Here is a 135,425-nt window from a genome sequence, read left to right on the forward strand (position 1 = left end):
AGGAGTGTAGCTCTCTTTACAGATACAGAGGAGAATATATTGAACACACTAGTAATGAGGAAAAAATTTATTCATAAAATTTTGTTTTTTTTAAAAGGGGCGTGCTCTTAAAGTTAGACCCAGTGTCCATGTGCTAAAACATTTACCCACTTGTTCTGCATTTACTGTATTTTCCCTGCAAATGAAGTGATGGAGACACAGAAAGCAGCCTAAAGAGCCATTTGCATGTTCAATCACAGTTACAGTACTTGCAAATGTAAAATTTATATCTGTCTGGAAGACCACAGGCTTCCCTTCCTTAAATTACCTGTCCGTTAAGAATTTGGGACTAAACAGATAATTCTTTGTGGCTGCAATTCTATTGACTTTTCAAGACTGATAAAATCTCAGCATACCGGGTCTTGCCTTCCTTAGCCATCTTTTTCTGCTTCTTGGGGTGGTGCGGGGAGAACCCTTTTATGTTGAGATAAAACCTTAAACAATGTATTTCACTATGACAGTGTCTATTGCCATGGCAGGTAGACATTTTGCTGTATGTATCATAAGAATGGAAACTAGGAGCAGAACAAAAAGCAATGCCTCAAGTTACAGGTAAAATAAACATATCTTAAGACTTAATTAACATGGGGAATGTAATTTAAAGAGTCTATATGAAGAGATGTTTCAGAGTAGCAGCCCTATTAGCCTGTATCCACAAAAAGAACAGGAGTACTTGTGGCACCTTAGAGACTAACAAATTTATTTGAGTATAAGCTTTTGTGGGTTACAGCCCACTTCATCAGATGCATGTAGTGGAAAATACAGTAGGAAGATATATACACACACAGAGAGAATATAAAACAATGGCTGTTACCATACACACTATAAGGAGAGTGATCGGTTAAGGTGAGCTATTAGCAGCAGGAGAGAAAAAGAACTGTTTGTAGTGGTAATGAAAATGGCCCATTTCCAGCAAATGACAAGGAGATGTGAGGAACGGGGTTGGGGAGGAAGAGGAGGGAATAAACATGGGGAAATAGTTTTACTTTGTGTAATGGCCCATCCACTCCCAGTCTTTATTCAAGCCTAATTTGATCGTGTCCAATTTGCAAATTAATTTCAATTTAGCAGTGTCTCGTTGGAGTCTGTTTTTTAAGTTTGTTTTGTTGTAATATTGCAACTTTTAGGTCTGTAATCAAGTGGCCAGAGAGACTGAAATGTTCTCTGACTGTTTCTTGAATGTCTGATGTCTGATTTGTGTCCATTTATTCTTTTACATAGAGACTGTCTAGTTTGGCATTGGCCAAACCGGACAGTCTCTTTGGCAGCAGCACCCCAGCTTCCCCCCCACCCACCCTTTTCGGCGCACCCCCCTCCAATGTGTCCCAATATTTTGTTCATGTCATCTGGTCACCCTAAGCTGCACTGGCCTCTTTTTTTATTTTGTATATCAGTATCGTCCACTCTCAAGAAGCAATGCAGCTCCTAGGAAGGGTGTGAAACCAGTTGGTCTTCATCTGGATCAGAAGTTAGTTTAACGAACAGGGTCATAGCCACTGAGTGCTGGAAACTTGAACCTACTTATTTAAACAGTTACTGGAACCCACAGAACTGAAAGTGAATGGGGAGTGACGGGAAAGGTTAGTTTTCCACAGGAAATACATGCTGACGTAGAATACTCATCGAGACAGTATAACAGTGCCAGATTTCAGGAAGCAGAGATTTGGCTCCATTAACTTAATTATGGAAGAAAGGAAACCACATTCCTCTACTCCCAGGCTCCAGGAAAAACACTAACTAGATGCTGGGGCAAATAGTCCAGCTGAAGTTCGCTGCTAAGTAATCTAAGTCCAGACCCATTGTTTGTAAAATGGGACTGTGCTGAATTCTAACTCCAGGGGCATACTGCAGCTTCTCGTGTATGAAATGTAAGTAATGATGAGAGAGGTCACACAGGGCCAGGGCCAGGATCTTGGAACATGGATCACGTTTCAATAAAGCCAATGCAGAGGCTAGGGAAAAGGGTGGTGATGATGCTCATGGCAGTGATGTCTTTATCCTGTAATCTTGGCAGAGGAGGGAATCTTGTCTCCTGTTCGTTACTAAAGTGATTAAACAGCTTGGGCTCTAAATCAAATAATCTAAATAATATGTTCCATTCTGCTGGTGGTGGGAGTATAACAGTGAGAAATTGAAGCGAGACAAATTCAGCGTGGAAATAAGGCACACCTTTTTAACAGTGAGAGGGGTTAACTGCTGGAGCAATTTACCAAGGGCCGTGGTGTTTTGCTAAACTATTTTGCTCTAGGAATTACTTTGGGGAAGTACTACAGCTGGTATTATGCAGGAGCCCAGCTTAAGATGAGACTGGTGGTCCCCGCTGGTGTTGGCATCTAATCAAAAGTTTCTAGTCCAAATCAAGCAGTGCAGCGCTTTGAATGTGGGGCTCCTGGCCATTGGGATTCTCATTTGTCATAAGAAAGAGCTGCTCTGGCTTAGAACCCTACCACCAGGTAAGGGTTCATGGCTGAGCACACCAAGCCTGAGTCACCCAAATAACTTTGAGCCTCAGGGACTAAGCCCTGCTCCATTCCTTGTCTCCTCACTCCTGACTAGGTGAGATGCCCTTTAATAGGCCCTGCACAATGCACAGAGATCCTGGGCACCTAACATCTGTCTAGGAATTCCCTTCTGTGACAGGGTGACTAGGTGTTAGGTGCTACAAGGCCTTTGTATGTAGCATTAGCTCAAAACCTTTTATGCACAGAGGGGAGCTGACTGGGTTGTGCATGCCCACCCGCCCGCCCACCCATCGCACCATAAAATGAGAAGGGAGCAAAAATACACTGACTGCCGTCTATAAAATCGCCCTGATGCATGCACGGCCGTGTGCATGCCTAGGTCTACTCACTTGGTCAAAGCACCTGTTCAATTTGTTCCCCAAGCTTTAACTCCCATTGGCTCAGGATGATGCTGGTTGTGCCATACGGAGGGCAGGCCATACAGAATAATGCACTGACATTAGAGCAGCTGGAGGGGGACAGACAAGTGGCGTCTCCCAACTACATTTTGAACCCAAAGAGCCAGGAACCAGCAATTTTCATGCCAGTTATGTACTGGTAACACCAGCCATAATAGGTGGCCCCATGGACTTGCTGTTTTCTTGCATTTGTTCAATGAGCTGGTGTGCCTATTGCCTCCATTGCCAGTAGGTGGCAGTATGACACTCAGCATAACACTTGCCTACCCCAGCTATAATATTTACAATTCTTCATTTTACCCTTAGTATTTTGTTCCATTTGTTTTAGTTAATTGCGCTCCATGTCAGTGGAGGATAAAGAACTTTTACACACACACCCCAGCCCCTGCCTGATTGTATAAGTACATCCAGAAAATGCCTCTTTAAAGCAGCTCATGCTGCTGGCAGCTTCCCAGTGCACAGAGTTCAGGTTTTTTCTGGGTGGCACCAGGCAGCCGCTGGCCTGGTTCAAGGAGACTGGCTCATGCCTGGTCCTGGGGGCTGACTAGCAAACATGGAGACTGAGCACATGGCGCTCTGGCTCAGACACGCTAATGAGCCAGCATGATCTGGCAGGAGTAGCTAGCTGTAAATATTCTCATGCATGTAAGGTCCCTGCTGGGGCGGCTCCACTTTTGGCAGCATGACTCAGACTCTTCCTGCAAGCGTGGCTACAGCTTTTTCCCTTGTGGGCCCGCGTTTCCTACTAGGCATGACCTGCAGATACGTTGTTGAGGGGGGAGAGGTCACACACAAACTCTCTCCCTTTGCTGACCAGGGCCCTGCCAACCATGCCTGGGCAGGGCTGGGGCCAGGAGGAGACTGCTTTGAGACAGGCTGAGGAGAAAAGCATGGGATTATGCAGCTAGGCACAGATTTTTTTTTTTTCTCCAAGTACAGCGGTTATCCTCTAAAAAGTATCTTTGGCTGCCAGGTAACACAGTGGAGCTTGGGTTATGACCTAGCCCCAGTGAGTGTTGGTTGTTTAGCATGTAAAAGCTGACCCTGGCTATGGGGCATTGTGCAAAGGAGCAGCCGTAGCTGCTGGCTGGGGAAGGGATTTTGCGCCGGGGGCAGGGGGTTGCTAGGTGCGGGGCGGATAGGGTGCACCCATACATCGTTGCCAACATGGAGTTGTCAAGAACAAATCATGCAAAACAACCTCATTTCCTTGTTTGCCAGGGTTGTTTGTTTGGCTTAGTGGCTAGAGCAGAGGTTGGCAAGCTTTCAGAAGTGGGGTGCCGAGTCTTCATTTATTCACTCTCATTTAAGGTTTCATGTTCCGGTAATACATTTTAACCTTTTTTAGAAGGTCTTTTTCTATAATATATAACTAAACTATTGCTGTATGTAAAGTAAACAAGGTTTTCAAAATGTTTAAGACGCATCATTTAAAATTAAATTAAAATGCTGATCTTACGCCGCCAGCCAGCTCAGCTCACTGCCAGCCTGGGGTTCTGTTCACCTAGGCCAGCAGTGGACTGAGCAGGGCCTGCAGCCAGGACCCCAGCCCTGAGGGGGGAGGATTTCAGGGGTCAGGGCAGAGGGCTGGGGGAGGAGGTTCAGGGCAGAAGGCTGGGGTGGAGTGGGGGCATGGACCAGGGCAGAAGGCTGGGGGTGTGGGGGAGGGGTCAAGGCAGAGGGCTGGGGGCATGGGGGGGTCAGGGCAGAATGCTGAGTGTGGGGGGGGAGGTCAGGGCAGAGGTGGGGGGGGGGTGCAAGCCAGAAGGCTGTGGGGGGGGTCAGGACAGAGGGCTGGGGGGTCAGGGGGTGCAGGGCAGAATGCTGAGTGTGTGAAGGGGGTCAGGGCAGAGGGCTGGGGGGTCGGGGGGTGCAGGGCAGAATGCTGTGTGTGTGAAGGGGGTCAGGGCAGAGGGCTGGGGGGTGCAGGGCAGAAGGCTGGGGGGGGCAGGGTTAGGGCAGAAGGCTGGGGTGCTCAGCTCGTGGGGGTGCTCCCAGCCCCCTGCCCTGAGCGGCTCAAGGCAGGGGGCTGGAAAGGAGGTGCCCTGTTCCACCCCCTTCCCCCAGGCTCCCTCCCTACCTCTCTCTGCATCCTGGACTGCCGCTCCCCCCCTCCCACTCACAAGGGCCATCAACTGATTGGCTCAGGGAAGGAGGGGGGGGCAGGAAAGCACCAGGCTGGGGGAAGAAGCCGGGGAGGGGGAAGCTTGGCTGTCGCAGAACCAAACTTATGCCTCCTGCTCCTGCAGGGGAGAGCAGTGGGCAAGGGGGCTGAGTTAGGCTGGGGGCCAGGACCACTCAAAATCAGCTCACGTGCCGTAGGTTGCCAACCCGTAGGCTAGAGGGAAAGCTGTATATATGCTATAGCTTGAGATTAGTAAACCTTCTGATACGCTCACATGCAAACTGAAGACCTATGGGCTACATGAAATTACTATAAGGTGACTGCATCATTGATTAAAAGACTATACTTAGAGTGGCTATCAATGGTTTGCTGTCAACTGGGTGGCCATAGCTAGTAGGTCTTGCATCGGGTCTGTTCTGGGGCTGGTTATGTCCAACATTTTCATTAATGACACGGCGTGGCTAGTAGACATATAAAATTTGCATCTGACACCAAGCTGGGAGGGGTTGCAAGCACTTTAGTGACCAGGACTAGCAATCAAAATGACCTTGATAAACTGGAAAATGGGGCTGTAATTAACAAGCTGACAAGTTCATAAAGACAAGCGACGTTTTAAAAAAGTCACTGGGTTCTGGATTTCTTGCAAGACACAGGATGTTTACAAGGGACTTGGATGTCAGTAAATGGGGTTTGAAGAAGATATTTCATACACTGGAATAAAAGCGACGAAACCGCAATGCTGCGTGTGGGCAGGAGGCACACCCCAGCCTTCAGGCTAGCGTAACTGGTAGAGCCGAGGCTGTGGGCACCAGTGACAGTAGCTAAGGCTCAAGTCAGCAGGCTCTAAGATCCTGTCTAGAAATGCAGGACTCCTCTATTGACCTGAGTGCTAGAATCTAGTATAATGCTGGACGGTGCTTACTATTAGGAGAAGCAGGTCAAAGTTAATGTTGTGCTGAAGGGGGCGCCTCCCAATGTAAGGACTCAGAGAGAAGGGCTGGTGACTGGCTTCAGAGGATGCCTTTGGTAAGAGGTGATAAGTCTGGTGCGCCGGGGAGATTGCATGAGAACACAAACTTGCATAGGACCAGGCTTTAGATAACTAGCAATGACCAGCTTAGCCACTTGTAAGTAGTTTGGCTTCTTCCTGTTGATTTAATTTCTACAAGCCCGTGCCTGGGGGTTTTGTATTCCTTACTGAACGAAGGGGACTTCCATTCGTCTTCCTGCTGGACCTGTTCCTTCTGTCCATGAGACTCATGGATAAAAACCATACTAGGTGGGTCATATATCGGTCATAATACATGTTCCAGTGGGTCTATTTATTTAGTAGTAAATATTAGGTCATTTGAATTACAAAAACTAGCCCATTGCTGTTCACATAAAATATACAGCATACGACTGCCACAGAGATTGGGGCATAACACCATATCCCAGTTACACAGAGACAACAAACATGGGTGGAGAGTGACCTAGGGAGGCTAAACCATGGTGACATCTGACTTCCAGTGACAACGCCATTAGCAGTTGTAATCTCTGGGCTGCATTTAGTGTACTATTTATCATGGCGTGGGTGATTTGTTCCATAGGCTGTGGAGTGAGGAGGCAAATTGCGCACAGCTAGACAGAACTATGGTTGCCTTTTTATGTGAGTTATGTTCACACAGCATGCAACAAGCGTGCTGCCTAAACTAGCAGCACAGCCTTTCAAGTGGAAAGTTGGGAATGGCCAGTGCTAATGGCTAATAGAAGACAAACAACTGTTCGCATTCTCGGATGACACAATAGCTGAACCCATGTCTGGTGAAGACAGACTCATATGCAGTTTCACTTCCCGCCTTCAGCAGCTAATATGAAATGTTATGTTGGGGGCTGGGTGAAACTTTGATAGAGCTGATGAAATAACCAGTCACTCTTCCTCTAGGAGAAATGCAAAAGCAGTTATGCTCCTTTATGGACTAGAAAGCTAAAACAATAGGAGCCTCTGCCCAAAACACAGGCCTCAGGCCAAGCTGGTTAGGAGTCTGAGCTAGGTGGGGGGAGGGATTTCTCTAGGGGCTCACCAGCGGCTGGGTATTGTCTGGTGGAGCTGTGTGAGTGGGAGAGAGCAGCACCAGAAACACCACTGAGGCAGGGAGGTAGCACCAAAGACTGCTTGGAAAGCACTTGTAGCAGGCCCTTGAGAGAAAGTAAAGATTAAAAAGCTTTTTAAGAAGAGCGCTGGCTAGAAAGAGGCATAGAACAGCGAGCAAAGTAAGTGTTTCCTGATATTTTATTCCTACTGTGTTCAGGGAAACAGGACTTTGTACATTCTTTGTAGATAAACAGGATTGCATAAAAAAATAAAATGACCATCCTCAATCTCCCCTCCTAACCTGCCAGACCCCCAAAACTGCTTGGTTTATAAGGGGTGACAGAAGCATAATCTGACACCTCAGCTAGATATAGTAAAAAAAGTCTCCAGTGAAGCAGATCAGTTGCTAAAATGTATTGCTTTATTTGGTACATTAGTGACAAGAAATTCCTCTGCTTTGTAATTCTAGTGTTGTACAATCTGCTATAAAATCAGCTTTTCATCCTGAAATATTTATACTTCTTCCTCCCTTGCCCCCTCAAATAGCTTCGATAAGTGATTTGTGTCATTTCCATTCTCACCAGTGTGATGAATAGTTTCTATGGGTTTGTCTACACTAGAATTTTTTACCAGCAAAGTAAACCGGGGGATGGAAGGTTAATTGGGATGCATTTAAAAGATGAGTGCACTCACCAAATTGTGAGAGGGAGGAAGGGAGGGTTGATGGAGAAGTGATGGAAGGAATGGGGTGCAGGAATGGCATGCTGAGTTTCCAACCCACCTCCCTTGGTTTATTTAACCAGGGGAGAGATGAGAAGTTGCACCTATCAGAATCCATCAGTTCCACGTGTCCTCCTGGGATGGCACAGTTGCCACCAAGAGGCAGTCAGGTTGGGTCTGGATTGACTTGGTAAGCCTGCCTCTGTTCCTTCCCCTTTGCCCAGCCTTGGACCTTATCTCTGGCATACTCCAAGTTTTTCCTCGCTTTCAAAAGGCCACCACCCATACTTTTCTGCCAGCAGATATGCTAGAGCTGTAGACACATACACTTCTCTCTCTCCGCAGGCCAAGAAAATCCAGACTCTTTCTCCAAGAGCAGGGATTCTCAGCCTCTTTTTTTTTCCCCTGAGACCCATCCCTCAAAAGGCTATAAAAACTTCACGGCCCACCTGTGTCACAACAACTATTATATAAAAGCCAGAGGCTACATTAGGGAGTAGCAAGCAGGACAATTGCCCAGGGCCCCACACCACTGGAGCCTCTGCAAAGCTACATTGCTCAGGCTTCAGGCTCAGGCCCTGGTGATGGGCTTCAGGGCCCCAGGCATCAACCCTATGCAGTGGGGCTTTGGCTTTCTGCCCTGGGCTCCAGCAAGCCTAATGCTAGCCCTGATTGGCGGACCCCCTGAAACCAGCTTGTGGCCCCCCAGGTGGCCCAGGACCCCTGCTTGAGAACCACTGTCCAAGACCACAAAGTAACACAAGGATGAGAGGGAGCCATGCTTGCATCACTTGTGAGAAAGGTAGCTGGTAACAGGAACACATATAGCTGCAAATGTGGTAGGTATTTCAAATAGGAGGAGGGGTTTTAGACACTGCCAGCAGAGTTCAAAACTTTGACCAGACACGTCACAGCTGAAGGGACAGTTGCATTGTGAGGTTGTTGTTGGAGGAATGTTTATAGCAGTAGGACACAAAATTAAGTGTGGATGCATGCCAGGTTGTACCAAACACAAGGCAAGTTTTGCCAATCAAACTTTCTAGCGTAGACTCTGCCCCTCTCTTGGACTGCAGGCTAGGGCTCTAACTCCCTCTTTCTGAATACACGGCTATTTTGGGTTCACTTGTACTGTGGATATTTTCTGAGTGATCAGCTTAGATTTTGATTTAAATCTTATAATCCAGGCCACGTACACTGTTTTCAATCTTTTTTCTTGTGTGGCCTGAGGTCACATTAAAAGTACTGTTATTTACGTTAGTTACCACAGGCACAGACTCCATTAGGCACACACTTTCACACAGAGTCATGGTTCTCCTATAGATGTTTCTCTAACATAAATGACACATTCCTAGACTACTCACTGCAGGCCCCTACTGTATAAATAAAGTGTTCTCACAAATAGGAACTCAGGCTAAAATGTTCCAACTTGGGTTCCTCAAGTCAGGCACCCAAAGCCACATCCGCCCCTAAATGAAGATTGGCCTGATGTTCAGAGGTGCTGAGCAGTTGCAACTCTCATTGATTTCAGTGTGTCGGGTCAAAGTACCCTGATTTGGAGGCCTGGTTTAAGGGTGAAAGTATGGGGTTAGCTGGCAGACTTCAAGCACCCAAGTTTGAAAGTTTTGACCTCTTTGTGTTATTTGATTGGTTAACGTGTGAACAACACTATGAAAATATGGTTATGGCTTTCTTAAGGAAGCACATAGATCACTCAGGTACTAGTGTCTAAACAAGTTTAACTCAGTTCACCTTAGTATTCACATTAATCAAACCTCGCTTTAATTTGGGAGTATTTTCCACAGATACGCTCCTTGTAAAGAATTCATGAAGGAAGGGGAGACAAGAAAAGGACCAGGGGATTTTTAGATACACCAGGAAAGAGCTATATCATATTCAGCTTGTATTCTTTATACAATTTGGAGAGTAATGCTTTGGGAACATGTCTACACCATGTGTTTACACATCTGTTTTAGCCCATATGTTGACATTAAACAGTTTCCTTACAGAAGAGACTCAGCCAAGAGGAAACTCCTTTCCCCCCACCCCCCGCTCCCTTTAAAGTCTGTTTCCAGACCTCATTTTCATGGTTTGATTAAAGGGAGATTTACGTAACACACGGGTTTTAATTAAATAGCAAAATGTCAATGCACTGACTTTTCAACCTTGGAAACAAAAGGCAAATAACAATTATCAAACAAGCATGGGAAAAATTCATATAAGTTTTAAAATTTTAAATACTGAAGCTCAATATACTTTGGCTACAGGACAGAAATTTTGTAATCAAATTGTAAAGATATCAAGTAACTTAATGGAACTAAATGGGTATTATTTACTTTATAAACTGAACCAAGACAATAAACTAATCAGCTGGAAGCACAAGGAATATCTGAGAAAGGTACAGAATTAGAATTCTGATAACTCAGGGTTCTGACTGAGAATAGTCTGTGTGACAATTTTCTTTAGGGTTGCCACTCATCTGATTTTTACCTGGACAGTGTGGTTTTTGGCTTATGTGTCTGGGTGCCATTTAGCATTGCCAGGTGCACAGTTTTCAGGGATCTGGCAATCCTAAATGGCACCCAAACCAAAAACCTGGTTACCACGAGGCAGGGGGAGGCGCCAGGTCATTAACTCACACCAGCTCCTGCTCAGTCAGGGCTGCCTCCCACCTGCAGGGCAGTTCCTTGAGATGATCCTGCAAATAATTGGGGGGCTCAGGGAGAGAAGTGCATGACAGGGGCAGGGCCTTGGAGGGGAAGTCAGAGAAGGGGCTGGGCCTTGGGAGACGAGGCAGAGAAGAAGGCAGGACCTCAGGGGTCCAGTTACCAGGAATTAGACAGGTACACTGGTAACCCTAATTTTCTTAGGAAATGCAAGATTGTACAGGAGTGTTAGAACCTTCAAAGCCCATTGAGAATCAGGCGCTTTCATCTAGAAATGTTAACAAAGAGGTGAAGAAGAGGAAGGGCCAAATAAAATGGCAGCAAACAGGAAACACTAAGGAAACTAGGAAATCCAGCATTAATGTTACAAGAAACTTGAAAGAACACTAGTCTTGCAAACACTAAAACTATAGGAGCGAAGTTATGAAAATCATTCCAAACGATTTGAAAGTAAGGAAATGCACAGCTCAGCTCAAACAGCCCGAACTCTGCTCCCTATCTTCCCTTTATATTGGCTTGGTAAGGGTGTTATTTTTGGATCCAGGACATTTCCCTTAGAGAAGTCTATATCCGATGGCCAAGATGTGCAAAAGTTAGTATTGATTTTGGCTTCCTCTAATTTTGGATGTCCAACTTGAGACTTCATAAAGGGGCCTGATTTTCAGAAAGTGCTGAGTACCAGTGCCCACCCTCTGATAATCAGGTGTCAATTTGGGTAACCACAAAGGGGAAATACCTATTCACTGTTGAAAATCCTGGCCACAGGCTACAGCCATCTTACATCTGGAGAATCATTGTACTGTATAATTTGTGGGTCACGCTTTTCAAATATGAAGCCATTCATTGCTTTTAAAATTGGCTTCATTCATAAATGTATCTGATAATAAGTGATATTTTAGCATGTAAAGATGAGGACAGTAAGTTCTGTAATTTCCTGATGCAGGTTATGGTTCCATTAATACACTAGGACCATGAATGACGACACTTGTGTAATTGGTGGCACAGGCTGTTTGGATGAAATCTTGCCCCCAGTGTTTTGTCATTGACTTCAATGGGGCTAGGATTTCACCCTTGTGAAAATTTATAACAAACTGAATTATAAATGATATTTCTAAAATGTTTCACTTCAGAGTCAGAGCTGGTAGAGTAGCTTACTTGAATTTTACAATTTTACTAAAAGTGCTATTGGCAAAGAACAAAATACGGAATATAATAAAATTGTATTTTTATTCATAGGTTTTCCCCTCCATATCCAAAGTGGCAAACACTCTGTCACTGCCAAAAATTACTTCCGTGTTAACACTGAAAAGTTTAGCATTCCAAAACATTAACACAGCTCACATTTCATATACACAGTCTCACATTGTGCTATTAACATATCAATATTAATTTTGTAATGCGACATTTTAAAATATAAGAATTATAATCCATGATCCAAAAATCACATGGTAATTATCACTGAGTCTCATTATTCAAACTCATTGAGGGTGCTTTCAAAATTACACTGTTGGAAAAAGGGTTTCAGAGTGAGTTGGTTCTTTGACTGTAATAATAATGTGTGAATTCAACTATATCATGCTGTTCAGATAAATGTCACCTCAGAGCATGATGCAGAGATAAAATTTCTATCCACCCATAATGACGGCTTCTTGAAGCAGCTACTCTTGGAGTCCACAAGGGGAAAGGCAATTCTTGATTTAGTCCTAACTAGAGCAGAGGATCTGGTCCAACCGGTAACTATAGTTGATCTGATCGATAATAGAGACCATAAAGTAATTAAATTCAGCATCCTTTTGGGGGGAGGAGGGGACCAAAAAGACCCATCACAGTAACATTTAATTTTAAAAGGGGAACTACACAAGAGCGAAGACTCTAGTTAGATAGAAATAAAAAAGAGCAGTCACAGGGGTTAAATGCCTGCAAGCAGCATGGAAACTACTTAAAAACACCATAATAGAGGCTTGGACTAAATGTGTACCCCAAATCAAAAAGAAATGGGAGGACCAAAAGAATAACACCATGGTTAAACAGCGAACTAATGGAGGCCATTAGAGGCAAAATGGCATCCTTTAACATTTAGAAGTCAAATCCTAATGAGGAAAATAGGAAGGAGCACAAAGTCTTGCCAGTAAAATATAAAAGTATAATAAGGCAGGCCAAGAAAGAATTTGAAAAGCAACTTGCGAAAGATGCAAAAATGAACAGTAATTTTTTTAAGTATATCAGAAACAGGAAGCCTGCCAAAAAGGCAGTGGGGCCACTACACATTAAAGGAGAACTCACAGATGACCAGGCCATTGCAGGGAAGTCTAATGAATCCTTTGCAACAGTTTTCACTGCAGAGGATGTGGGCGAGATACTCACATCAGAGGTATTCTCTTTGTGTGATCAGTCTGAAGTCCTGTCTTAAATTGATGCATCAATAGAAGAGGTGTTAAAACAAATTGATAATCTAAACAGTAATAAGTCACAAGGACCAGATGGTGTTCCCCCATGTGTGCCGAAGGAACTCAAATATGACATTTCAGAAACACTAACGATAGTAAGTGTGGCATGTAGTATGAAAACACCAGATGACTGGACAGGAGCAAATATAACGCTGATTTTTCAAAGGGGCCCCAGCGGCGATCCTGGCAATTACAGACCAGAAAGCCTAACTTCAGTACTGGGCAAATTGATTAGAAACTACGTAAAGAATAGAATGATCAGACACATAGATTAAAGATGATTTGTTGGGGAAGAGTAAATACGGCTTTTCTAAAGGGAAATCATGCCTCACCAATCTATTAGAATTCTTTGAGGAAGGCAACAAGCATATGGACAGGGGTGATCTGATCAATATAGTGTACTTGGATTTTCAGAAAGCCTTTGATACTGTCCCTCACCAAAGGCTCTCAAGGAAACTAAATAGACATGGAGTAGATCAATAACTGCTTGAAAGAGAGGAAACAAAGGTCAGTTTTTACAATGGAGAGAGATGAACAGTGGGGTCCCCCAAGGATCTGTAGTGGGTGGGACCTGTGCTATTCAGCATATGCATTAATGAAATGGGAAAAGGGATTAATGGTGAAGTTGCAAAATGTGTAGATGATACAAAATTATTCAAGATAGTTATGTCCAAAGCCAACAGTGAGGAGTTAGAGAGGGATCTCACAAAACTGGCGGACTGAGCAACAAAATGACAGATAAGATTCAACATTGATAAATGAAAAGTAATGCACAGTAGAAAAACTAATCCCAACTATGCATATATAATGATGGGTTCTAAATTAGCTATTACAACCAGATAAGGAGATCTTGGAGTCACCATACATGGTTCCTTGAAAACTTCTGCTCAGTGCATAACAGCGATCAGAAAGATTAACAGTATGTTAGGAACTATTAAGAAAGGCAGAGAAAATAATACAGAAAATTTCATAATGCCACTATATAAATCCATGATGCAACCACAACTTGAGAACTATGTTCAGGTCTGACCACCCCATCTCAGAAAGGATCTAATGGAATTGGAAGAGGTTCAGAGAAGGGCAACAAATGTGATCCAGGGTATGAAACAACTTCCATAGGACGAGAGCTAAGGAGGGATATGATAGAGGTCTATAAAATCATGAATGGTCTGGAAAAAGTGAATAAGGAAGTGTTATTAGACACAGACACAAAGAATGGGGTAGATTAGCTTGATTTTGCCAAACAAAATCCATGAACTACATAAAAATAAAACTTTACGCTAGATCAGACGAGTTGGAAAAAGCTTTCTGGGAAAACAGACAGATGGCCCATCCCCTGAAGGGTGAGCTCACTCTACAGAGCCTGCAGCTGCAGTGCAGCTTCTCAGCCATCACTGAAAGAAACCTGCAGTTGAGCAATTTGTGGTGATCAGTCTCTCAGGCAAGTGCAGAGTTGTTAACTCGTGCAATTATATTAAAAGTCTTATGATACTTGGTGGTGGGTGTTGTAATGCCTTTGCACCGGGTATGGAGGGGCTACAGAGCTTGCTTATCCACACCAGATGTGTTCATCATAAGATCCTTCAGTGCTCTGCCAAGTTGCAGCTGAGGTTAGCTTAAATGAGGTGTTTTGCAGACCGCACCAGCGAGTGGCTGAACAGTAATACAGTTTAGCGTTCCATTACATCTCCCTTGTTAAGCTTTACACTCCTACCATTTACAATATTTACACTATCACACTGTCTTTGAAGATCAGTATGTATAAGTTTGTTAAGTGTGTCTCATTTTTAAGTACATGACCTGAACATGCAACAACTGTGTCATCTGGTTGTCCATTAGCTGCAATGACAGGCTGTGATCAGTTTGAAATCTGAGTCATCTTGTTCTGCATCTGCCAGCTGTAGAGTTTGCTCTGTTGATTGTTCTTTCAGAGGAACAAACTGTAGACGCCAACAGTTCCTGTTGGACTCTCCACTGTAGTTCTTGCTCACAGATGGTGCAGGCACTGAATTCTTTTTCTTCACAACAGTTGGAATTGTCCATCCCTTTTCTCCATCCAGTTTGACACACGCAGTCACCAGGTTCTAGACCCAACAGTTCTCTGAGTGATGCCTGTTATAAAAGCTCTTTCAGCCTTTTTATCCAGTTTGGCTTCTCTCTTCATGTCTGGCCACTTTGCACTGAGGCAGGGGCTCCTCCCCTGGCTGAGGCAGGAACACCCTGGGGCCGGGCGGGGGGGAGGCATCTCTCTCTGTCACGGTCCTGAGTGGGGCTTAATAGGAAGCTGCACAGCCATGCAGCTTAGAGGAAACTTAGGTGCCAGGTACCAGGACAGGTGGGTCCGTCCTAGGGGCCCAACTAGGCATGGAGGAGTGGAGAGCTCTGGAAAGGGAAGGTCAGGCCAATCGGTTACACCCCCTGTGTGAGAGAGGAGTACAAGAGAGTGTGTGTCACCTCTCCCCACGTGTGTGCATGTGTGGGGGATAAGGGTGCGTATGTCACCCCTCCCCATGTGAACCCTAAAGCCTTAAAAATAAGAAGGTAAATAAAAAGAATCCAACTGTGCAATATTTCTTTTTAACAGGGGCTCAGTCAACGTTATGCTAATTTGAACATTTATACGATTGATTGCCATTGAACTTGCTTGAATATGAGTAATTTTACCGGGTGTCCTGCACTCAGCATAGGGAAATATGGTCACCCTATCTTTAATACTCTCCCAGGTATGGCCAATGTTTATTTGAATAAGATGTTTTACACAAGGTGCCACCAAGTGGCCAAATAGTATAATACAGTTTAGCATTCTATTACAGTTTGAGGGTTTGCTTCAAGTTTCACAAGAACTCATAGCTGCTGAAGTCAAACTCAAAACATTTCTTTTAGTTAATAATGGCCATCGCCCATTACTTCAGTGGGATTTAAGCCAAGCTGGCCATCAGTTCCCTGATCTTTACACAAGGGAATGAGGGTGCTCTAATCCAATGGTTCTCAACCGGGGTACACATAGCCTGGGGGTACACAGAGGTCTTGTAGGGGCTACATAAACTCACCTATTGGCCTAGTTTTACAGCAGACTACATAAAAAGCACTAGCAAAGTCAGTACAAACCAAAACTTCATATAGATAATGACTTGTTTACAGGACTCTATATACTATACACTGAAATGCAAGTACAATATTTATATTCCAATTGATTTTATAATTATAAGGTAAAAATGAGAAAGTAAGTAATTTGTCAGTAATAGTGTGCTGTGATACTTTTGTATTTTTATTTCTGAATTTGTGAGCAAGTCATTTGAGTGAAGTAAAACACGGTTTACAAAAGACAAATCAGACTCCTGAAAGGGGTACAGTAGTCTGGAAAGGTTGAGACCCACTGCTCTTATCAAGACAGGTGCTGCTCTCTGGCTACATCTACTCTGTGAGCTAAGAGAGTGATTCCCAGCTTGCGAAGACGTACTTGTGCTAGGTCTCATCTCAGCCAGTATGCTAAAAATAGTCAACGTGATTTTTTTCAAATCAGTATCTTTTTTTCTCTCTCTCACTCACTCACTCACACCCCACTTGCCACCTCTGAGGTTCTCCAAGACTGGGAAGAATCTCAGGGGGGTAAAGTCACAAATGCATATTACAAAAAAGCTATCGTGGCCTCAGGTCACCAAGGACAGAGCCTCTATCATATATGGAGTGCCTGGTCAGCCTAAAGGGGCAAAAAAGAAAGTCTGGATGAGACATTTTCAGACTTCATAGCAGTGTCTTCCCCCCAAAATCAAAGCTGCGTGAGAAGTGGAGGCAGTACTGAGGACCCACAGGGAGAAAGAAATGGAGCTCACAAACAAGATCGTGACAGTGGCTGAGGACAGCATTGCAATCACCAGGGAAAGCATTACCATAGCCAAAGAGAGCTTGGAAATGGACACGGAGATACAGAGACAGCTCATGGAGGCTATATCAAGCCAAAATTCACTGCTTCATCAGAGGCTGATGCTAGGACAGCAGGCGCTGCAGCCCTATGTACTGGGACCTAGGCATGTTCTTCAGCCCCTCAACAATACAATATTGGGACCACCCCGCAACTCCTCCTCGACCTACCCCTGCAGCAGTGGTCCCAGAGGCCATTCTCCTTGTAGAGTTAACCTCTGGGCACGGAGGACAGTTGCACCTGGGAGGGACCCCAGCACCCCTGATAACTTTGCACCATGCCACTCAATCCCAGAAGTTCTGTGAACAACAAGAGGCAGAACCAAGGCACGTACTCCCTGTAACTTTCAGGCCCTCCACCTCTTAACTGTTGTTCTGCCCTGTATTGCATCTTCAATTTTAACTGCACTATTATTTTCTTAAATGTATGTTTGACTACAAGTTGTTTTAGTATTGGTTCTATAACAACTTTATTTTTGGTCTGCTACATCACCGTTGTTTCATAATAAAAAATTTAAAATTCATACATTATGACTCATTACTGCATGAAAGTCAAACACTTTTAAACAAAGTTAAAATAATGCACAGGGTTTTTAAAAAGTACTTGAACAAGACTGCACTTGCATCACCCATAAGCACTGCATACAGTGAACCCAAATTCCCCCTCCATGGGCTAATGGCTGATTGTACAGTCACACATTTTCAGGGATGAGACTCAAAATAAGAACAATAGGCATCCCTAACAATATTTCCCCTTGTGTTTCCATTTACTTTGGGACATCTGCTGTTTTTACCACTGAGCAAATATCTGGACAGTCCCCAGCAGTAAGGCTTTTTTCCCCTTATTCTCAAGAATATCGTGCAGAGTACAACACAGTGATATAATGGTTGGCATGTTTTTTTCTGGTGCTTCCAAACTATTACACAAATAGCACCATCTCCCTTTCACACAGCCAAATGCATACTCGACTATCATTCTGCAACTACTGAGTCCGCAATTAAAAAGTTCCTTCCTTCTATCCAGATGGCCTGTGAATGGTACATTAACCAGTAGGGACTAAGTTAGGTCTCCTAGAATAACTGAAGGGACTGGAGACACTTAATTCAAACTCATATGTCCCGCCACTAAAACCTGGATTCTCAAAAACCATCAGTACAACTACATTTCTCATTGGAAATTAATGCTACTTTATATTTGACTTAGCACTTTTTATCCAAGGATCAAAACGTGCTTTAAAATTTAGTCTCGCTACACATTTGACAAACAGGCATTTTACAGAGGAGGAAACTGAGGTATAGAGTCATCCAAGATTACACAGAAAGGGGGACAGAGCCAGGAAAAGAACAACCCTGGTCTCCTAATTCCCATGCCTTTCTCACTAAAACCCTCACTTCTCACTGCTTAGAAAATTTAAGGGTGTGTATTCACATGCTCTAACAGTAAAAACAATGAACCAAACACAAAAACCTCACTACTGCCATAAAATTCTTACTGATTTATTTTTTCAAATAACCAATACAGAGCAGATACATTCAAAACTAAAGAAAAAATCTGATTAAAATAGTGCATTAGATATGACAATTGTGTGACTGCAGTCACACGGCATTTTTATACACAAGTATTGGACTGTATGGAAAGGGTTGCAGATTATTGGTCTTGTTCATGCAGTACATACATTAGTGCATGCAGTCCAGTATTTAATAAAGATTATAGTGTAGACTCTCCTATGTTTTAGACCAGTTTCTCTAATTGGTCCATGAACCAATGTTGATCTGTGAAGCACTTACTGGTGGTTTGCAGAAAGCTGGTCACAAGTTTATGTCTCCTTATTTCCAGCAGTTAAATTGCAGTAATACTTCCCTAATATTATTTCTCCATGTAAACAATTGATACACATGCCACAATGATACTATTTGATGGTCAATGGGAGGGAGGATGTTCCAGGAGACAATCTCTGCATTCACAATGAATAAATTTGAGCAACATTCTAGGCAATTTCGTGTTTGCAGGAATATGTTTTCAAAGTTTTTTAAAATATTAAATGTTAGAATTAATTAATAATACTCAACAGGCAATGCACACCTTCCCCCAGTCTCAACAAGCAGCCTCAGCTCTGATTTGGAGGGATCCTCCCTAAGAGTAAGAGGACTAAGTTGACTCTCCATGCACATTCAGTACCCCAGACCAAGACTGCCAGCAAGGATGATGATTATGATGATTACTGTCGTGCTTAGCAGTCTTAGGATGCCAATTAATGCAAATTCTGGTAGCCAGCAGACCAACAATTCATTTCACACTGGTCTCCCAACCCTTTTCACATTGTAACAACTTCTGGGTACTGCTAATGTGGGCTACATTCAGTTCACTCATTTCAGAATTAATGGCTTAATAGCCCATTACCAGTCCCTGGCACCATTTAGAATTTATCTGTGCTGCAGCTGGGAGCATGCCTTCCTGCCCAGGTAGACAGACACACACTAGCTCTGCTTGAGCTAGCATGCTAAAAATAGCACTGTGGACCCTGCAGCACAGGATAGCCACCGAAGTACAAGCCCACACAACTCCTTGGGTCTTTACTCAGGTGACTAGCTCATGCAGCTACACCCACGCAGCTATTTTTAGTGTGATCACTCAAGTAGATCTAGCACGTCTGTCTGTCTGTCCGTCTGGGCTGGGAGGAACATACTTAGCGACAGTGTAAACATACCCTCAGTCAGCTTTGTTGTGCTACTGTGATAAAATTCAAAGAAAACAAAATGGTTAGTATTATCCTGAAAATAATTAAAGGACAAGCCACGTATCTCATTAGGCCCGGCTGCCCAAACAGTGAATGGGGACTTGAACACTTGTCATTTTAAGTTTTGATACTTTTTACTGAGCTCTGTCAGTGTGCTTAGATCTATACAAATATAGAAGCCAGCTTGGCCTTTATTCTAACGAATTTTTTGATTCAATTTTTCTCGTCTATAAAGAACCAGTCCCCTTATGAACATTTTTTTTCTTTTGAATATTAATATGCCTCTGGTGTAACCACAAGAGTTTCCCTCTTCCTTGCTCAATAGCTTTGCTTATTTTGATTTGTCATTTTTTAAATGTTTTTGCAAATCATGTAATTATCATCAGACTTCTCTGTGGGACTGATTCTGATCTCATTTCAAGAGTAACACTACTGAACTCAATGAAGTTATATACTGCAAAATTGAGCTTCAGGACTGAGTCCTACTTGCCTGGACACTTCTAAAGTTGGCATGCTCAAAAAAAGATTCTAGGATTTCCAAGTGTAATTTCCAGAAATTCTAAGTTTAATGCAATAATCTTCAAGGGACTCCTTTGACTACTCAGTTTGATTCAGCATTTTCTTTTAGTTAGAGGAGAAGCACTGCCTTAAATATAGATTCAGTGCCCTTTTCTACAAAAGAGGCTGTGTTCAGTTACGCCATTTCAGTCAAGGAAGTCAATGCATCAACTGGGGAAGCAGCTGGACGGCCAGGAGAGATCTACAGTGACAAAGGAGTAAGATGATAGGATGGGGCACACGGAGTGACAATGAGTGACAAATAAACAGGAGAAATGAAAAACAGAGTAAAATATAGAAGATAAAGCCAAGAGAAAATGAAACAGGAGAGTGACAGAGAATCCAACCAAACCTATGGCCACAGACAAAATCTTGTCGACACAAACAGGAAGCACAATATCCAAACCAGATGACCGAAGTGGCAAGAGGAACAGCGAAGCCTCCAGTTACTTGACAAATGGCAGGAACATCACAAATAGAATTGAAAACAGAAGTTAAGGGAAGGAAGAATGGGAAAAGAGAAGTTCTATTTCTTGTAACTTTACGAAAGAAGAAAGGAAGGGATTTGAAGATCCTGGCGATGTTTGAGTAAGCTTGCGTGGCCTTAGCAACAGCCTGCTTTGGAAAGAGACTGTCAAGAAGGAAATCAGCATCCTGTCTGCACTGATGGATACTGTCATGGTAAAGATAAATTTGTTTAATAAACTGGAAGGGGAGGGATAAAAAGAATTAAGTGTGATTCCTTTGCCTGGCTACTGGCACATATTTCTCTATGTCTGTTAAAGAGAACAATAATATGAAGTCAAAATTAACAGATGATGAAATGCATTAAATTCCTTCAAACAAACTGGTAGTTTTCAGTCAAGTAAGTGATGCTAAGAGAAGTTGAATGCATGTATGTATGGAAGGCAACACTCCCTCCAAGAGAAAGACCAGCGGGACAGTACAATACCTCAAAATGACTTTGCAGGTATGCACTGATCAGCTGTGGTCAGTCCAAACATGTCCAGTGTCACATATGGTTGCACTATAGTGTTTCGCTGGAAAGGGGCTAAGACAAGCAATTGGTTTTTGGCTTCCTTATTGTATTCTGGCAAATTCTCAGAAATCAGAAATTCCCTTGTATTAAAGAATTCTTCAGATATGGATTGATTTTAATTTCTTCTTCAAAATCTGTATGTTCTAGAACTTCCTCCTTTTCATTCTCTTTGCAGTTCTCGAATGAAGAATGCAGGGACTCACATAAGCCTTTTTTTGATATTTCTAGATGCTGATGTTGGATTCTCCTGGTAGGCATCAAAGCTGAAAGCAGCATTTGACTCCTGAAGTCTTGTTCTGTAACTATATATGGATTTGATGGTGATAGTGGTTTTACAACTTCATATTCTTCACCATACAAAATCTTTTTATGTCCATTACCCATGTCCTTTTTACAAACATTTGTATGTTTAGAATCATAGTTCTCATGACGCTCTACTAATAATGCAGTATGGTCTTCAGCAGGAAAGCATGATTCCAAAACATAGATGCCTTCAGGATCTACTGTCCCATCCTCAGATTGTACTTCCTTCAGAGGCGAATTATTCTGTCAGTACAAAAAGGAAACACTTGAAACTTACATCAGTACAAAGGAAGATACGTTACAAAAATCTTTTAAAAACACCCCCACCACTTCAGCTCTGTTCAAGTCTGTATGTTTAAGAAGCCACTTAATGAAACCTTGAAATGCATTTCTCTTGAAATACAGTTTTCTGAAAAGTGACTATGAAAATGGCAATGTAAAGCTCCACATTTATTGTCTCAATGAATCCATATCAAAATTTTCTCAGTATACTAGTAAAATGACTGTTTTCTAACTCACAAGCCCTTCAAGCCCTCACAAGCCCTTCAAGCCCTTCAAACTCAATCTGTGCCAGGAATCACATTAGAGTATTTTCATTTTGCATATGACGACCAGTACATTCTACAGGAAAAATTTCCCCTAAGTTATACCTGCAACCCCATTGTTTTTAAATTACACTTTTAGTGACATCTGTCCAACTCTATTAGATTTCAATAAATGAAAATTGATTCAGTGACAAAACTGAAGATATGATATGATAATCTGATAGGCACTAAGAAGGAACAGGTAAGTTGGACTTACTCTACTCTCTATGCCATTGGGTGGGGAAGGTGAAGGCTGAGGATAAGCAAGGCACAGACACAGCTCAATGGACACTGCTGACCAAAAGATTCTGATCTCAAAAGAAAAATACACAATGACAGGCACTCAGAGAAGAACCTTTATCTTAGTCCTCCACAGAAAAGCTGAGAGGGGGCCTGGGAAATTGAAAACTGAGAACTAAGGGTGACAGAGAAGCACACTCAGACCCTCTCAGAGACAGGAATACAGACTCCTGCATATCTGTCATCTCCTGTGATGGGTCAGGCTAGGGGCCGGTCTACACTACGCGTTTAAACCAAATTTAGCAGCGTTAAACCGATTTAACCCTGCACCCGTCCACACAACGAGGCCTTTTATATTGATATAAAGGGCTCTTTAAACTGGTTTCTGTACTCCTCCCCGACGAGAGGAGTAGCGCTGAAATCAGTATTGCCATGTCAGATTACGGTTAGTGTGGCCGCAAATTGACAGTATTGGCCTCCGGGCAGTATCCCACAGTGCACCATTGTGACACTCTGGAAAGCCATCTGAACTCAGATGCACTGGCCAGGTAGACAGGAAAAGCCCCGCGAACCTTTGAATTTCATTTCCTGTTTGCCCAGCGTGGAGCTCTGATCAGCACGGGTGGCGATGCAGTCCCAAATCCAAAATGAGCTCCAGCGTGGACCGTACAGGAGATACTGGATCTGATCGCTGTATGAGGAGACAAATCTGTTCTATCAGAGCTCCGTTACAGAAGCCGAAATGACAAAGCATTTGAAAAAATCTCCAGCCTATGACAGACAGAGGCCACAGCAGGGACTCAGCACAGTGCGGCGTGACAAGCGTAACGGAAAGCCAAAGAATCAAATGGACGCTCATGGAGGGAGGGAGGGGGGACTGAGGACTCGAGCTATTCCACAGTTCCTGCACTCTCCGAAAAGTATTTGCATTCTTGTCTGAGCTCCCAATACCTGAAGGGTCAAAAACATTGTCCAGGGTGGTTCAGAGCATATCTCGTCAGTTTACCCCCCCTCCCCCCGTGAAAGAAAAGGGAAAAAAATCATTTCTTGCCATTTTTCAATGTCACCGTATGTCTACTGCATGCTGCTGGTAGACGCGGTGCTGAACAGCACCATCCCCTTCCCTTCCTTTCCTGATGGCAGATGGTACAAAATGGTGGAAAACTGTCATCAGCCCGTGAATGCTTCTGGCTGGCCTTGGTGAGGTCAGCTGGGGGCACCTGGGTAAAAATGAGAATGACTCCCTATCATTCCTGGCAGACAGTGCAAAATGCTGGGTAACCATCCTCATCATAGCAGCTGGAGCCTGAGCTCCATCAGCCCCCCTACCTTTCGTGTCTAAAGAAAAGATTTTGTACTCCCTGGACTATCATGGCAGCTGGAGGCTGCGCTCCTCTCCCGCCCACCCTTTAATGTCCTGCCTGGACTATCATAGCAGCTGGAGGCTGCCTCCCCCTCATTTTATCTCGCTAAAAAGTCAGTGTTTCTTATTCCTGCATTCTTTATTACTTCATCACACAAATGAGGGGACACTGCCACGGTAGCCCAGGAGGGGTGTGGGAGGAGGGAAGCAACAGATGGGGTTGTAGCAGGGGACCTCCTAGAATGGCATGCAGCTCATCATTTCTGAGGGATCTCTTGGGCTTTGATCCGGAGCAGCTGTGCTCTCTGGCTCTCTAGTAGACTTGACCCATATTCTAGGCAAGACTGACTCTATTTTTAGACAAAACATAAAGAAGGGAATGACCCGGGGAGTCATTCCCATTTTTGTCCATGCGCCCCTGGCCAACCTCAGCGAGGCCAGCCAGGAGCACCCATGACAGCAGCAGACGGTACAATATGATTGGTAACCATCATCACCACTTTCCAATTGCACACGGTACAAAATGATTGATAACGGTCATCTCATCGCCAATTTACAATGGCAGTCGGTGCAATAGGGATGGTAACCATCTCTGCTACCTTGCAAAGGCAAATGAATGCTGCTGTGTAGCACTGCAGTACCGCCTCTGTCAGCAGCATCCAGTACATATACGGTGACAGTGACAAAAGGCAAAACAGGCTCCATGGTTACCATGCAATGGCGTCTGCCAGGGCAATCCAGGGGAAAAGGGCGCGAAATAATTGTCTGCTGTTGCTTTCATGGAGGAAGGATTGAGTGACAACATTTACCCAGAATCACCCGTGACACTGTTTTTGCACTGTCATGCATTGGGATCTCAACCCAAAATTCCAATGGGCCGGGGAGACTGGGGGAACTATGGATAGCTACAGGATAGCTACCCACAGTGCAGAACTCCAGAAATCTATGCTAGCCTCGGTACATGGGCGCACATCACCGAATTAATGTGCTTAGTGTGGCCATGTGCACTCGACTTTATACAATCTGTTTTACAAAACCGGTTTATGTAAAATCGGAATAATCCCGTAATGCAGACATACCCTAGGACATTTTTCATGGGCATTTGACAGTTTTTTGTTAAGTTTATCTTTCTCTGCAATACAACTTCCCAAAGTATAAACATCTGTCAGTTTTTGTAATATGGTTTTGTTTACATCTATTCTGTATGAATTTTATCTTGTAAAAAAGAGTAATAAATGCTATAATTTTAAACATGCTACTCTGACTCATATTTTAGGATGCAAACTCTTAAAATATGTTGTAATCTAATGAGGATGGGTGAATTACTTTAGAGATGACTGCCCATTTAATTGGGCAGATAGATGAGCATCTGGAACATAGGCCACACCACAGGCAGAAACTCATCTCATTCAAGACAAGTTGGGGAAAATGAACTACAAGAGTACAACATATCGTGCTATATAAAAAGTAGTAAATATAGGTGCCTATGGAGGTATCTATAAAAGAAGGTTACATTTGGTCAAATTCATCCCTGAGAGAGCATCATTATAATCATCACTGATTTAATGAATCTAGCCCACCATGCTTCAATTGTTTATCAGAAAATTTACTCACATCACATATTTGTTTTTCTTAATAGCAATCTGATGTTACCTTAAGCATGTCAGTAGGCCAATCCACAGCAATGCTCTCTGCAGGATTTGGTATATCAGGCCAGCAAACCTTTTTCAATCTGCAATTCAGAAAAGAGATTTAGCCTTCTGATGTAGGAATCAGATGACTGACATGATGAATGCTGTAGGAATACTGTACCAGTACATGAATGGATTCAACGCAGAAAATGTTTAACCAGGAATAGAATGACAAACATTTATCAAGGGAAGTCCTTTCCCTGTATTCATTATCTAAATTATTATAATGAGGGGAGCTGCTTTCCCTCAAGTCAATTCTTATGGGCTAGAGAAAAATCGTTTAAAAGCAATAGCAGTGTGTTACCTGGGACCGGAGTTTTTGGTTTAAACCAACGTTTACCATTAAATACAGAAAATAAAGCTGCAATTATAACTATTCAAGCTACATAAGCCAAAATTTTATTATGACATGCCTAAAGTAGGCTTGGAATGAAGAGTGTCTGAGTTACTTTATAGAGTATGTCCTCATTGTAAAGTTAACTTAACTCCTCTGGAGTTAACCTAGCTCAAGTGACAGCAGCTGCAGTGCAAAACAGTACAGGAACTCCACACTGTGGTTTTATTAGCAGCTTTATGAGTTGTGCTGACCTGAGCTGAAGCCAATACCTAAGGCTATGATTCTGTCACAGATTCTGTGCAGGGCTTGGGCTTTGGCTTCAGCCTCGGGTGGCGGGGCTCAGGCTTTGCCTTCAGCTGAAGCCTGAGCCCCACCACCCTTAACTTAGCTTCACAGGGTCCCCTGTGGTGTGGGGCACCAGGCAATTGTACTGATGTAGTGGAAACTGCATTACTGTGTGTACATTTCTGTGATTTATTGTTTATTGCCCAGTAAGGCGTTTGACACGGTTCCACATGGGGAACTGTTAGTTAAATTGGAAAAGATGGGGATGAATATGAAAGTTGTAAGGTGGATAAGGAACTGGTTAAAGGGGAGACTCCAGTGGGTCGTATTGAAGGGTGAACTGTCAGGCTGGAAGGAGGTCACTAGTGGAGTCCCTCAAGGATCGGTTTTGGGACCGATCTTATTTAATCTTTTTATTACTGACCTTGGCACAAAGAGCGGGAATGTGCTAATAAAGTTTGCTGATGACACAAAGCTGGGGAGTATTGCTAACACGGAGAAGGACAGGGATACTATTCAGGAAGATCTGGACCACCTTGTAAACTGGAGTAATAGTAATAGGATGAAATACAATAGTGAAAAGTGCAAGGTCATGCACTTAGGGATTAATAATAAGAATTTTAGATATACGTTGCGGACGCATCAGTTGGAAGCGACAGAGGAGGAGAAGGACCTAGGGGTATTGGTTGATAGCAGGATGACTATGAGCCGCCAATGTGATACGGCTGTTAAAAAAGCAAATGCGATTTTAGGATGCACCAGGCGAGATATTTCCAGCAAGGATAAGGAGGTGTTAGTACCGTTTATAAGGCGCTGGTGAGACCCCATCTGGAATATTGTGTGCAGTTCTGGTGTCCCATGTTCAAGAAGGATGAATTCAAACTGGAACAGGTCCAGAGACGGGCTACTAGGATGATCCGAGAAATGGAAAACCTGCCTTATGAAAGGAGACTCAAAGAGCTTGGCTTGTTTAGCCTGGCCAAAAGAAGGCTGCGGGGGGATATGCTTGCTCTATATAAATATATCAGGGGGGTTAACGTTAGGGAGGGAGAGGAATTATTTAAGTTTAGTACTAATGTAGGCACGAGGGCGAATGGGTACAAACTGGATATTAGGAAGTTTAGACTTGAAATTAGATGAAGGTTTCTAACCATTAGGGGAGTGAAGTTCTGGAACAGCCTTCCGAGGGAAGTAGTGGGGGCAAAAGACTTATCTGGCTTTAAGACTAAGCTTGATAAGTATATGGAGGGGATGTTACGATAGGATAGTTTAATTTGGGCAATTGATCTTGGATTATCACCAGATAAGTCTGCTCAATGGTCTGCGAGGAGATGTTGGATGGGATGGGAACTGAGTTACTGCAGAGAATTCCTTCTTGGGTGCTAGCTGGTGAGTCTTGCCCACATGCTCAGGGTTTAGCTGATCGCCATATTTGGGGTCTGGAAGGAATTTTCCTCCAGGGCGGATTGGCAGGGGCCCTGGAGGTTTTTCGCCTTCCCCTGCAGCGTGGGACATGGGTCGCTTGCTGGTGGATTCTCTGCAGCTTGAGATCTTCAAACCAATTTTGAGGATTTCAATAACTCAGTCCTGGGTTAGGGGTTGTTATAAAAGTGGATGGGTAGGGTTCTGTGGTCTGCCTTGTGCAGGAGGTCAGACTAGATGATCATATTGGTCCCTTCTGACCTATGAGTCTATGAGTCTATGTCCTCTTCATGCCTTTTATTAAAAATACCCAGGCCAAAATCATAGCCTTACCAACACCCCTGAGAGGCAAGCCAACTTGAGTGAAGGGTTTGTGTGTGTGGATGACATTTGAGTTAACTCTGCAGCAAAAATATGCCTATTGTTTTTTTTTTGTTGTTTTTTTTAACTGCAACATAATTATCCTTCTATTTCACAGAAAAGATTGACTGCATTCAAGACACTGTCTCCAAATCAATACTCAGCAGGCTGTGGCAGTCAGAAAAAAAGTTTAAAATCAGAATTTATGTGGGAACACAAGCTGAACAGTAGGATCTCCCAGCCAAAATAGGGCAGAGCCAATTCCTGTATTTATATATAAAAAAGTGCCAGAATGATTTTACTAATTTTTATTAATCAAAATTAGCTTTGTGAATGCTTTAAACAGAATTGCTGCCGGTACCAATTCTATCCTTGAACTCCCAATTATTTACATGTGTGCATAACTCTACTCACATGAGTAGTACCTTTGAAGCCTGTGGACTATACATATGAGTAAAGTTATGCAGGTATATAGGTTTTTGCAGGCTCAAGGCCTCATAAACATATTAAGAGAGAGTGCCAAATATAAAAGATAAGAGAATACAACAGCTTTGAGGCTATATAAATTATATGTTACAGTGGGCATTATAAGTGGAGCTGGAATTGCTACCTACTAACATGACTCAAAGCTTCCTATTTTAAGACTTTGTTTTCAATCACATATAACTTTAACAAATTTTTAACATTTGGGGGCTGAAATTTTCCACATCACGTGTCTGCCTTAGGCAGATTTTTAAGTTTCAGCCTAAACAGCTCAGCCTTTTCTGACAATAAGTTTAGGGGGAAAATATGGTGTTTTCCAGTGTTAAGAAGCCTTAGGACCATTTCTTTGAGAAGTTCTAGGAATCCTGTGCTTTGGAGCAGGGACTTGAAATTTGGCCAGGGATGGCCTTTATGTCAGGGATATGTTTTATGCTCTTCATATGAAAATCTGCCCAAATTTGGCTAAACTGTAACCATTTAAAAAAAATCAGTTTGCACATGCTCAGTAGAGACTTAATGGTTTAGTAGCTAAAGTCTCCAAAGATTTTGTCATCAGAGAGATGTGCCACACCTCACAGCATCTACATGTGACCAGACTGCGCATACGCCAGTCTCACAGAACAACTGAGCAGGTTCCAGCCCAGGACTTCAGGCGCAAAGTCACACTTTCCTTGTAATTCTGGTCTAGGCCAGGGCTGGGGCAGGCACCAAATATGACAGTAGAGAGACTCTCTTCTGTGCTCTCAATGACATTCTCATCAGCAGTGTGGAAGAGGACAGTGCCTAACACAAATGCAGAGGACCAAGAACCAGACAGAAGGTGAGAGAAGGAGTAAATTGGGACAAGAAGTGTGAGGCAGGAATAACTGGGATTGAGGCTGGAAGGGAAAAGAGAAATTGGGACTGGGAAAAGTTGCAGGGGGGAGAACAAAGGAGAGGAACATATCTGATGAGAGGTGTGGTACAGGCCAAGAAGTGGGACTGGCTGGGCAGAAAGATTGGGACAAGGAGCTAGGAAGAGAGGACTGGGAGCCAGTGGAGGGAGAAATCAGGGACAGGGAAAGAGAGACTGGATAAGGACCCAGGAGGGGGAAATTGTGATTGACTGGGCAAAGAATCTGGGACTGGGATGAGGAACCAGGGGTGGAAAAAGACTGAACTGGAACAACAGGTTGGAGGGGATGGGGCAGAAAGTGTGACATGTGGTACGAATAGGCAAAAGAGTCTGTGCCGTTTAGAGAACACTCCCATTCAGAGACTGGAATGGAACCCAAGACTCAGCATTTCCCTGCTGTCAGCAAATATCTGGGAAACCCACTGCAAAGGATGTGGCATCATATTCCCCTCTAGTGTTGGTCCACACAGAGGATGACAGCCTACTACTGCTATCAGTTATTCCATTAGCTGACGTGGCAGAGATGGAAATGTTCCTACATTGCTTATGAATCATATGGGTATCAGTATGATGCCACATGGTAGAATCTCTGCTTTTTCCATTTGCTTTTTTAAAAACCTAGGAAATTGTACAAACTATGTTAAAAGAATATGCCAGAATTAAGGTTGCCTGTGTAACCTTAATCTAATACGTTGTGTGTATGAATTATGTTACAATTTTAATCACATGATCACTTACTACTTTCCCCCACACACACAGTTCCCCAGTCTCAAAAATGTGAGCGGAATGAGCTGAGGAACATGGTGTGAGGAATCTTAAAAAAAGCAACACTCCAATGCAGGAACTACAGAACCCTAATCATCAAAAAAGAAAATCAACCTTCTGTTGGTGGCATCTGACTCACACTCATTTTCATCTTCTGTGTCAGTCCACGCTGCTTTGGACTGTTATTGAGCAGAATCTGTCATCAGCATGGACGCATGTCCCCTGGAATGGTGGTTGAAGTATCAATGGGCATACAAATGTTTAGCATATCTGGCACGTATATATCTTCCAACACCGGCTACAACAATGCTATGTGAATGCCTGTTCTCACTTTCAGCTAACATTGTAAATAAGAAGCTGGCTCCCATAAATGTAAAAAAACTTGTTTGTCTTAGCAATTGGCTGAAGAAGAAGTAGGACTGAGTGGTCTTGTAGGCTCTAAAGTTTTACAATGTTTTATTTTTGAGAACAGTTATGTACATAAAAAAATTCTACATTTGTAAGTTGCACTTTCATGATAAATAGACACACTACAGTATTTTTATGAGGTGAACCGGAAAATACTATTTCTTTTGTTTATCTTTTTTACAGGGCAAATATATGTAATCAAAAATAAAGAAAGCACTGTACACTTTGTATTGTGTTGTAATTTAAATCAATATATTTGCAAATGTAGGAAACATCCAAAAATATTAAATAATAGAATACTATTTATTTAAACAGTGTGATTAAACCTGAGATTAATCTTGATTTTTTTAATGCAATTAATTGTGATTAATTTTTTTAAATTGTTTGACAGTCCTAATCTTAACGCATACACACAAGTAGGCCAAACTAAGGCAATCCTAGTTCTGACATTTCCTAACTTTTGATTGTCTGACTTTGCAACCTACACGGTCTTTAAACATAGGGTGAGTGTGTGTGAGTGAGAGTGTGTGTTAGTAGGCAGAAAGCCATTCAATTTCTCTTAGCTCTTTTATTCTGGCCTATCACATTTTATATAAATAGTATTTGTTTTTGCAACTATAGTGAAGAAATACATCTATTGGCTGAAGTCACAATAATTCTAAACATATGGCTATTTATTTAATTTCAGCAAATCAGGACATTTTCTTATCTCCATATAGATTTGAGTCTAACAAGCCAGCATTGTTTTTAAATAAAGATACTAGCCTTTTATTTGTTAAAATGCATTATTTTCACCTTTAACAAGCACACAAAAATTTACTTACGTGTGTTTTTTTAGAGTACAGGTTATCCCAAGGATTAATAATAAGAGCATACAGAATCCAAACGATATTGTTATAAAAATAAAGTCTTCTTTACCTTTAGAGAAAGAACAAGCACTGAAATATTGCTCAGTACTGTATATTGCACTACAGAGCAAATTTTCACTTTTAGACTATATAATTAAAGCCATCTTATTAGCCCAAGTTAGAAAAGCTCTGATTGTCACATCCTTGACCAACTGACTAAGGTACCGTATGCCACTATACAACACATGCTAAGGCCTTGTCTGCACTACAGGGGGAGATCGATCTAAGTTATGCAACTTCACCTACATTATTCACGTAGCTGAAGTTGACATATTTAGCTCTACTTACAGTGGGGTCCACACTATGCTATGTCGATGGGAGCATCTCCCATCGACTCCCCTTGCGCTTCTCATTCAGATGGAGTACAGGAGTTGACAGGAGAGCAATCTGCAGTTGATTTAGAGGGTCTTCATTAGACCTGCTAAATTGACTGCCGATGCATCGATCGATGTGCATGGATCCCCAGGTAAGTGTAAACAAGCCCTAAGTGATGTGTATTTTGCAGATCAAACCAGTCACGACTAGAGTTGGGCAAACAACTGATTTTTTGGTTTGGCCAATGAAAAAAACAAAAAAACAAAAAAGCAGAAAAAATATTTGGTTCATTTCCGACAAATGTTCAAAATCTGTCATCAAATCAGAAAAGTCTGGGTAGCTTCAGCAAACTGTCTCTCGGCATATCCATCACTCATAATGTTTAGTCCAGTGGTTAGGGCCGTTCCCTGGGATGCTGGAAATCCAGGTTTGATTCTCCTTGCTAGAGCAGTAACTCAAACTCAGCATTCCCCACTCCTACATGAGCATCCTAATCACCAGGCTACATGCTATTCTGAAGTTGGTTTCTCTCAGTATCTCCTGTTGAAGCTGCTCAACATTGTATAAATACTTTAATATTCACAAGACCAAAGAAAGAGAGAGTAAGACTGACTCTATAGTCTGGTGATCATCTGGGAGGCAGGAGATGTGGATTTAAACCCCTCCTCTGAATCAGGCAGAGAGCAGCCCCCAAATAGCCTTTAGCTTTGCAGTTAGACTGCTCACCTTGGATGGGGGAGATCTGAGTTCAAGTCCCTGCTCCAGAATCAGGATTCAAACCTGAATCTCCTACATTCCAACCAAGCATTCTAACCACTGAGCTAAAGGTTCTGAAAGGACAGACACACTCACCCCAACAGTTTACTGAAGCTGGCCCTGTAAACTTCCTCCCAGCTGCAACTAACTGAATCAAATTTGAGAAGTCAACCAAAAAACAACATATTTTGGTGAATAATCTATTTGTCAATTTTTTTTGCCTAGCTCTAGTCACAACTACAGAGCTACAGACAATACTGTGTAATGGGGCTTTCCTAGGATCTCAAAACAGCTGCTTCCAATTTTAGCTGCTGCTTTATTCCAGGAGCTGATCCAGTGCCAACCCCCTTCACCCTATGAAATGAACAGAAAGTCAGATACAGGGGACATGTCTCAGAGTGTTCTGTCAGGAAATGTTGGCATTCATTGTTTCTTCCATTTAACATCTTGATACAACAATTTTAACTTCAATTCATAGCTATCCTACGATACCCCTAGGAGAAAGATACAAATATAGACAGTAAGAAAATAAGAAAAAGATTATTTTATATTAACCACAAGTGTGTATTGAGTATCCTACTGGGCATGTTCAATTCAGAGGAATATGTGGTTTGTTAGCAGGGAGTTTTTCCATATAGGGAGGAAAAAAAAAAAGACAACAAGAAATCACAATGCATAATTTTGAGCCCAGTTCCTTAGGGTACGTCTATACTACCCACCGGATCCACGGCCAGTGATCGATCCAGCAGGGGTTGATTTATTGCTTCTAGTCTAGATGCGATAAATTGATCCCCAAACTCTCTCCCATTGACTCCTGTACTCCACTGCCACAAGAGGTGCACGCAGAGTTGATGGAGGTGTGGCAGCAGTCGACTCACTGCAGTGAAGACACTGCAGTGAGTAGATCCAAGTACATCGCCTTCAGCTACGTTATTCACATAGCTGAAGTTGTCTAACTTAGATCGATTTCCCCCTCCCCCCTGCCGTGTAGACCAGGCCTAAGATAGACATTTTACCCCTTCTGGTGACATAGTAGGCCCCAGTCCTGTAATTAACAGCACAGAGGCAGACTACTGCATGTGCACAGAGCCACAATCTTCAGTGGCGATTCATGCGAGCACAACTGTCTGCCTGTGCATCGTCACTTGCAGTATTGGGACCTTAGTTTTTAAAACTTTTAATCTATTGTAGATTTGGCTTACAATGTCTTCCAATGAGTTGAATTAAATTTAAATTAATTTTTGATTATTCTTCTTTGTTTTGTTCAAAAAGTCAAAGGCAGAGTAGACTAGGATTGGCCTAAGAAATGCCTAAATCAAAAACCGATATTTCTTACACAAAAATATTGTAACAGCAATCACAGTTAACATGGAAAATTACTTACTGAATTTCAAAGTGCTGAAAGTTATTCGGTTTCCATGGGTTCCGCCAGCTTTGGTGGCTGCCATGACATGAGCAGTATACTGGGTGTTTGCTTGCAGAGACTTCAGTCTGTATTGCAGAACATCAGAGTTCACAGTTTCATCTTTTCAGACAAAGATATTATATATATATATTAAAAAAAAGATATACATATTAAAGAAAGGTAAGTGTTAACTATTACAATTTTACATTTATATAGCACTGGTCACATTGAAAGATCCCAAAATGCTTTAGGGACAAGCTGAAATACAATATAATCAAGGGGATCATCAGTGTGCAACACTGAAATTGTTAAACAGAGCATAACAATGCAACATCACAGTTCAGGACAGAAAGTGCTTAATTCTATATCCAACTGAACATTCACTATTGAGTTTAGATATGTAAAATATAATAACCAGAGCCAATATTTTACCCTTAATAAAAGTATTATGGCATCTCTACTATTGCAAGCTGTAGAACGTTGGTTTTCTGTCTGAATTAAAAGACAGCATTACCATCCCACATTTGTTCAGTATAGCACAGTCCAATCCAGACTCAGAAGGAAGATTACCCCCCTACCTACTTGACAACATCATTATACGCCACACCTACGTGTTTCTTGGATGTCTTCCATCCAAGTACTGACACAGCCAAAAATGTTTAGTTTATGAGAGCTCAGAGAATTACAGAAAAATGGTAGGGCTGAAAATATTTAGACCCATTAACACAAGGAAGGTCAGGCTGAATTACAGAGAAGAACTCAAAGAACTACAAAAATAATGATCTTTCATGTTTGCATAATTTCCTTTGTTAGACTATCCACTGTCTAAACATTAATTAGAAATGCAAAATTAAATTGTTGTTAGGGACAAGTGAATTGGTTAAGAAGCTAAGATTTCTAAATATTTGGTAAACTATGTGTTGTATAATTTTCACAGTCCTGCAATTTAATTGTTTCTGTGAGAGATTCTGCGGTCTGCCACTGAACCACCCACAAGATGAGAACTCCACGTCTGAGTAATGAAGGATGTGAGACATAGGTGCTGACTCCATGGGTGCTCCAAAAAAATTAGTGGGTGCTTAGCATCCACTGGCAGCCAAGTTCCTCGTCCCCACCCCCAGCTCCTCCCATCTGCTGTGGATCAGCTGTTCTGCAGCAGGTAGGAGGCACTGGGACAGAGGGGAAGGAGTGGGGATGGGACATACTCAGGGGAGGGGGCAAAAAGAGATGGGGAAGAGGTGGAGTAGGGCCTTGGGAGGAGGAGTGGAGTGGGGACAAGGCCTGGGGCTGAGTGGGGGTTGAATACCCCCAGGGAAAACTGAAAGCCAGCACCATTCATGAGAGAGTAACAGAATTGTCTTGAAAGCTGAGTGGTCTTCAGGGATAGCATGGCAGAGAACATACTGCGTAAAACCAGACAGGAAATAAGATAGCAAGAATAAGTGTGGAGAAATCTACATCATACAGTAATAGTTGCAACTTCCTTCTTCCATTTACATATTGGCAAGTCTACTCTTGGCCCATACTGTGATTTGGGCATCCAGAAGCAAATGAAGTTCGAACAGGACCCACTAGTTTGAGATCTTAAAAAAAAAAAAAAAAAAAAAAAAAAAACCCTAGAATGCCTTATGTGGCTACAGATCAAGAGAGAAGCTTAAAGCAAGAAGAGGAAAGAACGCTTAGCAATTCAAATGGGCCTCGACATAATAAGCATTTCTGAAATATGGAATGACAAAAAGCAGTGGGATTCAGCAATACCCATCTACAAAATAGGCAGGAAGAACAGGCTAGGTCATAGAAGTCAGAGAATAGCACTATACCTAAAAGATTCCATTTAAGCTTACGATATGAAAGTTTGAGTGGACAGGATCATAAAGACAACTCTGTAGGGATACAAATCCCAAGTGAGAAAAATATGAATATACTAGAATGGTTGTACTACCAGTCTTCAAAACAGGAAAATGTACTGAGTGTGTAACGTTTAGCAAGAGGGAAAAGGTATGTAAGTCTAATAAAAGAACTACAATTGGGTGACTAGTTCAGAAAAGCAACTTTTTGACAGCTTAAATGATTGCTTCTTGGATTGGCTAGTTATGAAGCACATAAGATGACAGGCTATTCTTGACTCAGTCCTAAGCAACACACAGGAGAAGGTTCAAGAAATAGCTACAGTTGACCACTACTAACACTGACCACAATATAAATAATTGCCACATCCTCAAAAACTGATATTGAGACACCAAACTCTAGAAAGGGGATTTTTAAAAATAAGGAAGATTCTATATTGAAACTACAATATATATAGTTTTTCATTAAATTGTTACTGTCAATTTTTCATTTATTTATTCATTCATTCACTCTTGTATTTATAATATCATCCTAGAACTTGAAAAAAAGTTTGTTCCCCATTTAGCTAACATCTTTTTCTATGTTACATTGCTGCAGGGGCCACTGACCCTTTTGTTGACTTCTGTGTCTGACTGATGCTAGCAGATGTGTAGAATTCTGAGTATAGCATTGCTACTCATCTGTTGTCATCAAGCTGTAAGACTTGAGCAATCTGCTTATAGCTACTTAGTTTTAATGTGTCATTTAATGACTGGAGGTTTGGTTGGCTGGATTTTTTTTTAAATATCTTGGCAACAGTCAGATTTGTTTATAGAAAAATTTACCCTAATTGTGAGTTCAACTGTAAAAAATGACTAAGTTCATGAGAGGTTACAGTAACTTAACAACAAATGCTGATGGGAAAAGTTACGAAAGGGAGACAGAAAGACTGACCTAGTCCAAACAAAAAGGCCTGAAAAAAAAATCAAGGACTGTTTTAAGATCATGTTTAATAAAAAAAGAAAAAAAAGTGTGGAACCAGACATCAGTGAACTCAAATTGGTGTGTCAGAAACAAGGCTTAATTGGTAGACAAAAGAATGAGGGGATGGGCTCTTCCACTCATCATTCCCTCTGTGGAAAATGAGACTCTGGCTAGAAAAATTGGCTATTGGAGCAAGCTTCACCATCATGGCTACCATTGCCTCCTGGAACCCTGGGGCTTTGTCATCCTGATTCAGAAAGAACCAAAGAGAGAGGGAGCCAAATGACATTGCCACCTCCACTGGCTGAAACCCAAACACTTCCTGGGAGGTGAGACTTTGTCTCCCTCTTTTTTTCCTCTCCCCTCTCCTCTCTATTTTATTTCTTCTCTTTCCTTTTTCTCCCCTTTTTCCTTTAGCCTAATAAGATTCTGGCTTAGCTGTCCAAGACAGTGTATTTTGCAACATTGCTGTAAGCCTATGATCAGAGAGGCAACTAAAAGCAATACACTAAACAACTGGTACAAGTTTGCCAAGTCTCACAGTGGCTGGTCAGACCATGTACTGTGCCTGTGTATTTCCAGCAATGCGGTTCCAAGTCAGAGTCAACACCAGAGACAGAACCTGCATTTTCTATTGTTGCTGTTTCCCCCTGCCCTTTTGTGGATGTTTATCTTGCTTTGTATTCCAGGAAATGGATCCAGACTTTAACAGCAGCAACCCCAGTTCCAGCCCATCTCTACTCATGTCTCTTTCCCAAAAGGACAGTTACCAGAATCTTTGCTAACAGGACCGGCTCTAGGCACCAGCAAACCAAGCATGTGCTTGGGGTGGCACAATTCCAGGGGTGGCATTTCAGGAGGTTTTTTTTTTTTTTTTTTGCTTCAGCAATTGCACTCTCGGAGGTTGTTTGTTGTTATTTTTTCACTTGAGGCAGCAAAAAACCTAGAGCCGGCCCTGCTTGCTAACACCTAAAAGACTGTCAAACAAGAGTTTTTTCCCTTCTAAAATCTCTCTCCAACTAAACGGAACAAGGAATGTTAAAATTAAAAGCTTATTCAATACTTTACTGTATCTTTAATAAAAGGTTTAATGGATTTTCAATGGTGTGTTTGCCATGGTATACAGCAGGCTGAGGTCTCTGTATGCCAATCACCAAATCTTGTTTAAAACTAATATTGGACAGCGACCGGGTTATGTTAATGCTTTTGGCCAATATATTCCATCTAAATTAATATAACAAGTCATATTCTTCAACAGAAAAAAAAAAGATTCAATTTGGGTTTATATAAATTGAGTAAGTGCCTTTAATGAATATGTAGTTTAATCTAGAATAAGTAGCTAATCATACCGGACTAGATCATCCACTATACAGGAAAAATCCACAAAGTAGACAGCAAAAACCACAAGTTCTGACTCACAAACTTTCCACCATATTGATCCAGAAACTAGGAGCAGCTTCCAAGAACAGGCAAGAAATTTCTAAACCCACTATTCCCAAGAGCCACATTAGATTCCTGAAAGCAAAGAGGGTCTATGCCTCTGCAACACATTTTGGCTCTAACCTTGAGCCATTTTACTGCTCTCATGAACATCTCCACTAACTGGGAGATGGACGGGGGGTGTTAAGAGTGGTCACGCACATCTGAGAAAATCTGTGAGGATCTGTATGATAATGTCAAGTATCAGAGGGGTAGTCGTGTTAGTCTGGATCTGTAAAAGCGGCAAAGAGTTCTGTGGCATTTTATAGACAAAGTGGGTATTCACTCACGAAAGCTCATGCTCCAATACGTTTGTTAGTCTATAAGATGCCACAGAACTCTTTGCCACTTGTATGATAATGTTGACTGAATTAACAAAATCTTAAATAATTGATCCTTTACAGCTGTGCGGGTGAAGTTGCCACCAAAACCTCCCTAAACATGAGCTTCCATAGGTCTGGGGAAGGGAGGGAAAACACTTTAGAGCCATCACACCCTACCACCACATTGCACATCCATTAGATTTAGGTCCTCTCTCCTTATGGAAGCAAAGAGGATAATCTGAACAGCTGTAATTATTGTACTACTATAACAGAGATTCAGGTCCATTTCACCAGGATCAAGTGAAACTATGGAAAATGAGACAAACTAAGTAAGTAGAACTAAGACAGTCCTACATAAAGTAGTATTAAAAGAAAGACATTTAAAAACAAAAACAAAAAACTGTTTACAGCAAATATTTTCCAAAAATTCTTCATAAATGGTGATTTTCTTTCAGTTACATCACTGATATACATGGAGACCATAAAATATGCACAGATCCTGTAGGAATTATTTTGTTGGAATACCCTATTGTGAAGTATAATTCTAAAAGATATCATATCCTATAAACTTTGGGTATTTTAGCAACAGGTACTTTCAGATATATAGCTGTGACATGCATCAGCAGAGAGACTAATCAGACAATTTACGTAATGCTCACCAGTGCAAGCTAGGGTTCGATTCTATTCAGGCTCTGTCTGAATCAGAGGCAGGATTTGAATCCATATCCCTTACTTCCCAAGGTGAGTGCCTTAATCACCAGGCTAGAGAGTCATTTCACTCGCTCTCTGTTTTGCCAAATGAAACAGCTTCTGCAGGAGAGACTGAGATCAAAATAGTCTATAGCCTGGTGATTAGGGCACTTACCTAGCAGGGAGGTAAGGGCACTCACCTAGCACCCAAATCCCTGTGCCCATGAAATATTTAAGTAGTTTAAGTAATATTTAAGAACAAAGTGCAACAGCTTCAACAGGAGAGACTGAGAGCAATACACCCAGTTTAGCCTATCAGCTGATGGTCAGAATGCTCACCTGGGAGCGGAGAAAGCGGAGTTAAAGTCCCTGCTCCAGAGTGGAGATTCAAACCTCAATTTCCCACATCCCAAACAAGCGTGCACACACACACACACACACACACACACACACACACACACACACACACACACACACACACACACACACACACACACACACACACACACACACACACACACACACACACACACACACCCTCTGAAGCCAGCCCTGATAAACCTCTTCTCAGACAAAATGTGTGGAGTCAAACTCACTGATGATAAACTATATTAGTCCAGAAAATTTCACACAGCTTTAGTCATCACTTTAATATCTGAATGCTTTCCAGAAGCGCATTAAGCAACATGACTACCTCTCTCACATTTTTGTTTGTTTCGGGTTTTTTTTACTATGTAGACATACTTTTAGATATTCTGGGCCTGGGTTCTACATAACTGAGCACTTAGCATTATATAATTGTGAAGAGAATGACAGAGAACAGCAAAGCGCATTTGGTGACCATGATAAAACACACAAATCATAGATAAACTCTGCTGCTCCCCCACCTGAAACATATAACATTATCTGGAAAGTGACCAGTCGCCACTTTACCCTACAAAGATGTGAAATTCTCTCTGGCAAAACTTCTTAGTGTTGTAAGCGGCAATAGCTATTGTATGCTAATATCTTCATAAAGTAACAGACATCCTGGGTCAGCACGCTGGTGTAACAGAGTGGAGAACTTTTACTTACTTAATTCTTTTCCACCTTCAGGTTTATAAAATATTGTATAGTTATTGATAAAGCCATTTCTTTTATCTTTTGGAATCTTCTTCCATTTTATCACAGCCTCATTTTTTCCCAGATTGTTTGTTTTAGCCACAGGACCAACTGATGGACCTACAAAAAAAAATACAGAAAAGTAATAAATATACATAAAGTATTTTAAATGCACAACTTTACTAATCCATGCAGAGCAGTGATATAAAGAACAGTCACTATTTACTTAATATACCGTTTATCAAAGACCAGACACTATTCCTAGCTTTTCTCAGCTTTTCAGAGATGCCATCTACTTAGGTGATGTTTGCACCTTCTCTCTTGTTACTTACTGTGGTGATGATGGTATGTATCTGAACACCTCACAATCACTGAAGGATTTTATCCTTAACACTCATGTGAGGTAAGAAACTATTACATCCATTTTACAGATGGGAAACCAGGGCAAAGGACAGGTTAAGTGACTTGCCCTAATGGCACAGGGCATCTGTAAGTGCGGAATTGAACCCAGGATTCCCAAGTCCCAGTTCAATGCTCTGTCCACAAGATCAGCCTCCCTACCTATGTAATCAAACCTCTATATGCACAATTCAAAAACTATTTAGCAAGACCTCTGTATGTTCCAGTCCACTCAAAAGGCATAACGTCTCCTCTCTCTCTCAATCAACCACCACCACTACCATCAAAGCATCTTAACTATAACTAAATTGCATTCAAAACCAATCAGCGATTGTCCCTTCATGAATAAGCCAATACATCTAGGTTTCCTTAACAACTATATGCTCTATTATCATTGTACTGTACCCAGTTCCCTGGAGTCTTCACCAGTCCACAGCCTGAAATCTTGAGTCTACTACCAAACTTGGTTCTTATAATTAGCTGTATAATTCATCCAAATCACGTTCCAGTTCTACTAAAAACAGAATCTGTGCGGAAATCGTGCATTATGTGAAACGGCAAGATTTTCTACCAAAAAAAATATTAATACCGCAGGAATGTATATTTTCCATTACACCGTAAAAAGAGAACAAAACTCAAACTTTTCAAACTAGCCATTTAGTCTGTGCCCCAAAATCACCCTTCCACTAGAAAAAGTAAAATTGAACATAAAAAAGTTCAGTCAGTTATATCCTTGAGAAATAGCATAAACTATGTCTAAACGAGACTGCAATTTTTAAGACTTGACCCATATTTACAATTAAAAAAAACAATTTTAATACATTTTGTGGCAGCTTTCTTCTGGTTCTGAAAGTGCTTTACAAACATTACTCAAGCCTACAACAACCCTGCAAATTGAGCTCCATATCCATATCACAAAATGGGAAAACTGACACATAGATTAAATTACTTTCTATGAAATACACAGCAAATCAATAGCTGAATTGAAAATAAAAACCAGGAATCCTAATTCATAGTTCTATGCACTAAACACTACTTCCTTCCCTTAATAACACAGGTCTTAAGCACATTGCACAGATGCTATTACAAGACAGAGAGTAATACAGAGGGTTTGACCGAATTGATAGTTTCATATACGTACGTCCTTCTTGAAAGTAAGCTTGTATGGAATGTGGAGTTCCTATTTTATTTCCATAGAGAGGATACACTGAGATATTATAGCATTTGAAGGGTTTAAAGGCATCTGTAAGAAAAAAATATTTTTCAGATACATGTCCTTCATTTAAGATTTACATTTACATAAGGAAAATAAAGTTGTATTTTCTTGCTAGTATTAGATGAATTTAGGAATGCTCCTTACTGGTATTTTCCCTCAGTTTTGATGAATGCAATCTATGCTTATTCTTTTGCATACCCATTGATGTACTTAAGCATGGAGAAAAAACACAGAATGAACTTTATTTGACAGCTTTTCTAAAAGCATTTGAATTCAGACTAATTTTTCCACTAGAAATATTTTGATTAAGGAATAATAATTATACTTTTTCTTATGTTGCAATTTACATGTTCACAGTATCTTACCATCACTAGCATTTGACAAGGCTAATTATTGTACATTTATTGGGTAGGATTGAGGATATCGAGTAGCTGCTGATCCTTCAGTTTTTTTTCTGAAACTACTTCTATTTTTTTATTTTTATTTCTAGTCAAAAAGAGGTATTCTTTAAGATGTAATAAAAGCTTTTAAAAGTAACAAGAGAGCTCCTGCTGGCTCCAGCTGTGCAGAGTACAGCTGCTCATCTTGTAAGCAGCTTGACATCACGACACCTGTAACTGAAGTCTCTACAGTGGCATCTTATTTCCAGGTATAATTCTTGGCAATTATCATTCAAACCCTGATGGTCTAGCAACCAGTTATGTGAGAGGGCATCTCCCTCCCCAACCCCTATTCAGTCAATTGAAATTTAATGAGAAAGGCTTCCCCCTGGAATTAATGTTTGAACACTCTGGGCCAGATTCTCTAGTGTAGCCACAACACCAACCTAATCTTATCTAAATCTACAACCAGTTTATTCAGGTTAAGGAGGATCACCCCATGATTTATCATCAGTTGTGTAAAGCCAGAGCAGAGGCTCTTGCTCTGATGCCACTCCTTCTCTGTGACTAGTATAGCAGGGAAAAGTGGACATGGCCAGACCCTCGAACTATGTCAATTCTCCACTGCTTTTTCAGCTCATTGAATTCATTGCTGACCATCATAAATTAGAGCAGTCTCATGCTGCTAAAATGGTGCAGGGAGATGTGACTTTAAAGAGTAGCACCAGACTCAGGGCAGTGCCAAGATGAGCTTTAAACCACCTTTGCATACACAAGCTGACTTGTGCTCTGAGTATTTCAGCTATATGCACAGTTCTACCATATATGCCTAATGGTAGGGCCTTTTTAACTGAGAGCCTCCCTTCATGACATTTGCTCTTAACCGGAGTCTGTCAGCCTGAGTGTAGCAATCCTCAAAACAAGAACTAAGACTCACTTAGCTTGTTTAACATTTGTTTGACTGTTCTTGTTTTGTGTTGTTTTCTGTAATGGAGGCATCTAAAAGGACTTTATAAACTAGTAAAATCAATCTATTGCTTGGTCAAAGTGCTTCTCTGACAAGTCAGTGATGTCATTTGCAGTTGCGTGTTCTCTCATACTTTTAAAATCTGAAGTGCTAGTTTGCTGAAAAGAGTTTGCTATTTTTAATTGTGCAATTTTATATAATGGAAATCAGAAAAGGACCCACTGATCAATTAACAGATTTCTAATTTCAGTTTACCACCAGTGAAGAAATGGTTTAAAAACTAAGAAAGAATAACTTAATTTAATGATAACAGATTATATTCTTTTCATTATACTTCCCATACATGTAAAATAAAAGTAGAGCAAGATTAGCAAGAATCTCTGTGCCCCTTTTTGCACCCACTTCAGTGAAGTAGTGGTTTTTAAAAATTGATTTAGTTCTCACTTATTGTACATAATATGAACAATACTGGGGAAAGATTTAAACAGTCACAAATATATACACTAGACAGACCAATTTCCGTATCTGCAGATAAGGAGCATGAGTTATTCCAGATAAGACTGACATTAACACGGAAGATTTCTCCTTCATATGTTGGTTGAGTTCAAATCTAGATACTATAATACAGTTTAATGTTTTATGAGGATTACATATACTTATAACCAAGCCGTGATTGTTTGGGGAAACTGCTCAGCAAAAATTATGAAATACAGCTCTGTTGAAGGGATAGATCACATCAGATCTTAACTCTTATCACAGCTTTGAGCAGCTCCTAAATGCGCTAAAACTTCTGAGATTTTTCATGTGGATCTGATGGTGCCATATGGCTTTAAGTAGCAGTGTACCAGATGGACCAATAATATTTCTTTGTTTCTTCTGGTCTTATTTTCACCCTGTAGCAGTAGTTTGCACTGTATTACTACTTCTCTTTCCTTCTTTGGGCTCTATTTTTTAAATCTCTTTGTTATTCTATTGTATATGGTTGTAACTTTCACCATTCACAATTTCACTTTTGAAAATCAGGCCTAAACATGAACTTAGGAGTCTATCTTTAGGAACCCAATTTAAAAAATGTTGCCCTTAAATCACAGATGGATAAATTTTCAAGTGCATCTCCTAATGTGCATTAAAAATACAATCTTAATTTCCTTACAACTCCCCTATGGTGAGTTGGAGAAGACAAGTAGGAGTGGTCAATTGGAACTGCCTCAAGACTACCTCAAGACACTTTTAGTAACTAACATATTTACCATCTGACGTGCTACTTTCCCAATTCACCTCCCAAGCCTAAATCTATTTAGGTGGGGTGGAAGGGCAGCCCGTTGGATTAGTAATACATTGTCTGACAGTTGGACACCAGGATAAAAGTGGGATGGGTGAGATTTTAAGGAAGTAAAAAACTAAGACTAACAAAATATTTACAGGTTTTATATTTTGCTTGCTTGTTGTCTGCCTATTACTGTTTGTCTGTCTTGTCGTATTTTCCAGATTTAAGATATGTGAGCACCGCCAGATTAGTGCAGGGGCTTTAGGGGCTGCAGTGCGGGACCCCAGGCTAAGGGGAGTCCCGGCGCATGAGGGCTCAGGTAGGCTGCCTGCATGCTGCAGCCTCAAGCCGCTCCCGGAAGCGGACGGCTGCTGGCACATCTCTGCAGTCCCTGGCAGTGGGGGAGGTGGTTCCACGCACTGCTCCTGCCCTCAGCACTGTCCCCCCAGCTGCCATTGGCTGGGAACCAGCCAATGCGAGCTGCAGGGGAGGTGCTTGAGGCACAGGCAGTGCGTGGAGACACGCTGTCCCCCTCCTACCAGGGGCATACAGAGATGTGCCAGCAGCCAGCCACTTTAGGGAGCGGCTTGGGGCCACGGCATGCAGGCAGCCTGCCTGGGACCTGCTGCACTACCGGCCGAAAGCCGCCTGTGGTAAGCACCTCCTGCTGGGAGCCTGCACCTTGTACCCCCTCCTGCACACCAACCCACTGTGCCAGGTCAGGATCCCCTCCTGCACCCAAACTCCCTCCCAGAGCCCACACTCCTCACCTTCTCCTGCACCGCAACACTCTGCCCCAGCTGGAGCCCCCTCTGGCACCAAACTTCCTCCCAGAAAGAAACTAATAGAACAGCTGTTTTAAGGTAAGTTAATTAAAAATAGCCTACTTCTTAACTATATTCTACATGTTTTAAGACTGAAATGTAACCACAGAACAGCTTTATGTTAATTAAAAGGCAAGTTTAGTATAATGTTAATAGCCTCGATGCCATAATTGTGATCATCTTGTTTTAAATTAGGAAAAAGACTTGTATACAGGGACCCCGCAATTTCTAATAGCCCCAGGCCCACAGGAGAGTTAATTTGGCCCTATATGTGAGACAAGGACCATATCTTCATATATATTTGTACCGAATCTAGCACATGATGCTTTTAGATCTGCTTTTATATATAAGGAGGAAGAAAGAAAAAGGATTTTTTAATTTGAACAACCTGAAGAATCTTGAATATGTAGTAAAAAGATAGAATACTCAGTGTCATATTGTAGTTCTTGACTTGTGCAATTATGTTTTTATGTTCAATAATTTCCTGCTGCAATGTGTTGCCAAAGAGATTCAAAAATATGTTCATTTCTCTTTAACTAGAATACAAATTTCCACTCCAAAAACTACCTGTCTTCATTTTCCAAGAACTGGCAGACATTCAATTTTGTATTTTCTTGTTGCACTTATGTGATCACACCTAAAGAACTATATATTTTGTAATTGGCCCTAATAGTACTGAAGTTGAATTTTTATTAAATATCTGTTTTGCTGCTATTTTAAACTACTTTCTAGTGATGTCAATGTTTTGTTTATGTTTTCAAAATATTACTTCAAATTAAAATTATTTATAAGTCACTACTTTTTTATATTAGTCAATTTATATGCAAAATAGCTGCTGCTACAAATATTGAATTGAAAGGTTCAAAGGCTACTATCCATTTCTGCTTCTGATTACAATTTTGTCCACTGTTTTCTGTCATGCACTGGTGACTCTCAGGCTTATCATCTTACTAAGCAGTGAAAAAAATTGTGTCTGTGTGTCACCATACTTTAACTAGAAACAAGAGTATGTTGCCCACATCTCAGAGAAAGATAGGCTGTATATTATACTGTGCTATGTTAAATAGAGAAACAAAATACTTTTTCTTGAACAAAAAATCTGTGTTCTAGATTTAGGTTAAGAAGTAACTGATAGAGATGTGAAAACTATAAGGTCACGCAAGCATAGTAAATTTACCTTTCTGAGCTGTCCACTTTGTAGTATTTAATATATACTGCCATGATCTACCCAAGAGCTCAGTCTCCAACTCCTCATACCATTCAATGACATATCGGTTTATTTCTGAAACTGATGCTTCCCACTCCACAACCATTTGTTCATTTAAATTAAGTGTCCTCACTGTATCAATCCATTTGGGAGCTGCAAAATAACAAGACGTAAAAATTAAACAGAAATAGTTATAAAAATTTTAATAGAGCAAACATCCATAATAGTATAGCAATTCAGTGATGAGAGATTTAGATTTTTATCTACAGAACAGTATTTGACTTAGCAAAAGTCAAACAAGAAATGCAGCTTAATTGTGTAAAGCATTGTTTTATTTAATTATACATGTACACACATACACATAGAGAGAGTATCTGATAACACAGCAAACAATAATGGAATTGTTACAATAAGATGTGAAAGTAAATGGGGTGTGTACACAAGCAGAGACATGAAGAATTGGAGTATATATCCATACAGAGACCTACTTTACATTTTATTGGCTGAAGTAACACAGAAAAGTAGGTTTTGACTTGTGTTTTAATAGGAAATAAGGAATCCATGACAGAGGCCAATTAGTTATAATAAATAACATAACAAACAAACATAATAACATAATAAAACAGTGACTCCTATTAATGGCCTTATAAACAGGAAGCACTATTACTAATAGGAAAATATATGACATGCTGATGTACAATGACATATCAATGCTTTAATACATTCTCTTCCATACCAGAGTAGGCTGTTACATTAGTCTATTGTACTTGTGTTAAATAAAGTAGTGAAATTAGACAATCCTGTACTGACATAGTGAGAAGCTAGATGACTTAGTAGGTCTTCTCCACCTGTAGAATCCAGGACAAAAAAAATCTCTACCACAATTTCACTTTCATTGCAACAGTACTTAAGACAGGCAAAATGAATTATCACATGGATACAGAAAAGGCTGTTTCAGTGATCCAAGGGAATATCTACCAAACCATTTTAAAAAAACGTACTTTTTTCACCAATAGATGGAATTCTTAGAGTAGCCTCAGGAGACTCTCCAACAGAGTTATATGCAACAACAGATATCACATAGGCTTCCCCCGTTAAAAGGAGTTTGGCCACCTTGTCAGTAGTGTTCTGTGTCATTTTAAAAGAAGCATTATTTTCTGGACAGTACTGTATTTTGTAGCCAAGTAGACACTCCGAAGATGGATATTCTTTTAACACCTGTTTAAAAATTAATACAAAAGTTGTGTATGTTTTGTAATACTGCTTCTATAATCAAAAGCACATTGCCAGGACTCCAGAATTTTTCCCTTCTCTACCTCTGGATTATTTTCATGCAAACATATTTCAGTTTCTCGGTAATCTGTTTTCCAGTTTGCCTCACTTGGTTAATCAGAAAAGATTCCTGAAAAATATTTAGTGAGCCCATCAGAGGGTCAACATCCAGAATGTCTTCCAACTGCTTCATAACAGAAATTCTGGGAACAATTTGAAATGTTTGAATATGCCAGTGGGTATATTGGATTACTTTCTGGATAATTAACAATGTTGAAGTCTAAAAACAGATTTTATTGGATTCTAATAAATGTAAAGGCTTAAAAAGTCTGTTAAAATTACAATTGGTCAAATAATAGCTGCTGAAAATATTTATACTATGAATATTACTGTTTTTCCATCAAATTTCTTCAAGGAATTCAGTTTTTGGAATAAGTTGTTCAACAGATAACTGCAATACTCAAATTATTCATTTTTCTTGCATTTGACCAGCTCAAATTAAAATATATTTTATTAGTATTTCAATCAAGATTCTAAAAGCACAATGTTACCATTCAGTTCTTATCTCCAGCTTAGTCAAATGGTGATAATTTAATGGAGGTTTCAAAACTGCAGATTAGACTAGAACCATGAGAAGTTATATTAACTAACTAGTTATATAGACTATTGACCATCATGGCTTAGCAATCAGATTTTGTAGATCATGTTGAATATGATGTCAGTATGGTCACAGGGGAAATTCTGACTGCAAAAGTCGTAGTCAACATCATGTTACTTAACAGAAAACTTCTGTAGGTTCTGTTCTAGCTTTGTATGGAGCTCATCTGAGCCAGACTTGACAGACCTTTATGTCCTATAACCACAGATAATAAAATGCAATTTCTACTGGAAGAGGCAGTTCGCATTTTAAAATCATGGATGTATATACCTTCCACATAAGATGTACATATCTATTTTCAGCTGATGGTGAAGATTCAATTACTCTCCACAAATCCACTTTTCTTGAAGGAGCTAGTAAAACAAATGATAAAAAGTAGAAAACTTGCTGTTGTTTTTTAAAGAAGATTAACAGCAGTGTTGAATTTTTTTTTCCCCTTATTGAGCCATATATACCTTTGCTCTATGTCTCTTATTTCCATTCTTTATGGTCATTTCGCAATTCTTTCCTAGCTCTAGATTTTTATTTCCTTTAAACAATCCCTTTTTTTCCTCCTCCATTCTATATTCTTCACTGATCAGATCTCTCTGTCCCTTTCAGTTAATCTCTTTTTCTGCCCTCCCCCCTTCTAGCCATCTTTAATTGAATGTATTTGTTTTCACAGTTTCAAAGCCAAACTATGACATCAACTAACTGATAATATGCTGAAAGTAGTCTGCTAATATTAACTTCTGTGCCAAAAGATTCAAAATTAATCCTGCTAAAAACTATGTTGTAAACAATTAGCCTGCCTTGTTGTTCTGTTCTTCCTATTTTCTCTTCACTCCATTCACTCCAGATTTCTGATTCAACACCAACGCATTGAATGGCAATAGCATACTCTGTAAAATCCCATAGATCCGTGAGATTAAATGATGATCTTCTTTCATTTTGATTCATAGTGAAATTAACTGTTATCTAAAAGTGAAAATATGAACACAAAATATGTTGTCTTTATTAACAAAAAAAATAAATCTCAGCAGATACTTTATCTACTTAAAAACCTCAAAGACCATATCTATCATGCCTCCCAGATCACCCCTCCATTATAAATAAAAGGGAAAGCTACTCATCTTGTAAATAGTGCTTCTGAGTGTAGCTTTCTCATTTCTGGATCTTTGCAATTGTTCTTAAGGTTACATTTTACCCTTAATGACAGTAGTAATGGAGTAGAGAGCATAAGCTAGGCTCTCTGTTGGCCATTGCGTCCTGCCCTCTCTGAAGCATCAATGCTGCCCTACAACTGTTTCAGTCATCTCCAACTACATGAGAACCAAAGGTCCCAGCAATAAGACAATCTAAAGATAATCAACACATGATCAAAATATCTGTACCAATGAAAAAACAGAAAAACCATGTGCCAAAACTCTCCCTGAAAAATTATCCTCCAAACTCTGAGGGGAAACATGTAGATGAGTGGCAATAATGATCACTTTGAAGAAGAAGAATTATATGGTTTGTAATTTTCACCTACTCTAAAGAGGTGATCAGAACAAGAGTCTCAGTCCAGGAAAGCAGGGAAGTTCCATGATTGTCCCACAATAAAAATGAGAGCAAAGCTAAAACATGCAGTAACAACAAGCCCAACATCAACAGTGGGAATAGGGTGGATTTTTTTTTTAAATGTATACTGAAAGGGGGTAAGATAACCTCTTAAATCAACACTGAAGAAGATAATGAAGTGTGACAATCAATAAGGAAGGAGGGAAACACTCAAATCTCAGCCAACTGAAAAGAGAAATGTATAAAAACACTTTTGGGGCAGAAGTGGGGAGTTTGGCTACCCCTATGTTGGAGACAAGCTTCAGAGTACAGAGAGTCTGAAATCAAAATTACCACCTGGAAGGAAAATCCAAGAAATAATGCTTTGTAAATGTGTGGAGAGAGGACCAGAAATCTATGACGGCACCCCTGGTGCTGCCTTGTCTCTGATTAAGTGAGCCTTGATATGGCTTCTTCGTTTCAGCTCAGCCAAATAATAGCAATACAATCAGACATCCCTGAAATGGTCTCCAAAACAAAGAAAGTTTTGTGGATCTTCTACACATTTTAATTCACTCCAGTTAGAACCCCAAAGACTTAACACTGAGCATATGAAAAAGCACTTCCCTGGGGAAGGACATGTGATTATAGGAAGAATGTTGGATGATAGACTCATTAACAAGTGGCACTTCAACACTACGTTGGAGAAGAATGTCAGTTAAGTCCACAGCCCCATCTCAGTCCTATAAAATCTAGTTAAGGTAGATCCATCACTAGGGCATGATGCTCACTCATTGTGCAGATTGAAGCCATTGCAGCCAGGAAAATGACCTTCCGTGTAAGAGACTTAAACTTACAGGAACTGGGTGGTTCAAAGAGCTTTCTTTCATCAGCTCTGTCAGGACCACATTCATAACCCCATGACAAAAGGGTCTTTTTTTTTTAAATGGAAGGTTTTAAAAGTATCAAGCCATGCAGAGACCTTCAGCTAGTTTATGATAGGCTCAAACAGCTGCTAACTGTATCTGGAGTTATTTTTATAAGTTGGACTCAGACAGGTGGACAGTGTAGACAAGCTATTTTTGTGAAGGGCAAACAGAGGAGCCCACAGCGAACCATTTCCACTTAGAATTGTAGGTCAGATGGATTATGAGATGCCAGAAAGAGATAAGCCCCCTTCTCGAACACACTGCTTACACATTTCTACCCTGCCAGGAGCCAGGTTGTCAGAGAACCACCTCCTACTTTTGTTCTAATCTAAATCTAGAGTAAACATAACTACTGTATTTGCCAGAAAGTAATAGGAAGAAAAACATTTTTGATTGTTGGTCTGACTGAGGGTACCTCCACTGAAATTTTCCTAGGACAAATAAGGAGTAAGATGGCTCTGAAACAGACAGAAGGGCAAGAACAATTTACCATTGACAGTGAAACAGAAGGTCTTATCCATCTCTATTTTCTAATATTCCAATATCATGCATGCTTATATTACATTTGATATGTTACTAATACATGAGTTATTAGTGATCTTACATCCTTGCCTTTTGTGATCAGCATTTAAAAGGATCAACATTTACGTCAGTGACAAATGATCTAATATTCTGAAAATAATGATGTAACTTACCGAAGTATTTGAATTTGTGTTTCTGTATCGAAGACGACAATTTAAATCTAGTAATGTTGGATCAGGTTTGTCCCAGGTTACGTTAAGCAATTGCTTTACACCAGGAATTTTTTCTACTGAAACTATCTTAGGAGGCTTAGTTTTCACTGAAATTGAGAAAAATACTCATACTTTTAATAGAAAAACATTCTACAACTTGACTTCAAATAAAAGTTCAGAATAGTCTGAGTATGTAAATTCTAGGAATAGTTACTTAATTATTCTAACAACGTAAGTTGTAACAGATTTGCACATATCAATGCATATTACATATATACCAACTGTAATGATGAAAAACTACATATAGCACAGAGATTACATACACAGCTAACTATACTGTTTGTAGACTAACTTGCACACAGATGTGCAAGTTTCTTTCAAATTCAATACATGTACATATGTTTCTATTTCTAATGTGACCACCACAGTTTCCTCTCAAAGACGGGGGACAGAGAAAATAATAGAGCTGCAGCTGAGTCCTACCTGGAGAAATAAGGGAGAACTCAGCTGGAAGATGGTTCAGGGGTGACAAGAGTTTGAGGGAAGGACTGGCAGAACTGTTAGGGAATGGACAAGTATTGAGAGGAGAGGAGAGGAGAGAGTAGGCTAGAAAACTGCTGCTGATGTAATGGTGGACGTTACAGCTGGGAAGTACCCACTGAGGAGGTTGTACTTTTTTTCCTCAGTAGGATCACTACACAGGCAGAGTTTTCACATGAATAAAACTGAACTGTAATTCACGAGTCTTTATGTAGATATAAACATGTGGATTCTACCCTATTCAGATTCTAACCTAGCTAAGCTATGACAAAGCATGAACAGAGGAAGAAGTGGAATCAGGCAGGATGGAGGGAGGAAGAGGTACACAACATGTTACAGCTGCATGGTTTTGTGATATGCATAATGGATTGATTTATTTTAAATAATTAACTAGAAGAATGGCACAGTGGTGTGAGCAATGTAGGTATTCTGGGAAAAGAAAAATCCATCTGTTTACTTACAGCCAAATCCTAATCCTTTTGGATGCTGAACAGCACTTCAAATCATCCAATTTAAGTCAAAGTGCTACTTAATATGCCTGATGGTTGAAGAATCTGACCTTCATTTACTAATCCATAAAAATTCAGTAATTTACACTAGTTCTCCCAGCCATTAGTTTAAATATTGCAGTAAATAAATGTACTGCATTACATGTACAAGACTGGAAGGGCATTTAATCACACATTGGTAATGCACTAATGAAAGTAAAGTTTTTCAACACTGCTCTGTGCAATATGCTGAGAGAATTGATACGGAAAGGCAAGGAAACACAACAATAATCAAAAACCTTTTTCAATTAGAGACATACAAGTCTTAAAACAGTTGATGAGCTCTCACTGGACAAACCTGAACATCAGAGAACCACAGTGTTCTTTGACACAACTGATGGTTTCTGTTCAGGAGACACTTAAGTTAGAGAAGTGTTGAGGTGATTGGGTAGGCAATATAGTAAGAGTCAGACTGACACAGCTTGCATGTATCTGGTTACAAAAAGAACTTTTGCCAATATGCTAATCTCTTCAAATATATAAATACATTTTACATGAAAATATTATTTACAGTATATATTACACTTTAGGAGGGAACAGCAAGGTAATGTACTTTGATTAATAAATTTTGTAAATGTTCAAACAGTAATGCAGATTCAATTCTGGCTTTTGGGTGGAGGGTACATGGGAAGGGTTTGTTTCTTCTTTAAATAGCATATTCTTGCCATCAATTGAAGAACACGGCTGCTTTGATTCTGCTTCCCCACTGAATCATCCATAGAGCCCTACGCAGATACAAAATTTGTATCTACATCCAATCTGCAAAAATGATCCATGGATATAAAGCAGATTTGCTGGGTTCTAATAATCCATATCAATGTATTCCACTGCTAATTTTTTAATGGTAAAGGTGCAAAACCAATGCAAGAGAAAAGAGTGGGGCTTTTGCGGTATTTCTTTTATATAGGCAAAATTTTCAAAAATAAAAGACCTAAACTTTGGTACATAAATCCACATTGAGGCACTCCAAGAAGTAGCATGATTTTGAAAAGTGTTGAGCACCCACTAACTTCAATCTCCTGGCTAAAGGTCTCTTTCTCTGCTACTTCTCCTCTGTGCCTACGCCCTCGAACCAGTAGTCCAGCTGTGGACTGCTGACCAAGGCTGAAATCTGACATGTATATCCCCTAGTGCTGTTCCCCTTATAAAGTTAAGGAGGTTTACTGGCTGAAGAAGCTGTCAAAAGACACAACAGAATCAGTGTAAGGCAGCTCCAGAGTGGATGTTAGGGCAAACCACACACCAGTTCAGGTGCGTAGTGTGGACTCACTCAAATCAGTGCAATGCAATCAACGAAGAACAATTATTCAAGTGCTAAGACAGAAAAGTCCCAAGAGGCAGAGCCCTCTACCATTCTCCTTGTAAACTGGTTTCTTATAATGCTAGAGTACTGAGTGACACCAAAGTACAGTCTTTGCAGCCAGGATTTGAATTTGGTTCTCCCACATTGTAAGAGAATACTCTAACCACTGGGCTAGAGGGTAGTATGGAGCCGGTCTCTGTCAATCTCTCCTGTTTAAACTGTTCCACTATGTGTAAATACTTAAATAGTAATGGGGAAAGAGAGAGAGAAAGAGACTTTATAGCTTGGTGGTTAGGGCACTCACCTTGTTCCAATGGTTAATTATTTAAAACAAAGTGGAACAGCTTCGATAAGAGAGATTGAGATCACCAAAATATCCCACAGCCCACTGGCTAGGGCACTCACCTGCAAAATAGGAGATGCAAGTTCAAATCCCCTGCTCTGGCGGAGGGGGAAACGACCTTGGGTCTCCCACATCCCACCGGGCTAAAAGGGAGGCATCACCACCATCCCATTTGGCAAATGCCACCTCCTCACTCTCTCCCTTCCCCTTCCCTTGCCCTCCCCCACCAAAAAGTTGGCCAAAACGATTCAACAAATTCACGAATAGCTTCAATCAATCACAAAGGGCATTTCTGGCAGATAACTATTCATCCAAAAAATATTGCTCACTTCTAATCTGAAAGCCGGAGACGCTCAATTCTTTGCAGGTTCAGTAAGATGGAATTATCAGGAAAGACACATGGAAATTGTTTTGCATAAAATTCATTATACCTTTGTGCAAATGTGAATGTATTAAGTTAAGGTTGGGAAAAATAAGCATCTACATAATTTGAATGATTTTTTTTTCAGTTTAGGTATAGTAACAATGACAAAAAGTTGTTAAGAAATAAGAAATTCTTCAGAAGAACATTCACTAATTCAGTTACATTAAACCTGACCATGCCAACAGACTACTGAAATATGCAACAACATTGTCATTTAGTAATAATCTACCTTTCCACTTGATATTTTTGATACATATTTCTATGTGTTGCAGAAAAATATGGTATGACATTCACAAGTGATTTAGGAAGAGAAATTTAAATTAAAAAGCCTTTCAGCAGCTCTTCTTACACTTTCAAGTTATGTTTGTTCAACTGAACTCTTCAGCACATATAAAATCCTTACCACTCACGGTACTTGTGTTAACCAGGTCTGCCTTAAACTTAAGTGGGAAAGAGACATAATATTTAATACTCAAATTGTAAGCTCCTTCTGGCAGGGACTGTGTTTTTTGTTATCTGTTTGCACAGCATCTAGAACCAAGAGGTGCTCCGTCTTTGAATGGATCCCATAAGTGCTGCCTTTTTACAAATGAAGAACATACAGAATGTAATCAGGCCTAGAGAGAATTTCTAAAGAAAAATACATTGATATAGAAAGATTCCTTTTTTGGCTGATATACAAGAAACTCAATAGGTTATCATCCCAATTACAATCTGAGGAAGCAAGGCAGAATACCCTAGATCCAATGTATACCAAAGAGACTCCCTTTCAGTCTATTTCACACTTGCAAACTTTCCACACTTTCTCAGGATTCAGTTAATCTTTTCCCAGAGCAAACTGAGGAACATTATGTGCTTGCTCAGAATGAAAAGCTATAAATATGTGGATCACCCCATTTATTTCCTATTCTAAAAAGTATGCTGTATCCTCAATTTGATATTCTATTTTTATTTTTTGTTGTAATGTGTTTCACTTGATTTTTATAAGAAAGTTATTTTGTGTAATTAAATGTCAGCATGGTTTTATCTGATCTCTTCTTATGTAGTACTTTATCTTTAAGTATTTTACAAAAGAAATTACCTATTTTATTCATATTTATAGGAACGCAATCAGATATGCCTACACCCAAGACATTTTCAGCTTTCACCTGACAACAATAGTCTTCAGCAAATGGAATATATGGGGGGAAAAACGAACATGATCCGTTGTTGCTTTGACAGGTATCCTCTTGAAATGCATCCATCAAATTTTGATCCCTGTCAATAGAAAAAACAAAGAAAATTTAATTTGCAACCCTTTCTTAAATCAAGGACAACTAAATGAGTTAATGAGCTTAGTTTTAAATAGAGAGGCAAGGTGGGTGAGGTAATATTTTTTATTGAACTAACTTCCGTTTGAGAGACAGAGAGCTTTCGAGACCTGAAGAAGTGCTTTGTGTAAGCTCAAAAGTTTGTCTCTCTTGCCAACAGAAGTTGGTCCAACAAAAATATTACCTGACCCACCTTGTCTGTCTAATATCCTGGGATCAACACCACCACAACACCACCTCAAAAAATGTTAGATTCAATTAGCAATTACAGTTTAAAACAAATATTCACTAAATTCCATATAACAAGCTATGTTCTTCTAGTGAACTTCTCTTAAAGGAAGCTAAACTGCTAATAAATGCCATTCCCTTAATGTATTGCCCCTGAAAATCCATACTGTATGATTTTGTTCAAGTCTTAGAACCATTTAAAAGCTGTTAACTGTTAAGGAGGCATATGTGCAGCCAGCACGGATCCAAACAGATGTAATTGCAGTGAAAACAGCCACGTTCAAGGAGCAGCAGTGAACAGAACAATCAATTTAATGGGGAATCCATAAACCTAGTTAATACCAGGTTAAAATCCTAAGCAGGAGTATTACAGATAGATGTACACACGCAGCACCCCTCTTGAAAAGCATTTCATAGCAGGATGCATGAACACAGAAGCATCTTCCATAAGAAAAAGGCAAAAAGCAATGAACTGCCACATACATTTCAAGTATGGAAAAAGACAAGCCCAACTGTACCAGTGACAAGATATACCATGGGAATAGGAAACAAGAGAGACTTTTTGAAAGAGTTTGTTCCATTTCAGCACATGCTTTCCTAATAGATAGTATGTGATGTGAGACTAACAAAACCTATTTCATTTCATCTGACCATAAACAAAATTCTTCATCAACTACAATGCCTCTAAATCTACCCACTTCCTCTCTCCCAGTCCCAGTTTCCTTGCCCAGCCGGGCAGGACTGGCGCTAGGGGTTTTAGTGCCCTACGCGCACGGCAATTTCGCTCCCCTCCCGTGCTGGTCCCGCAGCTCCGGTGGAGCTGCCACAGTCGTGCCTGTGGATGGTCGGCTGCTCCCGCGGCTCTGGTGGAGCTGCCGCACTCGTGCCTGCGGGCAGTTCACCGGAGTCGCGCGAGGAGCCGACCGTCTGCAGGCACAACTGCGGCAGGTCCACCGGAGCCGCAGACCAGCGGACCCTCCACAGGCACCACTGCGGCAGGTCCACTGGAGCCGCCTGCCGCCCTCTCCGGCAAAATGCCACCCACCAATAATCCTGGTGCCCTAGGCGATTGCCTAGGCCGCCTGAACGGAAGCACCGGCCCTGCAGCCACTACCAGTCTTCCCCACCACCTCCACCAGTTCCTTCTGACTAGAACAGGCTGCTTGTCCTAACCTACTCTTTTCCCTTCCACTAGATCCACTTCTCGTCTCCTCTGCATTTAAGTGAAGTGGCTTCCTCCTCCATGTTGCCTGGGTAACAGCAAGGGAATCACTGAGAGCACAGAAGAGAAAGGCTCACTGCCCTTCATTCTGGTGTCCAGTCCCATCTTGGCCCAGAGTGGACAGGAGCAGCAACTACATGTCCAGATTTTCACTCCTGGGCTGAAGAAGTTTGCAACACTGTGTAAGGGTAATGCAGGTACAGCCCAGTTAGACCAATGGGAACTGTGGGGGAGATGCCTAGAGGCGGGGAGGAAGGGTGCAGAGCCCCCTATCCGCCCCTCCACCTAAGATCCAGAAGAACATGTCACCACTTCCTGGGAGCTGCCAGAGATAAGCGCTGCCTGGAGCCCACACCCCTTACTCCAACCCCCTGCCCCAGCCCTGAGCCCCCTCCTGCCCCCAAACTCCATCCCTAAGCCCACACTCCCTCCCACCCCCCAAACCTCTGCTGCAGCCCCCTCCTGCATCCTGAACCCCTCATTCCTGGCCCCACTCACAGCCTGCACCCCCAGCCAGAGCCTTCACTCCCTCCTGCATTCCAACCCCCTGCCCCAGCCTGAGGGTAGGGGAGAGCAAGTGATGGTGAGGTGGAGCAAGTGCGGGCAGGGCCTCGGAAAAGGGGCTGGGCAGGGGCAGAGCTTTGGAGAAGGGGCAGGGTGAGCATGTTCAGTTTTCTGCTATTAGAAAGTTGGCAACCCTAAGCCCAGTAACAAGTGAGCTGGTGAAACATGCTCAGCCACTCTGTGGGGGTGGTGCATGTGCAGTCTGGTCAGCACCAGAGGATGGAGCACACTTGGTGAGGATGGAATATTCAAAGATTTTAGCTGCTAACCTCTAACATGCCTATTGAGACTGTGTAAACGGAGATTTTTCAAATTCTTATAATTTATCCACATTTGGAAGATTTTCATAGGAACAGCAAAAGTTATATCTCTGACACAATGGTCATCCCTTCTGCCAAATTTGGAGTCCCTGCCCAAAGCACGGGGACACTAGAGAATCTCAAAGAAAAGGTCACTAGAATTTTTTTAACATTGTAAAACAATTTATTTTTTCCTAACCTAGTTTTCAGAAATGGCTGAAATGTTTTTGCTGAAATTTTTCATAAATAATAATAATAATCAGCCGAAGGCAGATAAGTAACAGAAAATTTCAGCCCAAATGATTAAAGTTTGTCAAAGTTAGGAGCAACTGAAAATAGGGTATTATGTGAAGTGTTGGTCAACCTTTATAACAGGTGTTGCTACCAACCCTGATTATATGTTTTCATTATATTAAAATGGTCAGAGAAAAAAATCCCAAATCTATCAACACAAAAGCTGAATTCAATGTCAAAGCTGCAAATACAAGAGAAAGGGTGAAATGTCAGGACTGCTGAGAGAAAGCAGGATATCAGGTAAGAAATACTGATTGGTGTCCCTCTATACAAACCCTAACCCCCTCAATAGCACTATCCAGTGCTGTGGTGGGGGTGGGGGGTGGGGGCAGGCAGAAATTGGCCTAGCTAGCCAAAAAGAGAACTGAAAGGATGGGCCGGTCAGGTTCTCTTATATGGTAAATGTCAGTGTTTTCAGAACCCACAGCAGGGGCAACTGAACTATTGCACTCCAGACGGTGTCAGGAATAAATCAGTGGGAACAGAGCAATTCCGTCTGATAAAAGATTAAAGCAAGTAAGCATGCTCTATCTAAAACTGCAGTTTATTAGATTCTAGCACACAGACATAAGCAATAGGTTTAGAACAGGGGTCGGCAACCTATGGCACGCGTGCCAAAGACAGCATGCGAGACGATTTTTAATGGCACTCTGCTGCCTGCCAGAGCAGCGTGCCATTAAAAATCCTGCCCAGCCTGGCCCAGCCCACTCTTCTTCGCCCTCCGCCCCCCCAGCAGAGGCAGAGCATAGGTGCGTGCACGGGGTGTGCCCAGGCACACCCTAATGCAGGGGTGGGCAAATGGCCCCACTCTCCTGGTGTGGCAAGCCACAGGGTCTGCACTCCTGGGCCGGAGCGCCGGATGAGCACAGCAAGCTGCCGGCCCCTCCACTGCCTTCCCCCCTCCCCTGGAGCCATGTCGCCATGTGCAGCACTTTGGGGGCTGGGGCTGCGTGCTCCTGTGGGGCAGTGTTTGGCTCCGCGGGGAGGCAGACACACTCCCCCCTCCCCTGGAGCCATGCCGCCTTGTGCGCAACACTCTGGGGGCTGGGGCTGCATGCTCCCATGGGGTGGCCTGTCTGGCTCTGTGCCGAGCAGAACATGCTGCTAGGAGCCTCTTGGTAAGGGGGCTGGGGCCGGAGGGGGTTGGATAAGCGGGGCTGGATAGGAGGTGGGAGCCCGGGCGGAGTGGTTAGGGGCAAGGGGTCTCTGGAGGGGGCAGTCAGGGAGGAAGGGGAGTTGAAGGGGGCATGGGAGCCCTGGGGTCTGCAGAAAAGATATGGGGGCGGGGCCACAGGGGCAGAGTGGTGGTGGAATAGGGGCATATCCCCTCCAGCCCCCTGCCCTGACCCCCCCACAACACACATCCAGTCCTCTGCCCTAAGCCCTGTGCCCCGCACACACCCCAGGCCCCTGCCCTGAGCCCTGTACCCCCCTCATACACACCCAGCCCTCTGCTTGACTCCTTCACCCTCCCCCCCATGATCCCAGCCCTGACTCTGGCACCCCCGCACATTCTCAGACCCCCCTGCCCTGACACCTTCACCCCCCTGACATGCCCTCAGCCCTGACTCTTGCACCCCCAATATACCCAGCCCCCTGTACTCCATGCACCCCCCCACATCCCCACCCCTACCCTGAGCACCAAATGGGAGCTGCCCAGGTAAATACCCCATACACAAACCTCTTGCCTCAACCCTCAACCTTGGCCAGACCCTTCACCTCCAGCCCTGTGCTCAGTGCACTCCCACCCTCAGCTCAGCGCAGACAGAAGAAGAGAATGGGCCAGAACCAAGGAGAAGGTAGGCACCCACTGTATGTAGGCAGGGCCGGGACCCCAGACTGGCAGCGGTCTGAGCAGGTCCGGCTGGCAGAAGCCAGCGGATGGAACCCCTGAGTGGAAGTGGGCTGAGCCACTCAGCCCACTGCCGATCTGTGATCCCGGCCACCAGCCCTGCACAGCCTGCTGCTGGTCTGGGGTTCTGGCTGACGGACCCTTGCCAGCCGGGGTCCCGGCCACAGGCCCCACTCAGCCCGCTGCCGGTCTAGGTGAACAGAACCCCAGACCAGCAGCAGGCTGAGCGGGCCAGCGGTGTAAGATCAACATTTTAATTTAATTTTAAATGAAGCTTCTTAAACATTTTGAAACGTTTTGAAAACATTTAGAGACCTTCTAAAAACATTTAAATGTATTATCAGCACATGAAACCTTAAATTAAATTAAATAAATGAAGACTCAGCACACCACTTCTGAAAGGTTGCCAACCCCTGGTTTAGAATATTCCAGATATTTAACAAAGCTCGGGATTGGTATTGAGTAATTAACAGTGGGTACACAGTGGCAGTTGCCTACCCACCGGGGACATAAGGTGTCAGGGAAAATGTCTCTCAACATGGCTTCAGAGGATTGCTCCAAAGTACACTGTATTAGCTAATTTTTTAAAACACATTTTTACAAAACACACAGGTCATAATGACCACTACTAAAGCATCATTTTTTTTAAACTTTCAAGAAACTTTTAGTATCAGAGGAGCTGAGACTCAAGGTCTTCCAACCACTAAGATTTTCAGTCTTACTTGTTTACTGTTCTTTCCCCTCTTTCCATTCTGCTTAGCAGAAACTGCCAGTTAGTTTTGACCTTGCAAATAAAAGCCTACTTTCCAATTAACCCTTAACTATGTGGTGTTCTATTTTATTAATTCTTGATGGCTGAATGCATGTAACATAGTTGCAATTGGCTTAATTATATGCTGGGGTACACACACCCCTCAAATCCAGGTAACACAAGCACAAGACTTTTGCTTTTTTTCCTGTCCATCTGCTAGAAGGAGGAATTATACCCACTACACCTGGGTTGGCAGAGAGGTACGCTGAAAATGTGCCTAGTATTGACCAATAATTTTTTCCTTCTTTGTACTTAAGCAAATAACAGGGGGATCTTACTGTAAGAATTGCAGTACTAATACTGAAATTAGGCTTGTTGGCAATTTCCTGCAATTTTTTTTCTGGTTTTAAGGACTCTAATTTACTGACCTGAAATCCTATGTAATATATTTAGTGACAGAGATGGCAATGTCCTGCCACATCCTTGGGAGACCATATTGAATTAAGTTTAAGTATCTTTGGCGTACACTGTATTAAATGAAATGTGATAGATGTGAGACCTGGGAATTTAAAAGCCAGGCAAAAAAAATGACTTTTGGGACAACAAGCGTTCAGTGGATTTCCTGGGGAGAATTTAGAGAGGTTAATGCAAATTCCTAATCTCTGGTTATTCAAAAACCCAGCCTTTTGGTGCTACGCCCTGAGGAGATGGCGATGGGCTGCTGATTACTTCTTGACAGAGACTGGAAATTAAAGGCTGTAGCTGTATAAAGAATTAGCTGAACTGCCCAGGGGGCAGAGAGCTATGAACTTATAACCATAGAGAGAACCCAGCGGTGGGTTTTGAAGGACTGACACCTACCGGAGCTTGAGATTGGAGTTAGGGGTAACCTTTGGTAAGCTTTTTAGTATGCATACAGGTTATTTATTGTTTTTTCATATTTTCTCTGTAACACTTTCACTTTAAGAATAAATGTGCTTACTTTTATAGATTATTTTAGTTTATAACTGGAAGCAATATACTGGAGAGAATATCATGGAGAGATAGCAAAGTGTAGATGCTAGCCATTTAGGCAGTCTGGCTTGCTGGGGATATCACACCTTAGGAAGGCAACTGTGCAGTTTTAAAGATTGCCCAGTAAGGAGGGACTGAGATGAAGGTCTCTGCTCTAGAGAGGTGGTGGCTGGAAGCCAGAAACCTAAAGCAGGTGTCCTTGGTGGATCACGGATGGGTTAAAAATGATCTCTAGTGGTTTCTCAGTTTTCTCTACTAATTCTTTACACTTATATCATCCACCTCTGCTATTTCATTCAATTTATCCAGGTGTTTCACTACTCTGTCACTAATCTTTTCAACAGAATTCTCCAGCCATTCACTATCAATTCTGCACTTCTCATTCAAAAGAAAAGATATTAGCTGCTGTCAGTGTCTGTTACTTCCATGTCCTCTATAAACTGGGTTCTTTACTTATTTAGTAGTGATCCTACCCATTCTTCTCTTTTTCTCTTAATCACAAACTCTTTTATTACTAGAGACCTCAATATTAACAGCATAAACTGACCTTTGCTATACCAATGCAAGTACCATTGAAGCCAAAAGACGTTGTACATGCATATCTGAAGGCAGAATTAAGTCTATAGTATTTAATTTTCCAACTATTTGTATTTATCTAACATAAAACATTAAACATAGTTGTAGATTTACCAAAGCAAGTATTAAACTGACTACTAGGAGATTTGTACTGCATTTATCCTTGATGCCAGCAGTTTTGTTCTTTTATCATTCCAAACAAATCTGCATTTACATTGGATGTGTTGGTGTTCATTTCTCAGCAACCTCAATTCCAGTTTAAACAGATAGGGTTAGGGCATGGAAATATATTGCATAATGAATACCAGAAAACTGGTAAGAAATGCATAAAGACACATGAAAGACTGCAGAGGAACAATAAGCAGCACTGTTTCATTAGCTGTGCAAAGTGCTAAGAAAAGACGGCTACTCACCTTTGTAACTGTTGTTCTTCGAGATGTGTTGCTCATATCCATTCCAGTTAGGTGTGTGCGCCGCGCGTGCACATTCGTCAGAAAACTTTTACCCTAGCAATTCAGTGGGCCGGCAGGTCGCCCCCTAGAGTGGCGCCGTCATGGTGCTCGATATATACCCCTGCCGGCCCACCCGCTCCTCAGTTCCTTCTTGCCGGCTACTCCGACAGTGGGGAAGGAGGGCGGGTGTGGAATGGATATGAGCAACACATCTCGAAGAACAACAGTTACAAAGGTGAGTAACCGTCTTTTCTTCTTCGAGTGATTGCTCATATCCATTCCAGTTAGGTGAATCCCAAGCCTTACGTAGGCGGTGGGGTCAGAGTGAAATGTGGCAGAATGAAAACTGCTGAGCCAGAGGTTACAGCATCTCTTGACTGTTGAACCTCGAAGCAAAGGTATGGACCGAGGACCAATGGAGCTGCACGACAGATCTCGTGGGTAGGAACACGAGCCAGCAAGGCGGCAGATGAAGCCTGAGCCCTGGTAGAATGCACGGATGTGGCTTGGGGAAATATGAGCCAAATCATAACAAGTGCGGATGTACGCCATCACCCAAGATGAGATCCTCTGAGAGGAAAACAAGCAAGCCTTCCCTTTGGTCCGCTACCGTGACAGAGCTGGGGCACCTTACGAAATGGTTCTGTCAGCGCAATATAAATGCGAGCACTCTACAGATGTCCAGGGAGTGCAATTGTTGCGCCCATTGCGTTGAGCTGTGGGTAACATGAAAGGCCGAAACCACCTTAGGGAGGAAAGCCGAGTGTGGTCATAACTGCACCTTGTCTTTGTGAAACCTAGTGTACGGCGGAACCACCGTAAAAGCTCTGAGCTCGGAGACTCGTCTGGCCGATGTAACAGCTACGAGGAAAGTTGTCGTCCAAGACAGGTATAGCAGAGGCCGGTTGCGAACGGCTCGAATGGAGGAGACATAAGTCTGGTTAAAACTAGGTTGAGGTCCCAGGTCGGGGCTGGGCGGCACACCCGAGGGTGCAAGCGCTCCAAGCCCTTGAGGGACCTCAAACCCATAGAGTGTGAGAACACGGAACGTCCACCTTAGCCTGGCTGGAAGGTAGAGATGGCTGCCAAGTGTACCCGCAGCGATGATACTGCCAGGTCCTGCCGCTGAAGGCCAGAGGCAGGCCAAATAGAGGGGATAGAGACCTCAGTAGGAGCAAGATTGAGCGTATTGAAGAAAACGCGTCCACTCGGCCAGGTACGTTGACCAGGTGGAAGGCTTCCTGCCACCCCGGCTCAGTTACGCAGCAGCCACACCGTGAGGCGAAGAGGCTGCAGGTCCAGGTGACGAAGCCTGTCGTGGCCCTGAGTGATGAGGTCTGGGTGGGGTGGCAGGGTAATTGGGTTGGTTATTGACAGGCTGAGCAACGTGATATATCAGTGCTGCCTGGACCACGCTGGAGTGATCATGATGATGCGCGCTCTGCCCCTGCGGAGTTTGAGTAGGACCTAATGAACCAGTGGGAACAGTGGGAAGGCATAAAGGAGTTGGCCTTTCCACGGCATCAGGAATGCGTCCAAGATCGATCCCCAGGAGATACCTTGGAAGGAGCAGAACATCTGGCATTTTCTGCTCTCACGGTGAGCGAACAGGTCTATGTGAGGAAAAATTTCCACTTCCGGAAAGCAGAACGCCTCACATGGGGCAGATTGACCACTCGTAAGACAGGAAAGACCTGCTGAGTCAAAGCGCCAAGGCGTTCCGAACGCCTGGGAGAAAGGACGTCACCAGATCCATCGAGTGGGCCATGCAAAAGTCCCAGAAATGGATGGCATCCTGACAAAAAGGGGGGGAGGACCATGTCCCTCCCTGGTTATTTATGGAGCACATGGCCGTTGCATTGGCTGTAAACACCGGGATACCACGGCCTTGCAGCTGCCACTGGAACACCTGGCACGCCAAGAGGACTACTCTCATTTTTGGGGCATTGATGTGGAATGCCAGCTCCCGAGAAGACCAAAGGCCTTAAGCTTGGAGGTGACCATGAGCACTCGAGCAGAGAGATGACGCGTCCGTCGTCAGGGGCAGTGAGGGCTGGGGCGGATGGAACCACATCCCTGCCCACACGAGGGAGGGAGTTAGCCACCACTCTAGGGAGCCTAAGGTGCTCGAGGGAATGGTGACTACCATGACCATTGGTTCCCTGTCCGGGCGGTACGCCGAGGTGAGCCGGACTTGGAGAGGATGGAGGCGGACCTTGGCGTGTTTGGTTACAAACTTGCGGGCAGCCATGGACCCAGGAGACTGAGACAAGTGTGAGCCGAGGTCGTTGGGAAAGTCTGCAGACCTCGGATGATTGTTGCCATCGCCTAGAACCGCGGCTGTGGTAAGCAGGCTCCGGCTAGATCGGAGACCAGGATAGCGCCTAGGAAGTCCAACCTCTGCGTGGGAACCAGAGTGGATTGCTCTATAGTAATCATCAGGCCTAGACCTGTGAATAAGACCGTGATGATGACCACGTGCTGAGTGGTTTGTGTCTCGGAGTCTCCTTGGATAAGCGAATCGTCCAGATATGGAAAAAGCATATCCGACATCAGCGAAGGTAGGCGGCGACTATGGCCATACACTTGGACAATACCCGTGGGGCTGTAGAAAGGCCAAACAGCAGGACCGTAAACCAGAAGTACTGACGGTTGGCTAGAAAGCGGAGGTATCTCCCGTGCGGAGGGAAGATGGTGATGTGAAAGTACGCGTCCCTCATATCGAGGGAGGCATAGCAGTCCCCAGGAGGCAAGGATGGGATAATGGTTCCCAGGGATACCATGCGGAACTCCAACCTTATCCTAAACTGGTTGAGACTGCGCAGGACTAGGAAGGTCTGAGACCTCCATTCGAGTGGGGGACTAGGGCATAACGGGAGTAAAACCCCTTGCCCCTTTCGTCCGTCGGCGTCTGCACCGCTTGTAGGAGGAAATGCTTGTGAGAGGGGTCCCTGAAGGAACAAATTAGAGGTGGTATCCATGCTCCACCGTGCGCAGGACCCAGCGATCTGAAATTAACTGGGGCCACGCCAGGAGAAAGCGGAATTGGGATCCTGGCCTGTGACTGGTACACCGCCCTCAGGCGCACCTTGGAAGGTTCGTCTTTGGTCCCAGTGGTAATTGCAAGGGACCTTGACCTTGGCTCTTCAGGGGTCCTGACGTATGTCTGCGACCACCTTGGCCTCGCCTTTTGCCAAAGTCCTGTCTCTGGCTAGGCACAGAGCATGGCGGCTGGGGACAGAAAGGCCTGCGTTTGGTCGCTGGCATATGCATGCTGAGAGAGTGCATTAGGACCCTGTTGTCCATCAGGCTTCGCAGCCTGGGGCTGTCTTTGCCGCGAAGAGGCCTTTACCAACAAAGGGTAAGTCCTGAATGGCATACTGCAGCTCCGGCCGGAGGTTTGAAACCTGAAGCCATGAGATGCACCTCATGGAGACACCAAAGGCCAGAGTCCTGGCTGCTGAGTCTGCTGCGTCCAACGAGGCCTGGAGGGACGCTCTGGGTACCTTTTTCCCCCGTCCTCCAAGACGGCAGTGAACTCTTGGCGGGAGTTTTGAGGGAGAAACTCCAGAAACTAAACTACCTTCACCCAGGTGCTATAATTATAGCAGCTAAGCAAGGCTTGTTGCTTTGCTACCCAGAGCTGCAGGGCCTCTGCAGAGCACACCTGGCGGCCAAGTAGGTTCATTCGCCAAGCCTCCTTCGGTTTCAGGGCTGGCGCCCGCTGGCCATACCAATACCTCTCCTTAACAGACTGAAAGACTAGTGAGCACAGAAGAGAGTGGACAGACGATTAGTCGTACCCCTTAGAGGGCACCATACCGGGTCCTCTACCTCTGGGACCTCCTCCATGGAGGTACTAAAAAAAAAACGGCATTGGCAGAGTCTCTGACTCTATCTGACCTTGCCCAACTCGGCACCGGAGACCGGCACCGGGGACCGGCACCGGTACCTGGAACGAGATCCAGACCTGCAACCAGAACGGTGCTGGGAGGTCGACCGAGATCTCGAGGCTCGGGGAGAGGCTACGGGAGTCACGGTACTTGTCTCAGTGCCGGGAGTCGGACCGGTGCCGATAGTAGCGGGTCAGCAAACGGGATACCGACCGGTGCGGCGAGTGCGACCAGTACCGATGAGGAAAACAGCACCGGGACTGCAAGTGGTGTCGGGCGTGCCGACAGGACCTGGAGCGTCTGCGGGACCGTGATCATGAACGGTGCTGCTCTGCTGTGCTGACAGAGGATGGTCATATGAAGAGACTGTATTACCCGCACCGGCGGTGCCGGGGTCAGGTAGCATCGACTCTGTCATGACAATGAGATCCCTCGCCGTTGGTAATGTCTCCGGCATGGAGGGAACAGCAGGATCAACCACAGTGCCTACTGGGGAGCTGTCAGGCACCGGATTCGACGGCCCTTGTGGGACCGGGATCGATGGTGCCGACGTCGTCGGTGCCTCAGCAGGTGTCGGTGCCGGGCGATCCGACTTAGACGAGCTCTCTGGCTGCGGTGCCGTTGGCACGGAAGCAGCAGGAGCAGGGGGCTCAACCACGGCGCGTGCCGGGGAGCCGTCAGGCACCGGATTCAATGGCCCTGTGGGACTGGAATCGACGGTGCCAATGTCTTCGGTGCCTCAGCAGGTGTCAGTGCCGGGCGATCCGACTTAGACGAGCTCTCTGGCTGCGGTGCCGTTGGCATGGAAGCAGCAGGAGCAGGGGGCTCAACCACGGCGCGTGCCGGGGAGCTGTCAGGCACCAGATTCGACGGCCCTTGTGGGACCGGTATCGACGGTGCCGATGTCATCGGTGCCTCTGCAGGTGTCGGTGCCGGGCGATCTGACTTAGATGAGCTCTCTGGCTGCGATGCGGGTGGCACGGAAGCAGCAGGAGCAGGGGGCTCAACCACGGTGCGTGCTGGGGAGCCGTCAGGCACCAGCGGGAATTGTAGGCTTTCTCGACCTCGGAGGAAGGGAGCGGTGCCGAGTCGACTTCGGTGCCGGCGACGGCCGGTGCCGAAAGGCCTTGGTAGTACTGGCGGGCCCGGTGCCAAGGAGGCGCTTCTGCCAGCCGCTTGATCATCGCTCGGTGCCAAAGGCGGAGGGGTAAGTGAAAGTCCTGCTCCTTCTTGTTCTCGGCTTAAAAGCCTTGCAAATGGGGCACTTAGCTGTCAAGTGTGATTCCCTGAGGCACTTCAAACAGGAGTCATGTGGATCTCCCGTCGGCATCGGCTTCTGGCATGCCGAGCCCATTTTAAAACCCGGTGAGCCGTGCATGGGCTCCGGCACCGGGTGCAGGGAAGGGGCTACTTCCTGAACCCCGCTAACCATACTAAACTAACTATGTTAGCAAAGAAAAAACGTATAACTATACAAATATATATATAAAAGGATTATAACGTAACTATATACGAGAACTACGAGTAGCTAGGGAAGTGGATGTCAGCTAAGCCGCGCTCCACTGTTCCAACGACCGACACGGGCGGTAAGAAGGAACTGAGGAGCGGGTGGGCCGGCAGGGGTATATATCGAGTACCATGACGGCGCCACTCTAGGGGGCGACCTGCCGGCCCACTGAGTTGCTAGGGTAAAAGTTTTCCAACGAATGTGCACGCGCGGCGCACACACCTAACTGGAATGGATATGAGCAATCACTCGAAGAAGAACTAGATAGTTCTGAATTCCAAATTTAGCTTTGCCATTCATTCAATGTGTGCTCTTGTCAAGCCATTTTATCCTTCTGCATGTTTGCCCATTTTATAATGAGGATAATACTTGCCAATCTACCTCCCAGGTGTGTTGAGGGTTAATTAGTTAATGTTTTACAGCAGTCTGAAAATGTAAAGCGTGTATTAATGCCAAGTACTGTTACTGCAAATTAAATATGTACAGTTAGTTTCAACTTCAATCATTCCAAAACTTTCTTATGAGAAAGGTATTAGATACTTACTGAATATTAACCTGAGCGTATTTTGTGTTATTAAGATAGGTAACTTTTCTTGCAGTCCATCTGCGAACACAACAGCCATCATAAAAATAAACGCAGGTAATATTTTTTATCTTGTCTGCGGAGACTGTAAAATGAGATAAAAACAAGAACTGATCTTCAGAAAAATAGCATGTTGTTGTAGTACATTTAATTTTTTCTTTTAGTACTTCTGATCTTCTGTAGATAACTTCCATAATGGCTTTTCTCATCTTAAGCTAATGGATTTCCTTCTTCAGTTGAACCAGCAGAACATTTACCTAGGAAAACTCTTAGTTATGTAGCGAATGAAAACTATTAAGATAAAAAACAATCTCTGCCCAAACCTGGTATAAAAATACTAACCAATGATGCAACGTAAACTGCATCTACTCTGCATCTAAGTTCAGTCTATGGCATTAAACAAACAAGTCAATTTCGGATTTGGATATTGTGGCATAGCCAGTTCTCCAGTAGTGGGGAAAAAGAAAAAAACAATTACTCACCTTTTCATAACTGTTGTTCTTCGAGATGCATTGCTCATATCCATTCCAATTAGGTGCGTGCACGCTGAGTACACAGTCATCGGAAAGTTTCTCCCCTAGCAGCACCCACTAGGTCGGCTGTGGAGCCCCCGGAGTGGTGCCTTCATGGCATTCAATATATGACCCTGCCAACCTGGTGCCTCCTCAGTTCCTTCTTGCCTGTTACTCCGACAGAGGGGAAGGTGAGTGGCTTTGGAATGGATATGAGCAACATATCTCGAGGAACAACAGTTACGAGAAGGTGAGTAACCTGTTTTTCTTCTTCGAGTGATTGCTCATATCAATTCCAATTAGGTGACTCCCAAGACTTACCTAGGTGGTGGGGTCAGAATTATGGAATTGCTGATTGGAGCTCCGCTCTGTCAAAAACTGCATCATCTCTGGCGTGCCGGACGATGGCGTAATGAAAGGTGAACTTATGTACCGAGGACCAAGTTGCTGCCCTGCAGATTTCTTGTATTGGGACCTAGGCCAGGAACACCACTGTTGAGGCCTGAGACCTCGTGGAGTGTGCCGTAAGAGCCGGGACTGGTATTTTGGCCAGCTCATAGCACATGTGGATGCATGATGTGATCCAGGAGGATATTCTTTGAGATAAGACCGGGAGCCCTTTCATCCAGTCTGCCACCGCTATGAACAACTGGTTGGACTTTCTGAACGGCTTAGTGCGCTTGATGTAAAATGCTAGTGCTCGCTGAACATACAGAGAGTGCAGCCTCTGCTCACGGCTACTGGCATGAGGCTTAGAATAAAAAACAGGCAGGAAAATGTCCTGACTAGTGTGGAAGTCTGACACAACCTTAGGAAGAAAGGCTGGGTGAGGTCTGAGTTGCACCTTATTCCTGTGGAAAAGCATACAAAGTGGGTCTGAGGTAAGGGCCTTTAACTCAGACACCCTCCTTGCTGATGTAATGGCGACCAGAAAGGATAATTTCCATGACCGACAGAGAAGGGAGCAAGTCACCAGTGGTTCAAATAGGGGGCCATTAGCCTGGAGAGCACCAGGTTAAGGTCCCACATGGGGACAGGCTGTTTGATCTGGGGATGTAGGTGTTCCAGACTTTTGAGGAACTGACCAACCATAGAGTTGGTGAAGACAGAGCATCCAGATGCTCCCGGGTGGAAGGCTGAGGTAGTAGTGAGGTGTACCTTTATGGAGGATGCTGTTCCAGGTGCAGAAGGTACTCTGAGAGGTACAGGTGCCTGACAAGAGGGTGTACAATGCTGGTCGCACCAAGTAAATTTTTTCTACTTTGCCAGATATGTGGCTCTAGTGGAGGGCATCCTGCTGATGAGTAGGCCCTCCCTTACTCCATGGAGTTCAGCAATGAAGCTTCCAAGCCATGAGGTGGAGGGACTGCAGGTCAGGGTGATGAAGGCAACGGTGGGAAGGAGAGGGAAGGAAAGGAAGGGACTGCAGGTCAGGAGAGGGAGAGGGAAGGGACTGTAGGTCGGGAAGGAAAGGCAACGTGACTGGAGAGACCACTGATAGTTCCAGGAGCGTGGTGTACCAATGTTGTCAAGGCCATGCTGGTGCTACCAGAATTATCTCTGCCCCATCCCAGCAGACCTTGAGTAGGACCTTGTGCATAAGAAGGAACGGGGGAAAAGGCATAGAGCAGGTGGCTTCACCAGGGTAGCAGGAATGCATCTGTGATTGAGCCTGGGCTGTTGTCTCTGGAAGGATCAGAACATTGGGTGCTTTCTGTTGCTCTGGGTGGCCAACAGATCGACCTGGGGAAACCTCCACCTTTGGAAAATGAGGTGTATGACATCCAGCCGGACGGACCTCTCGTGATTGTGGAAGGACTTGCTGAGGTGGTCCCCCAGTATCTTCTGAACTCCTGGTAGATAGGATGCTTCCAGGTGAATGGAGTGGGCTATGCAGAACTCCCATAACCAGAGGGCTTCCCGACAGAGGAGAGAGGACCGGGCTCCACCCTATTCGTTGATGTGAAACATGGCAGTGGTGTTGTCTATCAGAACTGCTATGCACTGACTTTGTAGTCGAGCCTGAAAGGTCTAGCATGCTAGTCACACAGCTCTCAGCTCCTTGATGTTGATATAAAGGGAGAGCACATCCTGCGACCAAAAGCCCGGCATTTGGAGATCTCCCAAATGCACACCCAGTCCCAGAGCTGACTCATTCATTACTAGGGACAAGAAAGGCTGAGGGCCTTTGAAGGGGACTACGAAGTATAGGAATCACCTGCGTGCAGGCTGAATAGCTATATGGAAGTATGTGTCTTATGTCAGGGCCAGCATACCAGTCTCCCAAATCCAGAGAGAGAATAATGGTGCCCCAGGAGACCATGCAGAACTTCAACTATACCATGAACTTGTTGAGTCCTCGCAGATCTAGAATGGGTCAGAGATTAAGAAGTATCAGGGAATAGAATCCCTTGCCCCTGAACTCCTGAAGAACCTCCTCCACTGCTACCCTGCTGAGAAGCGCCCGCACCTCCTGGATAAGGAGTTGCTCATGAGAAGGATCCCTGAAGAGGGATGTGGGAGGGAGGGTAGGAGCAGAGTTGAAGAGAATATCCCACTTCTACCATATGGAGAACCCAGCAGTCCAACGTTATTCGGGATCAACCACGGTAGAAGTGGGACAGATGATTCAAGAAAGATGAGGAAGGATCCGGAACTGAGGCTGGTGCACCATCCTCGGGCGCAACTTCAAAAGGCCTGCTTTGAACCCAACAATGAGACCTGGCCCTGCCCGGGTGGGGGTGTTGAAGGCTTTTGTCTGCCATTTCTGCCCCTTCTCTTATAAAATTCCTGCCTCGGCTGAGGAGGGTAGAAGCGCTGCTGCGGCTTGAAATGCTTACGTTGGGTTGCCAGGGTGTGCATACTCAAAGATTTCATGGTAGCCCTGGAATCCTTTAGGCTATGCAGCCTAGAGTCAGTGTGCTCCACAAACATCAAAAGGCAGGTCCCGCGTGGTCTGTTGAACCTCGGGCAGGAGTCCCGAGGCCTGCAGCCATGAGCTATGCCTCATGGCGATGCCCGAGGACAAGGTACATGCTGATTCCGCAGCATCCAATGAGGCCTGTAAAGAGGTTCACGCCACCGCCTTGCCCTCCTCCACTATCACTCCAAACTCCTCCCTAGATTCTGTTGGCACCAGCTCCTTAAACTTGACCATCGAGTTCCAAGAGTTGAAGCTGTATCTACTCAGAATTGCTTGCTGGTTGGCAATCCTGAGTTGCAACTCCCCCCACAGAATATACTTTGCGCTCAAATAAATCTAGGCACTTGGCATCCTTGGACTTAGGTGCTGGGGCTTATTGTCCCTGCCTCTCCTTTTCATTTACTGCAGCCATTACAAATGAGCAAGGTGGGGCTAGGAAGGAAGGCCGTCTCTCCTCAGCAGCTGAAGCCCTGGAGCTGGGGAAAGTCACCTCCATCACATTAGAAAGGTAAGACTACTGATATTATTATATGATTTGTGTGCTTTTATTTGTAGAATAAAAAAATGTTTACTTCTTTTTATATAGTGCTTTTGTCCAAAGCACTTTACAATAGTTAGCTAATGGTACAAACTTAATTTGGAAAGGTCATTACATGGTTTGCCGAGATGCTCAGCAATTTTCAGGTGTTCCACACAAAAATAAAAAAGTTCGAGAACCACTGTTCTATATTAAAGAGCCCATTATCAAATTTATGTTCCCCAGGTAGGTACTTATTGACTAAGCAAATCCCATTCACCTTTTCTTTGGTTAAACTAAGCAGATTGAGTGCCTGCAGTCTTTCACTAATAAGGCATGCTTTTTAATTCTTTGATTGTTCTTATGGTTCTTTTCTGAACCTTCTCCAGTTTATCAACATCCTTCTTGAACTGTAGACAACAGAACTAGAAATTGCATTTCAGAAGCAGTCACTACAGAGCCAAATCCAGAGATAATATAACCTCCCTACTCCTACTTGAGATTCCCAGTTACACATCCAAGGATTACATTAGCCGTTTTGGCCACAAAGTTGCACTCAGAGCTCACGTTCAGCTGATGCCAAATCTTTTTCAGATCACAGCTTCCCAGAATAGATTCCGCCATCCTGCAAGCATGGCCTGGATACTTTGTTCCTAGATGTCTGACTTTATATTTGACTGTATTAAAAGCCATATTGTTTCCGTGCACACAATTACCAAGCAAACCAAATTAAATGAAATAGTAAAAACACTCCAATTGCCCAACAGTCGCAGGTTTTATTGAATGTGTGTAGTCATCCCAAAGACATCCAAAGACTGGACATCAGGAAGTTGGTTTCAGAAAAGTAGTTCCAGTCTTAAATAGCACATTTTGTCTTGGGCTGGTCTTTAAAAAGGTGCTGGGCAGATTTTCAGAGGTAGTGGGCACCAAAAGCTCCCACTGATAGTCAGGATGTGCATACACTTATGATATACATTATTCTATCAACAAAATAGAACTGCACATTAAATTGCCCAGTCAAAACACAACGGTTATGGATTACTTTTAACATAACAATTAATATATGGACACAGTGTTTGCAAGAAGTGCCTTACTGGGTATTTTTCACTAGAGCTCAGCGGAGGATGGAATTTCCATTTCACAAAAGATTTTGAGATTTTAAAGTTTGGTTTCATTCTGAATTAGAACAAAACCTGAAAATTTCAAAATTCTTTTGCACAAGAAAATTCTAGAAATAAAAATTATTTCAGATTGACTTAAATGTTTCATTTTGACAAAAATTAATTGTTTTGATTTTTATATAACATACAATACAAAATTTTAAAAAATTCAAAACAATCATTTCAAAATGAAATATCAAAATATTTACATTTCAACATTTTTGGAAGAAGTATTTCAATATTGTCAGAACTTTTCCTCATATTTCTCCCTAACCAAAATTTGGCAAAACGGACGTGATTTTGCAAAGCATTTCAATTTCAACCAAACTATATATTCCAACAGAAAATGGTTCAACGTTTTTCCAACCAGCTCTAGACTTATCTTATCCTGTGTGGGTTCCTTTTACCTGTAATCTTAACTGTGAATTTCCTGCATTAGTAATACTTGGTTTTGGGTTAATAACATCCCAGTAACTTATTTTTTTTTTGCCCTTAAGGAGCTTATCAAATATGTACTTTCAAAACAGGCTCCATCTTAATGTAGTTTTTGTCTAGGAATACCCAGGAAATGAAGTTATTAATAACTTAATGAATTTACTCTATGGTCATCAAATACTGATATGTACATCAAATTACCTGATTTTATATCTTGCATAGAATGAAAATCCAATTTGTCTTCAACTAAAGCATCTTCCTCTCTCACATTAATATAATCTCGATCAAGGAATGGATAAAAAAAATAGCATATACTCTGATTTGTTCTTGGGCAATTATCATCACAAGATGTCGCCATAAAAATGGGTCTGTTACCAAAAACAAAGAGCAGAAAGAGGAAAACACTTAAAATAATTCTAAAATATAGAAAAAAAATATTTAGAGGCTATTTTCAACAGCTCTTCATTAAAATTAAAATATATACTACAATATATTTTCTCTCTAAATAATTTAATCTTGACAGCCATAATAGGAAGCATTTTATAAAGGTACTTTCCTAATTCTTCTGCAGAATTTATTGCAGAAGTTAATGGATTACTTTACCAAAGAAGTTTTTCCACTCACTCTGTTGTGTGTTTTCTGTATATCTATATTTTCTAAAAGTCACCATGTTTTTCATTATTTAAAACATGTTAATCATCTTCATGTTTAATACTCTCAGTTCTAACCTACTTACAATTCAGGAGGCTTATTAGAAGACCAATTAAAATTACTTAATTACTGGACTAGACTAGACCAGGTATCAAGACCCATTTTAGACACAGAATCATAGAAATGTAGGGCTGGAAGGGACCCCAAGACTTCACTTAGTCCAGTCCCCTACACTGAGGCAGGACCAAGTATACCTAGGCCATCCCTGATAGCTGTTTATCTAACCCAGGGGTTCTCAAACTGGAGGTCAGGAACCCTCAGAGGGTCGTGAAGTTATTATGTTGGGGGTTGCGAGCTGTCAGCCTCCACCCCAAACCCCGCTTTGCCTCTAGCATTTATAATGGTGTTATATATATTAAAAAGTGTTTTTAATTTATGGGGGGGGCAGTCACATTCAGAGACTTGCTGTGTGAAAGGGGTCACCAGTACAAAAGTTTGAGTATCACTGGTTCCAACCTGTTCTTAAAAACCTCTAATGACAGCGTTTCCACAACCTACTTTGGAAGCTTATTCCAGTTCATAACTACCCTTATAGTCAGAGTTTTTCCTAATATCTAACCAAAATCTCCCTTGCTGCAGATTAAACTGATTACTTCTTATCTGACCTTAAGTGGACAAGGAGAACAACTGATCATTATCCTCTTTATAACAGCTCTTATATTTGAAGACTGTTCTCAGGTGCCCCCTCAGTCTTCTTATCTCACAACTAAACAAACCGAGATTTTTTTTAACTTTTCCTGATGGGTCAGGATTTCTAAATCTTTTATAATTTTTGTTGCTCTTCTCTGGATTCTCTCCAATTTGTCCATATCGTTCTTAAAGTGTAGGACCCAACACTGGATATAATACATAGTACCAACTACAGCAGAACAATTATCTCTCGTATCTTAGGGCTGGTCTACACTACCGTGGTAAGTCGACCCAGGTTACACCACTTCAGTTACAGTAACTCCTCGCTTAATGTTGTAGTTATGTTCCTGAAAAATGTTACTTTAAGCAAAACGACATTAAGCGAATCCATCTTCCCCATAAGAATTAACGTAAAGGGGGGCAGAGGTAGGTTCCAGGGAAATTTTTTTCACCAAACAAAAGACTATTATACACATACACATACAGTATAAGTTTTAAACAAACAATTTAATATTGTACACAGCAATGATGATTGTGAAGCTTTGTTGAGGGGGTAGAGTCAGAGGGTGGGATATTTCCCAGGGAATGCCTTATGGCTAAATGATGAACTAGTACTCAGCTGAGCCCTCAAGGGTTAACACACTGCTGTTAATATAGCCTCACGCTCCACAAGGCACCACGAATGGAGAGAGGAGACACAACATGGCAGAGAGAGCCAGAGACACACACCGCGCGCGCGTGTGTGTGTGAGAGAGAGAGAGAGACACACACACCCTGCGTGAGAGCATGAGAGACAGAGACACACACCGCATGTGGGTGAGAGACACATGCAATGCCCTTTTAAGTACGCTGACTCCACTCTACGTACACTGCCTTTTTAAGTAGATCAGCAAGTTGAGACAACAGCTGCTGCCCACAAGCTCCCTGTCCTGAACCCTGTCATGTCCCCCCACTCTCTGTGGAGATGAGGTACAAGACCAGAGGCAGGAGTTTGTGGGGGTCTTCCTGCAAGCAGTGGACAAAGCAGGTGACTGACAAACATCATCATAAGGAAGCACTGTGCAACTTTAAACGAGCATGTTCTCTAACTGATCAGCAACATAACAATGTTAACCGGGATGACATTAAGTGAGGAGTTACTGTACATAAATAACATAATTGAAGTCGATGTAGCTTAGGTCAACTTACCGCAGTGTCTACACTGCGCTGTGTCGACGGGAGATGCTCTCTCGTCAACTTCCCTTACTCTTCTCGGGAAGGTGGAGTACACCAATCAATGGGAGAGCACTCTCATATTGATTTAGAGTGACTTCACCAGACCCACTAAATTGACACTCACTCCATTGATCGCAGTAGTGACAATCTACTGATAAGTGTAGGCATTGCCTTACATACAATACTCCTGTTAATACACCCAAGAATGATATTAGCCTTCATTACACTGTTGGAGTTACAATCAAGAACTACACTATGTGTTCTAACAAAATACAAATGCATTTATAATACTTATAATAAATAGTGGGGTTTACACTAGTTATGCTCCAAAGTGCTACAATGTACCCTTCTTATGAGTAAGCCCACACAAGTTCAAGGCATGAAATTAAAAATTTGTTGGTACTGCTTTGAGCAGGGGATTGGACTATATAACCTCCTGTGGTCTCTTCCAACCCTAATCTTCTATGATTCTATGACTTATTCCAAAGCATTCTTATGTGTAAGACATATTACTATAAAGTAATCTAATTTGGTGTAGCCAGACAGGATGGTAGGGAGTATGTTTTAAGTGATTTTTAGTTGAAAGCCTTGAAGAAAAAAATCATTTATTTATTCCCATAATAGATGCAATGACAAGGAAAGTTTCTTCACACTACTCCACCAAAATGCCTCCACCCTGACTTTGAAGCACAACATTTAGTGTGAAAAGGTGTTAGGTCTCCATATACATTCAGTTCTTGATTTCTTTGGTGAGATTGCAAATAAGGATATAAATGCCAAATTATTATATGGATATTTGCCCATTAAATAGTGGATTAAAAGCATTAATTCATTTCACAGATGAGACTAACAAGATAACAGAGTAGAATAACTTTTCTCATTACAGGCCTCAAGTTAAACGGGTGACCAAACAGTGACAGTCTTCATCCACCATAGCCAAACTCATATACTTACAGCTTTCTGATAAGAGTATATTTTGTTGTAAGATAGGTTTCGTTTCCTGGAATCCAACTGCAAGTAAATTTAACATTGTAATGGTAAATGCAGGAAATATTCCCTGGTGTGCTTGGTGGAACTATAATCAGATAAAAAAAGAGAATTAAACTCTAAGACAAAAACATATAATTTGAATACTGTACAGAAATAGTATGATCTCAGCCAGTCAAAAGACTTAGCTTCATGGCAAATTTCAGTAGATTTACAATATGCATATCCCTACTTGGACTCACTACTGCCCTTAGAACTCAAACAAATGTTTTAAACCAAATTAATTCTCAAAAAATATATAACTAACCATTTTGGTATAACAAAAAACAGCAAGCTTGAAAATACTTTCAGTAGCAATCTTATCTTGGGCCAAAAAACACATAGACCTTCAGTCTCAAAGTTTATTTTTCTCAGATATATATTTGTGATTATCTCTCTAGATATAGATATACAGATAGATATAGATATATCTTACTTGCCTTGTAAATAAGATGCACCCTCAAGTTTTCTACTATATTACAAAAACAAACCATAGAACTAGTGATAATATGATGCAAAGGCAGGGAATTAACTCCCTTCTTAGACTTCCCACACGTGTACTGAGTTGGGGCTGAAGGCCAAATTAACTGTTTGGAATAAAGGAAGGAAACTCCTTTAAAAGTGTAGTAGTCAGAGAGAGAGGCAGCCAGCTTCTGAAAAGGCAGAGTTCCTACTGGTTCCTTCTCAGCATTTTTGACTCCACATCCAGTAACATCACTGATCTAAGGACCTTGCATGAGCTTCTGAGGGTTGGGAGAGTTACCTATATTATTTGTCAGCATCTCACACTAAAGAGATCACTGATTTCCTTCATCTCCTAAGAGCTAGGATACCCCTCCCCTAAAAAGGAAACCTGCTGTAACCTTTAAAGTCGGGAGGCATCTAGGATAATGAGACTCCAAAGAAGTTTCTGTGTCAAAACCAGGCTCCCCGTACGGAGGAATGGGAGCTGGGTAGGATGGAACTAGTCTCAATGGAGCAACCCAACTGAAGTACCCCTCAAACTAAAGCTGCCCTCCCCCACCCCAGATAACAAAAGCAACGAACCTCTCCTTTAATAAAGTGCTTGTGGAACACTGGACTTCCTGCCTTCTACTCTCCTCTCTAGTGGTGGACTTCGCTGCACTAATCCTTGGATCCAAACTTGACTGAAGTATTGGCCCCCTCCAGTGCTTAATTTGTACTGAAAGAGGTGCCAGAGTTCAAGCAACTAGATGCCAGGTCTCAAGCAACCTTTTCACTTTCATAGCTGATGCGGCAAACCCAGAGGTGCCATGACTCAGCCCCAGCAAGCCCTGCCAGAAATTAAGCACTGGCCCCCTCTCACCCCTAAGCAAAAATCTGTAGATCCTGCCTTAATTCATCCCCAGTCATAGGAGCTTTAGACTGAAATGCATGTTTGTGCAAACAGTCATCACTTTCAGACAGCTTATAGGACAATTATAATTTGCTGGACAAGAGAAGCTTACTCAGTATCTTCCCTGGAGATTGTTAGGGTAAGGTAGACTAGATGCAACATTTTAGCATCCAAGAGCTTGAACAAAAGCCCACAGAAGTCAAGAACTATGAACACGCATCAGCAGGGGAAGCAGGTATTCTTCTGTCGTTTCAGAAAAATAGAAAAAATGCTTGTACGTAGATGTCCTAAAAATACAACAAACTAACAAATGGACTAATAATTTTAAAACATTTAAAAGTTGTCCACTATAACTATTAAAGGTATTGTTTACATTAGTATCTTTTAAAACCATTTAATTTCAAATTCATGTATTTCTACTTACAGCCAGATTTAACTTCAGTGTGAACCAGCAATTGTTCTTTATCTGGATATTTAATGAAGCATTTCACACATGCACTTTCATGGGTGAAATTATGGATGGTTACACCAGCAACAGTTTCATTGATAATGTTGTAGTTTTCTTGTGCAATCAAATTCTGATTCAACTTCCAGATAATATGACTTGCATTTCTGTAAGGCATGTCGTAGTTTCCCAGAATGCAAAGAAGTTTTAAGGTTGAACCTCTTTCAATTTCAGGAGACTCAGGAGAAATGCAAGCATTTCTCATAGAATTTCTATCTGGAAAAAAAAAAAAGAAGTCAGACTATGGGTATGTCTACACTGTAATTAAACACCCATAAACACCCATAGCTGGCCCGGGTCAGCCAACTCAGGCTCGCAGGGCTTGGGCTAAGGGGTTGTTTAGCTGTAGTGTAGATGTTTGGGCTCTCTGGGCCCCCACAAGGGGTGAGAGTCCCAGAGCTTAGGCTCCCGAACATCTAAACTGAAATTACAAACTAAATACTTCATTAGTTTTATTTTTCCATGTATGTAATGGCTGTAGTTGCCACTGGATCATTAGATGATCCTGAATGGGAGAACAAGCAATTCACATGATAATCTCCATTAAAATGCATTCCTTACTACAGTAAAGCTTGAGAACTCCTGGTGTTAAATTTACACAGTATCCTACTTCAGTTCATTCAAACAGGTGGAGCACCTTGTAAGTTAAACTATTTTTCCACTCAAATGTCATTCCCAGATCTCAAGGAACAGTTGTCACCACAATCAGCAACCAGGTCCTGCATTAAGATAATTCATTCATTAAAAGGTGAAATACATTTCTCATACTAACACAGAAGTGAAAGAAAAAACTTGAAACCCCAAACTAAAGTAGCAATAAGTACAGAACCATAATACATTGTTGAAATAGTATGTCCACAGTCTGATTCCAGAAAATCCTCTTAAATATATCTCCTATCCCTCTGTTCTGGTCCTATTTGACAATTAGGGATTCAATTATGTGCAAAGCAAAAATTGCCAGAGCACTAGGTGGCAGGCTGGAACTTACTAGTGCCTAAGAGCCATGTGGACCAGCATTCAAGACCCACAGACCCTGACACCACCTGCATCCTCAATAATTGTCTACATACTAAGATGGGTGAACTTGAGTGCCTGGTATTAAATGAGGATATTGATATAACAGGCATCACAGAAACTTGATCTAATGATGACAATCCATGGGACACCATAATATCAAGGTACAAAATATATAGGAATAACAGAATAGATTGGGCTAGTGAGAGAGTGACACTATAGGTGAAAGCAAGCATAATGTCAAATATAGTAAATATCTTAAATAAATCAAACTGAACCACAGAATCTCTACAGCTAGAAATTCCATACTTGAATAGTAAGAGTAGAACAGCAGGAATATACTACTGACTACCTCATCAAGATGGCAATAGTAATTGTGAAATGCTCAGGGAGATTTAGAAAAACTACAAAAATAGAAAACTCAGTAATCATGTGGGATGTCAACTATCCCCATATTGACTGGATACATCATCTCTGGATAGCATGAAAAAATAAAGTTTCTAGACACCATTAATGCTTCTTGTAGTAGTTAGTCTTGAAACTCACAAGGGGAGAGGCAATTCTTGGTTTAGTCCCAAGTGGAACACAGGATCTTGTCCAGGAGGTGAATATAGCTGAACCACTTGGTAATATATATAATTAAATTTAACATCCCTATGGGAGGAAAAATACCAAAGAAGCCCATCACAGTAGCATTTAGCTTCAGAAAGTGGAACTACACAAAAATGAGGAAGCTAGTTACATGGAAATTAAAAGGAACAGTCACAAGAATGAAATGCCTGCAAATTGCATGGGAACTTTTCAATAACACCATTATAGAATCTCAAATTAAATGTATACCCCAAATTAAAAATAATAGGTAAGACGACCAAAAAATGCCACCATGGCTAAACAGAGTGAAAGAGGCAATTAAAGATGAAAATTTGAAGTCAAATCCTGCTGAAGAAAATAGAAAGGAACAAACTGGCAAATCAAGTGTAAAAGTATAATTATGCAGTCCAAAAAGAATTTGGAGAGCAATTAGCAAATGACTCATAAACTAACAGCAAAAAAAATTTTAAGTACATCAGAAGCAGGAAGCCTGCCAATCAGTGGAGCCACTAAACAACTGAGATGCTAAAGGAGCACTCAAGAAAGACCAGGCCACTGAGAAGAAGATAAATTACCATAAATCTTTGCACAGGTATTCACAGCAGATCATGTGGGGGAGATTCCCCACCGGAGTCATTTTTAAGAAACAAATCTGAAGAACTGTTTGTAACAGAATACACCCCTATATTCACACCATACACCTTATTGTAATAATCTTTGTGCAAAGCATGTTTTTCAAGGTATAATTTCAAAACTCATAATTTGCTGATCAATATTGTTCCAGTAAATGTGTGGCAACATTGTATGTGAAGTTATAAAATTCCCCTGCATGGTGTTATTAACACATGTTCCAAATGTCACAGCCCTGCACAGATGGAAGTTGGCAAACAGGTCTGTCGTAAACAAAGGAATGGGTGCTCTAAATTTGCATTTAAGCAGTAAACAGAGTCATCAAGCAAGAAGTGAAGATAAAGAAAGTTCAAACAGGTGAAAAAACCAGCAGAGAATTTCCATCCACATCATCTCTTTGGCTCCAAGTGGAAATGTTTTTTAAGAGGGGGGCCTGAAACTGTACAAAGGAGGGACAAACACACCAAGGCATCCCTCTTTCTCTCTCCCCCCTTACCTATCGCACTCACTGCATCTGAAGAGACAAAGGAAGCAGGAGGCGGGGTACAGAACAAAACCATTTGTGATCATTGTATTACAGCTAGCTGAGCCATGCATCCTGCCCCTAGAGGTTGCCATATATTTCATATCTCATTATAGGAGGGGTTGGTATCACAGTGTATTATTAAGGTTGCCTGATACTTCCTATTATTATATCCTGTTTCAATTGCTTATACTTTGCCAAACTAACTAATTTAAGATGCACAGGCAATCTTAATTCTGACAATTCCTAACTTTTTAGTGCTTGACTTTGCAACCTCAATAATGTCCTTTTAACATAGCTGATATTATAAACACACACACACACACACACACACACACACACACACACACACACACACACACACACACACACCTTCATTAGAATGACCAGCTCTATGAATATGAAAATAACAAGCAGATAAGGTGGTCGTCTGGCACTTTAAGAAGTGCTCATTATCTAGTTCATTCCGTGAAATAGTCAAATTTTGTCCCAAATGTGTGTCATTTTTCTCTATACTTCACACTATTAACCCAATTCTCCTCTCAAACACCCTGTTTGTTAGGGAAGTTGCAGAAAGCAAATTTCCTTTGCTTTTCAGTGGTGTTTGTGCCCCATTGTACAGAACAATACTAATATGACTAAAATGCAAAGCTTCCAAAACTGCTTTCATATGTAGGTGATCTTTTATCCTTTTTACTTCTGCACCCCAACAAAGAAACGCATCTCTTCCATGCTTTCTGCTATTTTTCTCTAATGCCATATGTTAACCTACATGTATGCATTTAGGTAGGTTGAATCATCTATTTACTTCTTTTGTTACACAAGTGTCCAAATCAAAGATTTTAAATACTGGTTGCATAGTGATATATGTGATAGGTTACTGTTCATCTGTATATCTATACATTCTGTATCCCTTCCATAGAGTGTTCTGGCTTCTGAAGACATTTGTATATTTCTTGCATGCAACTCAAAGCCAAAAAGAGACAAAAAATCCTTTTAAACATGATCTTGTTGCCTGTCTTGTGATTACTTTAAAATCTTTGCAAAGTGATGCATAACAATTTGCATGTGAACTGCCAATTTAGCCACTAAAGACTTCATATTTTGCCAAATTAGCAATGTTATTTCCTGTTCTAAGGATAAAGGAAAATTGGAATCTCAAATACTATTTTGCAGTGACGACAAATACCAACTCTTTAAATTGGGGGCAATATATGAACATTAAGGTTTATTAAATTTGTCTCTGAATAGGGAATATGTGGCTGTACGCATCTTCCCTGTAAATATTAAATACTGTTAGTTCACATTTGTTTAGTCTAAAATTCTCCAAAAAAGCTGCATCCTGATTGGCGGATGATGAGAAGCTTTATCATGGCTTTTCAATACAGATGCCCTCTTCTTCCCTAAGCAACAGGGAAAGAATTATCTAATTAATGTGGTTTGGTCTGTGAGTTTATAATGAGATTAAGCAAATATTGATATTATATTTATTGTCTGCTTTCTAACTGTAAATTGAGATCAGCTACAATATTTGTGATTACTTCATTTGTTGCTCTATGCTACTCCACAAGTACCATTTCCAATTAACTGGGAGACAGCTGAATACAATTAGATATTTAATCGAAATTCTAGTGTTTTAAATGTACTTTTTCTATTCAGTTACTCTTGAAAAGATAGCAGTTTTTCCTTTTCTTTGGAAAGATTTCTTAAAATAAGACACAAGTTAGTAATACAGAAGTGTTTCATCCTACCTGCTTTATAGATTCTGCAAAGCACAGTAAATATCCAAAGCAAACAGTAGAACATTTTCTTTACAATAACTGGGAGCAGGGAACACTGTAATAAAATAGACATAAAAAGTTATCTATTTCAATTGATAGGACACCTCCTCCACCTCTCTCAGTGCTGTACACCAATACAATAATCCAAACATAAATAAATACAAAAGTAAACTAACATTTATTTTTAAGTCTTTTTTCCAGTTGACTGTATTTCCCAAAGGAGGAAGTCAAATTAATAATGTTTTGCCTTATTGGAATCCCTAATGTTATGCCTACTAATTTAGAAACTTCCTCACATCATCTTACCAACAAACCTCATCTCTGTTCAGAGAATCATACTTTAACAGGAAGGATGTGGTACATGTGTCCCAATATATGTATTAATAAGCATTATGAAATCAGTTACTCTATTGGGTGTTATAGATCAACACTCCAGTGTAGTTACTGTACAGTAATAAGCTTAGGATATGCACTTTTTAGGAAGATATAACTCAAAATAAAATCTCTTAGAAGGATTTTCTTTTCTTTCTATAAAGGGATTAGCTCCATCCATTAAGGTCTTAATTCAGCAAAGCACGTTACCATGTGCTAAACATTAAGCATAACCCCCAAAATACCACCAAAGTCAGTGGAGCCATTCATCTTCATAAGTGCTTTGTTGAAACACAACTCAGATGAGTTACTGATGGACAGTAAAAGTTCAAGTGTAACATCCTGATAACAATGTTGTTATTTCCATGTTATTTATTTATGCATGCACCCAAGTTATCCTGGATTTTAAGGGGCATATGTTATTTCCACTCTCTCCCATGTCAGTAATGGACAATTTTTTGCCTTGACTATTTCCTATCTACTAAATCCTCTCATTTTTTTATTATTCATTCATTAGCGTTTTCATCACTGATGGAGCCAGTCAGAATCAGGGCCCTGTTCTGGTAGGGGTCATACAAATGCATATGAAGACATAGGGAGTTCACAATCCAAGGGCTTGCAACTATGCCCATGTGAATACCGGTCACTGTGGATCAATTCAATTTTAGATGCATATCTACAGAATTTAGTGACAGATCTCTGTAGCAAAGAAGAGTTGAGCTGATTTACCGAAAGACTTGGTACATTCTAAGTAAAAAGCCTTAAGACGCCTCTCTTCACTGGTTTTATGCAGTTTTGGGACAGAATACCGGGAGGAAGATGTCTTGGTTCATATGGATGATGGAGACCACCTTTGGCAGGAAGGCCAGGTAAGGGCCTCAACTAAACCTTATCTTTATAGAAGACTGCGTACAGAAGTGCTGACATCAAAGCTTTAATTTCAGAGACCATTCTCGCTGACGTCACCCCTACCTGGAATGCAACCTTCCATGACAGGCGGGACTAGGAGCAGGAACCCAGCAGCTCAAAGGGTGGCTCCAGTGACCAAGTTAAAATCCCACTTCAGGACAGGAGCCTGTACCTGCGGGAAGAGTCTCTCAAGCTCTCAAGAAACTGACTATCATGTCATGGGAAAACACTGTATGTCCTTGGATCGGCGGATGAAAAGTGGAGATGGCTGTGAGATGCACTCTAATGGAAGTGTGTGCTGGGCCCCGATTCCTCAAATGGAGCAGGTAGTCAAGGACAACCTGTATGGAAAAACACAAGGGAGAGATGCCACCATCGGACACCCAGTGGAAAAACCTCATCCATTTGGCCAGGTAAGTCAGTCTAGTTGAGGGCTTCCTACTCCCCAGGAAGACCTGCTGGACTCCTTCTGAACAGGTCTGCACCTCCGGGTTCAGCCACACATCATCCAGGCCAAGAGGTGGAGGGACTTGAGGTTGGGGTGTAAGAGCCGATCGTGGTCCTGTGATAGCAGGTCTAGTTGGTTGGGCAGGGGCTGCTGACAGGTTCTTGAGCATGCAGAACCAATGGCGAGACCATGCTGGGGTGATCACAATAACGTATGCCTTGTCTCTCTTGATCTTTGTCAGGGCCCTGCTGATGAGCGGAAATCGGAGGGAATGCATACATTAGGCTCCCTGACCATGTAAGGAGGAAGGCATCAGAGACAGAGCCTTTGCTCAGACCTTGCCGAGAATAAAACCAGTGGCATTTCCTGTTCTATCTGGTAGCGAACAGTTCCACTTGGGAAGTTCCCCACCTTTGGAACTTCATGCAGGCTACCTCTGGATGGAGCGACCACTCATAGTGAAAGAAGTCCCTGCTGAGCTGGTCTGCCAGCATATTCTTGACATAGGGGAGGTGCCAAGCTTCCAGGTGGATTTTTTGGCTGATGCAGAAATCCCATAGATGGGATGCCTGCTGACAGAGAGCTGACGAGCACGGTCCCCCTTGCATGTTGATGTAGAACATCAATTCTGTGTTGTCTGTCAGGACTCATGCCACCTTGCCCAACAGGCGGGGCAGGAAGACTCCGCACACCAGCCAGACTGCTTGGAGCTCTTTGATATTTATGTGCAACTGTGCCTCCTCTGGGTACCACATCCCAAGTCTGGAGGACACTGAGATGCGCACCCCAGCTGAGGTCCAAGGTGTCCGACACCAACTCGAGAAAGGAAGGCTGTCGAACGGAACTATCTTCAGGACTGTCCTGTGGTCAGTCCACCATCGCAGTGAGGGAAGTATCACCTGGGGAATGTTAACTATCTTTTCCAGGGGGTCTCGGGACTGGGAATAGATCATCCCTAGCCATTGTTGCAGGGGCCGCATCCAGAGTCCGGCATGGCAGACCATGTAAGTGCACGCTGCCATGAGACCCAGCAGGTGCAGGCAGACCCTGGCTGTAGTCAGAGGAACAGAGACTTCCATGATGAGGTTCGTTAACATGTGGAACCTTTCCAGTGGCAGGAACATTCTGGCACAGCTCGAGTAGAGAACTGCTCCGATTAACTCTATCCTCTGTACCAGCACTAATATCAACTTTTTGTTGTTTACCAGTAGGCCCGGAGAGCAGCACGTGGCTTGAAGCACTATGACATCCCTTTGGACTTGAGATCTGGAGCTGCCTTTGATGAGCCATTTATCAAGGTACGGGTAGATCTAGATACCCCAACACCTGAGGTAAGCAGACACCACCCACATGCACTTGGAAAACACTCTTCATGCTGTCACCAGGCTGAACAGCAGGACCGCAGACTGGTAGCGGTGGCGTCCCACCGCAAACCGGAGGAAACATCTGTGCCCTTGAAAGATGGCTATGTCGAAGTATGCATCCTTCAAGTCAAAGGTGGCATACCAGTCTCTCAGATCCAGGGAGGGGATTGTGACGTTGCATGCTATATGATTTTATGAAATTAGTTTGAATATAATGTAACTGAAATATGGTTCATGTAAAAGGTCTGTTGTAAGGTATAATTACAAAGCTTATAATCTATGGAGTGTGGTCATCCTATTTGTATAAATGGGGGAGGTATAGCTCAGTGGTTTGAGCATTGGCCTGCTAAACCCAGGGTTGTGAGTTCAATCCTTGAGGGGGCCATTTAGGGAACTGGGGTAAAAATCTGTCTGGGGATTGGTCCTGCTTTGATCAGGGGGTTGGACTAGCTGACCTCCTGAGGTCCCTCCCAACCCTGATATTCTATGATCACTCCTGTATCAAACTAGAAATATAACTCTGAGGGCCTATTGTAATTATGCAAAGTGTGGGTCATTAATGGTGGTTTGGAATCTTGATGACTCCCATTAACCAGGACAATTGTCTTTAGATGGCTCTGTTTTACTGGTAAGTCTTCCTTTATACATGTGTGCTGGCAAGCAAGTAATGAAGTCTTACAGTGACATGTGATCATGTCACCTGAACTGGAATCCATCTTTAACCTGGTGCTTTTCCATTGAGAAGGAGGGTTGGGAACCCAGAGGGACAAACGATTCCCACCTTATGCAAAAGATATATAAATGGGTGGAAGAGAACAGAGAGGGCAGCCATCATGAGAAATCCCCTAGCTACCACCTGAGCTGGAACAAGGGCTGTACTAGGGGAAAGGACTGTGCCTAGACTAGGAAGGCATCCAGTCTGTGAAATAATCTTATTGAAAAATCTCTGAGGGTGAGATTTTATCTGTATTCAGTTTTATTACTGTATTAAGCTTAGATTTGCATGTTTTATTTTATTTTACTTGGTAATTCACTTTGTTCTGTCTGTTACTACTTGGAACCACTTAAAACCAACTTCCTATATTTAATAATCACTTTTTACTTATTAATTAACCCAGAATATGCATTAATACCTGGGGAGGCAAACAGCTGTGCATCTCTCTCTATCAGTGTTATAGAGGGCAAACAATTTATGAGTTTACCCTGTATAAACTTTATACAAGGTAAAACAGATTTATTTGGGGTTTAGACCCCATTGGGAATGGGGCATCTGAGGGTATGTCTACACTACGGGATTATCCCAATTTTCCATAAACTGGTTTTTTAAAACAGATTGTAAGAAGTCGAGTGCAAGCAGCCACACTAAGCACATTAATTAGGCAGTGTGCGTCCATGTACCGAGGCTAGCGTCAATTTCTGGAGCGTTGCACTGTGGGTAGCTATCCCATAGCTATCCCATAGTTCCCACAGTCTCCCCCGCCCATTGGAATTCTGGGTTGAGATCTCAATGCATGATGGGACAAAAACAGTGTCACGGGGGATTCTGGGTAAATGTCATCACTCATTCCTTCCTCCATGAAAGCAACGGTAGACAATCATTTCACGCCCTTTTTCCCTGGATTGCCCTGGCAGACGCCATAGCACGGCAGCCATGGAGCCTCTTTTGCCTTTTGCCACTATCACCATAGGTGTACTGGATGCTGCTGACAGATGCGGTACTGCAGTGCTACACAGCAGCATACATTTGCCTTTCCAAGATATCAGAGATGGTTATCATCCCTATTGCATCATCTGCCATTGTAAATTGGCGATGAGATGATGGTTATCAGTCATTTTGCACTGTTTGCATTTGGAAATTGGTGATGACGGTTATCAATCTTTTTGTATCGTCGGCTGCTGTCATGGGTGCTCCTGGCTGGCCTCGCTGAGGTCGGTCGGGGGCGCGTGGACAAAAATGGGAATGACTCCCCGGGTCATTCCCTTCTTTATGTTTTGTCTAAAAATAGAGTCAGTCCTGCCTAGAATATGGGGCAAGTGTACTAGAGAACCAGAGAGCACAGCTGCTCTGGGTCAGAGCCCCAGAAATCCCGCAGAAATGATGAGCTGCATGCCATCTCTAGGGGGTGCTCCTGCAACAACTCCACCCATTGCTTCCCTCCTCCCCCAACCCTTCTGGGCTACTGTGGCAATGTTCCCCCATTTGTGCGATGAAGTAATAAAGAATGCAGGAATAAGAAACACTGAGTTTTTAGTGAGATAAAATGAGGGGGAGGCAGCCTCCAGCTGCTATGATAGTCCAGGCAGGACATTAAAGGGTGGGCAGGAGAGGAGCGCAGCCTCCAGCTGCTACGATAGTCCAGGGAATACAGAATTTTCTTTAAACATGAAAGGGGGGGGGGGCTGATGGAGCTCAGCCTCCAGCTGCTATGATGAGGACAGTTACCAAGCCTTCTGCACCATTTGCCAGGAATGACTGGGAGTCATTCCCATTTTTACCCAGGCGCCCCCGGCCGACCTCACTGAGGCCAGCCAGGAGCACTCACGGGCTGATGATGACGATGGATACCAGTCATTTTGCACCGTCTGCCACCGGGAAGAGGATGCTGGTGTTCAGCACTGCAGCACTCCGTCTACCAGCAGCATGCAGTAGGCATTGGGTGACATTGAAAAAAGGCAAGAAACGATTTTTTTCCCTTTCTTTCGGAGTGGGGGAAGGATGTACATTGAATACATACACCCTGAAACACCCAGGAAAATGTTTTTGACCCTTCAGGCATTGGGAGCTCAGACAAGAATGCAAATGCTTTTTGAAGACTGCAGAGACTGTGGGATAGCTGGAGTCCTCAGTCCCCCCTCTCTCCCTCCATGAGCGTCCACTTGATTCTTTGGCTTTCCGTTACGCTTGTCACGCAGCACTGTGCTGAGTCCCTGCTGTGGCCTCTGTCTATCATAGCCTGGAGATTTTTTCAAATGCTTTGTCATTTTGTCTTCTGTAACGGAGCTCAGATAGAACAGATTTGTCTCCTCATACGGCGATCAGATCCAGTATCTCCTGTACAGTCCATGCTGGAGCTCTTTTTGGATTTGGGACTGCATCGCCACCCGTGCTGATCAAAGGCCCATGCTGGGCAAACAGGAAATGAAATTCAAAAGTTCGCAGGGCTTTTCCTGTCTACCTGGCCAGTGCATCCGAGTTCAGATTGCTTTCCAGAGCACTGTGGGATACTGCCCAGAGGCCAATACCATCGAATTGCGGCCACACTAACCCTAATCCATCATGGCAATACCAATTTAAGTGCTACTCCCCTCGTTGAGAAGGAGTACAGAAATCGGTTTAAAGAGCCCTTTATATCAATATAAAGGGCTTCATTGTGTGGACGGGTGCAGGGTTAAATCGGTTTAACGCTGCTAACTTCGGTTTAAACGCGTAGTGTAGACCAGGCCTGAGTGTTAAAGACAGGAACACTTCTGTAAGTTGCTTTCAGTTAACTCTGCAGCTTTGGGGCACGTGGTTCAGACCCTGGGTTTATGTTGGAGCAGATTGGTGTGTCTGGCTCAACAATACAGGTGCTGGAGTCCTAAGCTGCAGAGGGCAGGAAAGCAGGAGCAGACGTAGTTTTGGCACATCAGTAGGCCGTTCCCAAGGGTGTTTCTATGATCCAACCAGTCACAGGGATGATAGAGGCCAGGGAGACCAGGCAGAACTTTAGCTTCGTTAGGTACTTGTTGAGGTCTCGCAAGTTGAGGATGGGCTGTAGACTGCCCTTGGCCTTTGGGATTAGGAAGTACGGGGAATAGAACCCCTTGTTCTTGTACTTGAGAGGAACTTCTTCCACTGCACCCAGCTGTAGCAAACTCTTTACCTCCTGTGCAAGGAGACTTTCTTGAGAGGAGTCCCTAAAGCAGGATGGGGAAGGTCGGTGGGAAGAGGGTGTAGAAAGGAACTGGAAGGCATAACCTGCTCCACTCTGCTGAGGACCCATCGGTCTGAGGTTATAACGGTCCAAGCAGGGAGGAAAAGGGAAAGGCAGTTGGAGAACAGAGGGACAGATGGATCCAGGGAATAGTCCGTTAGGTCGCCCTCAGGCATACTCTTACAATGACCGTTTGTCCCCTTGCTTGGTACGGGTCAAACCCAACTGGGAAGAGGATGGGGGCGGGTGACTTGGACAGCACTTGTAGCCCTTGGCTCACTTGTGGGGCTGGCTCTGAAGAGGCAGTCTGGCCCTAAAGCTGCTGCAGTTTGAACTGCTTTCGCACTGGGGCTGGGACTAAAAGACCCAGAGTTTTCAGGATAGTGCAGGAGTCCTTGAAGGCCATGCAACTTGCTGTCAATCTGCTTCACCAATAGGGCTCAGCTGTTAAAAGGCAAGTCCTGCATAGACTGCTGAGCCTCAGAAGACAACTCAGAGAGGAGCAACCAGGAGGCTCATTGCATGGAGATAGCAAAGACATGGCGCTGCATGGAGGGCCACCCTGGCCGCAGTGGTGCCCTCATCAAGGATCACCCAGAACTCCTTCTTGGAAGCCTCAGGGAGCAACCCTTCAAACTTGGCCATTGCTTGCCACATATTAAAGTCATATCAGCCAAGGAGAGCCTGGTGGTTGGCCACTCTCAGCTGAAGGCTGGAAGATGAATAAATCTTATGTCCAGAGAGATCCAGACTCCTCGAGTCTTTATTTTTGGTAGGTGGCCACGGGCTGTCCTGGTCTCTCTTTGTGGTTAACTGCCTCAGCCACAAGGGAATTGGGTGTAGGGTGGGAGTATAAATACTCATGGTTGGCACAAAGTACTTGCATTTGGCCCTCTTGGATATAGAGGCCAGGGAAGAGGGGGTCTGCCACAGGGCATTAGTGATTTGGAAACCCCTTCATGAAGGGGTAGAACCACTCTGCCAGGAGCCGAGGAGCAAAGGACATCAAACAGAGTCTGAGGGCCAGAGTGAGTGCCGACTCCATTAGGAGTGCTTTCAGATGGATATCACACTCCTCCTTTGTCCTAGGTTTAAAGGATTTGCAGATACGGCACTTGTTGCTTATGTGCCCTTCACCTAAGTATAATATGCAGCGGGTGTGTGGATCTCTGACGGGCACAGGCCTTTTGCAGCAATAGAAGGGCTTAAAGCCTGGGGACCGAGGCATGTCCTGTCCCCCAGCTGAGTCCCATTCAGGACTAATGAACAGTTGAGAACTACTCCTAAGGATAACTAAGAAACGACAAACTATATACAATTATATTACAGGTTTTCAAAGTTCACAAGAACAGAGAATGAAACAACACTAGCCAAAGCAGCAGATATTCAGGCACCGCCACTGGTGGCAAGAAGGAACTGAGGGTGGGGGAGCCGGTGGCACCCCTTATACCACACCATGCGGGTGCCAACCCGGGGGACGCCAGAGTCAGTCCCTTACTGATTCTGCTGAGGAAAAACTTCCAGCACTGGTGTATGTGGCGAGCACACACACCTAATATAGAATGGATATGAGCAAGCATTCGAAGAAGAAGCAGACACGATTGCTATCAAAAATGCCATATTAATGTTTAGAAAGTAATGTGGCATCTTCAGGAGTGGTTCAAACAGAGGACCCTACTAGCACTGGGAACCAGGCAAGATCCCATAAAAGAACTTTATGCACTTCAGGAGGAGGATACTTTCACAAGAAAAAAAACACTGGATATCTGAGTAAGATGAAACTCTACTTGTCTGCTCCACTAAGGATGCTAAACAAAGCACCAACTTGACTTTTGAGAGTCTGAACTGCCAGGCCTAGCCTGAGTCCATATTGAAGAAATGTGAGAATCTGTGGCACCTATGTAGTAGTGAGGGGTAAGAGCTTTGTCCTAGTACCAAAGGGTAAGCCTTAACCTGGCCCTTGAATACACAGAAGATATAATAAATAGTAGATTTATTTCTGGAAGGTAAAATAGGGGATATTACCTCTCTAAATAACCTTTTTGACTTAAGAGGCTCTGATTAAGCACTAGGCAGCTACATTCAGAGTGTCTGGATTCCGATGCGTGATTGGACTTTGTAATATCTACTATCTGTTTTCTGTCCAGAATGGAGATGATATTTGTACCATGTCAAGGAGATCAAAAAACTAAGATCTCCTTAGCCAGAATGAGGCTACCAGAATTACCAGTGCTGCATCACTAATAGTCTTCAGTAGCATTATGGCAAGGAGAGGACAAGGGAGTGAAAGCATATAAGAGTCCCTTTTGATCATCTTTGTAAAAAGGCACCTGTTGCCTTCGCTTTATGATCCCATCAGCAAGAGCAGAACATTGAAATCTTGTCCATTCAAGTAGGCAAACAAACATCTGTTGCTAGAAGACCAAATTTCTTTGCCAGGAAATGGAACACCTCTGTGTAGTTCACATTCTGAATGATCCAACTTTTGCCTGATGAGCCAGAAGGCCATTAACATTCCATTTTCCCACGGAAGTGAAGGGAGTGAATTGACTGCATATTATTCTCTGTACAGTCAATAGGAAGTGAGCTTCTTTCTGCAGAACTGTAGACCTTGTTCTCCTTTGTCTGTTATGTAACATGGCTGGGTGTTATCAGTCACGATCAGTGCATGAGGGGAATCAAAACACGTGAGTAAAGCCTTGAGAACAAAGATTGCCCTGAGCTCTAGCCAAATTATGCTGTGCTTGCTCTACTGTTTGATCAGATCCCTTACACAATTCTTGATCCTGTGTGAGTGCCCCATGCCTGCAGGCTTGCATCTCCGATCTTTGTCCTGACTGGTTTGCCTATTTGAAAGCCTGACTTTAATCTACTTGGACTCAATCACCATCTGAATGAGCTGAGAATCCTCCTGGCAAGATACCTTTGCTGAGGCATGAATAAGAGATAGGTGAGAGAGTTTGCATAAGGTATAATAAACAACAAGGAGTCCTTGTGGCACCTTAGAGACCACCAAATTTATTTGGGCATAAACTTCCATGGGCTAGAACCCACTTCATCAGATTCATGGAGTGGAAAATACAGGAGCAGGTATACATACATGAAAAGATGTGAGTTGCCTTACCAAGTGTGAGGTCAGTCTAATGAGACAAATAAATTAACAGCAGGATACCAAGGGAGGAAAAATACTTTTGAAGTGGTAATGAGAGTGGCCCATTTCAGATAGTTGACAAGAAGATGTGAGTAACAGTAGGGGGAAATTAGTATTGGGGAAATTAGGTTTAGGTTTTGTAATGACCCAACCACTCCCAGTCTTTATTCAGGCCTAATCTGATGGTGTTCAGTTTGCAAATTAATTCTAGTTCTGCAGTTTCATGTTGGAGTCTGTCTTTGAACTTTTTTTGTTGAAGAACTGCCACTTTTAGCTCTGTTACTGAGTGATCAGGGAGACTGAAGTGTTCTACTGGTTTTTGAATGTTATGATTCCTGATGTCAGATTTGTGTCCATTTATTCTTTTGCGTAGAGACTGTCCAGCTTGGCCAATGTACATGGCAGAGGGGCATTGTGGCACATGATGGTATATATCACATTGGTAGATGTGCAGGTGAACAAGCACCATGATGGTGCGGCTGATGTGGTTAGATCCTATGATGGTGTCCCTTGAATAGATACGTGGACAGAGTTGGCCCCGGGGTTTGTTGCAGGGTTTGGTTCCTGGGTTGGTTTTTTTGTTGTGTGGTATGTAGTTGCTGGTTAGTATTTGATTCAGGTTGGGGGGCTGTCTGTAAGCGAGGCCTGGCCTGTCCCCTAGGGTGTGTGAGAGTGAGGGATCGTCCTTCAGGATAGGTTGTAGATCCTTGATGCGATGGAGAGATTTTAGTTGGGGGCTGTAGGTGACAGCTAGTGTCATTCTGTTACTTTCTTTGTTTGGCCTGTATTGTAGTAGGTGACGTCTGGGTACCCTTCTGGCTCTGCCAATCTGTTTCTTCACTTCAGTAGGTGGGTATTGTAGTTTTAAGAGTGCTTGATAAAGATCCTGTAGGTGTTTGTCTGTCTGAGGGATCAGAGCAAATGCGGTTGTATCTTAGAGCCTAGCTATAGACAATGGATCATGTGATGTGGTCTGGATGAAAGCTGGAGGCATGTAGGTAAGTATAGCAGTCAGTAGGTTTCTAGTATAGGGTGGTGTTTATGCAACCATCACTTATTAGCACTGTAGTGTCTAGGAAGTGGACCTCTTGTGTAGATTGGTCCAGGCTGAGGTTGATGGTGGGGTGGAAATTGTTGAAATCTTGGTGGAATTCCTCAAGGCCCTCCTTCCCATGGGTCCAGATGATGAAGATGTCATCAATGTAGCACAAAGTAGAGTAGGGGCATAAGAACTGAGGAAGCATGGTTCTAAGTCAGTCATAAAAATGCTGGCATACTATGGGTACCAACAGCAGTTCCCTGACTTGAAGGTATAAATTGTCTCCAAATCTGAAATAGTTATGAGTAAGAACAAAGTCACAAAGTTCAGCCACCAGGTTTGCTGGGATGCTATCGGGGATGCTATTCCTGATGGCTTGTAGTGCATCTTTGTATGGAATGTTTGTGTAGAGAGCTTCTACATCCATAGTGGCTAGGATGGTGTTTTCTGGAAAATCACCAAAGGACTGTAGTTTCCTCAGGACGTCAGTGGTGTCTCAAAGATAGCTGGGAGTTCTGATAGCATAAGGCCTGAGAAGAGAATCTACATAGCCAGACAATATTTATATCTGCTCTTGTATTTTCTGCTCCATATACCTGATGAAGTGGGTTCTAACCCACAAAAGCTTATGCCCAAATATATGTGTTAGTCTCTAAGGTGCCACAAGGGCTCCTCATTGTTTTTTGCTGATACAGACTAATACGGCTAACCACTCTGAAACATGTATAAGGCATGCAAAGGAATCCACATATTGCAGTATTTGGGATGGCAGACACTGCACTGAAATACAAACCAAAAAACATTGTTGATTGCTTTTACAGAAATAGTTAACAAATCTTAACGTTAGATGGAGGGGAAATATTTGCAAAAGCTGACAAAATCTATGTTTTTGTTGTCCTAGCTCAAAGTCTTACATTAGCACATACAGTACTGCTGCTTTAAAGAGAAATCTGCAAATGAGGAAGAGAAACAATGGGCTTGTAACCTTTTTTTTTTTGCTTGTTAACATTCTCTGATTTTTAGTTTGTTTCTAAATAAGAAATTAAGGTAATCAGCCCTGGAACACACTACAATGACAGGAGAACCTCACAAGAGTCAAGAGAACTAAATTTGAGCAATTGCTTAAAATTCTTGGTTTGATTTTTTAATACATATTTAACTTCAATTACTAACATTTTGGATACAGGATACTCTTTTGTAAAGAGTAAAGAGTTAGAGCTCAAAATAAACATACTTCAAAACCCTCAAAGGTCATTTAGCAAAAATAGGAAGTTTAGACATGACGTTGCTGATATTTCTAAGATAAAAAACAGGCAAAAAGAAAAAAAAGTTAAGAACCTTTCAGGTTTTCATTTTGCATCATAAAGAGGCAAAAAAACCCGCATCCTTTTAGTTTTTAATAGACCCTTTGGATGTCAATTTTACAGGTACTTTTTATAGAGGTTTTGGTATCCTGGTCAAATTCCCACTTGAGTAATTATCTAAATTCTTACAGAAATTTCAGCTAAATACCATTCTTTACTTCATGTCAAACTACTTTATAATGATAGTGGTGTTATCAAACAGTTGTGTTCTACATCAGAGGCTGTCTTTCAATAGTAAGTGGGGTGGTTCCTGTACCATGTGTTCAAATATTATGAAAATAACTTTTGATTCCTTCAATTAGTACTAAATAAATAGGTTTATAAACATTAGAAATGCTTACCTAGTTAAATGTAAACAATTTTCAAAATGCTCGTTACAATTATTGTGGCACTAATCTTGCAAACATTTATATACATGAGGGGATGACTCCTCAGTGTGATGTTAAGTATGTGTGTAACTGTTTATATGAAAAAGCTTGATAAGCAGCCAGTATTCAACAATGAAGAGAAGTGTAGCTCTTTTCTAGTTTTTGCTCTTGCAAATTCTTAATCACTAACAGCACATACAAAAATGTGGGGAAAATTTTGTTCTCAATTTACTGCATTTGCTTTTCCAGTAAATTAAGACTTTTCAGCTAACTACGGACAACAGATTTTTGTATCAACTGGGTTAATCGTTTGAATTTCACAACCTTTGACTAAAAGAAATAAAGTTGAGTAACCAGATTTCCCCCTGATGTTTTAAGTCACTGAATAACTATATTTAGTGACAAAAAGGCATTTAAGAGCTACAATAAGATTAAGAGTTAATGACATGCCAGAATCAATTACCAAATTTATAGGAGAAGTTCAAAAATATGCAGGTATATAAAGAGAGATTAAAAATAAAACAGAAGGAGCAACACCATGTGCAGGAGACAGTTTTTGTACCTACTGCTCCAGGGATAAAGTGTTAATTGAATTCCCTACCTCTGAAAAAGCCACCCCAACTAATCAGAAAGTAATGACTAACAGCCAGCCCAAGGAACTTCAGATGCTCAGCTCTCCCTGTGCAGGATATACACAATCCTCACTGAAGTTCTAGGAGTGGGAGAATTTGACCTCCCATACCTTGGAAACAGTTTCAGAAGCATGAATCAAAGGGTATGTCTACACTATGGGATTATTCTGATTTTACATAAACCGGTTTTGTAAAACAGATTGTATAAAGTCGTGTACATGCAGCCACACTAAGCACGTTAATTCGGTGGTGTGTGTCCATGTACCGAGGCTAGCGTCAATTTCTGGAGCGTTGCACTGTGGGTAGCTATCCCATAGCTATCCCATAGTTCCCGCAGTCTCCCCTGCCCACTGGAATTCTGGGCTGAGATCCCAATGCATGATGGTGCAAAAACAGTGTTGCGGGTGATTCTGGGTAAATGTCGTCACTCAATCCTTCCTCCATGAAAGCAACAGCCGACAATCATTTCGCGTCCTTTTTCCCTGGATTGCCCTGGCAGACGCCATAGCATGGCAACCATGGAGCCTCTTTTGCCTTTTGTCATTGTCACCGTATGTGAACTGGATGCTGCTGACAGAGTGCTACACAGCAGCATTCATTTGCCTTTGCAAGGTAGCAGAGATGGTTACCATCCCTATTGCACCATCTGCCATTGTAATTTGGTGATGAGATGAAGGTTATCAATCATTTTGTACCGTCTGCTGCTGTCATGGGTGCTCCTGGCTGGCCTTGCTGAGGTCGGCCGGGGGCGCATGGACAAAAATGGGAATGACTCCCCGGGTCATTCCCTTCTTTATGTTTCGTCTAAAAATAGAGTCAGTCTTGCCGAGAATATGAGGCAAGTCTACTAGAGAGCCAGAGAGCACAGCAGCTCCAGGTCAAAGCCCCAGAGATCCCGCAGAAATGATGAGCTACATGCCATTCTAGGGGGTGCCCCTGCAACAACCCCACCCACTGCTTCCCTCCTCCCACACCCCTCCTGGGCTATCGTGGCAGTGTCCCTCCATTTGTGTGATGAAGTAATAAAGAATGCAGGAATAAGAAACACTGAGTTTTTAGTGAGGTAAAATGAGGGGGAGGCAGCCTCCAGCTGCTATGATAGTCCAGGGAGTACAGAATCTTTTCTTTAGACACAAAAGGGGAGGAGGGACTGATGGAGCTCAGGCTCCAGCTGCTATGATGAGGACGGTTACCCAGCATTTTGCACCATCTGCCAGGAATCACAGGGAGTCATTCCCATTTTTACCCAGGCGCCCCCGGCCGACCTCCCCCAGGCCAGCCAGAAGCACTCACGGGATGATGACGGTTTTCCACCATTTTGTACCGTCTGCCATCAGGAAAGGAAGGGGAGGGGATGCTGCTGTTCAGCGCCGCAGCACCAAGTCTACCAGCAGTAGACGTACGGTGACATTGAAAAATGGCAAGAAATGATTTTTTTTCCCTTTTCTTTCACGGGGGGGAGAGGTGGTAAATTGACGAGATATATCCTGAACCACCCAGGACAATGTTTTTGACCCTACAAGCACTGGGAGCTCAGACAAGAATGCAAATGTTTTTCGGAGACTGCAGAGACTGCAGGATAGCTCGAGTCCTCAGTCCCCCCTCTCTCCCTCCATGAGCGTCCATTTGATTCTTTGGCATTCCGTTACGCTTGTCACGCAGCACTGTGCTGAGTCCCTGCTGTGGCCTCTGTCTATCATAGCCTGGAGATTTTTTCAAATGCTTTGTCATTTCGTCTTCTATAACGGAGCTCAGATAGAACAGATTTGTCTCCTCATACAGCAATCAGATCCAGTATCTCCCGTATGGTCCACGCTGGAGCTTTTTGGATTTGGGACTGCATGGCCACCCGAGCTGATCAGAGCTCCACGCTGGGCAAACAGGAAATGAAATTCAAAAATTCGCAGGGCTTTTCCTGTCTACCTGGCCAGTGCATCCAAGTTCAGATTGCTTTCCAGAGTGGTCACAATGGTGCACTGTGGGATACCGCCTGGAGGCCAATACCATCGATTTCTGGCAATGCTAACCCTAATCCGACATGGCAATACCGATTTCAGCGTTACTCCTCTCATCAGGGAGGAGTACAGAAACTGGTTTAAAGAGCCCATTATATCGATATAAAGGGCCTCGTTGCGTGGACGGGTGCAGGGTTAAATAGATTTAACACTGCTAAATTCGATACAAATGCGTAGTGTAGACCAGGCCAAAGAAGCGTATGGAGATTATGAATGTCGACAAAAGTTAGTTCAAGACTTTCAGCAAGCCCACGAAATGTGGTAGGTGGATGCTGACACCAAAGATGACAAACCAGTTCATGCAGAGGATGACCTCTCCTGGCAGCATATGCCCTTCTTCATCTGGGAATCAAATTACTCATTCTGCACAGGTCTTTGATAAAGTGTTGCAAAAAAACCAAAACACCACACATGCATCCCCATGGCTGGTACCTGAGCATGGGAACTGTCATACTGGATCAAACCCATAGTCCTAGTCAAGTAGCCTCTCTCTAAGAATGGCCAGCACCAGATGCTTCAGAAGAAGGTGCAAACAACTTTGTTAAAGACTGCCTTAAGCACTGAAGAATGAAGTTTAATATCCAATTAAAATCTATTTTATTATTACAGGCTGGGCTGCTAATACTATTATTAACGCAGCCTGACACTTATCATTATAAAACTCTATTTTCAATTGGTTATACCTCTGCCAAACTAACTGTTTGGGCTGAAATTTTATATGCTAGTTATCTACCTCAGACTGAATATTCTGGAAAATTTCAGCTAAAACAGTTTAGCGATTTCTGAGAACAAGGTTAGGGATATGTAATTGTTTTGCATGTTAGAAAATTCTTTAGGGATCTTCTTTGAACAGCTCTAGTGTCCCCATACTTTGGATCCGGGACTTGAAATTTTGCAGGGAAGTGGCCTTTGTATCAGCGATGTGCTTTGTGCTGCCCCTGTCAAAATTCTGCCCAACTGGCCTGTAGCGAGGAGTAGGGTTGACAACTTTCTACTTGCATAAAACTGAACAACCTTGCCCCGCCTTTCCTCCGAGGCCCTGCTCCATGCTCGCTCCATCCCCCCTCTCTCCATTGCTCATGCTCCCCACCCTCACTCACTCATTTTCACCAGGCTGGCTCAGACAGTTGGGATGCAGGGAAAATCAGGAAACTAGTTGGGTGTTGAACAAGTATGAGAGTTGGTTTACCTCTTCCAATCTATGAATAAGAAAGAGGTGTAACAGGATGAGATCTACAATTTTTAAAATCTTTGAAGGACATGGTGACCAGAAATAATCAGTTCAATTCACTAGTTACAGATAATACTTCCTTCATTTAATAAATCTGTTAATTTTAAATGCAAAGCGTATTTTGATAACTTCCTTTTTTTAATATAGGACATTTAAGATTATTTTTATTAGTTAAAACTATTTTTAAAAGCTTCTGTGCATTTTTAATTGAATTCCAATTTCCATCCAAATGTACTTTGACAAAATATCACAAATAAAATATTAAATCAGAGTGCATAAGAGCTATGTCAGTCACTATTTTCTAACATAAGAAATGTAAAAATTAAGAATCTGAATAATTATATATTTTAAACTATATGACTGCTTAAATAAATGTATACAGAATAACATAAGGTACCCTGGTCATCAAGAAGTACCACCTAATTTAGTTTAAAGGCTATATTTAGTTGCAGATCAACATGTTTCAATGGATATAGCCACCAATGAGAATCAACCAATCTTTAGGAAGATAACTAAAAAATACAAATGCAAAACAAGATTAAAATTATTTAAATTAAGATTTCCCGTTTGATTTAAATCAATGATTTAACTCAATCCACTCTGCCTGACACTGATGATGCTGATCCTACAGAAGGCGAAGGTGCCAAGGCTACTATACTGAATCACAGAAATGTAGAAGTGGAAGGGACCTCAAGAGATTATCAAGTCCAGTCCACTGTGTTGAGGTAGGACCAAGTATACCTGGATCACCAAATAATTGTCCTGTTCTGTTCATTCCCTCTGAAGCATCTGGCCCTGGCCACTGTCAGAAGACAGGATATTAGGCTAGGCACATCATTGGTCTGACTCAGTATGGCTGCCTTATGTATGTTGATCATTTTAGACCATCCCTGACAACTGTTTATCTAACCTGTTCTTAAAAACCCACAATGATGGGGATTCCACAACCTTCCTTAGTAGCCTATTTGTCTTTAACTATCCTTACAGTTAGAAAGTTTTCCCTAATATCTAATCTAGGTCTCCCTTGCTGCAGATTAAACCCATTACTTTGTGTCCTACTTTTGGCTGATATGGAGGACAATTGATTGCTGTTCTCTTTATAACAACCCTTAACATATATGAAGACTTAGTCTTCTCTTGGGCTTCTTTTCTCAAAATTAAACATGCCCAGTGTTTTGGGTTTTTTTAAGCTTTTCCTCATAGGTTAGGTTTTCTACATAACATTGTTATGCTACTACAGAGTGTCATGAAACTCTTATCTTCATTGTTTCTTCTCCTTTATCTATGAGAAGGAACAATATTGCTGAAAAAGAGAGTCTTACGAATATGTCTGCACTGCAATTTGACACCTGGGGCTGGCCTGTTTCAGCCAACTTGGGCTAAAGAGCTGTTTAATTATGGTGCAGGCTTGGGCTGAAGGACCCTGCAAGATGGGAAGGTACCAGAGTTAGGCTACAGCCTGAGCCCAACAGCAGGGGAGCCTGAGCCAAGCAAACTGGCATGGGCCAGCTGTGGGTTTTCAATTGCAGCAAAGACTTAAGTGATATGCGGATTTTATGTCAGTGTTCAAGGGGTGCTTGATCTTGGAGCAAACCCCTTCTTATTCACTGGGTTGAACTGGGGGGAACCACATGTTCAAAGGACAGTTTAGAATGACTCTCAGCATTGGAATCTGTGCCATAAGATGATTTAATTAAGTCCTTGCACATCATGCTTCCTTTGTGCATGAAACCCACCTGGCACCCAGTAGCTGGCTATAGATTGAAACGGAATCTAGTCATGAACTCTTCTAGGCAATCCGCCTCAGGAGACAACACCCACATAGCCAACTCTAAAAGGAAAGTTTAAGGATGTTTTACTAGGTTCTGCATGTGGAGTTTGTGAAAGCCTTATATACAAGCATCAACTCATTATGTGTTCCTCCGCTAGGCAAAGCAGCACCAAATATGTTTTTCTGCTCTAGACACTGTATCGTTATAGAAATGAGTTGTCTGGATGCTCCACAACAGCCAGAAGCAGCTCAGTGGAATCAAGAGCAAAACCACAATGCCCTAAACAGCAAGCATCTGGCAAAAAGCCTACACTACATAAAAGTATAGCAATTAAACTTTTTAGAAAAACAGTGCTCAAAAAGAGACTGACAATTAGTCTGAATTTCAACTTTTACTGATATAGGCAGTGAAAAAACTGAATAGATGCTTGAGCTGCAACCTTCTTATATATCCTCTGGTCAGGACTGAAGATATAATCAGGCTGCTCAGCACCAATGGAGACTGCTATCTATTCTAGACTGTTCTGAACTCATGCAGGCATCACTTCCAGCAAAAATCAGTTACTCTTCCACAATGGACATCCTACAGATTTAACAGAAACACCACTATTCATACGATAAGTCTAACTTATTGTAGCTGTACAATAGGGATTTCTCTTTAAGCAAGTGCATCCTCCCTCCCCCTCTAAAGATTAAAGGACGCTATAATGAAATAGGAAGTTACTAAGCAAAGTACAAGTAACACTTTTTCCTGTTTGGACCCAAAGATAGTTAAAAAAATAAAATAAATGACAAAGAAGGAATGTCTGGGCCCCTGGGGAGGAGAGGGTATTTAGGAAACAAAATCCCACAGAGATTCTGTGTATTGGGGGTTTGGGCATTTAGGAAACTAGAATTTTCCTCCATATGTGATGGATGGTAGGGTGTTAGGAAACAAACACAATACAGCTAGCATGTATACATCATCTTTCATATAAATTACATCCCAAAGAGATTACAGAGTTAAATAACTGGAAGAGAGAAATCCAGAGTTCGTAGGAAAGATTTTCAGGTGAGATTTGGAGAAGTGACAAAGTGTCAGTGTGGTGACAAGACAAAGAGGTTCTTCCCCAGGACAGGAGCTAGTGCCACACCCGGTGTGCCCACAATGTTACAGGAGCACGGTAGACTGGTACTGGACATAATGAAAGAGGGGAAAAGAAGCAGAGAAAGAACAGGGTAGGTGAAGCAAGTGTACAAGCACACTCCACAAATGACACTCAGACCTTATAAAGATCACAGTCCCCTTGCATTCCTCCAACCTACTCGAGACACGCTGTCTCTAATTGAATCCCAGTCCCTCGTGCATCCCTCCAACCCACCCGAGACATGTCGCCTCTGAGTGGATCGAAGCACCCCATGCATCCCTCCAACTCACCTGAGACACATGGCCTCTGAGTGGATCCCAGCCCCCCGTGCATCCCTCCAACCCACCCGAAACACACCGCCTCTGACGGATCGTAACCCCCGGGGAACCCTCCAACCCACCCGAGACACGCCGCGTCTGACAGATCGTAACCCCCGGGGAACCCTCCAACCCACCCGAGACACGCTGCCTCTGACGGATCGCAGCCCCCGTGCATCCCTGCAACTCACCCGAGACACGCCGCCTCTGACGGATCGTAACCCCGGGGAACCCTCCAACACACCCGAGACACGCCGCGTCTGACGGATCGCAGCCCCCGTGCATCCCTCCAACTCACCCGCCGCTCACAAACCTGCCAAGCCCCGCAACAAGCACCAGCCTCGCCCCCGAGACGCGGCCCGGGCGCCTACCCGCCCTGCGCTGAGAGAAGCGCTCGGAGCCGCCGCGCGGGCTGAGGGGCGGGGCGCGCGCGCTCTCACCTGCTGATAGCGGCCAGGGAGCCGGCCCTGCGCGGGGCAGACAGCGCCCCTCAGCCCGGCGCCCCCTGCCTCCCGCCTGCGGAGCAGCGGCTGTGATATGCCGCCCCCTGGGAAGGGGCAGGACCCGCTGCCGGGAGAGACACCCGAAGGGCCCAGCCCGATGCCGCCAGCTCAAGAGACAGGAAGCAGCTCCGGGCGCGGGTCTTTTCCCCAGGGCGCTTTTCTCCACGCGCAGGACCAGACGCTTAAGTCCAGGCGAGCTGTGAGTGCCGTGGCCCCGCGGCCTGAGACCGCAGCGCGCGGCTTCCCCCCATACCTCCCCTTCCGAAAACGATCAGGAGAGGGGGTAGGGCCAGGTCCCTTCCCCCGGCCATAGGCTGGTATCCCAGCCAGGGACAGGGCCGGGGGGGCCGCACTAAGTACTTCCGAGGTAGTTAAGGCATCAACACTGTAAACCAGAAACAATCAAAAACGATTCTAAGCTGAAATTGTTTTACAGTAAAACCCTTCATTGTATGAATAGGGAATCACACTAGATCCCGCACAAGTTGCAGGCTGCTTTCTTCCCTTTGCCATACTACTGCGGAGATTTCAAATGCATTGAAACAATTAGAATGGGAAAGGATGTTAAGCTATTCTTCCTCAGGAACACAGTGATTTCCCCACCACCACGCCCCGGGGAAAAATGATTCATACAACGAGGCGTGCATAGGAGTTATGTTGATAAAACTGAGGTTGTAGGGTAATTTTTTAGAAGGCTTATGCCCTTGATCTAGGAAAAGGATCCATCCTTCAGTATCACAAAACAATGAAAGGCATAATATGACTGAAGCAGAGGTACAAAACAGGGGAGGAAAGGACTAGACTTGCAAGGATGTAGATACTCTTACCCTTTTGAATCCAAGCGTTTAGCACAGCTTCAAGGCCCCGTGGATTGTTTCCATTAGGAGGAGAAATTGATAGAGTCCTGCTTATTTACCAGGATAGTTGAATTGTTCAATGAGACTGAGGATTCAGAAGGCTCTCTCTGTACACCAGCACTAACGATAGCCTACTGAACCTTCAGAGTGATTGAACTACTCACCCATTCCACCAGATTGTCAAGGGGTGTGGTTTTTGTCACTTCCAAGAATCTCACAATCTTCTTGAAACACACTGGCTTCAAAGTTTCTCCCTTGAGTTGTGTGTAATTCACCTTGTAGGAGGAACCCCAACTCTGATGAAATCCTTCACTAGAACCACTTATGCTTTTACAGCCTCTTGGTTTCTTAGGATATGGCTACACTATGGGATTATTCCGATTTTACAGAAACTGATTTTGTGAAACAGATTGTATAAAGGTCAAGTACACATGACCAACCTAAGCACATTAATTCAGCAGTGTACGTCCATGGACCAAGGCTAGCATCAACTTACAGAGCACTGCACTGTGGGTAGCTATCCCATAGTTCCCACAGTCTCCCCCGCCCATCAGAATGCTGGGTTGAGATCCCACTGCCTGATGGGGCCAAAAATTTGTCATGAGTGGTTATGGGTAAATGTCATCAGTCAATCCTCCCTCAATGAAAGCAACAGCAGACAATCATTTTGAGCCCTTTTCCCTGGATTCCCCGGGGCAGATGCAATAGCACAGCAACCATGGAGCCCATTCAGCCTTTTTTCACTGTCACCATATGTCTATTGGATGTTGAGAACAGATGATATATTAGCAACACACGATTGAGCCTCCCACTGGTCCTTGGGTGGGTTGGAGGGATGCACAGGTCATTCTCTTCTTTAAGCTTTGTCTAATGGAGACTCAGTCCTGCCTAGAATTTCAAGCAAGCCTACTAAAGAACCAGAGATGCAAACGGCCAATCTGGGTCAGAGCCTCAGGCATCCTGCAGAAATGATGAGCCGCATGCCATTCTAGAGGGTGCCCCTGCAATAACCCCATCCATTGCTTCCCTCCACCACCACCCCAGGGCTACTGTGGCATTTATCCCATTTGTGTGATGAAGTAATAAAGAATGCATGAATAAGAAACACTCACTTTATTGCCTCTCTAAGCAGAGATCAAAAGAGGGGAGGGCAGCCTCCAGGTGCCATGATATTCTAGGCAGGAATAAATCTCCATTAGCTAAAAGAAGAAAAGGAGCTGGAGTCTTTCCCATTTTTGCCCAGGCACCCCCGGCTGATCTCACCCAGGCCAGCCAGGAGCACTCACAGGACAACGAGGACAGATACCAGTCCTACTGTAGTGTCTGCCGTCTGCCAGGGAAGGGAAGGGGATGCTATGCTGCAGTGTAGTGCTGCAGCACTGCATCTGCCAGCAGCATCCAGTAAATATATGGTGACATTGAAAAACAGCAAGAAACAATTTTTTTCCCTTTGCATTCATGGGGGGGAAGGAGGGGGACAGGCTGACAACATATACCCTGAACCACCTGCGACAATGTTTTTGACCCTTCAGGCTTTGGGAGCTCAGCCAAGAATTCAAATGGTCTTCGGAGAGTGCAGAAACTGTGAGATAGCTACAGTCATCACTCGCCCCTCCCTCCATAAGCGTCCATTTGATGCTTTGGCTTTCTGGTATGCTTGTCTCAGTTTCTTAAGTTTCACGCAGCACTGTGTTGAATCCCTGCTGCGGCCTCTGTCTGTCATAGCCTTGGAGATTTTGTCAAATGTTTTGACATTTCATCTATTGGAATGGAGTTCTAATAGAACAGATTCATCTCCCCATACAGAGATCAGCTTCAGTACCTCCCGTATGATCCATGCTGGAGCTCTTTTTTGATTCTGGGACTGCATGTCCCCTGTGCTTATCAGCTCTCCATGCCAGGCAAACAGGAAATTAAATTGAAAAGTTCACAGGGCTTTTCCTGTCCACGCATCTGAGTTCAGATGGCTGTCCAGAGTCACAATGGTGCATTGTGGAATAGCTCCCGGAGGTCAATACCGTCAAATTGTGACCACACTACCCTAATTCGAAATGGCAATACTGATTTCAGCACTACTCCCCTCATCGGGAAGGAGTACAGATATCGATATTAAGAGCCCTTTATATCGATATAAAGGGCTTTGTTGTGTGGACGGGTGCAGGGTTAATTCGGTTTAACGCTGCTAAATTCGAGATAAACTCATAGTGTAGACCAGGCCTAAGCCGGCAAACTTCAATTGCTTTTGTGAAGTCAGTAGGAACTAGCAAATATTCATTGTCATCCTCAGTCTCAGACAGAAGCCCAAGCACATAAGTAGCAATGCACTGCACCAGTGCACTCACAACATATGGCTGCATTTGGACTGTTCCTGTCTTATGGGAATCCTTCTTTGAAATTCCAGCATCACATTGGTGCAGGGAAGTAATCTCTACATCCTGACAGCATTTTCTCAGTAGAAATCCTCCCTTAGCTTGGCTAAAGTTTTTGAAACCCCAAAATGTTCAGCAGTTTTAAAATCACAACAACCTCAGAACCTCTCTTTTCCTGTTACAAGCTGCTATGCCCCTGTCCCCGCCCCATACAATATTTCATCTTTAAAGTCCAAGCTTTCTCACTGTGACCAGAAAGCTTTTATTTTATTTGAGGTGATGCTACCTTCCAAGATAGTTCCATTTGTTAAATGATTTTCCAATCATGCGGTATGTGGATATCAAGTTCCTCCCTTTGGGAAGCTTTTAGCTGTTCTGCAGTCCATTCCTGCAACCTCCACATGCACTGTCCCAGTGGAGGAACCAAGAATGTTTGCACTTCTACAAATTATGTGAAGGGAGACAGACATCTTTTCCTGAGTACACACATTCCCTTGAGCAAACAAAATTCCTTGCTCTTTTTATTACAGTAGTGTCTGTAATTAGCCTCCCATCAAAGTAGTCTGGACAAGGCATCAAGCACCAGGTCTGTGTGCGACAGTGAAATCATAGCACTACAGTTCTTCCAGTCACCTAAAATAGAAAGAGGCATGGCAAGGGTGTATTCTCTGTCTTAACCACAAACTTCCCCTATAAATAATAATATTGTAAGCCTTCTACAGATTTAGCCACTTACAGGAATTCAGTTTTGATGGTGCAATAATTTAAATCTGGAGAACTTAGACTTTTGATGTAATAAACCACTACCCTCTTAAGTCCTTTGTGTTTGTCACAGGTTCCGCTCACCGCTTGTCTCCTGCTGGTTGTCCTGGGAATTAGCTCTGCCAATTTGTACTCTCCCTCTGGTGGCATCTTCCCCACATCCTGTCTCGGTCTGCAGCTCCACTCACTCCTGGATCTGCAGCCTCCTCTTCATGGCTTGGCTGTCCAGCCAGGTCACCAAAGTCCTCCCCGTCCAGGGAATTCAGTCTTTCAAGACCTGCTAGCCGGCATTCCCCATGCCCTGGCCTCCCCAGTGGTGGGTAGGGGAACCCAGGCCCACTGTCCACAGTAGGTTCCTGTCCAGGGACCCTCAGCTCAGCAGTCCTGGGCTTTCCTCTCTCAGCCCTCACTCCTCCTTCCTCAGACTGCTTCCTACCACTGGTACAACTCCTCCCCCTTCCCAGGGAGTGTCTACCCTTTCCCAGTAGCCTCTGTCTGTAGCCTACTACCTGGATTTATAGACCAATTTGTTCCTGCACAGGTGAGCCTCTTTCTAATTAACTGCCTCCTAAAACTCTTCTGTTTGCAGCATAATTAGCTGACTGGGCCCTCCTAGTCTAATTCTGCTCCTGCAGGGAGCACACCCCATCAAAGTGTTGTTCTTTCAAAACTGCCACCACACCACAAATACAAGCATCTGTGTCAAATATGAAAGGGGATTTGTAACACGTAATTGTAAGGTAAAATGGGAGCAGTTACAAGAGCCTTTTTTTAAACTCTGAAAATGCTAATTTGCACACTGTTGACCACAGAAATGATTTTCCTGTCTCATGCAACCTATGCAGTGGTTTTGCAATTTTGCAACAGATAAGCTTTTTGTAATAGGAGCAGAGTCCTGTTCTGCACAGAGTGGGGAAGTGACCATTTCTGTACAATTTCAATTTTCTCTTTCCTCAGTGGAAATTACTCCTTCACCGATTGTGTGCCCACAGTAAATATTTTTGTAATAACTTTTCTTTGGGTTCAGTTTCAGATTGCCAAATCATAAATTTATCAAAGATTATTTTTAAGTATTAGCTCTTGTTCAAAGGTTTTAGCATGCACCAAGGTCTCACCTAGGCATAGCAAACCAGCTAAGAGGGGCATGCCATGTAATACCCTTTCCATTAGCCTTTCAAATGTGTCTGGTGTGTTGTACAAGCCAAAAGCCAGCACTTTATGTTCCCACAAGCCTTGAGCTGCTGTGAAACAGTTGTTTCACTGATCTTTGGCTCAGTTTCCACTTGCCCATGCTCACTTTTAAGATCCAGTGTGGAAAACCAGATTGGACCTGTACCAGCATCCAGGGTATCCTCTGTTTGTGGCACTGGATAAATCCTTTAAAGTGACTTCATTTAATTTTCTCTATTTCAGAGTCTGGTGCTGCCACTCTTTTTCTTTACCAAAACTATAGATGAGACCCAAGGACCAGTGGGAGGCTCAATCATATGTTGCTAATATATTTCCTCAATGACTTGCGATGCCTCTTCCCTCTTAGTTATTGGTAAACAATAAGGTGGCAGTTTAATTGTCCAATGTTTCCCAGTATCAATCTTGTGCTGGACCACTGCCATACAACCTATATCTTTCTTGGATTGGGAGAACAACTCCTGATTCTCAGCCAGAACATCTTGGACCATTCTACTGTTGCTCATTTAAATGAACAGCACTGCACTGGACCAAGTCCAATAGAAACTCTGGGAACTCACTTGCACCCCTCCCCTTTATAGTTTTACTCTTAGCATTTATTAGATTCATTGGTTCACATTTTGTAAGCATGGTTCTCCCCCCCCCACCCCTTTTTTTCCCCAAAACTATTTACAGATGGTCAAAAACCATTCAGCAAATGGTCAGGAATCTGTTCTGGATCTGAACACAGAATTTTAGCAGCTAAAAGTTGCCTGAGCTCTAGGTGGCAAAACGGATTACAACTACTTGCCATGTTACTTTTGCTAGAAAGCTACCACAAAATGCCTACAAATCATCTGCTGCACCTCAGCCACATTTTTAAAGGCAATGTCCACACATTTGTAAGACACTATTCCTGGTATTTATTACATTAGCCATAATAAAATCCAAACCAATTATTAGCTAATGCACCATCTTAGCTATCCAGATTTCTATCTAAATTCCAGAGATCCAGTTTTCAAAAAAGTGCAGGTTCCCCAGTCAGGTTTTGGATCCCTTATTCCCTAGCTTTTTCAGCAGGTCTTATGTCTTAAATTTACATTTAACCACCATCCACTATCTCCATACCTTTCACAGATCCTATTACACACTCAATAGTTAGGCTCTCATTATTGTTTAACTGCCCAGATCTAAAACTGTTGGGCTGATCCTTGTACCTCCCTACATCCCCCATTTCCTGAACTGGATGAAGGATCTTCATAAGCACTTGTGTTGCTCTGCCCTAGCCAGTCTACATTTATAACAATCCTTTCTGTGACCATTTTCCACAGTACCAGCACATTTAACTCAATCGCTTCCCTTCATTTTTGCATTATTGCCAATTTCCCTTGTTTAATAGAAAAATTCATTACTTCAGCTTAATCCTTCAAAAGCAAACCAGATTAGAATCCCTTCCCCCCCCCCCATCATGCATATTAGACATGGAGCTGTATATACAAGGCTCATGGCAATCAGATTTCATCTTCCTAACTAGAAATGCTTACTCTTCCGGTGCACTGCTGCAAGGAGAGTCAAGTTCCACGGAAAATTCTACAGCCTTTCAAAGTGCCTTTGACCACCTTTTGCTGAACCTGATCTGCAAGTCTAAATCCAGCTGAGTGTCTATAAATCTGTCCATTGCAAATTAATCCTGGAAGTCCTTGGTGGAATCGGGATATTCCAGGAAAACAAAGTCTCCTCCAGTCCTCTGCCAGTGCAGGTATCTTCTTTCCCTCACCTTGTATCTCAGTTGAACCCCAGCCAGCTTCAATTGATGGTTGGCCCCAAACTGCATATCAAGAGTTGGTACCAAATCTAGATAACAAGAACATCAATTTCACTCTGCAGCTGCCCAAGCTCCCAAAGTCTGCAACTCCAGAGAACTTCCATCATGCAGATTCAGACTTTGCAGAAAGTGAAATTGACAAGAGTTGTCCTGGCAAGCAGTTAGGGAGCCATTATCCTGATTTTTTTGTTGGAAAATTGAGTATTTTTGGCAAAAGTTGTTTTCTAGTACAAAATTTCCATTTTGCGAAAAGGACATTTTTCATCAGAAAATCATTCAGATGAAATGTTTTTGACCAGCTCTAATTCCATGATTCTACTGCAGGGCAGAGTTAAGTTTGTTTGGGTGCACTAAGTGGACATGTTTGGGTCACGTGCTCCAGGAGATACTTTTGTTCTGTTTTGTTTCTGCATTAAAATATATTAAAATACTGCTAAACAGTATTTTAATATGATAGTGTACCCCAACATTTTAAATTTCTTAGTTTTTTTTAACTATTTAGATACTTTGCAAGCCGTAAACTCTTGTGAATCAATAATTTAACAATCAGTGCTGACCAAAATCATGGACTAAACCTGAATTCACTACTTATTCAGACAAAACTCCCCTAGATATCACAAAGTTTTGTCTGAATGAGGCATGGGCAAGTAGTTCAGGGTTTGGTCCTATGTTTTTATTTTTGTAGCATCCGCAGCTGTATCCTGGATTTTGTCTAATGATTCCCTGTGCTGACAGACAATGTATTGTTTTTAGTTAGTACCATCAACTCAAAAATGGCTCAGTCCTGCAGAGTGCTGAGCACTCTAACCAAATCTAGCAAAGTTTTTAAGCATGTGCTTAACTTAAAGGAATGCGAGTCATCCGTTGACTTCTATGGGACTACTTAGATTCTTAAAGTTAAGCACATACTTAAAGGTTTTGCTGGATTGAAATAGGGTTCTTATCACGACAGGATAAAGTCCAGAAGCATTTAGTGAAATCAGCATAAGTTATCCAGGCTGTTAAATCTATTTGTAATGATTCAATGGGAAGAAACTAAGTCTTTTTTTTTTCTTTTTTAAAGTGTCTTATGTGATTTATCAAATGGAAACACTATTATGTATCAGACTGAAGGACATTTAGAAACAAATAGACTCAAACAATAAAATTAAATAGCAAATATGGATAAAAAGTATAGTCATTGAAATCAGTACCAGAAACATGTTTTCTGGTCCACAGTGTGCACTTTGCATTTAGGGCACAGCTACACAGTGACATGTGGGAATCCCCTCAAATGGGCAGACATCTCCTCCCATCCTGAAATTGTCCTAGCTGCACAGTGGGCAGTCAGGCAGGAACTGTATTGGCTAGGTTGCTGTTCCTGCAATGAGGGGGAAGAGGGTAACCTTGAAGGAGAAGGCCCAACACACAAACTCCTTCTCTCCACTACCCCAGTAATGTCCTAGCTGGAAAGTAGGGAGTGGCTGGGCCATAACCATGTTAGTATGGCTGCTGGATCATGGCTGCTGCTTCCCTTTTCCAGTTACGACCTTTAAAGAGGGTAGACCCCATTTACTAAAATTGGCTCTAACAGGTCAAAATCAGTGTCCGCTTGACAATTTTTATCCTAAGGCCTGGTCTACACTACAAGTTTAGTTCGAATTTAGCAGCGTTAAATCGAATTAACCCTGCACCCGTCCACACAACGAAGCCATTTACTTCGACATAAAGGGCTCTTAAAATCGATTTCTGTACTCCTCCCCAATGAAGGGAGTAGTGTCAAAATCGACATTGCCATTTCAAATTAGGGTTAGTGGGGCCATAATTCAATGGTATTGGCCTCCAGGACCTATCCCACAGTGCACCATTGTGACCGCTCTGGACAGCAATCTGAACTCGGATGCACTGGCCAGGGAGACAGGAAAATCCCCGTGAACTTTTGAATTTCATTTCCTGTTTGCCTAGCATGGAGAGCACAGGTGACCACGCAGAGCTCATCAGCACCGGTAACCATGCAGTCCAAGAATCAAAAAAGAGCACCAGCATGGACTGTACGGGAGGTACTGGATCTGATCACTATATGGGGAGAGGATTCCGTTCTAGCAGAACTATGTTCCAAAAGATGAAACGAAAAAACATTTGAAAAAATCTCCAGGGGCATGATGGAGAGAGGCCACAATAGGGACTCACTACAGTGCCGCGTGAAAGTTAAGAAGCTCAGACAAGTCTACCAGAAAACCAAAGAAGCAAACGGAAGGTCCGGGGCAGAGCCGCAGACATGCCTCTTCTACGTTGAGCTGCAAGCTATTCTAGGGGGGTCCGCCACCACTGCCCCACCCCTGTCCGTGGATTCCAAGGAGGGGGTAATCTCAGCCACGGCTGAGGATTCCGCGGACGGGGAAGATAAGGACGACGACGACGAGCTTGCAGACAGCACATAGCACTCCGTTCTCCCCAACGGGCAGGATCTTTTCTGAGCCTGACTGAAGTACCCTCCCAAGGCATTATCCCAGACCATGAAGCCATGGAAGAGACCTCTGGTGAGTGTACCTTTGCAAATATAAAACATGGTTTAAAAGCAAGCTTTTTTTAATGATTAAATTGCCCTGAGGATTTGGGATGCATTCGCAGCCAGTACAGCTACTGGAGAAGTCTGTTAATGTGTCTGGGGATGGAGCGGAAATCCTCCAGGGACATCTCCATGAAGCTCTCCTGGAGGTACTCCAAAAGCCTTTCCAGAAGGTTTCTGGGCAGTGCTGCCTTATTCCGTCCTCCATGGTAAGACACTTGACCACCCCATGCTAGTAGCAAGTAATCTGGTATCATTGCATGACAAAGCCTGGCAGCGTATGGTCCCGGTGTTTGCTGGCATTCAAGCAACATCTGTTCTTTATCTTGCTATGTTATCCTCAGGAGAGTGATATCGTTCATGGTAACCTGGTTGAAATATGGGAATTTAATTAAGAAGACAGAGATGGCCATTACTACTGGGCTGTTTGCCTGTGGCTGAAAAGAAATCCTTCCCTGCAGTTAGCCAAGCCGGGGGGAGGGAAGGGGAAATTGGCACTGAGCTTTACGCGTTTGGCTAGCAGGGATCTTCTCTGATACCAGCCACATGGTGGTGGGAGGGGTAAAGCGATCATCCCAGAGAATTGGATGGTGAGGGGGGTTAGTTTAGTTTCTGCTGCTGCATGTTAACAGGAAAACCACAGCACTCAAGAGGCTTTGCTTGGTATGTGGGAAAGAAGGGCACTACTTTTATGAAGGCTGCAGAAGCCAAAAGACAATGGCTTACCATGGCCACATGCAAGCCAAATTCTGTTGCCCGGACCTGCGTCTGTGATCTCTAACACCAAAGCCGCAGGCACTCAATATTAAGATGCAAAATGCAACCTTGTACTGAAATCACATGTGCTATGTAATGTGAATAGTGTTGCTCACCGTGAAAGGCTATAAGCATTGTTCTGTAAAATGTATCTTTTTAAATACTTCTTTCCCTTTTTTTCCCCTCCCTCCAGCTGCAAATTTTTCAAGTCTCCCTCCTCCGTCCCGAAGGCTCTCTCAGATACGGCGGCGGAAAAAAAGGTTGTGACACGAAATGTTCTCTGAAATCATGGACTCAACCCGCAATGAAAGAGCTCATCTGAATGAGTTGAAGATGCAGTATCAAAGTACAGGAAAGATGCCAGTGAACGTGAGGACATGAGGGACCAACATGAGGACATGAGGGATGCTCGAGATGAGAGGTGGCGGCAGGAAGATCAGAGGAGGCATGATGCAACGCTAGGGCTGCTGCATAATCAAACTGATACTCCGGCATCTGGTGGAGCTTCAGGAACAGCAGCAGGATCACAGAGTGCCACCGCAGCCCCTGTATAACTGCCTTCCCTCCTCCCCAAGTTCCATAGCCTCCTCACCCAGACATGTAAGAATGCGGGGGGAGGTTCTGTGCACCTGCCCACTTCAGCCCAGTAGACAGCCCAAGCAAAAGGCTGTCATTATTTTGAACTTTTGAAGTGGCCTTTTCCTTCCTTCCTATCCTCCTCCCAAACCCTATCCGGGCTACCTTGTCAGTTCTCTCCCTCTTTTTATAATTAATTAATAAAGAATACGTGATTTTTAAAGGATAGTGACTTTATTTCCTTAGAAAGCAAGCTGTGATCGAAGGGGGAGAGTGGGTGGCTTACAGGGAATGAGTCAATCGGGGGGGGCAGGTTTTCATCAAGGAGAAACAAACAACTTTCACACCGCAGCCTGGCCAGTCATGAAACTGGTTTTCAAAGCTTCTCTGATGCGCAGCGTGCCCTGCTGTGCTCTTCTAACCACCCTGGTGTCTGACTGCACATAATCAGCGGCCAGGTGACTTGCCTCAGCCTCCCACCCCACCATAAACGTCTCCCCCTTACTCTCACAGACACTGTGGAGCACACAGCAAGCAGTAACAACGAGGATATTGGTTTGGCTGAGGTCTGAGCGAGTCAGTAATCTGCGCCGGCGTCCCTTTAAATGTCCAAATGCACATTCTACCACCATTCTGCACTTGCTCAGTCTTTAGTTGAACAGCTCCTGACTACTGTCCAGGCTGCCTGTGTATGGCTTCATGAGCCATGGCATTAAGGGGTAGGCTGGGTCCCCAAGGATAACTATAGGCATTAGAACATCCCCAACTGTTATTTTCTGGCCTGGGAAGTAAACCCCCTGCTGCAGCCGTTTAAACAGTTTAGTGTTCCTGAAGATGTGATCATCATGAACCTTTCCCGGCCATCTCACGTGGATGTTGATGAAACGTCCCCTATGATCCACCAGTGCTTGCCGCACCATTGAAAAGTACCCCTTGCGGTTCATGTACTGGCTGCCCTGGTGCTCTGGTGCCAAGATAGGGATATGGGTTCCATCTATCACCCCATCAGTTAGGGAATCCCACTGCAGCAAAGCCATCCACTAGGACATGCACATTTCCCAGAGTCACCACCTTTGGTAGCAGCAGCTCAGTGATTGCTTTGGCTACTTGCATCACAGCAGCCCCCACAGTAGATTTGCCCACTCCAAATTGATTCATGACTGACTGGTAGCTGTCTGGCATTGCAAGCTTCCACAGGGTTATCGCCATTCGCTTCTCAATTGTGATGGCTGCTCTCATCTTGGTATTCTGGCCCTTAAGTATGCGAAAGTTTGCAGCCACTGGGAATCGTCCCACACCTGCAACACTATGTGGTCCCACCAGTCTGTGCTTGTTTCCCAGGCCCAGAATCGGCGTTCCACGGCTAGAACCTGCCTCATTAAACAGCATGATCTCCAAAGTGCCAGGGCCCATGGTTTGAGAGAATTCTATGTCCATGTCCTCATCACTCATTGCTGCGCTGCCATAGCCACTGCCTCCTCCTCTGGTTTTTAAGGTCCTGGTTCAGCATAGACTGCACGATAATGCATGAGGTGTTTACAACGTTCATGACTGCTGTCTTGAGCTGAGCGGGCTCCATGCTTGCCATGGTATGGCATCTGCACAGTTCACCCAGGAAAAAAGGTGTGAAATGGTTGTCTGCCATTGCTTTCATGGAGGGAGGGGTGAGGCTGTACCCAGAACCACCAGTGACAATGTTTTTTGCCCCATCAGGCATTGTGATCTCAACCCAGAATTCCAGTGGGTGGGGGAGACTGCAGGAAAAGACGGTTACTCACCTTTGTAACTGTTGTTCTTCGAGATGTGTTGCTCATATCCATTCCAGTTAGGTGTACGCGCCGCGCGTGCACATTCGTCGGAAAACTTTTACCCTAGCAACTCAGTGGGCCGGCAGGTCGCCCCCTAGAGTGGCGCCACCATGGCGCTCCATATATACTCCTGCCGGCCCACCCGCTCCTCAGTTCCTTCTTGCCGGCTACTCCGACAGTGGGGAAGGAGGGCGGGTGTGGAATGGATATGAGCAACACATCTCGAAGAACAACAGTTACAAAGGTGAGTAACCGTCTTTTCTTCTTCGAGTGATTGCTCATATCCATTCCAGTTAGGTGAATCCCAAGCCTTACAAAGGCGGTGGGGTCGGAGTGAAATGTGGCAGAATAAAACTGCCGAGCCAGAGGCTACAGCCTCTCTTGAACCAGGGCATACTGCGAAGCAAAGGTAAGGACCGAGGACCAATGGAGCTTCGCGACAGGTCTCGTGGGTAGAAACACGAGCCAGCAAGGCGGCAGATGAAGCCTGAGCCCTGGTAGAATGCACGGTGATGTGGCTTGGGGAAATATGAGCCAAATCATAACAAGTGGGGATGTCCGCCATCACCCAAGATGAGATCCTCTGAGAGGAAAACAAGCAAGCCCTCCCTTTGGCCCGCTACCGGGGCAGAGCTGGGGCACCTTAGGAAATGATTCTGTCAGCACAACTAATGCGAGCACTCCACAGATGTCCAAGGAGTGCAACGGTTATGCCCATTGCGTTGAGCTGTGGGTAACATAAAAGGCCAAAACACCTTAGGGAGGAAAGCCGGGTGCGGTCATAACTGCACCTTGTCTTTGTGGAACCTTCGTAAGAGCTCTGATCTCAGAGACCCGTCTGGCCAAGACTAGGTTGAGGCCCCAGGGCGGGGCTGGGCGGCGCACCCGAGGGTGCAAGCGCTCCAAGCCCTTGAGGGACCTCGAACCCATAGTGGGACACTGAACGTCCATCTTAGCCTGCTGGAAGGTAGGGATGGCTGCTGAGAGTATCCTCAGCGATGATACCGCCAGATCCTGCCGCTGAAGGCCAGAGGCAGGCCAAATAGAGGGGATCGAGACCTCAGCAGGAGCAAGATCGAGCGTACTGCAGCTGTAAAGGAAACGCTTCCACCTGGCTCGGTACGTTGACCAGGCGGAAGGCTGCCTGTCACCCCGACTCAGGTACGTGAGACGAAGAGGCTGCAGGTCCAAGTGACGAAGCCTGTCATTGCCCTGAGTGATGAGGTCTGGGCTGACAGGCCGAGCAACGTGGTATGTCAGTGCTGCCTGGACCACTCTGGAGTGATCATGATGATGATGCACGCTCCGCCCCTGCGGAATTTGAGCAGGACGTAACGAACCAGTGGGAACAACGGGAAGGCATAATGCAGTTGGCCGTTCCCCGGCATCAGGAATGCGACCAAGATCGATTCCGAGGAGAGACCTTGGAAGGAGCAGAACATCTGGCATTTCCTGCACTCGCGGTGAGCGAACAGGTCTGTGCGAGGAACCATTTCCACTTCCGGAAAGCGGGACGCCTCACATGGGGCAGAGTGATGACTCGTAAGACAGGAAAGACCTGCTGAGTCAAAGAGATAAGACGTTCCGAACGCCTGGGAGAAAGGACGTCGCCAGCTCCATCGAGTGGGCCATGCAAAAGACCCGGAAATGGATGGCCTCCTGACAAAAAAGGGGGGAGGACTATGTCCCCCCTGAATGCTTATGAAGCACCTGGCCATTGTGTTGGCTGTAAACACCGAGATACAACGGCCTCGCAGCTGCCGATGGAACCCCTGGCATGCCAGGCGGACTACTCTCATTCTTGGGGCATTAATGAGGAATGCCAGCTCCCTAGAAGACCGAAGGCCTTAAGCTCGGAGGTGACCATGAGCACTCGAGCAGAGAGATGATGCGTCCGCCGTCAGGGGCAGTGAGGGCTGGGGCGGATGAAACCGCATCCTGTCCACACCAAGGAGGGAGTTAGCCACCACTCTAGGGAGCCTAAGGCGTTCGAGGGAACGGTGACTACCATGACCATTGGCTCCCTGTCCAAGCGGTACGCCGAGGTGGGCCGGACTTGGAGAGGACGGAGGCGGAGCTTGGCGCGTTTGGTTACAAACTTGCGGGCAACCATGGACCCAGGAGACTGAGACAAGAACGAGCTGAGGTCGTTGGGAAAGCCTTCAGACCTCAGATGATTGATGCCATCGCCTAAAACCGCAGTTGCGATAAGCAGGCTCCGGCTAGGTAGGAGACCAAGATAGCCCCTAGGAAGCCCAACCTCTGCGTGGGAACCAGAGCGGATTGCTCTATTAGTAATCATCAGGCCTTGATCTGTGAATAAGACCGTGACGATGCCCACGGGCTGAGTGGTTTGTGTGTCAGAGTCTCCTCGGATAAGCGAATCGTCCCAATACGGAAAAACGCATATCCGACATAGCTACGGTAGGCGGCGACTATGGCCGTAAACCGGGAGTATTCACCGCTGGCTATAAAGCGGAGGCATCTCCCATGCGGAGGGAAGATGGCATTGCAAAAGTACGCGTCCTTCCTATCCAGGGCGGCATAGTAGCCCCCCGGAGGCAAGGATGGAATAATGGTTCCCAGGGATACCATGCAGAACTTCAACCTTATCCCAAACCGGTTGAGTCCATGCAGGACCAGGAAGGTCTGACCTGTGGTCGAGTGGGGGACTAGGGCATAACGGGAGTAAAACCCCTAGCCCCTTTCGTCCGCTGAAGGGGGACAGGGCTGGAGCAATTTTAAGGTGGTACCTATGCTCCATCGTGCGCAGGACCCAGCGACCTAAAAGTAACTGGGGCCATGCCAGGAGAAAGCGGGATCAGGATCCCGTCCTGCGACTGGTACACCGCCCTCCGGTGAACCTTGGAAGGTCCGTCTTTGGTCCCAGTGGTAATTGCGAGGGACCTCGACTTTGGCTTTTTAGGGGGCCTGACGTTTGTCTGCGACCACCTTGGCCTTGCCGTTTTCCAGAGTTCTGCCTCTGGCTAGGCACGGAGTATGGCGGCTGGGGCCATAAAGGCCTGCGTTTGGTCGCAGGCGTATACATGCTGAGACGCATTAGGACCCTATTGTCCAGCAGGCTTCGCAGTCTGGGGCTGTCTCTGCCGCGAAGATGCCTTTACCAACAAAGGGTAAATTCTTTCCCCCGTCCTCCAAGACGGCAGCGGACTCTAGGTGGGAGGTTCGAGGGAGAAACTCCTCCACCCAGGTGCTATAATTATCGCAGCTAAGCAAGGCTTGTTGCTTCGCTACCCAGAGGTGCAGGGCCCCTGCAGAGTACACCTTGCATTCGCCAAGGCTCTTTCCGCTTCGGGGCTGGCGCCCGCTGGCCATGATATCAGGATCGTGGTCCTGAGCATAAAATCCGCGCATATGGGGTGACACGGATGCGTGTCCGGACGGCCATGGAGGTACTAAAAGAGGGCACGGGCCGAGTCCCTGACTCACTCGGACCTTGCCCAACTCGGCACCGGGGACCGGCATCGGGAGGCGTATCGGTACCTGGAACGAGATCCAGACCCGCAACCAGAACGGTGTCGGGAGGTCGACCGAGATCTCGAGGCTCGGAGAAGAGCTACAGGAGTCAAGGTACCTGCCCCGGTGCCAGATGTCGGAACGGTGCCGATAGCGGGTCGGCGAACGGGATACCGACCGGTGCAGTGAGTGTGACCAGTACCGAGGAAAACAGTACCGGGACTGCCAGTGGTGTCCGGCGTGCCGACAGGACTTGGAGCGTCTGCGGGACCGTGATCATAGACGGTGCCGCTCTGCTGTACTGACAGGGGAAAGTCCCTTGAAGAGACTGTATTACCCGTACCGGCGGTGCCCGGGTCAGGCAGCACTGACTCCGTCATGGCACTGAGAGCCCTCGCCGTTGGTAACATCTCCGGCGCGCAGGGAACAGCAGGCTCAACCACAGTGCGTACTGGGGAGCTGTCAGGCACCGGATTCGACGGCCCTCGTGGGGCCGGGATCCACGGTACCGAGGTCATCAGAGCTTCGGTAGGTGCCGGTGCCGTGAGAACCGAGTTAGATAAGCCGTCTGGCTGGGGTGCCGTCAGCACTGAAGCAGCGGGAGTAATACGCTCAACCACGGCGCGTGCCGGGGAGCCGTCGGGCACCGGATTCTACGGCCCTTGCGGGACCGGGATCGACGGTGCCGAAGCAGGTGTCGGTGCCGGGCGATCCGACTTAGACTAGCCCTCTGGCCGCGGTGCCGTGGGCACGGAAGCAGCCGGAGAAGTAGCTCGACCACGGCGCGTGCCGGGGAGCCGTCAGGCACCGGATACTATGGCCCTTGCGGGACCGGGATCGACGGTGCCGACGTCATCGGTGCCGCAGCAGGTGTCGGTGCCGGGCGATCCGACGTAGACGAGCTCTCTGGCTGCGGTGCCGTTGGCACGGAAGCAGCCGGAGCAATACGCTCAACCACGGCGCGTGCCGGGGAGCCGTCAGGCACCGGATTCTACGGCCCGTGTGGGACCGGGATCGACGGTGCCGACGCCATCGGTGCCGCAGCAGGTGTCGGTGCCGGGCGATCCGACGTAGACGAGCCCTCAGGCTGCGGTGCCGTTGGCACGGAAGCAGCCGGAGCAAAACGCTCAACCACGGCGCGTGCCGGGGAGCCGTCAGGCACCGGATTCTACGGCCCGTGTGGGACCGGGATCGACGGTGCCGACGCCATCGGTGCCGCAGCAGGTGTCGGTGCCGGGCGATCCGACGTAGACGAGCCCTCTGGCTGCGGTGCCGCTGGCACGGAAGCAGCAGGAGCAATACGCTCAACCACGGCGCGTGCCGGGGAGCCGTCAGGCACCGGATTCCACGGCCCTTGTGGGACCGGGATCGACGGTGACGACGTCATCGGTGCCGTAGCAGGCGTCGGCGCCGGGCGATCCGACTAGACGAGCTCTCTGGCTGCGGTGCCGCTGGCACGGAAGCAGCAGAAGCAATACGCTCAACCACGGCGCGTGCCGGGGAGCCGTCAGGCACCGGATTCTACGGCCCTTATGGGACCGGGATCGACGGTGACGACGTCATCGGTGCCGTAGTAGGTGTCAGCGCCTGGCGATCCGACTAGACGAGCTCTCTGGCTGCGGTGCCGCTGGCACGGAAGCAGCAGGAGCAATACGCTCAACCACGGCGCGTGCCGGGGAGCCGTCAGGCACCGGATTCTACGGCCCTCGTGGGACCGGGATCGACGGTGCCGACGTCGTCGGCGCCGGGCGAGCCATCTTAGACGAGCTGTCTAGCTGTGGTGCAGCTGGCACAGAAGCAGCAGGAGCAGTAAGCTCTACCACGGCGCGAGCCGGGGAGCTGCCAGGCACCGGATTCCCTGGTCCTGGGGGACTGGAATCGACGGAGCCGAAGTCATCGGTGCCTCTGCAGGCCGGATAACGCAACTGAGGCGAGCTCTCTGGCTGCGATGCAGGTGGCACGGAAGTAGCGGGAGCAGGGGGCTCAACCACGGCGCGTGCCGGGGAGCCGCCAGGCACCAGCAGGAATCGTAGACTCTCTCGACCTCGGAAGAAGGGAACGGTGCCGAGTCGACATCGGTGCCGGCGACGGTCGGTGCCGGAAGGCCTTGGTGGTACCGGCGGGGTCCGGTGCCGAGGAGGCGCTTCTGCCCGCCGCTTGAACATCGCTCCGCGCCCAAGGTGGAGGGGCAAGTGAAAGTCCCGCACCTTTTTGTTCTCGGCTTAAAAGCCTTGCAAATGGGGCACTTATCTGTCAAGTGTGATTCTTCAAACAGGAGTCATGTAGATCTCTCTTCAGCCGCGGCTTCTGGTAAGCCGGGCCCCTTTTGAAAATCCGGTAAGCCATGCATGGCTCCGGCACTGGGCTCATGGAAGGGGCTACTTCCTGAACCCCGCTAACTAAACTAACCATGTTAGCAAGGAAAACACGTATAACCATACAAATATATATATATAAAAGTGTTATAACTGCATAATTATATACGAGAAAACGAGTAGCTAGGGAAGTGGAGGTCAGCTAAGCCGCGCTCCACTGTTCCAACGACCGACACGGGCGGTAAGAAGGAACTGAGGAGCGGGTGGGCCGGCAGGAGTATATATGGAGCGCCATGGTGGCGCCACTCTAGGGGGCGACCTGCCGGCCCACTGAGTTGCTAGGGTAAAAGTTTTCCGACGAATGTGCACGCGCAGCGCGTACACCTAACTGGAATGGATATGAGCAATCACTCGAAGAAGAACTATGGGATAGCTACCCACAGTGCAACGCTCCGGAGGTCGACGCTAGCCTTAGTACATGGACGCATACCGCCGAATTAATGTGCTTAGTGTGGTCGCATGCACTCGACTTTATACAATCAGTTGCCCAAAATCAATTTCTGTAAAATCGGAATAATCCCATAGTGTAGATATAACTTAAGTGGTGATAAGTCAATGAGAAGTTAAGCCAAGAAGCAGGGACAGACCTCAAATGTCGCATAAAAATGTACGGTAGAACTAGGAATAGAAACCAAGTCTCCAAGTTGTCGTTTAAAACAGTTTTAGTTGAGTAGGCCTGATGGGGCCAAATAGTGATTTTTAAAAAGCAAAGGCCATTGCCCAACATATTGTGGGGTGAGTGTGCTTGTGGTCACATACTTTTGAATCATAGTTGCTAATCTCAAATTAATGTTGGGTTCCCTTTTCCTTTGAATAAAAGTACTCTCTTATATGCAAACTCGTTGCTTGTGAGTGGGGAAGTACTGCCTCTTAGAGGCGCCCAGCGGTTGGTATTTAGTTTTCCCGGATTATTGGGTGGAGGCTTGAGTTGGTTTGGTTTCATATTGTTAAAAGGTACCCCTGGATATTGAACCAGGCGCATGTTGCTATCAGCTCTACCTGGCAGAAGGGTTACACAGATTGAAATACTGCTTTCCCAAACTTGGCATCAGACCTAGCTTCCATGTCAAAGGCAAAATGTTTCACAAGAGTCAGTGGATTGCTCCACATTGCCATTTTACAGATCTCACATAATGGCATGTTCCTGAAGCAAGCTGGAGGTACTACCTGATTCCTGGTGGAGAATACCTTGACATTCAGAGCAAGATGCTCACCAGCTGATACGGATCATGCAATGTATCTCCGCATCTTGGAGATTCTCTGTGATGAGATGGCTTGGTGTTTCAAAGAGCTCAATATAGCCACAAAGACAAAGAGGCTATCTGTCCCATCAGGGTAACAGAGCAGGGTGGGAAACATCCAAAGTACGTAGCTGCTTCTCTTCGGGCATCAAGTGTAGCTTTGGGAAGAAGACTAGTAGGTTAATCGGCTGAATGAGATGAAAGTCTGACACCTCCTTAGAAATGAACTTAGGATGCAGTCTCAGAACCGCTCCGTCCCAGTGAAAGGATCTCTACAGAGATCTGGCTTGGAGCTCACTGACCTCCACACTGAAGTGATGGTAACCAGAAGGATCACGTTAAGGATGAGGCAACATATTGAACAATCCAGTAACAGCTTGAATGGAGGCTCCAGGAGTTTCAAGATAACTATGTCACAATCCCATGTAGGAGTTGGGTCTCTGACAGCTGGGTAAGGATGTAGGAGGCCATCTTGGTACTGTTGGATGTGAGAATACAGAGTATGACTGCACTGAAGCATGACAAGTAGATATTGCCACAAGGTGGACTGTCAGAACTGTTAGTCCAATGTGTTTCAAGTGCAGTATATAGTCAAGGATATTTAACTGGGTCCAAATTACCTTGGACTGTCAAATGGAGAACTGCTTCCATTTGGAGGAGTTAGGTCTTCTTAGTAGATGGTTTCCTGCTCTGTATGAACATTTGAGCCTGTCAAGAACCTCGTCAATAAGACTCAATCATTCAACATCCAAGCCAACAGGTCAATAACTGTGGTTTTGGGTACAATAGACAAGTGTGGTATTGAGATATCATGTCTGGGAGCAGTGCACTAGGTGGTAGGCCAAGTGGACATTTGCAAGATGCCTGGCAGCCAAAATGCCTTAGTCAGTTATCAATGTGGCTCTGATGGAGTGTATTGGGTCCTTTGAGGCCCCTTACTGGAGTCCTCACAGTCCTACCACATGGTGCCCAACATAGGGAACAGTGAGTGGGTCCCCCAGGACTGCTTAGAAAGGCTGCAGGAAAGCAGCCAGAGTGCAGCAGGCTCAGTTAAAAGAAGCTTCAGGGGCTGAGCACATCAGCTTCTGGCTGGGACCAGAAGGGTGAAGCAGGACTAAAAGACTGTGAAACTCCACAGGTAAAGAGACTGGGGAGAAGGGACAGGACTGTGAAGCTCTCCAGGCACATAGGCCTGTGAGAGAGAACCCTGACTAAAAAGGGACAGACAGTAAAGAGGCCTGAGACATGACCCTGAGAAGTCAAGTTAGAGGCTGAGGAAACTCTCCAGGCAAGGAGGTCTGGGAGAGATCCTGCACAAACAGAGAATAGACAGAGGATCCAAGGTGGTGATGGGACAGAGTGGGAATCAATCCAGGGAATGCAGCAGCAGCAGCAACTATTAAAGATAGCAGCAAGGGACTTCTATTTGTAGGGTCCCTGCGTTGGGACCTGGAGTAGTGGGCAGGCCCAGCCCCCCCAATCAGTCACTGGGGAAGTGGCCCAAACCCCAAGAAAGCCACAATTTAAAGCTGACAGAGAATCACTGAGGACAAGTCTCCAGGGAGAAAGCCCTGGGGGACTGCTCTATACAAGGGAAGGCACAGGCTTACAGTTAGCCCAGAAGGGGCTGAGAACTGAGCCCAGAGACAGGGCTAAAGACATCAACAAGGGTTCAGGGACAGACCGTTTGGACCCTTCACCCTGGAAGGGGTGCCTTCATGCATTTAGACTATGTGCAACTTAGCAGGAGGCTGAGCAACTGAGGACCTACCCGATAAGGTTAACAGCCAACAGAGAACACCGGGAGTACTCACGTTCATGTGATACTTGGACGGAGTACACTGACCTCAGCCAAAGTTGCAAGGCTGACAGGTAAAAGTCTGGCAAGCAGCATCATATACATGCATGCCATGTGGCCTAGTAGCCTCATATGTATGAACCGCTGCTGTCAGATTTGATAATAGGACTTGTGTCATTGACTGGAGACTACAGAACCTATCCTCTGGTAGATAAGCGCTCACTGACTGAAAATTTGATCATGACTCCTATAAAACTCTGCTTTACATTGTCTGATGATGCAAGACAAGATTTCATATAGTTCACAGGAGTCTTACTTGGGAGAAAAGGGAAAGGATGTATTCTAGGGCTGTTGCAGTTTCTCTCTGGAACCTACCTCTGACCAGCAAGTCATGCATATATGGTAGACATAGATTCCCTTTCTCCTTAAAGGCACTGCTGTCACGGGCAAGCATTTTGTGAATACTCATGGTGCCATGGAGAATCCAAAGAACAATACTCTGTATTGGTAATAGCCAGGTCCCACTGTGAATCTTTGGTACTTTTTGTAGACTTGGTGGATGGCTATGTGGAAGTATGCATCCTGGAGGCGGAGAACCACAAACCAGTCTTGAACTTCACGAAGTGGGGTCAAGCATTACCATCCTGAACCAGAGATGGTATGATGCATTTGTTTAGTCTTCGCAAGTCTAGGATAGAACAAAGATCTCCTTCCTTTTTTGAGATAAAGAAATACCCTGAATTCAGGAGGCACCTTTTCCCTGGCTCCTAGATGAAGCAACAAGGCCACTTCTGTTTGCAATGGTCTCTTGTGAGACAATCCCTGAAGAGAACTGGGAAAGCAGATGGATAGGGAGTAGAGAGAAACTGGATAGGGGAGCCTCGGCAATGATCTATGAGCTAAGGCTGGCTTGCTTAGTATTGACTAGTCCCATGCCATTCCTGACAAGACAGTGGCTGTAACGGAGAGCCAGCAGGCTTTTCTGTGGTGTCATCCACCAATCTCAGAGGAGAGGGTTCTCTGTTTAAAGGTGGTAAGAACATTTGCCTCCACAGTCTGAGGGGGTTGGAAAGAGATCTTCTTTAGGGCTGGTGCCAAGGTATATGATGCTCTTGGTACCAGTAGGTGCCTGAGTAGCAAAGATCACCCTATCTCTTCCAGAGATAAATTTTCAGCTTGGGTGTTGATGCCAAAGGTTTATCGCCAGAGTTGGGGTCTGTATAGGAGGAGGTCTTCCTCTATGCCTCAGGCTGCTCCTTGTCACCAACCCTTGACAGAGCAGGGCTTGGTGCTTCTCCCACAAAGCTGTAAGTAGTTTGTTCTTATGGGATTACATAGAGGTCTGCTTGGAATGTCTGCCTGTGTTTGGAGTAAATTTCATTCCAGAGGTATTAGCAGCAGTGCTGGGGAGTCTGCTTTGGTGCCAGGTCTTTTCTTACATGAAGGGCCAGCTCTAGCTTTTTTGCCACTCCAAGCAAAAAAAACAAAAAACCTGCGCAGCGGCCGGAATAGCAAAGGGGGTGGGGGGGAACCAACCTACTACCCAGCTCGAGAAGTACAGTGGTGGGTCTGATCATCAGTATTAAGTTCAGACAGGTAGATATTCATGGCTGTCATAAACCAATAAACTGGAGAGTTCGGAAGGTTTTTGAAGAGTGAGGTTTAGCCAAAGTTAAGAACTAGTGGGTCATACACTCACCAGTTTCTGCCCTGCTGCCATGGGCGGTAAGAGAGAACAAAGGGAGGAGCATGGCTGCTCTGCCATTTATACAAGAACACAAGGCTCACATGCGACCTCCATGTGTACAACTATGCAAATGACACCAATCTTATATACATGAACACCTACAATGGAATTCATGACACATACTCTAAAGAGAATATGCTTACCTACATCCAAACTGCTCAAACTAATATTTGAAACTAAATGTTTAGTACAATGGTACCAATTAAGCTCCAAACACTTGTCACCTGATTATCTTTTTTACACGCAATGCTGTATTATTACAATCTTTCAATGAATAAAGATATGACCTGAATCCTGAATAGTTAATGTATTTCAGTTCATATAAAATATCTTCTTTAAACAGAGTAAACATTCAATGTACATAACTAAACACTCTGTACAATATCTTCCTGGGTACTGCAAACAGACAAAAATAAGTCAATTTCTTCTGTTTCAGCATATTTTAGAAAAAAATTACATGAATAAACCATCACCTCATCTCTTAGAATAATGTGTGCATCCTCCATTTTGCTGATGGTAGGAAAAGCAAGATAAACAACATCACTTAAAGTTCACAGCTATTAATAGAGATTAGATTAGACGTATTTAAATCAGTTTTAGCTGGCTTAGTTAAAAGGAAGGAAACAGAAAAACTGTAGTGCAAGGAAATTCCAAATTTATGGTGTAAATCAATCACCAAGTAGTGCTGACAATGTAATGATCAAATTGCTTAATCAGTCACGTATTGCAGTTTTCTCAGCTAGTACTATCTCTAGCAGGTCAGAGATAGATTTGGGACATTCCACATATAGCATGTTTGATACAGGAAGGAGAGATCACTTATCTGTACAGTAATTTTGAGTTTGAGATGTTTTGTCCCTATGGGTGCACCAACGTATGATGTGCACATGACCATGGGCTTTTGATTGGAGACGGGGACAGGTGAGCAAACCCCACAGGTAAGTGGGGAACAAGACCTGGGAGATGGGTTGGAAACAGGAGAGAGCACGGGCTATAATGGCAGTGAGGAAGGAGGGTCAAGGCAAACCTGGGAGGCAAGATCAAACCAGTATCTTAGATGCCTATATACAAATGCAAGAAGTATGGGTAATAAGCAGGAAGAACTGGAAGTGCTAATAAAGAAATACAACTATGACATTGTTGGCAATACTGAAACTTGGTGGGATAATACACACGACTGGAATGTTGGTGTGGATGGGTATAGTTTGCTCAGGAAGGATAGACAGGGGAAAAAGGGAGGAGGTGTTACCTTATATATTAAAAATGTACACACTTGGACTGAGGTGGAGATGGACATAGGAGACGGAAGTGTTGAGAGTCTCTGGGTTAGGCTAAAAGGGGTAAAAAACACGGGTGATGTCATGCTGGGAGTCTACTACAGGCCACCTAATCAGGTGGAAGAGGCGGATGAGGCTTTTTTCAAAAAACTAACAAAATCATCCAAAGCCCAAGATTTGGTGGTGATGGGGGACTTCAACTATCCAGATATATGATGGGAAAATAACACTGCGGGGCACAGACTCTCCAATAAGTTCCTGGACTGCATTGCAGACAACTTTTTATTTCAGAAAGTTGAAAAAGCTACTAGGGGGGAAGCTGTTCTAGACTTGATTTTAAGAAATAGGGAGGAACTTGTTGAGAATTTGAAAGTAGAAGGAAGCTTGGGTGAAAGTGATCATGAAATCATAGAGTTTGCAATTCTAAGGAAGGGTAGAAGGGAGTACAGCAGAATAGAGACAATGGATTTCAGGAAGGCAGATTTTGGTAAGCTCAGAGAGCTGATAGGTAAGGTCCCATGGGAATCAAGACTGAGGGGAAAAAACTGAGGAGAGTTGGCAGTTTTTCAAAGGAACACTATTAAGGGCCCAAAAGCAAGCTATTCCGATGGTTAGGAAAGATAGAAAATGTGGCAAAAGACCACCTTGGCTTAACCACGAGATCTTGCGTGACCTACAAAATAAAAAGGCGTCATATAAAAAATGGAAACTAGGTCAGATTACAAAGGATGAATATGGGCAAATAACACAGGAATGCAGAGGCAAGATTAGAAAGGCAAAGGCACAAAATGAACTCAAACTAGCTATGGGAATAAAGGGAAACAAGAAGACTTTTTATCAATACATTTGAAGCAAGAGGAAGACCAAGGACAGGGTAGGCCCACTGCTCAGTGAGGAGGGAGAAATAGTAACGGGAGACTTGGAAACGGCAGAGATGCTTAATGACTTCTTTGTTTCGGTCTTCACTGAGAAGTCTGAAGGAATGTCTAATATAGTGAATGCTTACGGGGAGAGGGTAGGTTTAGAAGATAAAATAAAAAAAGAGCAAGTAAAAAATCACTTAGAAAAGTTAGATGCCTGCAAGTCACCAGGGCCTGATGAAATGCATCCTAGAATACTCAAGGAGTTAATAGAAGAGGTATCTGAGCCTCTAGCTATTATCTTTGGGAAATCATGGGAGACGGGGGAGATTCCAGAAGACTGGAAGGGGGCAAATATAGTGCCCATCTATAAAAAGGGAAATAAAAACAACCCAGGAAACTACAGACCAGTTAGTTTAACTTCTGTGCCAGGGAAGATAATGGAGCAGGTAATTAAAGAAATCATCTGCAAACACTTGGAAGGTGGTAAGGTGATAGGGAATAGCCAGCATGGATTTGTAAAGAACAAATCGTGTCAAACTAATCTGATAGCGTTCTTTGATAGGATAACGAGCCTTGTGGATAAGGGAGAAGCAGTGGATATGATATACCTAGACTTTAGTAAGGCATTTGATACAGTCTCGCATGATATTCTTATAGATAAACTAGGAAAGTACAATTTAGATGGGACTACTATAAGGTGGGTGCATAATTGGCTGGATAACCGTACTCAGAGAGTAGTTGTTAATGGCTCCCAATCCTGCTGGAAAGGTATAACAAGTGGGGTTCCGCAGGGGTCTGTTTTGGGACCCGTTCTGTTCAATATCTTCATCAACGATTTAAATGTTGGCACAGAAAGTACGCTTATTAAGTTTGCGGACAATACCAAACTGGGAGGGATTGCAACTGCTTTGGAGGACAGGGTCAAAATTCAAAATGATCTGGACAAATTGGAGAAATGGTCTGAGGTAAACAGGATGAAGTTCAATAAAGATAAATGCAAAGTGCTCCACTTAGGAAGGAACAATCAGTTTCACACATACAGAATGGGAAGAGACTGTCTAGGAAAGAGTATGGCAGAAAGATCTAGGGGTCATAGTAGACCACAAGCTTAATATGAGTCAACAGTGTGATACTGTTGCAAAAAAAGCAAACGTGATTCTGGGATGCATTAACAGGTGTGTTGTAAACAAGACACGAGAAGTCATTCTTCTGCTTTACTCTGCGCTGGTCAGGCCTCAGCTGGAGTATTGTGTCCAGTTCTGGGCACCGCATTTTAAGAAAGATGTGGAGAAATTGGAGAGGGTCCAGAGAAGAGCAACGAGAATGATTAAAGGTCTTGAGAACATGACCTATGAAGGAAGGCTGAAAGAATTGGGTTTGTTTAGTTTGGAAAAGAGAAGACTGGGAGGGGACATGACAGCAGTTTTCAGGTATCTAAAAGGGTGTCATCAGGAGGAGGGAGAAAACTTGTTCACCTTAGCCTCCAATGATAGAACAAGAAGCAATGGGCTTAAACTGCAGCAAGGGAGATTCAGGTTGGACATTAGGAAAAAGTTTCTAACTGTCAGGGTAGTTAAACTCTGGAATAAATTGCCTAGGGAAGTTGTGGAATCTCCATCTCTGGAGATATTTAAGAGTAGGTTAGATAAATGTCTATTAGGGATGGTCTAGACAATATTTGGTCCTGCCATGAGGGCAGGGGACTGGACTCGATGACCTCTCGAGGTCCCTTCCAGTCCTAGAGTCTATGAATCTATGAATTAGTGTCCTTAAATCAACAACAGCACAACAGAATCTGGCTGCCTGTTTCATGTCAATGTTTTTCCCCATTCACTTAAGTTAACTTTTGAGATTACACAGAGCTCTTCCTTCAGGTCATTTCTTAATACCTGAAGAAGAGCTCTGTGTAGCTCAAAAGATTGTCTCTCTCACCAACAGACATTGGTCTAAAAAAAAATATTACATCACCCAACTTGCTTAATATCCTGGGACTGACATGGCTACAACTCAATGTATTATCTTGAGTATTTCTATGCCTCATTGCTGTTGAATCTGAGCACTTCATAATCTTTAGTGTACGCATGCTCACAACCCCATGTGAGGTAGGGAAGTACTATTATTTCTATTGGAGGGGCAGCGACACCAAGGGCCAGATCTTTAAAGATATTTAGGTGCCCAAAGATGAAGAAAGGTGCTTCTGAAAATCCCTATCGGCATCTTTAGGTCTCTAAAATACCTTTCAAATATGGCCCCAAGTAACTTGCATATGGGCAAACAACATCTGTGGCAGAGCAGAGAATTTAATGTCAGTTACCCACAGGCCAGACTAGTTCCTCCATCTTTTGCCCTCACTGTAACTTTTTTACTTCTGTTCAATGAAAAGAACAAAAACATACCTATATTTAAGGGTACTACATAACATACTGTAGTTTTGAAGATTAATAATATGACCCATGAAACAATTTTAGTAACACCTGGCACAACGTCTTTGTATTTGTCTGTGCTTGGAAACAATCACAAACTTTATTTTAATATTTCCATAAACTTGGAAGATAATTAGAAAGTTACAGGGAACAGAGCTGGGGCTCAGTTTTAGCAGAACGCCATTTGTATTCAGGGGACGATATATTCCTGGTAGTTCACAGAATGTGGGTGAATAGCTGGTTTGGTCTCTTACTGCTATTTAATACCTACTGCAAGTTATAAAGTAGAATGTAACTCCATCTCATGCAGAAAATTCATTGCAAAAAATGCAAAATCAAGACTAAACATAAATAATATATTCTAGGGAAAGCCAAATCTACGGCAATAGAATAACTACTAGGTAAAAACAGAGTCCACGTGGTAGAACTGGTAATCGATGGTTTTTAGCACATGTCCTTGCTTCAAGAAGGGGATGTAATTCCAAGCTCAAGGAAACATACCTGTGTTAGCATGCTAAAAATAGAGTGCAGGCATGGCATTTTAAGAAGCAGGAGGGGCTGACCAGCCTACCCAACTAGATACCCATCCTAGACACTAGTCATGTATACATATGGGGGTGGGGGCTAGTCCCTCCCACTGATTGCAACACCCCAAAGTTATACTATTTTTAGCATGCTAGCGCAAAGCTAGCACAGGTATGTCTGAAACTGGGTATTATAACCCCAGCTTGAAGTGCAAACATACCCTTAGTGGGCAAGATCTGAGCTAAAGAACATTCAAACAGCTCAATGGTCTTGCTGAGAACTACTTACTTGTGACAAAGGGATAATTTCATCAGCTCTATGCCACCAAGGGAATACACTTGTTCCTGGTGGCCAATTCAGGCAAAGCTAGGGTAAAGAGTGCATAGAACGTAGAATGAGAGTCCTGTATTGTTCTCTTGTGATCCAGTATTTGCATGCTGACGGGGCGGGGGGAGGGGACAAGATGCCGACTTAGCAGCATATTTTGGAGGAGGGAAAATATATAAATATAAATCTCTTTTTAATGAGTTTACAGAGAAAGACTATAAACATTCCCTGCTGAAGAGTGGTTTTTAAGAGAATTTTTTATTTTATTAGGGGTTGCTTTCCTGTGCTGCAAACAAATAGTCATGGAATAGACAATCTTCAAACAGTGAAATGAAATGTTGCCAGGCAAGACACTTTGAAATTAAGCAACAATTTTAAAATATTTATATTACTTTATTCCGTATGTTTTTAAATAAATCTTCAAGTCTCTTACCTCAGTAAACCAAATTTTATATCCAAACACCAGAATTATCCAAATGGTGCAATTGCAGATCTCACACTGGTTCAATCAGACCTGGCATTTTCACTCAAGGCTGGCAAGAGGTTGCAGCATTGACTGTGCTGTTGCAGTAGATGCGGATGACAGCAGTTAGTGGTATTCCATGTGCTGCTGAAGCACAAGTAACATTTTGCAAGTGACACAGAGAACTCCCAACCCAACCTATGTGCTTCAGAATGCAGGCCTCTTTGCAAAAGCAGCAATTTCAGTGTAGCTAGAAGAGCTGGAGTTAGCAGCACTTACTGGTATTGTTTCAAAGAAAACCAGGAAAAGAGCATGCATCATTCAACATATTACTGAAGCGGGCCTGGTAGGACTGTACACAGCAGCCAGAGAGGTGCATGCAATACATCACAGAACTACTTTGTCAATGAAAATGAGGAGGTAAGAATTAGCACAAGTCACTGGATGGAGCAGAGTCAACATAAGAGTAAACCAATTATTGTATTGTACATAAGTCTTCATTGAAGTTGGAAACTTGGTGGTTGAACTTAAAATTGGTCTAAACAAGGGGAAGGCAAACTATGGCCCACAGGCCACGTCCATCCCATCAGACCTTTTAATCCAGCCCTTAAGCTCTTGCCAGGGAGCGAGGATCGGGGGCTTGTCCTGCTCCGGTGCTCCAGCCAGGGAATGGGGTTTGGGGGCTTGCCCCACTCCACCTGCCTGGCACCCCGCAGCCCAACTCACAAATTCCTTGATGCGCACCTGTCTTCACACATGCAAAGCAACACTGCACGGGTGCAACCAGCATCGCTTATCCAGACTTCACCATGCTGTATCTGGGATTGGATCCCAACCCCTACACGGCAGCATGCCCAAGCCCTAAAGTGCCATCCTCCTTGCACCAACCTCCACCTAAACTAGCCCATGATCAAGTCCAGCAGCATCGCGGGATAGCACCC

The 135,425-nt window shown here is 43.9% G+C and overlaps 1 protein-coding gene across 1 annotated transcript; it reads right to left on the reverse strand.

Annotated features, from left to right (window-relative positions):
* Nucleotides 1–16,303: 16,303 nt before the first annotated feature.
* On the reverse strand, nucleotides 16,304–105,127 carry IL31RA (interleukin 31 receptor A). Its single transcript, XM_030567313.1, is given in 19 exon segments — nucleotides 16,304–21,331; nucleotides 21,334–21,790; nucleotides 25,388–25,466; nucleotides 31,205–31,298; nucleotides 33,744–33,884; nucleotides 40,142–40,288; nucleotides 41,709–41,810; nucleotides 46,399–46,581; nucleotides 47,430–47,646; nucleotides 48,629–48,711; nucleotides 49,150–49,315; nucleotides 51,504–51,649; nucleotides 55,782–55,957; nucleotides 69,207–69,330; nucleotides 74,994–75,160; nucleotides 78,303–78,423; nucleotides 80,156–80,452; nucleotides 84,746–84,830; nucleotides 105,096–105,127. Coding segments are annotated over 18 exon segments (2,928 nt in total). The 5' UTR covers nucleotides 84,801–84,830; nucleotides 105,096–105,127; the 3' UTR covers nucleotides 16,304–21,158.
* Nucleotides 105,128–135,425: the final 30,298 nt, after the last annotated feature.

This window comes from Gopherus evgoodei, chromosome 6 (assembly GCF_007399415.2).
Source record: "Gopherus evgoodei ecotype Sinaloan lineage chromosome 6, rGopEvg1_v1.p, whole genome shotgun sequence".
Classification (NCBI taxonomy): domain Eukaryota; kingdom Metazoa; phylum Chordata; order Testudines; family Testudinidae; genus Gopherus; species Gopherus evgoodei.